This window comes from Sus scrofa, chromosome 15 (assembly GCF_000003025.6).
Source record: "Sus scrofa isolate TJ Tabasco breed Duroc chromosome 15, Sscrofa11.1, whole genome shotgun sequence".
Taxonomy (NCBI): domain Eukaryota; kingdom Metazoa; phylum Chordata; class Mammalia; order Artiodactyla; family Suidae; genus Sus; species Sus scrofa.
In genome coordinates this window covers 44926241-45069027 of record NC_010457.5, presented here as the reverse complement: position 1 = coordinate 45069027, position 142787 = coordinate 44926241, and the positions used below count along the sequence as shown (strand labels likewise).

Sequence of the window (142787 nt, the reverse complement as noted above, 5' to 3'; positions counted from 1 at the left end):
CCTAATATAGAACTTACTCATAAAGACAGGAAACAGAATGGTGGTTCTTATTCAACGGGATGGGGTTTGGGAAGGTGAAAACCGTGCTGAAGATGGATGGCGGAGATGGTTGCACAACACTGTGAATGTGCCAAAGCCACTGAACCGAGCACACTTTTAACTGGGTTAAAATAGTGAATTTTATGTTATGGATATTTTATTTATTTATTTATTTATTGTCTTTTTGCTATTTCTTGGGCCGCTCCCGCGGCATATGGAGGTTCCCAGGCTAGGGGTCGAATCAGAGCTGTAGCCACCGGCCTATGCCAGAGCCACAGCAACGCGGGATCCAAGCCGAGTCTGCAACCTACACCACAGCTCACGGCAACGCCGGATCATTAACCCACTGAGCAAGGCCAGGGACCGAACCTGCAACCTCATGGTTCCTAGTCGGATTCGTTACCCACTGCGCCACGACGGGAACTCCTGTTATGGATATTTTAAATTAAAATGTACATTTTAAATTTTTTCTGGAAACTGAAACCTCTTCCTTTGGAGACTAGAAACGTTCTACTCAAGCTATCCATGGAGTTTTAGCTTATTTTCAACAAATCCCACTTGCCCTCTGTTAAAACCCAGCAAAGCAGTGGCTCTCTGGGCAGTGCCGTGGCTTCGCCCATATCCCCCGCTGGCCCCCCAGGCTTTCCTTTACCTGCTCCCTAGACTTTTCATCCGCTTCAGAGCACTCTAGCACAGAACTCAAGCAACTTTGGAAACATCCATATTTTCGGTCCCCGAGACTGGATCATTCACTCCATAAGTATTGTCTCGGGCTACCTTCCAACCTGCTTAAGCTTCTGTCTTAGATGCATTGAAGTCTGCTTCCTCTCTTCCTCAGACACTTGCCAGATTCCCCCCACCTTGCCTCTCACCCTTGAAAAACCAACCACGAAAGAGAAAAACAAACCCTGCTACACGTTATTCCACCAGCATTGAAACCTTACTACACCAAGTGAAAGTTATCTTTGTGACTTTGTGGTTTCTGGTCTTTCATTCAACCCTCAAGAATGGATGTCTGGAGTTCCCGTCGTGGCGCAGTGGTTAACGAATCCGACTAGGAACCATGAGGTTGCGGGTTCGGTCCCTGGCCTTGCTCAGTGGGTTAACGATCCGGCGTTGCCGTGAGCTGTGGTGTAGGTTGCAGACGCGGCTCGGATCCCGAGTTGCTGCGGCTCTGGCGTAGGCTGGTGGCTACAGCTCCAATTCAACCCCTAGCCTGGGAACCTCCATATGCCATGGGAGCGGCCCAAGAAATAGCAACAACAACAACAACAAAAGACAAAAAGACAAAAGACAAAAAAAAAAAAAAAAAAAAAAAAAAAAGAATGGATGTCTACTGGTGGCAGGGACTGAGCTTAGCCCTGAGACTGTAAAGGCAATTAAGACACAGTTTCAGCCCTCCTGACGTATGTGTTCCAGCAGAGGAAACAAATAGATAAACAGGAATTTACAACCCAGAGTAAAAAGGTAACCCAAGAAATAAGCCCTGGGGGGAGGGGTGAAGGAGGGATGGTGTAGAGGCTGGGGTGGTGGGCAGGGGCTCCTAACCCAGCTGAAAAGATGGGAAGAGGAGTATTTTAGAAAGAGGAAAAGCCTGTGAGGACCTAGAGCCGAAGGAGGCAACTGAAACCTAGTGTCAGCCATCAAGCGTTCCTCAAGTTTCCAGCATCGCACGGAGCCGGATAGGAAAGGTTGGTGCTGGCTAGCACTGCTTCCTTTGTTTCCCCAATGAAGTGCTGTGACCCTTCCTTAGGCGTTGACAGCCCCAAATTAATTTTTCCAGCTTGTCCTCTTAAGAATTCCCAAAGAATCTTTAGTATCGGCAATGGAAAGATCACGATGCATCTTTTGAACTTAACGCCCGGAAAATACTCTGCTTTCAGGACATGTCATCTCCCTTTCCCTGTGATTTTCTTCTTTGCTTTACACTGGGTGTAATGACACTGAAAATACCATGCAATAATATGCATTATGTGGAAGTAACCTGAACCCTCAAAAGCGTGATCAAAGGGCTGGCGATGAATCATCATAATTAATGATAGGATGCGTTGTCCAGTGGCGAGAGCAGAGTCTGAATGAAACCTTGGGTGTAGTCCCTCCTTTCTGACTCTGTGACCTGGAGTAATTTCAACACCTCTCTTGCATCTTGCCATTTTTCTCTGTCTTGTGCTCCATATTCTTTAATATTTTATTTTGTTTATTTATTTATTTTTGGCTTTTTGCCTTTTTAGGGCCACACCCGTGGCATATGGAAGTTCCCAGGCTAGGGGTTTAATTGGAGCTGTAGCTGCCAGCTTAGGCCACAGCCACAACAACACCAGATCTGAGCCACGTCTGCGACCTACATCACAGCTCATGGTAACGCTGGATCCTAAACCCACTGAGTGAGGCCAGGAATTGAACCCACAACCTCATGGTTCCTAGTCAGATTTGCTTCCACTGCGCCATGATGGGAACTCCAATGCTCCATATTCTTAAAGAAATGTTCATTCCACAATACAACACACACGTACACAGAGAAAGATGATGCAAATGTGGGGATATGTTAAAATTCTTTCATATAAATGGCAGTCATCTAGGTGAACAGTCTACTATTCTTTTAATTTTTAATGTATGTTGGAAAAAGTTTATAATACAAAATTTGAAAACAACATTTTTATCTTTTAGCCAGTCTTTCATCTGTGGTCTAGGACTTTGCCTTCATTCAAGGCTCCCTTGGGCTCCCTTGCAATTTCACGCCACCTCTTGCTCAGGAACAGATAGCCCTGTGTTATCACATGACCTTATGCTAATGTCTTGCCTTTTTAAAGAGCAGTCCTATTTTATCTCCAACAATGACATAAAGGTTTTGTGACCTCATCCATGGAATTCCTGACGAACAAATAAGAGAAGAAGGGGGGACACGGGGACTGTCTTCCCAGAGCCCAGAAAGCATTTCACAGAGGCCCGTCTACCTGTTTGCACCTGTGCTGACAAGCACGGTGTCCCTCTTTAAGCCACACGTCTGAAAGTAGAGTCTGAGTTAAACTGGCTGCTGTTCTGAGTCCCATTGGCTCTCTAGATCACACACCGCTCCTTTGGGAAGTAAAGCCCTTTATACAACCTGGGGATAGAACTAACTCTTCTAGGCTGCAGGTTAAGGTGTGAATTCCTTTTTTTTTTTTTTTTTTTTTTTTTCAATCTTTTTAGGACCGCACCTGCAGCATACAGAGATTCCCAGGCTAAGGGTCGAATTGGAGCTGTAGCTGCCAGCCTACACCACAGCCACAGCAATGCAGGATTCAAACCACATCTGTGACCTACGCCACAGCTCACGGCAACGCCAGATCCTTAACCCACTGAGTGAGGCCAGGGATGGAACCCTCATCCTCATGGATGCTAGTCAGGTTCGTTAACCACTGAGCCACAACGGGAACTCCAAGGTGTGGATTCCTGGCTCACACGCTCTGCTGCACGGGGTCAGCGACACCAGAAACACTGGACTAGGTGACCTCCAGGACTCCCTTGAGCTGTTGATATCAAATTGGAGTGGGTAGTATCCTCAGAGGAAGGCATCCCCCTCCCAGGCCCCTTCTCTCCCTCTGCGCCCCCCCCACCAAGTCCATCATCAGAGTGTGGGCCCCATCCTAGCATTCCAGAGCAGAGGCCTTCCTGGACTCCACAGATGTGCGAGCCTGAAACAAGGAAGTTCAAAAGAAAGGAGAATCAAGGCAGATATTCTAAAATCCAGAAACTTTTTTTGAGCCATTCTTGAAAATAAAACAAAATTGCTCATCTCTCTCTCTCACGACATTAAAATATATTTTATAAGCCAAACCACCTTAACTATGGCTTGAGGTGTTTTCCATTGTTCAGAACTCTCTTTTTTATGTTTTTTTTTTTTTGAGAAGAGCTTTGTCAAAGCATATTTCAGTCTAAAAATATAAATACTTTCCTTTAGGAAGTCACCGCTCCCTTCCCCTTACATATTTGAGGAAATAGGGCAGATCTAGTCATGATGTTTAAAAAAAAAGAAAAAAGGAAACCCAACCACAAAACAAATCCCTTCCCAGTGTTTTCATGGGAGCCAGTAACAGTTAATGCCAAAATGATGGGAGGTGGGTGGGGGCCTTTTTCTCCTCCTCCACCTTCCGTTTTCTATGGGCTGAATATTAACTAAATCTCAATGAGAGTTAACAGCAGTCCTTTTCATGCTGGGGGCATACAAAAATGCAGGATTCTGGCATAAAGTTTCAAGTCTCTTCGACTCTCCCCTGGCTGAATGAACTATAGGAATTCGTGTAATAATCCTCTGGAATGAGCCTTCTTCAGAGCAGAGGTAAATGTCGGGCACCATCTGACTAGCTCCAGCGCTGACCTCTCCTCTTCCTTCCCTGACTGTCCCCTGCCCTGACTTGTCTGGATTATGTGATTATCAGGAGACCAACTCCCCCCTCCCCCCTGCCCCGAATCCGTGCAGGCACCCTGACTGCTTTCTCTTTGCTTCAGCAAGAACGGACAAAAGCAATTGAGAAACAGTTTCTTTGCGACTGTGTGCTGCTTGGGCCACAGGTCCACGCACCTCGTTCTGACTGTCAGAGGCATCGAGTCAGCGCAACTAGAGGTTCCCAGATGCCAGCTGAATGGGCATGACTGGCACTGAGATGAGCCTGTACACACATAAATTCATATCATGAATTAGAGCGTCTTAGATCCAGTTGGAGGAGATAATTACCAAAAGAACAACACAGGTGAGGGGCAAAAGAGTGTGAATGCCATGAAATACTAAAATCTGTGCTATCACTTGAAAGGAGTGTTCAGTTTGAAGTGGGCGTTTGGGGGAGGGCTTTAGGCAGAATAAACAAAGCAGAGGAGCAGTTCCTGCCTTCAGCTTGTCCAGAGCATTTATTAGCTGTGGGACCCAAGGCAAAATACTTAACTGATTTCTTTTTTGTCTTTTTTTTTTTTTTTTTTTTTTTTTTTTTTTTTTTTTTTTTTTTGCCTTTTCTAGGGCCACTCCCACGGCACATGGAAGTTCCCAGGCTAGGGGTCTAAACGGAGCTGTAACCGCCAGCCTACACCACAGCCACAGCAACGCGGGATCTGAGCTGCGTCTGCAACCTACACCACAGCTCACGGCAACGCCGGATCCTTAACCTACTGAGCAAGGCCAGGGATTGAACCCGCAACCTTATGGTTACTAGTCAGATTCATTAACCACTGAGCCACGACAGGAACTCCACTTAAGTGATTTCCACCTTAGTTTCCTTACCTGTAAAATGGAGCTAATCCACAAGTACTTATCTCAGAAGGCTGTCATAAGGAATGTGCAAACACACACATTTATACATACCTGTGTGTGTGTGTATTTTAATGTATTTCCTCATTAGAAAGTAAGCTCCATGACAACAGGGAATACTGATCATTTGCTGCTGTAGTGACTGTACTGTATAAATCTAGGTAGGTTGCAACTGCATCCCCAGCATTCTCTTCCCTGCATGCTTCCGGGGGTTAGCCTGACCACAGGAGAAGTTTGCACAATATGTGGAAATCAAAAGTGAATTCTTTGCCATATTTTTAGGCTCTGAGAGTCAGTGCCCCAGGCAGTGCATCAGCTCACACATGCTGTCACCTATCTGCTGGCACGCTGGGTACAGGGAGCCATGGCCAGGCTCATGCTTCCCCACTTCCCACCAGATCTCTGAGTCCTGGACCAGGCATGTGTCTGTCTGTGGTGAAGACCACCAGCAGGTTACCTGTGTTATCAGGGTCAAGGCCAGTAGAGACAGGTTCTGGTTTGTTCTCGTGGTCACACTCTGCCTGTGCTGATCCCATTCCTGTCTAGCTTTCCTGCCCCACCCACCCCTGCTGTTGGTAACCTAGGTTACCTAGGTAACCTGTAAAGACTGCAGGTTCATCACCAGATATAGAGGCAATAGCTTCGCATAGACTCCCCTACTAGCAACTCCCACTCTTCTGTAAGGTCTAGTTCCTAAAATACATCCATTATTTTGCATCATTTATAGCGACTGTGCTTCTCTGAATAAACCCAGATTATATGGAAATTAGTACCAGAAACAGTTCCAGGGGATGTGTTCTTGGAGCTTGTTCTAGAATATCTGAAACTGGATTTCTGACCTGATTCAATTTAAAGGGACTGATGATCCAAGATCATTAAAAATGACTAATAATGGTAGTCCATGAGATGAGGTGGCAAAATTACTTTAATTATTACCTGCAATCAAAATGTCCAGAGAAAACAAGGCTTTGGATGACTAAGTGGTTTCTTCCATAAAAAGAACTTTATATACAATGGGCTTGTTCGACTGCAGTCTATGGAACTTGGGGAAAGAAAAACGATGAGCTCAGAGCTTTAAATTTCCAGCTCAAGTTCTGGCTACAGGATGAGAAATCTTCTATGACTGCCCTAAAAACAAACACCCTTTATCTTTTAGCTACAGGGCCAAGATTTCTGAAAACCAAACCCAAAGTCCAGCTCAGTTGATTTCCCAACCTTACAGGCTCTCTGTTGCTAAAATTAAGACAATGATTAGAAAGGAACAAGACCCTAAAATTTGAGAAGGAGTCCTAGAAAGCATAGTCAGTGCAGCTGGGGGCCTTGAGTTCTTAGATTCTCCCAAGTCTTCCACACCAGTAGAAGAAATTCTTTCTCCCATGTCCTTATGCCAAAAGATCATGCAATGGTCATTTCCAAGGTCCTACAAAGGACTGATGACCCTTCGCAGGATGAACCCATTGGTTCTAGACCAGACTCAAGTTCCAGCATGTCCTAACAGTACAAAATAAGACATATAAAGTTGCAATGACACCAGAAGAACTATAAGGTTTTACCAATTTATATCAATAGAATTTGGGGGACATATGCGGGATCCAATAAGGGTGTTGGATCTTAGTGGAAGGAATATGACATTGAATTGGACTGAATTGATTTACATAAATATATAATAATGCGTTATGTAATACAATTTGAAATAGAGATTCACTTGTTCTTGATTCAGTGTGTTAGATCAAGTGGCTGGGAGTGGCTCTGACAGTTTCCTTATCTGGTTGACGAAAACCTGGACCCAAAGGTAGCAACACTGAAGCCTTAAAGAAATAGCAAAGAGGGACTCCTGGAAGAGAATGAACAGAAGATGGGAAAAGGTAATACCAGTTTCAGACACATTTAGTAGGTATCTTCTCACCCATGTCTAAGAGAGTTAGCCCTTGTGAAGTTTGTCTCTGCTTTTGACACTAATTCCAAGTCAGAACATTGTGGATCATTTTTGCCCAGCTGTATGTCCCATTTGCAACTTAACAAATACACTTGTGTGCTAAAGTCTGGGAGACATGGTTAATTTTAATGAGATTCTAATTAAATCATTTTGCCATTCAAGCACAAAACCCTCTCTCTCTTTTTGCTTTTTACAGCCGCACCTGCAGCACATGGAAGTTCCCAGGCTAGGGGTCACATTGGAGCTGCAGCTGCCAGCCTACACCACACTCGCAGCAAGACGGGATCTGAGTGGTATCTGCGACCTTCACCAAGCTCATGGCAATACTGGATCCTTAACCCACTGAGTGAGGCCAGGAATCGAACCCGAATCCTCATGGATACTAGCTGGGTTTGTAACTCGCTGAGCCATGACAGCAACTCCCAAACCCTACCTCTCTTTTCAGCTGTCCTTTCTCCCATGGAACTAGCCCCTTTGGTTGAGTCCAGTGGGCAAGTTCAGCCCCAAGAGCTATGGGATCCACAGGTTTGTGGTTTGCAGTTATGAATCCAAATTTCCTCTCTCTGGGTTCAGAAAATGTGAACCTCTTCATGTCTATGGTGGCTTTAATTAGCAGGCCTGGGGCCAGAATCCAATAGATCACATGAGCTGACACTAGACCAGGAAGAGAAAGGAGGGGCCTGGATTCAATGCCAGCTCTGGGGGCTTCAGCCTGTTCCTGGCTCCTGTCCCTAGAAACACTCCAATCCTCAAGAGCTGCTGCAGAAAGTCTAAGAAATAAAGTTAACTGCCTGAATTTTTCTTCTTTTAAGCAGATTCAGTTCCCACCTGCTCTTTGTACTTTTAAATTCTGTTTCTAATTTTGAAAAAAAAAAAAGGTACATACTACCTCTTTTTGACAACTCTTTATATATAAAGGTCTTAGCCCTTTGAAGAATCTTTTAAAATGGAGACCAGTTATGCAATAGCCCATAGGAATCTAAATCTCAATGTGTGAGAATAATAATGACTAATTTTTTTTAACCCTAGGTGTAAACAGAAAGATGAAAGTGTTCTGAAAAATCATTGCCCAACGTTGACATCACGTATACCAGTCATCATTTTTTTTTTAAGGCCACACCTGCGGCATATGGAAGTTCCCAGGATAGGGGCTGAATGGGATTTGCCACTGCTGGCCTACACCACAGCTTGCAGCAGTACTGGATGCTTAACCCACTGAGCAAGGCCAGGGATTGAACCCACAACCTCATGGAGACTATGTCGGGTTCCTAACCCACTGAAACCCAATGGGAACACCCCATCCATCATTTTTATGTTATGTTAACATCACTTATGTCCCTTGAAATTATTCAAGGGGAGATATATGGTCTCTTTCCCTCAATTTATATGGAATTTACCAATTTAATTTCACTTTAATTTTTAATCTATAATTTTTTATTTAGGAAAATTTATTGTTTATCAACCACCTATAATGGAAAATCTGGGCCATTACCATTTAAGGGGTTAATTCAACATCCATTATTCACTCAAAGTATTTAATTAAAGATCTATGGTTTGGTTAAATGCTGCATCACAGAACTCTTAACATATTCTAATCCCAATTTATCAAATTATTAAATTCAGAAAAATTTATGACAGTCTTATGTTTTCCCAATTGTAAAATAAGAAAACTAATACTGACTGCTATTACCACTGTATTAAGAGAGCGTTGAACAGAGCTTTGCAGGCACCACCTGCTAATAATTGCTAAATAATCCTGCATTGATTTATGCCACTGTAGCAATTTTATGCTGGATTTTCCGGTATCAAAGCAGGGGTGTGGTCCTTCTGCAAAGATGAGCATTATGCAAGTGCAAACTTAAAGAATTCTGCCTACCAGAATTTGCAAACTGAGACAGCTCCTTAAAACAAATACAAGATCACCACTTGAAAGTGCCCTAATTTCTTCATAAAGCATGAGAATCTTATAATAATCTTACAATCTTTACCTTATGGTAAATCTCATTGTATAACAATCATTATATAGTAAATATTTTATAAAAATTTCTCTTCTACTTGAACAAGTCAAAAAAAATTTTTTTGGCTGCACTCACAGCATGTGGAAGTTCCTGGGCCAGGGATTGAATCTGAGCCATAGCCACAACCTAAGCCACAGCTGCACAACCCCAGATCCTTAACCAGCTGCGCAGAGTGGGGGATTGAACCTGCACTGCTGCAGAGACAATGCTGGAAACTTAACCACTGCACCATAGTGGGAACGCCCAGAGTCAAAATTTTTAAGATCTACACTCGTGAACTCCCCCCAGAATATTACTAATTCAATGGCAAAATTTATAAAATGTAAAGATTAGAAGGCTCTTATGAAATATCTACTTCTTGTCTCTTCTAAACATTTTCTATCATTTGGGGAAATTATTAATAATATGATTTAAAGGTTATTTATTTTCTTTCTGGATCCCTTTGCTTTGGGAGCTACGATAGATTTTTTTAAAGAAATGATTATCATTAAATCAAGAAGTCCTTGGTTTTGGTTAGTCGTTAAGCATTTTGATGCCAAAATCATGTAGATGTCCTCTTAAATCTCATTTAAATGACATCTCATGAACTATTTCTTCTTTCTTTTGCTGTCGATTGGTGGTTTCTCCGACATTTAACTGTAAGTAGAGTTGACAAAATATAAGACATCCAGTTAAATTTGAATTCCAAATAATAGTGAAAATATTTTTGATATAAATATATCCAAAATATGGCATCGGATATACTTACACTAAGTTTTTTCATGGTTTATCTGAAATTCAAATTTAACTTGGCATCCTAGGTTTTTGAAAATAGCTTTATTGAGATATGCATGTATCATAAAATTCTACCACTTTGTGTGCAGTTGAATAACTTTTATTCACAGCATCCTGCAACCACTATTACAATCTATTTTTAAAACATTTTATTACCCCCAAAAGAAACCCTGTATCCATTATCAGTTACTCCCTTCCCTGCCTTTTGATTCCATAGGCATAGGTAACCACTCATTTAACTTCGGTCTTTATAGATTTTCCCATTTTGGACATTTCACATATATGGGCTCATAAAATATGTGGCCTTTTGTGACTGGTTTCTTTCACAGCATGATTTCAAAGTTTATCCATGTTGCAGCATGTAACAGTGTATCTCTATTTTTATGTGCTAAATCAGGCAATCCTAATCATGAGGCTATATAAAATAAAGCCACTTGAACTGCTGGAAGGCCAACAACTGTCCTTTACTACCAGACTCAGGTCTGAACTGATCCCTGGAGCTATTCTTTCCAACTCTTACATCCTCTTTGTATGTACTCTCAGACTTTGTCCTTCTGTCTTGGAGACCTGGCATCAGAACTGTCCTTAGGGCAACAGGATTGGGGCAGTTAGGGGAGAAGTTGCCCAGAGTCAGAGGTAAAGGATAGAGAAAAAGCTGGTGCTCAGGTGGTAGTAAAAACAAACAAACAAACAAAAAACCTGAAAGAGCCTGAAATAAACAAGTACACAAAACACATAAATACCAGGGGAGGCTGGAGCTGGATGTCCGCCTTCCACAACTCCAGGGCTTTTAGGATGTCTTCTGCCCTGTTCTTTCCTTTGAGATCTCCCCTTGATGTTGGTTCTCACCAGATTTTCCCTCTGTGAAATGTTGGAAATAACACAGAGGGGTTAACCCACCACCTAAAATTCCAGCTAGCCTTGCTAGTGGTCCTGGGAGAGGAGGGTGGGATTCAAAGAAACAACATCGTTTTGCTGCACGGAATCTGAAGAGCTTGATCTCACATCTGCCAGCATTGCTCTTGCTCCCATCCCAACCCCAGTCCCAGCCTTGCTCACCCCACTGCTCTTTCCCTATTCACTCTGGCTGCCCCCAAGGACCGGGTGATTTAGGACCCAAGGCCCTGCTTTGACCCTCTAATCCATTCTGCTCGGGGCCTTAGAGAACCACTGCTCTAGTTGCTCCAAGATTTTCCTATCAGATTATGAAGGAGAGAGCTTTAAAACCTCAGTCAACTTAGTCAAATGACTTTCCTTCCTTCCTTCCTTCCTTCCTTCCTTTCTTTATTTCTCTCTCTCTCTTTCTTTCTTTCTTTCTTTCTTTCTTTCTTTCTTTCTCCTCTCTCTCTCTCTTTCTTCTTCCTTCCTTCTTTCCTTCCTTTTTCTCTCTCTCTCTCTCTCTGTCTCTGAGCAACTTTATTCTTGGCCTTCCCCAGATTTAGAGAGTTGACTGATCTTTGTTTGGACAGGTCTTAGAGGAAGCTATATGACTTTGCTCCTGAGGGTGGGTGGTAGGATCTCTCCTCACCAGGGGTCTGAGGGGTAAGCTCAACCCCCCTCTCTGCCTTGCGTGACAGGATGCTCTGTGCATGCCTGATGGAATCCAGGACACCATCCCATGCCCTCCACTTGTAAAATATGTATTTCAAACTCAATGTATCTTTCAGCTTAAGCCTTCATCAAAGCTGTAGCCAGCATCAAGAACTCCCCCAGAGGGCCTCGCTCTAACACTTCTCTCTCCCACAGAGAAGGTAACCTGCTGTCACCCCACAGTATATGCTCAGCTGGCAGAGTGAATCTTAATGATGTTAAAAGGAAAAAAAAAGAAAAAGGAAACACTAACTATGATTCTCCAGAAACCCTTACAAAAAGGTCAGCTATGATGCAATGCCTGTCAAAAGCATTTCGAGGAATCTGGGGCTTGGCTGGCTTGTTCCCAAACTCTAGTTTAAGGTTTGGGTCTTTTTTTTTTTTTTTTTCTTTTTTCTTTTTTCTTTTGTATCCAACCCACTTCAAATTCCAAATATTTATGGTTCCCTGAGAGTGGGCTGTTGTAATTTGCAACGTGGCAACCCCGAGGCAGCATTTTCCCTGTCGGGATTCCAGAGGCAGAATGATAAATAGAGTTCACTGTGGGTGGGTTTTGTCTAAAGCAAGTATTGTTCCATTCTTGCCGTGGGACCCATGTCTGTGAGTCATGGGGTACACAGGACCAAAGATGCCTCATAGCTCAGAAAGGTGCTGCCCCCCCAGCCTTCAGCTCCTCACAGCCTCTGCACTGCCCGCCTCCACCCCGCTCCTGACCAGCTGAACAGAGAAAGTACCAGCATTTCCCAAAATAGATTTCATCGTGTTCACTAGTTATCAACAGCAAGACATACTGAGACTAAGTGCACATTGTATGTGTAAAAACTAAATGATAGGACCCTAAAAATGAGAAATGCATGAAGAACACAAAGCCACGGAATAATCTAAGAGATTGACATTATAGCCCCCCAACCCAGTAATTTCAAAACCTATTTCCCTCCCTCAAAAGAGCATTGGTGAGTTCCCACTGTGGCTCAGCAGGTTAAGAACCCGACAAAGTGTTTGTGAGGGTGTGGGTTCGATCTCTGGCCTTGCTCAGTGGGTTAAGGATTCAGCGTTGCTGTGTGGCTGTGGTGTAGGCTGCCAGCTGTAACTCTCTTTTGACTCCTGGCGCCAGAACTTTCATATGTTGAGGGTGCAGCCCTAAAAAGAAAAACAAAAAATACCACATGCTTAAAAAATGCTATCCATCATCTGAGCCTTTAGCAACTCATAGTCATTTTGCAATAGTAACGTCAAATATCACTGATCACCACAACAAATGTTAATAATGAAAAAGAAATATTGTGAGAATTATCAAAATATAACACAAAGACAAGAAGTGAGCAAACGTTGTTGGAAAAATGGCACCCATAGTCTTGCTCTTTGTGGGATGGCCACAAACCTTCAATTTGTTAAAACAAAACACCCCCCCCCAATATCTGCAAAGCACAATAATGTGAAGTGCAATAAAATAAGATATTCCTGAATATCCTCTATCCTACACTGAACTAAAATTAATCCATCAAAATTATCTCTAGAGGCCTTTCAGCTTGAAAATTCCAGGGCTCTGTGTTGTTTCAGCCCTGAGGGAACAGAACACAGGACAGGCCCTCGCTTTGCGATATGGGGGGGGTCTGAAGCAGGAGGAACCCTCAAAGGGAATGAGTGCCAGGGGGGCCCTGGGAAGAGAAAGGACTGTCAAATAGGGGGAGGAATCAGATGGGGGTTGTGAAGGCAGCAAAGTGAAAGTTGGCCATGACCATGGTTTTACCCTGAGCACCTGCAAAACTGGATTTAATGGCAAAGTGTCTAAAAATATGCTCAGTGAAAACAGCCTACTGACCCTCTTCTCAAAAGAAATGATTGCAGGACACAACGGGGTCAGCATCTGAGCCTTCGTTTTAATGCCTAGAAGAATCTGCATTTACACAGTCAATTTCCTCCTACGCCGCAATGCAACTTTTGACTTCTTTTTTGTTGAATCCTGGCAGAAAAGGGGCCGGAGGTTAATGGACTTAAGAATCCAAGGCTCAGTAATATAAGAACTGTACATTCCATTATCACTTAAGCTTCTACGTATTATCAAACTAAGTACACTAACACCCCACTCATCTTACCACCCAACTACAGAGCAAATGCATAAGTGGGAATCGAGAAAGCAGAAAAGAGGCCTCGTGATAGTGTGGAGATTACAGACATTGGGAAAACAGTGCTTGGGTTAGAGAGAGAAGGACAGAGAAACAGACAGATGGGGACAGAGCATTGGGTAGCCATTCCCGTTAACACGCAAAGGCAGCCCACATTTTGTAGAGTGTGTTGGAGGGAAGCAAAGCCCTCTAAAGAAGTCAATTAGTGAAACTTGCATGCTCCAAGACCTTGCTTTGAACGAGTGTATAGAGCTGTGATTAGTGATATGAGCCTTAAAGAAAAAGAAAGGATTAGCTAGAGAAATGAAGAGCCAACAGTACAGACATAATGCAAAAAGGTCAGGCTCACGGTGACGCCACATACTTAACGCACTGACCGGGGCCCGGGATCAAACCCCCATCCTCATGGATACTAGTCAGGTTCATTATCACTGAGCCACAGTGGGAACTCCAATGTGACCTAATTTTGAAATAGGGTATTTGCAGCTGTAACCAGGTGAAGATGAGGTCATGCTGGATGAGGGTGGCTCTAATCCAATGATTGCCATCCATATAAGAAGGGGGACATTTGGAAACAAAGTCATGGAGGAAAGAAGACCACATGAAGACAAAGGCTGAGATTGGAGTTATGCTCTCACAAGCCAAAGAGCCCCAAGAATGGCCAGCAACCACTGGAAGCTGGGAGAAAGCAGACAGGGTCTTCCGCCAGAGATGTCAAAGAGGGCCTGGCTCTGCCAACACTTTGATTGCAAACTTCTAGTCCCCAAAACTGTGGGAGAACACATTTTTGTTGTTTAAAGCCACTCACTTTGTGACACTTAGTTTTGGCAGCCCCAGGAAACTAAAACAACGTCCCTGGTTCATGCCACTAATTCAGACAGTTGTTTTTTGAAATAAACAAACATCGTCGGTTGAGTGATAACCATTTTCCAGACACCATTCTAAGCAATTTGCATGGGTCAACTCATTTGATCTTTACAATAAACCTTTGAAGTGGTCTTGTTATTATGAGAACAATTCTGTGTATTTTGAAGCTCTGCTATTACAGATAAGAAAATGAGACACCAAAAAATTAAAGGAACTTGCTCAAGTCCACTCAGCTAAGAGAATGTTGAAATAAGAGGTTGGACTCATGGAGTTCCCGTCGTGGCTCAGTGGTTAATGACTCTGACTAGGAACCATGAGGTTGCAGGTTCGATCTCTGCCCTTGCTCAGTGGGTTAAGGATCTGGCGTTGCCATCAACTGTGGTGTAGGTCGCAGATGTGGCTCAGATCCCACATTGCTGTGGCTCTGGCATAGGCCAGTGGCTACAGCTCCGATTAGACCCCCTAGCCTGGGAACCTCCATGTGCCGCAGGAGCAGCCCAAGAAACGGCAAAAAGACAAAAAAAAAAAAAAAGAGAGAGAGAGAGAGAGAGAGAGAGATTGGACTCAGGCAAACTGGTTCTAGAATCATGCTCTACTGCCCACATAACACGCTTTGGAGCTAAACCAGATAATTCACTTAGCTTCATTGTGAGTAAGTCAGGTCAAAAGTTGGCAAAATAGGGAGTTTCTGTTGTGGTACAGTGGAAACAAATCCAACTGGTATCCATGAGGATGCAGGTTTGATCCCTCACCTCACTCAGTGGGTTAAAGACCTGGCGTTGCCGTGAGCTGTGGTGTAGGTCACAGATGTGGCTTGGATCCGGTATTGCAGTGGCTGTGGTGTAGGTGGCAGCTGAAGCTCCAATTTCATCCCTAGGCTGGGAACTTCCATATGCCACAGGTGCAGCCCCAAAAAGAAAAAAAAAAAAGGAAAAAAAAAAAAGAAAGAAAATTTGGCAAAATAAAATACAGTGAATTTTGTGGCTGATTTCTGCCTCTCATCGTCTACTCTATCAACATGGTGTTTGCTTGTCATTTATTCATGGATCCTGTCATGCTGTTCCTTTGCCATAGTTATTCCTACTTCCTGGAATGTTCTTCCCGGCTTTGGCACATTTGAAATTGCATCTTATGTTTCAAGTCACAGCTCACATGCAAGGATGTGGTTGAACAAATATGCATCTAACAACAGAGCTTCAAAATACGGGAAGCAAAAACTGACAGAACTTAAAGGCTACTTGAACAAATGTGTAATTTTAGTTGGAGACTTTAATACTCCTCTCTCAGTAATGAGGAGAACCAATAGAAAATCAGCAAGGATTTAGAAGAATTCAACAACACCATCAATCAGCTGTGCCCAACTTGACAAATGTCAAGCATAAATATAGAACGCTCCACTGAACAACAATAAAATAAACATTCTTTTTACCTGCACATCAAGTATTTACCAGCAGAGACTATATCCTGGGTCGTTAAACAAGCCTTTATAATTCAACATAATTGAAAACATACAAAATATGTTCGTGGACCGTGATGGAATTCAATGTTAAGGCATGAGGAGAAATGGGTAGGGTACCTTCATCAGCAGTACACTGATAAACATATTTACTCTGAGAATAAATATCAAATGAGACAAATACTTAATACATTGCTAGGCCAACAAAAATATTAGCCTAGAGTAGTAGGTATATCACAGATTTTAGAGTTAACCCGCCTTGGGTTCAGGTATAATCTCTTCTCTTTACCTGCTTTGTGACTGTGAAAAAATTACCCAACTTCTCTGAGCTTCAGTTCCTTCCTTTATTAAAGAGTATAATTCATAAGATTGATGTGGAGAATAAATAAGAATGTACCTGGCACATAGTCAGCTCTAGGAAAGAAGAAATTTATGTCCCTTCCCCTCTCCTGGCTTTAAGCCAAGGCAGTAAATTATGGAATTTCAGGCACCAGTGAACCAGGAGGAATTTCTTGGGAACATGAGGGAAAAGGAAGACAACAACCATTCTGATATCCCTGAACTACACGTGGGGGAACAGCAAAGAGGCAGAGCAAAGAGCCCTGCTTCCCCTTTGAAGCTTGAGTGCCCAGGATGAGGCAGTACCAGTTCCAGAAGTGGGGAAACTAGAGAGTCCACGGTTCAGTACAAGAATGACAAATTAAGAATTCAGTCAGGAGTTCTCATCGTGGCTCAGTGGTTAATGAATCAGACTAGGAGCTATAAGGTTTTGGGTTCAATCCCTGGCCTTGCTCAGTGGGTTAAGGATCCGGCGTTGCCGTGAGCTGTGGTGTGGGTCGCAGACACGGCTTGGATCCTTGCATTGCAGTGGCTATGGTGTAGGCCCGTGGTGACAGCTCCTATTCAACCCCTAGCCAGGGAACCTCCATATGCCTTGGGTTCGGCCCTAGAAAAGACAAAAAAAAAAAAAAAAGAATTCAGTCAAATACTTGGATATTTAATCCACAAGAGGCCAAAGACATGAACATTGTCCTGTATTTTGACGAGATATTAGGTCAACTTAAGAATTTTTAGCAAATGCATTCATCTGTAATATACATCACTAGATTTGAGTTAGAAAACCCACGTTCAGGAGTTCCCATTGTGGCTCAGCAGTTTAAGAACCTGACTAGTTGTGAGCATTCAAGTTCGATCCCTGGCCTCTCCCAGTGGGGTAACGATATCTGCACTGCCGTGAACTGTGGTATAGGTTGCAGATGTGGCTCAGATCTGGCTTTGCTGTGGCTGTGGTGTAGGCCAGCAGCTGCAGCTCCAGCCCTTAGCCTGGGAACTTCCATATGCTGCAGGTACAGTCATTAAAAAAAAGAAAAGAAAAAGAAAATCCAGGTTAAAATACTGAAACTGTATTGAATAAATATTTGTTGAATAGTTGGTATTGAGCAAGTACTGGTTGAATAAATAAAAAATCCTGCAAGATAACTACTATTACTCTCATGTTTCAGATGAGAAAACTGGGACTTAAAAAGGTTAAGTAATATGCAAAGGTCACACAACTTATATAAGGAAAAAAGTCAGGATCAGTGGTCACAAAGTCTGCTATTAATAATGTCACAGTCTACCAAAACGCTAGCTAATTTCCAGTAAACCAATGTGAATACCCTTTACTGTAGTAGCCCCTCTTTCACTGCTGAGTGTCTCTTGATGAATCTCATGCTATTCTTTTTTTTTTTTTTTTTTTTTTTTTTTTTTGGTCTTTTTAAGGCCACACCCGAGGCATATGGAGGTTCCTAGGCTAGGAGTCTAATCGGAGCTATAGCTGCCAGCCACAGCCACAGCCACAGCAATGCCAGATCCAAGCCACGTCTGCGACCTACACCACAGCTCATGGCAACGCTGGATCCTTAACCCACTGAGTGAGGCCAGGGATCAAACCAAAACCTCATGGTTCCTAGTTGGATTTGTTTCCACTTGACCACGATGGGAACTCCCTCATGACTATTCTTACTTATAGAGATGCTTCGTCAGCCCTCTTCTATCCCTAATTCTTCTCTGAGCATCTTTGTGAGAGATTATTTTTAGTGCCACTGCATGTGAAGGGGAAATGAGACTAGTTTACACGCGTTCAGAAAATCAACCAATGGGTAGATCATTTCCTTTTTCTTTTCCCCTTTTTTTTTTTTTCCTTCTTTTTCTTTTTAGGGCTGCACGTGCAGCATATGGAAGTCCCCAGGGTAGGGGTTGAATCAGAGCTGCAGCTACCAGCCACAGTCATAGCCACAGCCAGGCCAGATTTGAGCTGTGTCTTCAACCTACACCACAGCTTACAGCAACACGAGATCCTTAACCCAATGAGCAAGGCCAGGGATTGAACCCACGTCCTCATGGATACTAGTCAGGTTTGTTACTGCTGAGCCACAGTGGGAACTCCCTGAGTTGAGCATTTTTAAAGCCTGTTAGATCCTCTGGGAATTTCCATTAATTTCTGAGAACCCACTTAGGAATCACCTTATGAATTTATATTTTTTTACTTTAAGTTGGCCACAGAAAACTCTGCAAATGGATCCACTGAGATCCAACGGCATGAGAAATAATTTGAAAGCCATAGATCTGGCTGCTTGGGGGCAAGAATACTTATGAAACAAACTCCCTGAATGTGAAGAATAAAAACTGGAAACAAATTCTCCAGGATGTTCAAGGTCTTTATCACTAAGGAATGAGATTATGAGTTCTTTTTATTTTCCTCTCTTTATTTTTCTGCATCTTCCAAGTTGTCTGCTCTGCATGTATATTTTTAAAATAATATAGTAAAAATAAGAAAATGAACAGTCTAAGTAAAATTTTTACAATTTTTAAAATTTTTTTAAAAAGGAGATATTCTGGAATAAACCTATCTTAGCCCAGGTACTCTAGAAATCGGGATGGAGGATGATGTGTTTGTGCTAACACGTCATAGGAAGAGTGATGGTGGGACAGAGGGAGAACAAATATAAGAGCAGTACTGGGGGAGTTCCCTGGTGGTGCATCCGGTTAAGGATCCTGCATTGCCACTGCTGGAGCTGGGTGGGGTCACTGCTCTGGAGCAGGTTGGATCCCTGGCAGGGGAACTTCCACGTGCTGCAGGTATAGCAGAAAAGAAAAAAAAGAGAGCAGTACCAAGCCCGTCAGAAGCACAGCTTACTGGAGGTCTTCAAAGAGGCTGAGTAAACTAGACGTCTTGAAACAGTCCGTGCGGGAAGGAAGATAGAAGAATTTATTCATCGACTACCATCTAACGCCTGCCAAAGTTTACCCCAAAGGATGTCAACTCCTCATCTTTGTTTGCTGTTGTTGTCATTTGGTTTTTTGGGGGGTGGGGTGGGGGGGAGTGGTTATCTCCAAGTAGCCACTGGGAAATCAGACACCAAGAGAGCAGTGGCAGCCTCCCCTCCCCCTCCAACACCCCTGCCACTTGCAGCCATCAACCTCCAGGGCCTGGCCAGGGAGACAGTGAGCGTGGGCTCAAAGAGGCCGCTGGGGTCCCCTGGCTCCAAGGCAGTAGGAGGCCAAGGAGCGGGAGCGCCCCGAGCACCACCAAGGCGCACTGCAAGCAGGTGGCCCCCACCTGACACTGCTGTCAGCATGAGGAGGCGGCAGAGCTCAACAAGCTGCCTCCACCAAAGACTTGCTCTCTGGGGAGGCAGGAGGGGTAGAAGCAGGGGCGGGCCAGCCCCTCCCTCAGAGTACCCGGAGTGGGCTGTCACTACATGCTCCCCACAACTATGCTTCTCTGGGGCTTCGAAGTGGAAAATATCAGAGAGAGAGAAGTTCCCTTTCTATGTTTCTCTGACTCATCCTTCTGCCTTGATTTTGATGAGAAAAAATTTCAAAATCACCCTACGCTGCTGCATAAATAGTAAGAAAGCAAACTCTTGCACTGAGATAGAGAAATGACCCTTGACCAGCAGGCTGTCTCAGGGTGCTGCTCAGATTCACTGGTGCCAGCCTCTCTCCTTCTAGAGCTTTCGCGGTGCTTGGCTCTAGGGACCAGCAGTCCCAAAATTCCATGTGGACGGAGCTGGGCAACATGGCAGCCCCATCAGGCTGCTCACCATTCCTTATATCCACAGGGAGGAGACCAGGACTTCAAACTCAGGAAATACAATTTTCTTACAGATTGGTTGCTGGTTCTGAAAACACCAGCAAAAGAACCACAGGAAGGAGTTCTGGCTGTGGAACAGTGGGTTAAGGATCTGGTATTGTCTCTAAGGCAGCACAGGTTCAATCCCCGGCCCAGGAACTGCCACATGTTGAAGGTGTGGCCAAAAATGAAAAATGAAAAAAAAAAAAAAAAAAAAGAATCGCAGAAGGGAGGGGGGTAAGTGACACTGGTAACGGCCTCTGTCCAGCTTCTACTAAGACTGTGCTGCTTTATGCAGCCCTCAGGCAGGTGATTCCATTCTTATTTTTATGATGATGAAAATGCCATACAAGTTTTTGAAGAAATTTCTAAAAAATTAAATAGCATTACTATCTGCATCAAATTTCACCTTACTAGCTTTTTCTAGAGCTTTCATTGGGTCACAGGACACAGAAACACAGCCTGCGGAGAGACAAAATGCTTTTGCAGAGGGAAATAGGATCCTTGCCTGTGGCATCTGAATTACATAAATGAGCCTGGTCTCTCAGCCTGCAATGTCTGGTAAAGCTTCTCCTTCTCACCTTTAGACAAAAATCTTTGGTGTCCCTAAGGTGTGTAATTGATGTTCTGGTCATTCTCACATTTACGCTGACCTAGAAATGACAATGAATGACACAGCTGGAATCACCTGGGTTTTGGTGTCTGCTCTTCCATGCCTCAAGACTTCCTTGTGATGGGACTTGAAAGCTTCCAGGGATCAGGCATGGCGGTGGCCTGTGGTTTTCGTTGTCATTCGCATTGGTCCCTTTTTTAGTGAATGCCTGGATTGGTAGTGGGCAAATGACAAATGTGTATGGGGTGAGTATGGAAGGAAGTTCCCCTTTATAAATGTAAAAGCGGAGATCCTGTCGTGGCTCAGTGGTTAATGAATCTGACTAGGAAACATAAGGTTGCAGGTTTGATCCCTGGCCTTGCTCAGTGGGTTAAGGATCCGGCGTTGCCATCAACTGTGGTGTAGGTTGCAGACACGGCTCGGATCCCACATTGCTGTGGCTCTAGCTCAGGCCGGTGGCTACAGCTCCAATTGGACCCCTAGCCTGGGAACCTCCATATGCTGCAGGAGTGGCCCTAGAAAAGGCAAAAAAAGACAAATAAAAAATAAAAAAAATGAGAAAGGGAGAAAAAAAGAAGAGGAAGAAAGGGCAAGAAATAAGAGAGAACAGGAAAGAGAAATCTGATACAAATTTCCAAAGAATAAGTCTGTAGTTTATCAATATATGCCAGGAATATTTACCACTCCCTCCTAATGTGTCAGGAATGGTTCTAGGAGCTGGAGACAGATTGGTGAGTAAAACACGTCTTTGGGGCACTTACATTCTCGTGGTTCTGTTGGAAGGCCCATTTAGGACAATGTGGCAAGAAGGAAGCCACTGGGTCTTATATAGTCAAGACCTGGAAGCTCTTTGGGTCCCTTTGACATCATCCTTGAGGTCAGAGATCTAAATCTAGACCTGCCTCCTACAGTCTAAAAGCTGAGACATGACAGAGCATCTGCTATGAGAATCCCCTGCCCCATAAAGGACGGGAGACTGGAAGAGAACCAACTCAGTGGACATGTTGCCAAGCAACAGATCAGAGTCACCAACATCCTCAGGAAACTTCTGGGTGAGAGAAAAGCACCATGATTATCACCGCAGTGGTGGCTCCTTTCTTGAGTGGCCTTGGGGCAGGAGCAGATCTCTCTCTTCAGCAGGGCAGAATCTCTCTGGGAATCCACACGGGTAGGTACATTGATGCGTCCACCCATGCATTTTCTTCTCACTGGTGCTATGGTACTGGTTTTTTGTCATTATTTTTGTTTCTTTTGTTTGTTTTTTTCCAACCACACCTGCAGCATCTGCAATCTACACCAAAGTTTGTGGCAACTCAGGATCCTTAACCCACTGATGGAGGTCAGGATTGAACCCGTGTCCTCAGGGAGACAATGACGGCTCCTTAAACCACTGAGACACAATGGGAACTCCACGATACTGCTTTTTTTTTGTTTTTTAAATAACATTTGTCATTTTTTTTTTAGAAAAAAATCCATTTACTGTCGAAAACACTTTAGAACAGATAATATGAAGAAAATGAAAATTACCTATAATCTAATGATTAAAAAAAAGAATTTGGTGCATATACTTCTGGCCTTTTTCCTTTACATAATATATGTGTTTTGCAGTGTTTGTTCTGCTTTGTCTTACATAACAAGATCATACCACACAGTTTTGTAACTTGCTTTTTTCCCCCATGATATATAGCGACCGTTTTCCATGTCATTAAGTATTTTTCTTTGACCAGACCTACATAACCGGATAAAGGTGATTTCTCCGGGGAGGAGGGCCCTTCTTACAAAGAAAGGTCTGTCTGTGGGGGTTCAGGCCCCACTGAGAGCTCTATGTCCTGCCAAACCAAACAGAAAGAAAAGAATAATGCAGCGCTGGCCTAAGCAAGGCAGGCCCCTCTCCCTTCCGGGAGGGGACATTCCAAAGGTACCCGAGTTTGCCAGGAGGCCACCAGCCCGCTGCTGCTCTCACCACCCCCTGGCCTCCCTTTCAGATACTTAGCTGAGTCTTTGGGAGGTGGAGAGCGTCTCCACTCTTCAGCTCAGTCTCTGTGGTGGGTGGTCGCGGGGGTGGGGGGGTGGGGGAAGACCAGGGTGTTAGGACATGAAGTGAGGTCCCTGCAGTCCCCGCACACCTGCGGGTGGCCCAGAAGTTCAAGGCTAGACACAGCCTCTCTCTTTTTGGACCGTGCCTCCTTCTGGAAAGGAAAGATAAATCTGATACTGCTTCACCTCCTGGGTGGGCTTCGCAGAGTCCTTAGCAGAAGTTTTGCATTCTGCTTTGCTAACGCCCTGGGGGCCTGTGACAGCTGTGCCCGCTTTCTGGAAGTGGCTGCACCGTGTTTTAGCCAGAGGCCATCGCAGCAGGGTGATCGGCCACCTCAGAGATGCCGGAGGGCTGTGACCTCGCCCGGGCTCAACCCCGCCGCGGAGACACCGCATCATCGCCCGCGTCGCCGCAGCGCGCGTCCCCCGGATGCGGGGATTCGCAGAAGGGAGCGTGCGTGCGAGTCCCGGGCTCAGCCACCCCGCCTGGGTTTCTGCAGGTCAATCCAATAGGTACAAGAAAACCTTTTCGCTCGCTCGTCGTCACAGCTGGGTTCCGGATTTTAAAACATAAAGGCTTCTTGTCCTGAAGCCACCCAGCCTGTCTAACCACTTTAGAAATTTCTTTCCGCTTCGCAGCACCCAGAGGCAGTCACCCGACATTGTCCTGGGTAGTGAGTGAGCAGGGATTATTCCTGCACCAGCCTCTCAGAAGGTGCAGCCCTGGTTTAATTTTCTCTGAGGGAGAGGGAAGCAACACTTGAAAGGTTCAACTTGCCCAGCGCGCTCAGACAGACTTGACTTTGGGAATAGTAAACACCCTACTGCCTAATAGAGGAGAAGGAATGATTAACCCGAAAAAGAAATTATTGTGGTTAATGGTTGTAAAGTGTGTATTGACAGACTCTCCTTTGACCAAATCAAGGTTCCTCTGAGCAATTCTGCTCAACCAGGCTTGAGCTTCTCTTCCCATTTTTGGAGAATCATGTTAAGCAAGAATCCTGCTAGATCAGGGAGTTCCCTTCCTGGCTCAGCGGCCTAACTAACCTGACTAGGATCCATGAGGAGGTGGGTTCGATCTCTGACCTTGCTCAGTAGGTTAAGGTCCAGCATTGCTGTGGCTGATGTGCCGGTGGCCACAGCTCCAAGTAGACCACTAGCCTGGGAACCTCCATGTGCTGGGGGCGAGGCCCTAAAAAAAAAAAAAAAAAAAATCTTTCCTTCATCTCAGGCTCTTGCACTGATTCCCCCAAGGGATGTCAGAAAACCTTTACACCAACCTGACATTCCTGTTCTCTAGCCTTTCATTTACATTTCATGAAAGGGGACAAAAGAGTGGACCAGCAAACCAAAACAAAAACCAGAGCTCTTGAACAACCAGGGAGTTAGTGAAGGCACCAGTCATTATCCTGCAAATTATAAAGAGAAAGCATCAAGTTATTAAAAATTCTTTCATTCCTATAGGAACTCTATTTTAGGGTAATTAAGAAGACCTTGTGGAATGGTTGGGGAAGCTTCTAAACAGCATAATTCCAGGCAATAAATGCAGGACAGTATTTTAAAATTACCTTTTGCAACTTCTAATTAAGTAACTGATTCAGACAATTGCCACTGATGGATGTTTAGCTGAACCTTAAAATAAAGGGATTAGGCTGTCATCCCCTAAACACACTGATCAATCTTAGCATCACTACCAGTGAGGCAGTCAGACCTTGTGACACAGGATGTGTAGCATATCATCTGTGAGATATTCTTATAGGAGAAAAAAAAAAAAAAAAAAAAGCTGGGGCAGGTTTCGGGGGTGGTTAGAAAAGGCAGGTGGAAGGGGACTTAGGCAAGGTTTGAACTCTCACTCCCAGTCCACAGGAAATCCAGGAGACAGAGAAACAAGCTAAATGTCACCCTGGGGAAGCAATCAGCCAACACCAGGATGTGGAATATTTTACAAGGCAAATGACTCTATTTCTTCACCAGATCAATGATAAGAGATAAAAAGAGGAAAGAGACTCTTCTACATTAAACTCAAAAAAGACTTGAGACATAATTAAATATAATGACATGCCTTGTTTGGATGCGGAATCAAACCAGCCAACTATAAAAGGACTGCTTAGTCAGGGAAAATTGAATATATATTGTGTATCAGGCAACATTTAAGGGATTATTGGTAATTTATCAGATGTAGTAATTCATTGTGGTTATGTTTTTTAAAACATCCTTTTATTTATGGGTGAAACTGTATAAGAGGGGAACAGATGTGGGTATAAGACTATGTAGGTGGTAGGTAGCAGAGTATTAATGGCTATAGAGCTGAGTACAAGCATGGAAGTGTGTTATAGTTTCTACTTTTATGTATGCTTGGAAATTTTCATGATAATAAAGGATGGCAATCATAAGTGAAGAAAATATTGTAAATGTAATCTGAACAACTGGTGGGCACTTAGCTCCTCTGAGAAAAGCATGAGGTATCAGAGTTCCTCCTGCCTGTGTTTAAATCATTCAATATTTATACACATCTTGACTGTAAAGGTTTCTTATTGTTTCCTCTTATACTTGACATTTGGGATTCAGTCCTTTGTCGAGACAATGGTTTCTGATTATCCCTTAGGGTTAAACATTCTTCAAGCTACGGTTTTTCAATAATCTGATGAGCATTATACAACTAAAAAGAAGACAAGCTTTGCTCAAAATCCTTGAATTCAAACAGAAAAGGCCCAGCTCTCCAGAAGCAGCAAGGTGGTGACAGCAGCTGGCATTCTTTCGGTTTTAAGTGAGTTCCATTCCTTCCCCGATTCTCTTATCACTGAATGTGAACCTGTCAGGTAGGAAAATCAAAGCTAGCTTTATTCAGCCGTGGACAAGTCTGTCTGCACTAAGAATGTCTGGCGAGCCAGGGGCCAGCAGGGATGGACGCCAGCCAGCATCCCTTTATCACCTGCCAAGCTCTTCCTTGATCTGTTTATTTTACAAACTTTTCTGTGTCCTGAAAAGCCAGCTCGCCTAATATTTTCTGTTCAAGGATGATGGAAATGCATTTCCATACAAGAAAAACAGAGAACAATTGCATCAGGAATCTGAAAGCAACCCCAATGTCACTCCTGGAGGAAATGGAACCTCTCTGCTGCTTCCTCGCTCACATCCTATAGTCACCTCCACTGGGTTCCATTCTATTTTATCTTTTGTGACTTCTTTATCACGGAAATTTTCAGACACATCCCCAATCTGGGCACCCTCTGCCCACCTTAAATGGTTTTCCAATCTTGTTTCATGCACTTCTCCCTGACCTGGTTTGGTTTTTATTTTCTGGAGCATTTTAAAGCAATTTCCACACATGCCAACAGTTGAGCAGTCTTGTACCCATTTCTATTGCCTTAATCACACTGTAGTGGGCTTTGTTTCCATGGCATTGCTGGACCGATGGTCTTCAGGAATAGGATTCCTTTATGCTTTAGCAACCCGCATAGAAACTGGTCCGTGGCAGGAACTCAGTAAATACTTGGAATTCAACATGAGATTAAGGGCGTCAGCTTTTACTGCCATTGACTTGAGAACAGGGCTTAAAGTCTAGATCACCCAGACTGGAGCTCTGAGCTGCTGTGTCAGCACCCAACTACTCTGAGACCGCTGTGTGGTCAGGAAGCCCAAAGACCACATGCAAAGGTCCTGAGACTAAAAGGAGAGATGCCTGGCTAGCCCCATGTTGCTCCAGCTCCCTCGTTCTTACAATCCCCACTACCCTAACTCTAGCTACTGTCAGACTAGCAACTGCATGTGTGACCCCAAACCAGGACTGCCCAACCAAGCCCTTCCTAAATTTCTGACCCACTGAAACCATTAAAAAAAAAATGGTTGTTGTTTTAGGCCATCAAGTATAGGGATGATTTGTTGTGCAGCAATAACCAAAACATTGGGGCAAGTTACTTAACTCTGTTAAGGAGTTTGCACATCTTTAAAATGGGACAATAACACTACCTACACTGCACCGGGCATTTACAAGTGTTAAATGAGTTCAGACATGGCCTACTGTAGCCCTTGGTAAATGCCGACAGCAATCATTTGGGAAACATGCATGATGTAGAGATCCTGACCAACCTAATAAAGATACTCCTTGTAAGTTATATGCTAAGCAGGCTGATACATTCAGGTGTTTTCCTATAAATGAAAAATCACCTTCAAGGTGGCTTTGAGTTTTACCACCTCTCAGTGATGGGGGAGAAAAAAGAATTTAAAACATGGCTTGACCCATAACTTGCACGGTGTATATCACCTGAGATGCAGGTGTGCCTGGCAGGTTTGACTTTGGTTCTGAGCCCTGTCTGGTAAAACAGGCACAAAAGGCCCACTGATCGCTTTCTCTTTTGTTCTCAGGCACAAGTAAATTGAGTGGAAGGGAAAGTTTCCCACAAATTTGACCTTTGAAGAGAACCTGAATATACTTAAACTAGGAATTTCTCTTCTCTTGCATAAAAACATGGGGTTTTCTACTGATTTAGTCAATTGTACACAGTTCTTTAGTAGCTGCACTCTTTGCTAAAATTAAAGATGGCTATGGAGCTCTCCAAAAAATAGCCTGAGCATCCCTTGTGAGAAATGTTTCAAGATAAATCCACAATCTAGAGAAAGTGCACATTTCTATTTGGTATCATGTTTGTTCAACAATCTAATCATTAATGTCACACTGAGCTGCTTCTTGGAAATTAGTCATTACTATTTCTCCAACCATTAAATAATACAACCCATCTCTACATATTTTTTACACTAGGAGTTGGGACACTTTGGGTGTCTTTCCTGGGTTTTAGGTCAAGAGGGGGAGCTTCAGAAAGGTGTGTGTTGGGACCAGGTGCATCCTCCCCATTAGAAGAGTGGGCTTGACTTTTCCACTTGTTTTTTCCTTAGAAGCACTCCCTCTCTCACTGCAATGCCAGTGTGGAAATTACAGCTCAGAATTAACTACTGTTAGGGACAGTAGCAAGAGAGAGACTTTTAGTATTCTGGCTGGAGGTATTAACGGGCCATGAAAGAAATCACTGAGTTTTATTTCAGCAAACTTTTGTTTACAGTTCCTCTCGTATGTTTCATTTTTATCAGCCTCCTAAGAAGCCTGTGAGATAGTATTATTAGCATCTACATCTTATGGGTAAGAACCCGGAGACACACAGAGGGTGAGTAACATGAACAAAGTCACTAACATGACCGACCCTAGACAACCTGCCAAGCTCCCATGGCCTCCACCTGAATAGCCATGATGACAAAGAACTCATGACCGCCCAATCCAGCCCATCACTGCGCCAGCCTCCCCAAGGGTGAGCAGAGCCAGCTCCAGTCCTACACTCCTTACCAGACCCTGTAACAGCTGTTCCATGAAGCTGAAATCAGAGAAGCTCAAAATAAATAAAAGATACATACAAGCATATTTGAAAGAGAACATTTTTATTTACAGCACTCATTTCCTTTTTACAACTCCTACACTTTTAAATAATAAAAATTTCCAGGAAATGGGGTCATTTTAAATTAAGATATTTTAACAAAGAGGATTTTCACAATGATACTTATTTACATGAATTTTCAAAAGTTTTAGATAGGTCTTTTCAAACTGCACGACATAAATGAAAGCTCTTATTTAGATCTTCCATCTTCCTCACAAATTTTTGTTTAGGAAAAAATGCTTATAAGCAGAGCCTTGTGGTAGATCCTGACAGATGTAGAGCTTGTTAATGCACTTGTACATACAAACCTGCTTCATAAATGAACCCATGTTGGCTGCAGGCTGAACCCATTTGACACAACATGATGGTAAACAAAGGTATTTTTGAGACATCTTAAATTGCTCTGATTAGAACTTTCTGGAAGTTTTCTGCATCAGTCACGCAACTGCTTTCCACTTCCTGAGTTTGTACTCTGAGCTCACATTAAATTCAGGAGGATGGATTTATCTCCAGTTTAGCCAACTCTGAAAGAGACTCATGGGGATTCTGAACTTCACAGGGGCAGATGCTGGTGCATTTCCCCTTGTCCAGTCCTATTTCAGATGCTGAATTCTCCTCTGCTATTGCACTTGCAAATCACTTACTGTGAAAAGACTGGACTATTCATATATTGACTTTCAACAATAACAATGGGCTGACATCCTTTCATGAAAGTCACACTGACAGATTTCAAATATTTATTAGAGAAACTGGAAGAGAGGATAGATTTTCCTAATATTCTAAGCATGAGTTCCTCTGAAGAGTTGGTATAACATCCATTAAAAAATAGAAAAGATTTAACTTTCACCATGATCAAGCTGCAGTTCACTATGAAAAGCTTAGAGTTCCATCCGATGTCTCTGTAAGAACAGCCGAGGCCCGTCCTGAACGTCACGCAGCGGCAATGGAGGTGTCATCCATGAGTCGACCCTGTGGCTTTCAAGTGGGAAACAAAATGGGTTTATGAAATGACAATGACAACAGAAGGGCTCTTAAGTCAAGAGATTTTTCAAAATTCCCGGTCCAGATTTTTCCTGGAACTGTTTCACAAAAACAGAATAAACTTGTGTGCAAGTATCCAAACAAAATTTATCCTCCTTCTCTCCCCACCTTCCTTCCTCACTTGAGCCTGGCGATGGTGACCATGTGGCCTCCCTCTGTGCCACCTGCTCCCCGTCACCAGTGGCAGACGTCACCAGCTGATCACATCCTCCACCACTGGGATCTCCCTTGTCACGACCTTCCTCTGAACCTTGTGTTCTGGCAGCTACCGCCAATCTAAACTGGGGCGTGTAAAGGGAACCTACCACCACTCCTGTACTAGTGGTAAAGTTTACTCTCCCTTTTGCTTAGCAAGTGTCCCAAGCTTTAAGCAGGCCACAAACCTGGGCAGACAGACAAGTTCCTTGGGATTCAGTGTCTCCCAAACTCCTGTTTGAGAAAAAGTGACTCACAATGAACTCCAGTGCGTTAACAACAAATACTACAAGGAGTGAACTAGCAGAGAAAAACAAAATGTCCCTTTCTTGAAGGCTGCTGATTTAAAAAAATGGAAAACATCAGAAGAAGAAAAGCTAAGCGTGAATAACAAGTATCAAGGGGTAAAATTTTTAGGTTTTTCTTTTTCTTAGGTGTAAAATTTCTGACAGGTCACCAACTCCCAAGAGAGTCATGGAGTTAACTAAAAGAGTGAAATTCTTGTGAATAATTTTATTACACTGATGTACTTAGCAGACCTTTGTGGGAAAAGATGAGAGATGTTTAGGACATGAAATAGATCAGCGTTACAACTTTAGCACCAGAAGCTGATTGCTGTGCTTTGGGCAGAATTATTCCAATGGGTTCCCTGAGGCAGTGAAGGGGGCCTCCTGCTTTATTCTGTGGCCGGGTATGTATATATTCCTGCATGTACATATGTATGTAAGTATAGATTCATGCATGAATGTGTGAGTCAGGCATCTGATGACCAGAGCAGGAATGGAATGAATGAAAGAACACGTTCCTGATCTTCCACACTTCATGTAATTTTTAGGACTGACAGAAGACGTTCAGTTTTAGAAACAGAATAAATGGCTCGACCAGGTTAAATCCTTACCAAACACAGCTTTACGACAGGGGCAGAGGACAAGGGAATCACGCGATCAGAAAATAAATTATTTTTCTTTCTTTCTTTTTTTTTTTTTTGCTTTTTAGGGCCGCACCCGAGGCATATGGAGGTTCCCAGGCTAGGGGTCTAATCAGAGCTACAACTGCCAGCCCACACCAGTCACAGCAACGCAGGATCAGAGCCTCGTCTGTGACCTTCACCACAGCTCACGGCAATGCCGGATCCTTAACCCACTAAGTGAGGCCAGGGATTGAACCCCCAACCTCATGGTTCCTAGTCGGATGTTTCTGCTGCACCACAACAGGAACTCCAGAAAACAAACTATTTTTCAAAGGAAGAAAAATATGGATCCAAACCTGCTCTAGGACAGCACCATCCAACACAACTCTCCACAAGGACGGGAATCCTGCACATCAGTGCTGCCAATATAGCGGCCACTAGTCACATGCCACTGAGCACTGAAGTGTGGCTAGTGCAACTGATAATTAAATTTTAAATTACGGTGTAATTAATTTTAATCTCAAAATGCATGTATGTGGCTCATGGCCACCATATTGGAATAGCACAGCTCTAAAGTCTAATAAAGGTATGAAGGGATGTAAAACTTTAGTCAGTGATTGTTCACAAGTGGGGAAAGGGTAATCCTTAGTGTGACAGGGAAAAACACTTTAATTATTGAGTTTCCCCAATGATAGAGCAGCTGGCTCTGAGAAATCCAGTCAACACATTTAGCGGTAGTCAAGTTACTAGTTGATGATTCTTATATTTAGAAAAAAGATCATGGCAGCTAGAAAAGGGTGTGTTAATTAGGTTAAAACGTATGAATGTTTACTTTTCTGGAACCTTTCTTTATGAATTTAAACACTACTCAGAAGAGGTTTACTGTGAAAGAAAATCAGAAGGTGGAACCAGCCAGCTTAGCTAGGATTAGGTCTGGTGTACTGAGCAGCTTCAGGGAAAGGTATGAAAGAGATGAACTGATGGGAAGGAAATGCTGGTTTCTTAACAAGATCAATGCTTACATCTCAAACAAGCTATGTTTGTGTGGCTGGAATAGGATCAGGACTGTATATTGATAAACACTTTCACACTTATTAAAGCCATACTTCGGAGCTTAGGAAGAGCAAACTTCGGAAGGTCAAACAGCTAACAGGACTTCAGAGACCACTTATCCCCACCCCAGTCATGACTTTCCCCTTGCAGGGTGACGACCTCAGACATGACAGTGAGAAATGGCAATGGAAATATGTTTAGTGTGTGACCAGGTGGAAGTGTTTTAAAAAGTCACTGCTGGTGGAGACAGGGGAGGCGAGTATGAGAAATCTCGAATTTCCCTTTCAATTTTGCTATGAACCTAAAATTGCTCTTAAAAAAAAAAAAAAAAGAACTCTTAAAAGTCATTGTTTAAACACAGGAGATCTAAAATTATGAGATTTAAAAAAAATAATCTTAAAATATGGTATAAAATAGGAGCTTATGAAGGGTTAATAAAATTATTTTTTTGCAGATGCAAAAAAATTTAAGTCTGGAAAGATAACAGGTAGGAAGATTATGACGGATACATGAACACAGGCTAACTGATAATTTACCAAATCCAGATTATATAAACAGGTGGCAATTCCCCAAAGCTTAACAGATACAAAAAACAGAAATAGTAACCTGTCATTCCATAAACGGAGTATAAACTTAAAATGAAAAGAAGACACATAGGATTACATACAGTCATGTATCTCTGGTTACCAAGGTAATCAGAACTATCTGGATAAACAGCCTTAATTCAGGCATCCAGAGTGGCTTAACCTGGGGTGAGGCGCTGAGCTGCACCAGCCATGAGTGAGGCCCCATTCACTCTCCCACCCACAGACTACGACCATCCTGGAGTCCTCTACTGCGGGAACCTGGAATTGCCATCCATCACGGTAAAAAACTGAAACATTAAACCAGAGTATAGTTTCCAACTGGTGATCATTTTCAGAAAAGACCCAAATCCAGTAGTATTACATAGTTAGAAAAGTTCAAGGATTGTAATTACAAAGTTAATCCATTTTGATGAAAAAACTAGTTACACATTAACTACGATTTTAAAACATACTTTTAAGAGGTAAATTTTTAAAAAAGAAAAATGAAAATATACTTTATTAACCCAAAGAAAAAACAAGTTTAAGGATGCTATAAAGATAAATTTTTAGGAGTTCCCATCGTGGCACAGTGGTTAACGAATCCAACTAGGAACCATGAGGTTGCAGGTTTGATCCCTGGCCTTGCTCAGTGGGTTAAGGATCTGACATTGCTGTGAGGTGTGGTGTGGGTTGCAGATGCAGCTCGGATCCTGTGATGCTGTGGCTCTGGCGTAGGCCGGCGGCTACAGCTCCGATTAGACCCCTTGCCTGGGAACCTCCATATGCCACAGGAGTGGCTCAAGTAAAAGGCAAAAAGACAAAAAAAAAAAAAAAAGATAAATTTTTATCTTTAAGGGAATAAAAATCTTTAAAATTACATCTAGGAGTTCCCGCCTTGGCTTAGAGGAAAAGACTCTGATTAGCATCCATGAGGTCGCCAGGTCGATCCTTGGCCTTGCTCAGTGCGTAAAAGGATGAGGCATTGCTGTGAGCTGTGGTTGGGTCACAGATGTGGCCTGGATCCCATGTGGCTGTGGCATAGGCCAGTGGCTAGAGCTCTAACTCAACCCTTACCTTTGGAACCTCCATATGCCACAGGTGTGGGCCTAAAAAAAAAAGACAAAATTACATCCAAAAAAAAAAAAAATCTGTAAAATAGAAATCTAAAGAAAAATCTATAAATAACAATAGAAATGAACAGCAATATTGCCAAAATTATAGAGTAACAGTCAAAACTATCACTGTTAGTCTCAAAATATTATTTAGTGAAATTTATAGGAAAGAGCATCTTTTATTTGTGTTCAAGACAGGAAATTTAAAAAGTTGGAGTTCCCGTCGTGGCGCAGTGGTTAACGAATCCGACTGGGAACCATGAGGTTGCGGGTTCGGTCCCTGCCCTTGCTCAGTGGGTTAACGATCTGGCGTTGCCGTGAGCTGTGGTGTAGGTTGCAGACACGGCTCGGATCCCGCGTTGCTGTGGCTCTGGCGTAGGCTGGTGGCTACAGCTCCGATTCAACCCCTAGCCTGGGAACCTCCATATGCCGCGGGAGCGGCCCAAGAAATAGCAAAAAGACAAAAAAAAAAAAAAAAAAAAAAAAAAAAGTAGCAAATTTCTAAGCCTCACCTTTACAAAAATGCTGGTGGGTATAAAACGCCTGAGCAGTTGATTTGTGAAGTGAGGAAACCTGAGCAAGTTGATGTTGAGAGACGGCAGCTGCTGGTATCCGGCCATTAGAGGGTAGAAATTATATAGCATTTCCTGTTCGGTGCCAGGAAGGATACGTAATCGAATCTAAATCACAGAAGTTACAGAGAAAGATAAGCAAATATACTTGCAACATGTGTATGTCATTTATCCCTACGTTACTGGCAAACAATCGGACATCTCAATCTTTCTGGTGAAATATTCACACCCTCTCCTATTCTATCTACCACACAGATACCAAAATGTAGGGCTGAATTAGGATGAAGCCAGGACCATGCAGATAACAAATGTTTTAAAAATATGTGCATGATTTCTCAGTTTCTACCAACAACTGAAAGGCAACTTGGACCTGCTTAACAATGAGACCACTAGATGGATCAATATTTTCTTTCTTTTTCTTTTCAGGACCGTACCTGTGGCCTATGGAAGTTTCTGGGTCAGGGGTTGAATCGGAGCTGTAGCTGTGACCTACACCACGGACATGGCAATACTAGATCCCAGCCGCATCTGGCAATCTATGCCACAGGTTGTGGCAACGCCAGATCCTTAACCCACTGAGCGAGGCCAGGGATCAAACCCGCATCCTCAAGGAGAAAACACCAGGTCCTTAACCCGCTGATACACAACAGGAACTCCTGGAACGATTTTCTGTGTCTTAGATCAGGCAGGTTTTCCAGGGACAGTGTGCTATGGGTAACTAGTAGGAATGCATGTTTGTAAACTCTATGTCAATATAACACAAACCAGCTGTCTCCTGTGTTTTGTCTTAGCGATTTTTACTGTAACTTCAGGGATAAAAAAAGATGTTTGTTCTTTAGGAAACAACAAACTGGTAAGATTTTTGGTATCTACATTATCTAATTATTTTTACGTCAATATGTGAAAGAGATCAGAACAGTAGAAAAGCTCATTCATTTCCAAGAGTATGTACAGGGAGGTGATGTGTCAGAGATAATATATGCATGTGTACCACATATTATAGCTAACTACCTATATTTAGTATCTATTATAAATCAGTGTAAGGACTTACAGTATACTTCATACGTCACTCTACTTTCACTTAGCAGCAACCCCAGCAACTCAGAATACACACAGCCAGATCCTGAATCAGCATGGATACTGCCAGGAGATATGACACATGTGCTCCTCTAATTACATCCTTGTTAATGAAAAGCATTTACTCCACTGAGGGCTGTCACTGTTGCCACTTAGAGGAGGAAGTATTTTCACTGAAACATGGTTTTGCCTGAGTGTATGTCCCGCCCAAAAATGTGATGAACTTTCCTACCTCTGATTTGAACAGATGAATCAAAACACCTGAATCATTTGTACAGATAAAATTGTGCCTAAATGTTCCAAAGGTAAATTCTATGCAAGATCAAAATCTCTTAAAAAACCGCACAGACAGTTCAAAAAAATTAGACTTTGAATCTGTGAAGTGATGCCTCAAAGCCTTAAAAGTCACCCATGTGCATGCACACACAGACACACTCATTAGGAATAAAAGGGAAATCTAAATTTTTTAGGAATTCTATTATAATAGAACAAAAGAGAATTTGTAAACTCTTGTTTTATGACGAGAAAGAACCTATATGAGTGATCTCAATGAGAAAAGGGGTTGCCCATTTAACCCATTTCTATAGCAAGTTGTAATTAATATTTGAAAGTGACTGAAGACTCACCACTATCAAAACAATGGACACAGCTTTATCAATTCATTTATAAAATCTAAAGGTACAGCTCTCCACTTCCTGGCCCCACTTCTGTGTCTTTATAGGCAACCCAACGAGCTATGACCTGTACCTGTTTAAGACCCGAGAACATGAACGCATCACTGGGCTCCACAGAAATCTCCACATCTTGGACCAGGTTAGTCTTATTCTGGAGGTGGTACCTGACAGGTAACGACTCTCTGACACGCCCAAAAGATGGCAGATCTGCAGAGAAAGATGACACATTTCTCTTGGTCAAAAAAAAAAAAAAAAGGCAGCTCACCATTTATGGGTTCTTTCTGTAAATAAATCGTTTTCTATAAGACATGGGATTCTTTAAATTAATGACAGCACTGCACTCTTGCTAAATAAGAACATTCTTTGGACAACAGCCACGGGACTATGATAAAACAGGCTAAGAAGAATCAAAGCGCTTTCTGCAACTGATGTGACTTAGAAAGAGTCTTGGCTATCACCAAGTCAATTATATTTTAGGAGTGATTTTTTTTTTTTTTTTGCCTTTTCTAGGGCCACTCCCCCGGCATGTGGAGGTTCCCAGGCTAGGGGTCGAATCAGAGCTGTAGCTGCCGGCCTACACCATAGCCACAGCAACACGGGATCTGAGCCGCATCTGTGACCTATACGACAGCTCTCAGCAACGCCGGATCCTTAACCCACTGAGCAAGGCCAGGGATGGAACCTGCAACCTCATGGTTTCTAGTCAGATTCGTTAACCACTGGCCACGACGGGAACTCCCCAGGAGTGATTTTTTAAATCTACAAAACACTTTCCTAAATATCAGTAATGGCTCAAGATGGAATGACAGACATTATTTGCCACTTGATGGGAGCACAAACCATTAACTATGGTGTATTCTTGCCAAAAACTTTTAACCTAAATCTGATCCAGCCTACAGATCTAACCACTAATTTATAGGGACAGAGAAACATTTAAAAATGATATAATGCAATCAGCAAAATCTAGATTATAAGGTAGATCTACAGGACAAAGGACTCAAGTTTCTTCAACGAACTAATACCAATGAGGAGAGGGAGGGGATGAGGTGGAAGAGGGGATGGAAGAGGTGGCAGTGGAGTGGGGGAGGGGGGAGGTCTGTCTGCCTACAGATTCCTTTTTTTTTTTTTTAAGGCCGCTCCTGCAGCTTAAGGAGATTCCCAGGATGGGGGTCTAATCGGAGCTACAGCTGCCGGCCTTCACCACAGCCACAACAACATGGGATCCGAGCTGCATCTTCGACCTCACAGCAACACTGGATTGTTAACCCACTGAGTGAGGCCAGGAATCGAACCCACAACCTCATGGTTCCTAGTCGGATTCGTTTCCACTGAGCCATGACAGGAACATCTGCCTACAGATTTCTAAAGGAGAGAGATCCTTCAACGGCAACACAAAGACCTTAAAGTAAAGAACACTCAGAGTCAGCTAAAGAAAGGCCAACACTAGAACTGGATAATATTAAAAATTACTGCTAATTTTTAAAGTTATGATAATGAGACTGTGATTATGTTTAGGAAAATAGCCAGTAGTATTAAAGATGCATACTGAAATCTTTATAGATGAAATAATATCTGGGATTTGCTCCAAAATGACAGGAGTGGAGGAGTGGGTAGAGATACAGATAAAACAAGACTGGTCACAATCTACTTGTAAATAGTGGGCATCTTTCAAAATAGAAAATTCCAAAAAAGTCTTAGAAGTGAAAATAAATATTCTTAATTGGATCCTCATCAAATAAAGCTGACTGCCATACCTGCATTCACGTGGAGAGGGATGTTTTCTACAATCACGTGTGGCAGCGTGATGACCGTGCTGATGACAGGGATGTCTTCCATGGCTGACGTCCTAGGGCAGAAAAGTGTACTTTAAATTCACATTTCATGTGAAAAGTTAACAAATCAAAAACAGGTAACATGTACAGTCACCAACTAATTATGGAAGAAATATAAATTATCCATTTTCTAAAAGTTTATTAATGGAGGGAGAGCTTTTCCAACCCCATTTTTATTTTGAGTGTTTCCAATGAACAAATGCAATTCAAGGTGGCTCTTTGGTCCCAGTGAGGAAGTAAAGGACTGCACCAGAGTGGACATCAACTGCACCATGAAGCGCATCATCGGACACGGTGTTCTCAATGTTGGCAGCAGTGCAGTGCTTTACACTATGACACAAACCCCTCTCCCACTCACAACCGAACCCAGATGAGCGCCAGACCACTCTCCATGCACTGCTGTAACCGCACCGTGGGCACACAGCAGAAACCGAAGGGCTAACCATATTTTACCATCAATACACACAGTGGCACTCCATACTCCAACATTACTGACATCAAGTGAGCAACATTGTGAAACTGTCAAATATTTTTTCCTACATTACAGTTAAGGTGGGAACCACAGGGGCAGCTGGCAGCTATTAGTCTGCCAAGGCCAACCCGAAGGAAGAGCCTGCATGCAGATGTGGAACGGCTGACACTACTACAACAGCACACACCATGCAGAGCAAATGTTCGAGGCAAGCACACCCAATGAGAAATATGTGTCTTTACAAGTATTACAGTAACATGACAGAATAAGCGGTGCCTTCAAAATGCTGTTTTAATTTCTATATTTAGGGATTAAACTAAACGTCAATATGGTAAAATCAAGACTGGGGAAAGGAAAAACTTTTTTTAAAAAATGAGACATTTTTCTTTTCTTTTCTTTCTTTTGTTTAATGGCTGCACCCGCAGCATATGGAAGTTTCCAGGGCAGGGACTGAGTCTGAGCTGCAGATGCTGGTCTATGCCGCAGTTGCAGCAATGCCAGATCCTTCAATCCACTGCACCAGGCCAGCGATCAAACTGGCACCACCACAGAGACAAGTTGGATCATTAGACCTCTGTGCCACAGCGGGAACTCCCTAAAATTACACTTTTCATTTCTCATTTTTAATATCTTATTCAGTGTTTTGAGATTTATAAAATAATTAAGCCATATCAAGAAAACACATGAAATACCATTTACCGATCTCCATGCCTAAGAGGACATGGCAACATAGCTGAATCTTCCTGTGAGCCCTTGCATGCTTGTACCCCCTCCACCCTCTGCTCCAGAAGTACATACTAGTCTGAATTTGGCATCTAGCATTCCTATGTATTTCTTTACATTTTTCCAAATTACATGTACAGCTGTAAGAAACCTATGTTTTCCAAGACTATATACATGCAATCGTCATATTCTGAACATCTGCAGTTGCTTTGTTTCACTTAATATTAATAGGTTAATAGGTGTAGCTCTGGTTCCTTCATTTTCACTGATATATAATATTTCACTATATGGATGTGCCACAATTTACCCAACATCCTGTTGATGGACATTTAGTTTGTTTATAACTTTTTACTATTATATCCCAGACCTACTATCAACATTTCCACACATGTGCCCTCCTGAATGTTTGAGACTTTTTCTGGGACTGCAGGGTATAGCCAATCATCAGCTTTATCTGATACTGCAAAAAGATTTCCAGAGCAATAGTTCTAATTTATACTCCCCCCTCCAGAGAAACTTTGTTTTTGTTTGTTTGTTTGTTTTGTCTTTTCTAGGGTTGCACCTGCAGCATATAGGGGTTCCCAGGTTAGGCGTCTAATCAGAGCTGTAGCCACCAGCCTACGCCAGAGCCTCAGCAACACGGGGTCCGAGCCACGTCTGCGACCTACACCACAGCTCACAGCAACACCAGATCCTTAAGCCACTGAGCAAGGCCAGGGATCGAACCTGCAACCTTGTGGTTCCTAGTTGGATTCATTAACCACTGAGCCATGACGGGAACTCCAATTTTTTTGGGGGGGGGGGCCTTGCATTGTTAAACCTTTTCGTTTTTCCAAAGTAGGGGGAGTATATTTCCATCTCAGATTACTTGTAAGGGTGACCTTCTCTCCCTAGGTTTATGGGCCATCTGGATCCTTCTGTTCACTATGCTATGTACTCAAGCCTTTTTCTCAACTTTTGGTTACTAGACTTGTGTTTTCTTATGATTGGAAGAAGTTTCTTGGTGTGAATTCTAATCCTTCATCAGTTTTATACACTGCAAATAGCTTTCCCCAGTTTGTATTCTGCCTTTTCAATTTCTATTTTCTTTCTTTCTTTTTTTTTTTTTGTCTTTTTGCCTTTTCTAGGGCCGCTCCCGCGGCATATGGAGGTTCCCAGGCTAGGGATCTAATCGGAGCTATAGACGCCGGCCTACGCCACAGCCAAAGCAACGTGAGATACCTACACCACAGCTCACGGCAACACGGGATCCTTAACCCACTGAGCAAGGCCAGGGATCGAACCCACACCCTCATGGTTCCTAGTCGGATTCGTTAACCACTGAGCCAAGATGGGAACTCCTGCCTTTTCAATTGCTTCATGGTGTTTTTCAATGACCTGAGAAACTTAATTTTAAGAAGTCAAATTCATCAATTTTAGTGGCTTGTACTTTTAGGGTCTTATTTAAAGAAATTCTTCCTACCCCAAAGTCATAAAATGATTCTCTTATTTTTCTACTAAAAGTAATGAAATTTTGCTCTCTACAATTAGAACTCTAATAAGCATGGAATCAATTTTGACATACAGTGTACAGAAGATATCCTGTTTTTCCCCAAGTTGATACCCAATTGTTTACCACCAGCTATAAAACAGTTAGTTCATCCTTCCCCCACTGATCTACAATACTACCTCTGTGGAATGTAATTTCCCTGTGGGAATCTGTGAAACTATTTCTAGACTTCCTCTTCTGTTCCACTGGTTTATTTACATCTCCCTGAGCCAATACCATGGTGATGACTAGTATAGCTTTACAACAAGTCTTGGAATTCAGAGGGGCAAGTACCCTTGCCTAGTTATACTTCTGGAGTATTCTGACATTTTGCCTTTCCATATAAACTTCAAAATTGAGTATATCAAGTTCCACAAAAACAAAACAAAACAAGCTGTTGAGATCTTGAAGGAAACTGCACTGAATCTAAAGAATAATTTACAGTATTAAATCTTATCCAAATCCTATCAGAGACTCTTTGGTATCTCTGACATTTACTTAGGTCTTTCTTTAATGTTTAACATTTTTTTTTTTTTTTGTCTTTTGTCCTTTTAGGGCTGAACCCGTGGCATATGGAGGTTCCCAGGCTAGGGGTCTAATTGGAGCTGTTGCTGCCAGCCTACACCAGAGCCACAGCAACGCCAGATCCAAGCCACGCCTGCGATCTACACCACAGCTCAAGGCAACACCAGATCCTTAACCCATTGAGCGAGGCCAGGGATCGATCCCACAACCTCATGGTTCCTAGTCGGATTCCTTTCTGCTGTGCCATGATGGGAACTCCCTAATGTTTTAAATTTTTATAACTTTTTTCCATAAAGGTAATGCATATTTTCTATTAGATACATATTAGATACATTCCCACATATTTTTACATAAATACCTATTTTAAAAGTACTTTGCCTAGAGGTTTATTATGATATATAGAAACCCAGCTGATTTTTGTGTACTAATGTTATATCCAGCAACCTTGCTGAAACTCTTTATAATTCTAATAATTTGTTGACTCCCTTGAATTTTCTATGTAAATAATCCTATTGGACCGCAAATAAGGGAAGTTTCTCCTAATACTTTTAGTGGTCCTATCATCAGAATTAAGTTGGCTAAATCACAAATTAACAAATACAAATGAAAGTTTAATTATCCTTTTAAATCTCTGTGCATTTGACAAATGGTCAGTGACAGCCTGTGACTTCTAGTCTGCCCTCCAGGCTGTCAGAAGCTCTCAACTATTAAATGACAATGACACATGATGAAGGCATTAGAATAACAGAAAATGAAGAAAAGATAGGGCTGATATAATTTTACCTCTTCCAGGAGATAACATAATGCCCAGTTGCTACTCCACCTTCAACATTTCCAACAGAGGGGCACCGAAGACAAAAGCACTCACTTGCGCTCTCTCCAGTCTGCAAGACAACTAAAAGAAAGAGTCTTCATAATCCTCATGCAATGACTTCATTCATGAAAAGAGAGCTTTACATCCAAGCAATGTAACAACAAAAAGAGAGTACCTTATCAATTATACATTATTTATAGAGACCTGGAAACTAAGGCGAAGAGATGGTTAATGACTTTTTCAAGGAGCTAGATAAACAGAGCAAACAAAACAACTCTTTATATTTGGTCTTTAAGAATACATCATGAGAAACAGACTCACAGATTTTGGAAACAAACTTATGGTTACCAGAGGGGAAACGTGGTGGGGAGGGATAAATTAGGAGTTTGGAACTAACATTTACACACTACTATATATAAAATAGATAATCAACAAGGACCTACTGTATAGCATAGGGAACTCTACTCACTATTCTGTAATAACCTATATGGGAAAAGAATCTGAAAAAGAATGGATACGTGTATATGTATAACTGAATCACTTTGCTGGGTATACCTAAAACTAACACAAAGCAACTATACTCCAATAAAATAATATAATGAAAATAACAATACACAACTTTTTTTTCCCTTCCCAATATTTGCCCTTATAATCTATTTGAGAATAATTCTGCTTGGGTTAACCTTCAAACTAATTTTCATTCCCTCTAACAGCTTAAGAAATATACAAAAGCCCAAAGTATCCCGGACTGGAAAGGTAATATCTCTTCTATAAACTGTTTTAGTTGGATAACTTAAAGATCGATAATCTACTTTTCTATATTTTCCATAGTTTCTTTGATAAACATCTTTTCCCATTTCATATTATAAACAATAGTACATGTCAATTAAAAATTAATTAGAATTTTAATGAGAATGGACTTATCTACAAAAAACACACCAAATATGAAAACTTTTGTTTCAGGTACATCTTTCAGAGTTAACTTTTTTTTGAAAGAATCTGTTCTTTTAAAATTACCAAGGTATACTCAAGCAAATTGTAAGTGATGCTAATTCTATCTTAATTCTACATGTATTTGCTTTTGTGGGTATAAGTTTCAAGTTCCCTCCCTTAGCAACAAGCAAGGCCGGCCAGCACCCCGCCCCCCACTGCAAAAAACACAAGTGGGAGTTCCTGCCGTGGCTCAGTGGTTAACGAATCCGACTAGGAACCATGAGGTTGCGGGTTTGATCCCTGGCCTCACTCTGTGGGTTAGAGATCCGGCGTTGCCGTGAGCTGTGATGTAGGTTGCAGACGTAGCTCGGATCCCGAGTTGCTGTGGCTCTGGTGTAGGCCGGTGGCTACAGCTCTGATTAGACCCCTAGCCTGGGAACCTCCATGTGCCGCAGGAGCGGCCCAAAGAAAAGGCAAAAAGACCAAAAAAAAAACACAAGTGGGATGATCCACACCTTTGTCCACTTGGGATTCCAGCTGGTCCACAGGAGTCATGGAAGGAGCAAGCTGCAGCTCACTAGAGATGATGGTGAGGGCCCATGGGGAGGCACTCAACAGGTCTGTCATCAACAGGAATGGGATATCGGCATAAACCCGTTCCAGGTGTTCAAACTGTGGCAGATGGAGACAAAGGTCTATCAGGAAGTACACTAATCCATTTTCTTTTTTCTGTTACTTTCTATAGCCCAGATGACTTCCAATAAGCTTCACGGAACATACCTTCGTAGAAACAAATTTCACTGCAACATCAAATGGAAAGACAGTTTCTATTGTTACAGTTTCATCCTGCAAGGCAATGTAAAGGGCACATTCAATAGCTTTTCCTAATCTTAAGAATAATACAGTTTTAAAAAGAGAAGGCATACAAGATACAACTGATTACTGATCAATAAATAATTCCAATTTATACATCAAGAAGCTAGAATCTTTCTTTCCTTTAGATAGTATAAAAAAATCTAGGTAGAGACAGATTAATATTTCTAACAAGTTATCTATGGTTGTAAAACCATTTATATTGCAAAGTGCTTTCTCATCCATTATTTTTGTCAGGATCTAGTAAGAGCGGGCAGGGCAGGCACTGTCACCATTTTACAAATGAGGAGCCAGAGGTTAAGGAAGATAAGTGAACAGTTTTAAGCCATGAAGCTAGTGGAGTGAAGCCTAGAATCTGGGCCTTCTTTCTGTCTAAGTCTTTTACCTCACTTCAACTCAAGACGACTAAAACAATGATAATGATAATAACAGCAATATTATAATTGACACAGCATCATAATCACTGGAGATGAAGTGGTCACAGAGCTAGTAGGGAACCAAGGCAGAAACTGAACCGAATCTGACCCTGGAGTCTGGTCTCTTAACCAACCTACTCCACCTCCTCTGCAAGAGTCTGTTGAAAAAATAGTGTGCTGCTTCTATCTTTAAACAAAAAGCAACACATCCTGTTGGTGAGAAACCTTTTAAAAAGATCATGTTAGTTAAAAATTCATGCTGAGACCAGATAGGTCTGGGTTTTAATCCTGGCTGGATACAAACCTTGAGAAGGTTATATGGTTGCTTTCAGTCTCAGTTTCATAAACCTCACAGGGATGTTACAATTAAATGAGATAATGTACACAAAGCACTCAGTGAAATTCCTACATCATTTTCACTATTATTAAATGCTTCAAATTATTTCCTTTATCAATTATCAAGCTAACTTTTCTTTAAAAGTAGGAGACAGGATATACATTCTTACTCATTATAGTGACCGGAAAAAAGTGTGCCATGATTCTGTGAGCCTGAAACCTAGGACCTCCAGGTTTCCTCACAGAGATCAAGAAGCGACTCAATGATTAGCTCAGATATGGCCTACTTTTAATTTCCATACGGCCTACAGAGCAGATTCCCATGTAAGTAAAAAATGAAATTTAATCCACTGAAGGGGAAAGAATTTACATCTAAACTTCCAAAAGTCTTCCAAATAACACTACGACCTGTAAGATATTCCCTGAAAAAAACACTTCTTCGTAAAATAATTCTGAAACAGAATCACCACAGGCTTTTGTGAAGCTTCTCTATACACATGCAAATTAGATGCTAAAGAAAAATATCTTTTTAACACCTCTGAACCCAGTATTTTCCAAATGCATCTGACAAATTAATTTTTGTGTATGGAGTATTATTTCTACTTGTCAGAATCGTGTTTCTTACAAGCACATCTTGGGAATGAAGTGGCTGATAGAAGAGTCAATACATTCTTCTCTAAAAAAGCGGCAGACACCTGGATGATGTCCTGTGTTGAGGAGAAGAGCTGCTAAAAGATGTAGCAGCCTAGTTTGGGCCTGAGTCCAAGACAATTACTAGATATCAAACAATTATTTTAAAGTAGTTCCGAGTCTACCATCAGCTTCATTATCAGAAGTAGAAATGACGTCCAAGACTTAGGACACTAAATCTGCACAGAAAGTTCACATTCCTATTTCATAGATAAGGATGCGGAGGCACGTGGAGGAACAGGGAGCTCCCTAGCTGCCCACATTCAGGACTCAGGAGATCTCCCTTCCTCCGAACTGGCACTATCAGCTCCCAATTCACCATTCAGAGTTCTTATCACATCAGGCTGGTGACATCTATTATGCTACAGGACATGCTTCCTCCCTCCCACTTGGGAAATACTCCTAAACTCTCTTGGGATGGTTTTGCCTCCCAGGGACTTATAATACTCCCAGACTCTGGGCAGTGGCCCTCCTATAAATCTCCAAATTCCTAGGTCTTCTTCTCTGCTGGCTGTGGATGCCATTCCTAGGAAAAGGCTGAGACAGCACTGCTGCCAGGACTAAGAAGATACATCATAGATATATCATAGTCTTCCATTAGAAAGAGAGGATACGAGCACTACATATAATGTGGTTAAATCTACATAAAAACACGACCCCTACCATCTCTAGAAACAGAAAAGAGCAATAAGAGATACATCAAAGAGTTAACAGGCACTGCCTCTGAGCTGCTGAACTACACCTTGATAGCTTTCCTACTTCCCCCTCTTTAATGTGCACTTACCAAAAACTATTTTCATAAGAATCCTTTTTTACTGATAGAAAAGATATTTCACAAAGGGAGATCTCCCTTCCTCCAAACCCTTCTGCATATAAACCAACTTATATGTTATCTAATATGTGATTTTAAGAAGTAGATAGTAGAGTTCCCATTGTGGCTCAGTGGGTTAAGAACCTGTCTATTATCCATGAGGATGCGGGTTTGATCACTGGCTTTGCTAGGTGGGTTAAAGGTCCACTGTTGCCGTGAGCTTCGGTGTAGGTCACAAATGTGACTTGGATCCAGTGCTTCTGTAGCTGTGGTATAGGCCAGCAGCTGCAGGTCCAAATTGACCACTAGCCCAGGAATATGCCACAGGTATGGCCCTAAAAAGGAAAAAAAAAGAAAAGAAAAGAAAAAGAAAAGAAGCAGGAGTTCCCATCGTGGCGAACTAGGAACTAGGAACTAGGAACCATCAGGTTGCGGGTTCAATCCCTGGCCTCATACAGTGGGCCAAGGATCCGGCATTGCCATGAGCTGTCGTATAGGTCACAGACATGGCTCGGATCCGCGCTTCAGTGGCTGTGGTGTAGGACGGCAGCAACAGCTCCGACTCGACCCCTAGCCTGGGAACCTCCATATGCCGCGGGAGTGGCCCAAGAAATAGCTATAAAGACAAAAAAAAAAAAAAAAAAAAAAAAAAAAAGAAAGAAAAAAGAAGCAGATAGGTTTAGAGTCTCCAAACTTTTTTTCAAAAGATCACAAACCTCTGGTTCTCTGTACAAAAAGCCATGTAGGCCAACTTCCTAATGTTTGAGCAATGAGTGCTGTTATTACACCATTTAAAATAAATACAAATGATAAAAAAAAATTAGATGTCTAATTAAAAGTGCTAATGGACTATAAGCAGCTAAGCTGCTTATTTTAGTGGTCAACTAAAATAATACAAAAGAGGAAATAATCCACATATGATAGTTCTCAAAGAAGCTATGAAAAACATACCTTGTGACACTTGCAAACGATTTCTTTGTCTTCAATGGTTGTATTGATCAGGTAAGAAACATACACGAGAAACATTCTTGAACCCACTGTTCCACAGCGAACATATATCGTTTTTTCTAGCTGTAACAAAATAAAAGTATATTAATTTCATTAATATTACAAAATTTCCTCCTTATATTTTAGGATAACTCTCCCACCTTTTAGAGCTTACAATAGCAACTGCTAAAATCTTGAACAATTTTTACAGTTGTTCCTGCCACAGCATATGAGTGGGATCATATATATACTCCATCTTTTTTTTTTTTTTTTTTTTTAATCATTCTCAACTTCCCAAGATTTCTCTGTGCTTGGTTTGGAAATAAAAGTTGACTGAAAGGTTATTTCATTAAATTACAAATTTTGCATTATTTCATTATTTTGGCAGGCAACTAAATTCTCCATCTTAGGATCTTGTTCTAAAAATCCCTTGTATAAAAACTGCTTAAGACATTTTACACATTTAATATGTGAAGTGTGTATGAAATGTGCATTAGTTACATCACTTTTTTAGTCTCAGCATATATATGCTGTGAAAATGCTCTAAAACTGTCTAAAACTCACTACATATTTAAAACCACAACCTAACTCATCTCCTCTCCAAGCAGGGTTGACCCTGTTCACCTGCTGCCCTGGGTGCAAGTCTCCAAGGGGAATGTCAGTGAGCAGCGCTGGGTAGGACTCATCACACAGCTCTGTTCCTCGAAGAGTCACGTGCGTTTTCTGAGTTAGGTTGGCATCCTGTCCTAGAGTGGGAATGTTGGCATTTTAAAATACAGAAAATTCAAACATTACCTGAACAATTAAAGAGCACTATAGCATAACTTTTTTGGTTTGCTTTTTAGGGCTGCACCCATGGCATATCGAAGTCCCCAGGCTAGGGGTCAAATTAGAGCTGGAGCTGCCAGCCTACACCACAGCCACAGCAACACGGGATCCGAAAAGAATCTGTGACCTACACCACAGCTCATGGCAATGCCAGATCCTTAACCCAGTGGGCGGCGCCAGGGACTGAACCTGTATTCTCATGGATACTAGTTGGGGTCGTTACTGCTGAGTCACAACAGGAACTCGTCATAACTTTTTTTTTGTCTTTTTAGCTATTTCTTGGGCCGCTCCCGCGGCATATGGAGGTTCCCAGGCTAGAGGTCCAATCGGAGCTGCAGCCGCCAGCCTACACCAGAGCCACAGCAACGCGAGATCCGAGCCGCATCTGCAACCTACACCACAGCTCACAGCAACGCCGGATAGTTAACCCACTGAGCAAGGGCAGGGACCGAACCCGCAACCTCATGGTTCCTAGTCGGATTCGTTAACCACTGCGCCACAACGGGAACTCCAGTAACTATTTTTTAAACAAACTTCCTATGGTTGATACCAGTGACATTTACTTTCTGTTGGATTAATGAGGAATGTTTACCGGGTTTTAAACCAGCAGTGAGCTTCACGTCTCTGACTGGGGTCTTTTCGTTGGACTTAACAGTCACAACCAAACAGTACATTTCATTAGTAAGGGCAGGCGGATCATGTCGCAGATGGACAGAGATGTTTGGAACTCTGGAAATGATCCTTTGGGGAAAAAAACATTAGCTAAGTAACTGACTTTTTAAAAAAGAGAAGTATTCCAACTTTGAAAGAAGTAAGACGACCTTCCACAATCTGACCAGGGCCGACTTACATGGTACTGGCCTGGGTGGAGATGCTGTCCCAGTGAACCTCGCTGGCAGGGAGCTTGGGTCGTCTTCTGAAAGATCGCGAGGCCTGTAAGGCTTCTTGGGCAGAGGCAGCATCGCCCCCTCCTCCCTGCCAATTTAAAACCACACATCTTCCTGCCTCGTTGCCCAGAACCAGATCCACGGACGTGATCTAAAAGGAGGAGGTCGGTCAGAAATGCCACCTCATACCACACTGTCACCACCCCCTGCCAACACATCACAGGGAAGGCTGTGGGGCTACGGAGTTCCTCAGACCCAGGGTGTGGCAGATCAGAACACCTCCTTGAGTCTGGTCCTGGCCACCTGTCAGCTGTGACACTGGCTAGCCATGTGCCAGGTTTCAACCACTTTACCTTTCCACAGAGATACACCTGACCTTCTAGCTCAGACACGCCACACGGTACTGTTATTTCAGTACCTGGTGTAGGGCCCCAAGTAGCAAACACTCAATTAGTGCTTGTGGAGTAAAATAATCAAGGTTCTGATAACCACTGACATACTCAGAACCTAATTCCACACGTATTTTTCCTGAAGACATTGACAGTATTAGCAACAGAAAATCTTTACCAATTGAATGTTCCTTTCAACTCAATCCATTAACAAAATATACTCAGAACAGTATTAATACATTGACAGTATTAGCAACAGAAAATCTTTACCAATTGAATGTTCCTTTCAACTCAATCCATTAACAAAATATACTCAGAACAGTATTAATTATGATTTATGTCTAACAGTCTTTCATTAGGGATTCACTCAAAATCATAAAGACTTTTTAAAAAATGGATAAGCAAAAACTCTGGACATTGGTTAGTAATAAAATCAACAGGGTCAGAGAAGTGGTTATTATGGGAATATCGGGAGGATGGTCTTCTGCTTCTGTCTCAGAAGTGGAACCACGTGCAGACCACAGCCAACCATTCCCATTCAAGCCCAAGGAAACAAGCACTGCCAGAGACTCACCTTGTTCCAATTGCTACTCCAAGTCATTGACATTGACTGATTTATTCCGCACAAACACCAAGCGGTAGGTAGGTACTCTTATTATCCCCATTTTATAGATGAATAAAGAGACACAAAAAGGTCAAGGAACTGCCCTGGGGCCACAAGCTAGTAAGCAAGGGAGCTGGAATTTAAACCCAGGTAGTTCAGCTCCAGAGTTTATGCTCAATAAAAACATTACTTCCATACTTTCATCTCATATTTTCTTTCTTTTTTCTTTTTTTTTTAAGGCCGCACCCACAGCACATGAAGTTCCCAGGCTAGGGGTTGAATCGGAGCTGTAGCTGCCAGCCTAGACCACAGCCACAGCAGCACAGGATCCGAGCCACATCTGCGACCTGTGCTACGGCTCATGGCAACGCTGGATCCTTAACCCACCGAGCGAGGCAAGGGATCAAACCTGCATCCTCATGGACACTTAGCAGTGTTTGTTACCACTGAGCCACAATGGGAACTCCCTCATCACATATTTCTCAAAGGGATTTTAATTACGAGTAAATGATTCTTTTAGAATATACACCTTCATTTTTCTCTTTAAAAATAGGCAATGAAAATGATACAGCTATTTAGTCTGAATTACGTCATACCATGCAAAACATAACTGCTACATTACAGTATATATTTATGTGTATATATATGTATGTGTGTGTATGTATATATATGTGTGTGTGTGTATATATATATGGGGGGGAGTTTAAAACTCCTCAATTGATTATGGAGGCATTAAAAATGAGGTTGATCTTTTGTATTAACAGGAAATGATGTCAAACAAAACAGAATTAAGTGAAAAAAGCCAACTACTGAATATTATGTATAGCATATTCTAAATGAAAGGAATTCTACCAAAAAACATAATGACTGGTTTTCCTTGAGAAGTCCAATTTTCATTTTTTACTTAATAAACTTCCATAGTATTGAACTTTCTTCTGACACACACACACTATTGCTTTTATCATTTAACTATTTTAAAAACAAATTTCACAACTGACCTCAATTTTCTTGCCCACATCTTCAGTTTTGGCAACAAATTTAAATAAAAACTTCCTTGTTCTACCAGGAACTAAGCACATCTTTCCCTGAGTCAAATTTTCTAAAACTTCACTTGCTTTGGATGCTTCTTCAATCACACAAAACTGGTTGTAGTCCTGAAAAAGAGGAGAGCAAGGTCACAGTTTAAGAACTCAAATGTCATGTGTTAACACTAAAGACCAAATTATTTGGAGCTTATTTAGTTTAACTGCGCTAAAGCTGAAGCGTTAGGGAGTGTTATTAATTTTCAAAAGTATTTTATACCAAACTGAAGCACCTATCCACTCACACCTACCACAGGATAAAGACAGCTCATGACATACAAGCTGACTTCTGAAAACATCTAGCCACCCCTCTCCCTGGAGGGAGAAACAAAGATTTATTCTTTATTGCATAAGATGCTGTCCACCATCTCCTTCTTAAAAAGTTTTCTCTTTACTTGGCTTCCAGAACACTATAATATCTCTTGTTCCTCACCCCCCTTGACTGTTTCCCATTTTCCCCTCAAAGGTCTTTTTCCTTCTTTCTGTCGCCCCCTCAGACTTTCATACCTGGACTCATATAAAGAGCCTCTGGCTGGCTCCTATACTATTATCTCTTTCCCTCTATGTTGCTACTGAATAAAGTTTCTTATACATACACTTCATGCTCTTGCTTTAAAATTCTCAAACTAATTAGAAGGAATCCTTGGGTAATGGTTTGAAGTTGAATAAAAGAACCTGAAGGGACTCAGGTTCATTTAACTAATGCTATTACAGAGACACTGCTCAGTTCTTTAAAAACTATTATAACAGATAATACTCTTTCTTTACCACCATCCAATAGATAAACAAAATGAATAAATGAGTGAATAAATAAATTTTAAAAGACTTCTACCTCCCAGCCTATCTCTGCTTACCTCTCCAAGTTCCCGAAGCCACCAGCCTTCCCTCCTACTAACCCCCATGACCCCTGTGCTCTGTGAGGCTGTCGTCTTCTCTCGCCCATAAACACAGAAGGTGCACTCCTGCCTCCATTCTGTGTTTTCTCATCACCATACATATTTTCTCCCTCTCATCTTTTTACACCCATCTTAATTTCACCTGCATTCTTATAACTTCCTCTCGTTTCTTTGGCCTGCTATAACTCTATTTCCAGCCTACATACATAATCTAGTCCTCATTACCTACCTATTTGGGAAATCTGTGAGTCTGTCCCGGCCTTGATCCCAAAGTGCTTTTATTTTAATGGGGCTGACATATGCTACACTTTTGCAGGTTCATCATGATGCTACAAATATTGTAACTCTCAACAAAAGCTTGCTGGTTAATGGCTCAATATACTCTCAGGGTGACCAGGAAATTTTAAGAGCTCATAACTGAAACAGAATGTAACCAAGCTCTTGACTATATCACACTACAAATAGGTTCAAATGTAGGAAATAAGAGTATGATCTCAATTTTGTAGATAAAAAAAAAGTTGCTTATATATGCATGCATGTAAGATGTCTAGACTATCCAAGAAGTTAACCGTGATGCCCCCTAAGGAAAGGATTTGGAGACACACATTTAGTATTCACTAAAATTCACTAAGCTAATTTTATCTAATTTAACCCAACCTACAATAAGAAACCCACATGGTAAAAACACATTAAAAGGTGCCATTACCTGATTATTAAAGCTGACACAGAGCTTAGAAAACCTCATGGGATGTGGACAGTCAGCCTTTAGATAAATATCAAACTGCACGGGAACATCAACGTGAAAACTTGGGGCGTGGAACTTGGCTTTGCATTGCACTAGAAATGAAACACAAAGGGCTGAGTCACATACTACTAGACAAACATTATTCTCTGATCCACGTCTGCTCTTCACAAAGGCAACATCTACACTGGATATTTTCTGCACTTGAAGCGTTGCAACGGACATAAATGTAGCTCACTTTTCAAAAACAAACCAAATTTAAATAAACTATAGCACCAAACCAAATCCTCTTTAATTTTAAAAACACAGTTGCTCCAGAAATGTAACTGACATAGGATTTTAAAGGGAAAAAAAGTCATTTTGTTATTTATTTCAAAATATCTGCCTAGATATTAAAGTATGAACCTTTTAAATAACTGTCTTCCTCAAAGCACTTCAAATAAATCTGAACTAAAATAAAGGAAATCAAGTAAACTTTAAGATTTAAACTACTTAAAATTTTGATCTTTATAAGCCAACAGGGAAAAAGTAAAAAAAAAAAAAAAAAAAAAAAAAAAAAAAAAAAATCACAGTTTACCTAAAAAATGACCATATTTGGAAAATTCTTTGACTTTTATATTTACTATTCTGCATCTATTCACTTTGTAGAAACACGGATGATTTCTCTGAAAAAAATGCTGTAGATATTGGTTACCCACCAAATGGCACAAAGTCCTGTACGCCTATTGTGAAAACATTGCTGCCTGCAAGGGAGATCCGGTCCGCCCACAGCTTCTGAGCAGTTTTCACAGCTAAGATATCACAGTCAGGTTCAGGGTCAGGACTTTCATTCTGCACCAACATGGAGTGAAACATTTGTTCAGCTAGTTATTAAAAAATACCTATATCCAGATACAGATTTTATATAAAGAATTTCAACCTACCATTAAAACATTTATGAGGTTCTTTTCTATTCGAGATTTCTGGTCATCTTTCAGAGTTGAAGCTAATAGGAAGGAAGAAGGACAAAAATGAGAACTCTAAGATAGGCAAGTGAGCACACTACCCCCAATTCAGGGTTTAAAATACCGCAGATAAATACCTTTCCTAAATGGCTAGGCACAATTCCGGAAAACTGACAGCACAGCTTTCTAAAAGTTAACCCCAGCACTTTATATATGTGCATTTGAATGCAACATGAAAAAAAAATTTTAGGCCGTATTTTTAAAAGGCAGAAGAAATTTGTTCTTCTCAAGTGTAGTAAGTATAAATTCCTTCACTCAGCAAGGGGATGTCCACGTGTTAAAAGTACTACCAGGTTACTGGAGGCGAAACTACTCTCCCAATTTTAAGAAGCTTAGAGATGCTACATAATTGTAAAGATTCAGAATTTTACTAAACAAACATCCAGTTACCTCTTCCAAGGAGTTCTAGGGAATAAGTGATATAATCTTTCAGTTGGGCCATGAGGTAGGAACACTTCAGAGCTGTGGTCAATATAGATGTGAGCAGCGTCCACCATCCTTCACTCCGATAATCACACATCACATAATCCAGCAACCTAACAGAGGATAAAATGTCAGATACGCCGAGACAGCTTCTTGAGAAAGGGTTTGAAGAGTTCTTGGAGAAACTAAAATGAAATGCTTTACTCATTTCATATGGAACTTCACAAAATCTTACTGAAATAGTTTTTTTGTTTTTTTTTTGTTTTTTTTTTTTTGTCTTTTCTAGGGCCACACACTTGGCATATGGAGGTTCCCAGGCTAGGGGTCTAATTGGAGCTGTAGCCGCCAGTCTACGCCACAGCCACAGCAACACCAGATCGAGCTGCGTCTTCAACCTACACCAGTTGACGGCAACGCCAGATCCTTAACCCACTGAGCAAGGCCAGGGATCAAACCTGCAACCTCAATGTTCCCAGTTGGATTCGTTAACCACTGAGCCACGATGGGAACTCCTTATTGAAATAGTTTTAACAGGTATTTTCACACTACATAAATGTGGGGTTTCCTAAGACTCTGAAAATGACTATACCAGCAGACAGTACTTTAAAAAATAACAGAAATGGAGTTTAATAGAACTATGGAAATGATAAATCCTTCAATACAGATTTCCATTCTAATTTTGCTGTAAGGCAATCACAGTACTTGTAAAAATAAATGGTGAACAGGACTCACTTCAAAGCTTTGGTATAATCCTTTGCATAATAATACTCTTCTCCCATCTGAACCACTAAAATGAAAAAAAAAAAAAAAGATTTTAGGGATTCAGTTTAAAACTACTCAAAGTTGCATGAAATTGTAGCATGTTCTGGATACATACTTAGATGACTTTTCATTCTTGGACACTTATATTTCTTAAATTGTGCAACAGCATTGCTCAGAAGAGTTATTATTATTTCCTGTTAGAAAAGACAAAGTGTGAAACACTCCAGTAAACATCATCTCGTGTTTTCCTTGAATACTGTAAACAAGTTTACAGTGGAAAAAAACTTACAGAGTGAACAACACTTCTCTCCTTCAGCTGAATGGCAAGAATCCCCACCTTCTCTTTCTCAGGATCGGAAAGATCAAAACCTGTGTAAGACAGAACACAACCCATTTTAGACAGCTCATTTAACATAAATCTTTCACACGGACACTGGATGTGAACACTCCCTGAATCCTTTAAATACGATGTACTTAAGATTCTTAAACATTCTAGAATTATAAGGATTCTAAGAAACAGCTTTATTAGCATGGCAACTTCTCTGTGATCTCTGTTCTGCAGGGAAGTTATTGAGCACACTACTCTTTTGCCCAGTGGAGTCCTCAAGAATAATATCAGCATCATTCTCTAGATAAAATACATTTTCTGCAGATTAAAGTATATAATTTCTGAACACTTAAGGTTTAAAGGCCACAGAAATTTCTCAAAATAAGTGTATATAAAACAAAAAGCATATAATTTCTGAACACTTAAGGTTTAAAGGCCATAGAAACTCCTCAAAATAAGTGTGTATAAAATAAAAAAAAGCAAAGAAATTATTTTTAACAATGTTTTAAAATGTAAAATAAAAATATCATTAAAGTTAACTGGAATTAAAATATTTAATAGACCATAATGGCTTACTAACTGTGTTACTTAAGACAACAGATATGCAAATGTTTTAATCACATCCACAATTTTAAGTTATTCTAAAATGCAGTGACATAAACTAAACATTCTAAAAAGTAAATGTTAAAAAAATGTTTAAAAATTACATGTCCTGGAGTTCCTGTCATGGCGCAGTGGTTAACGAATCCAACTATGAACCATGAGGTTGTGGGTTCGATCCCTGCCCTTGCTCAGTGGGTTGAGGATCCGGCGTTGCCGTGAGCTGTGGTGTACGTCGCAGACGCGGCTCGGATCCCGAGTTGCTGTGGCTCTGGCGTAGGCCTGTGGCTACAGCTCCAATTAGACCCCTGGCCTGGAAACTTCCATATGCCGCGGGAGCGGCCCAAGAAATGGCAAAAAGACAAAAAAAAAATTAATAATAATAAATAAATAAAAATAAAAAGTACATGTCCTTTAACTCAATATAATTGGTTATACTAATGTAGTCAATGGAAAACTTATGATAACAATCTTTTGCTTTCAGAGATAGAAAGAAAAGGAGGAAAACGTTATTTACTTAGTACTCCTTGTCGCCATGATCGTTGTCCATAAAAGTCAAGAGCACCTGTTTGTGTTTCTAAGGGATCAGGATTAGGATACGTTATAGAAGCCTGTAAATTAAAACACAACCCTGAATAGGTTTACATAATCCATCACAAAGCAATTCTTCCTTAATCTTTGTTAAAATAAAAAGGCTTTCACAAATACAAATACCGAACACATTCAAATATCAAAGTTGGAAATATTTTAACATAAATTCTCACAAAATTAAACAAAAAACGTTTCCTTTAATATCAGTCCTATAAAAATTAAATTGAATAAGTCAACATGATTCTGAGAAGTGATTTCACAGTAATTAACTTTGCTACATTTTAATTTATAAACCAGTAAAAATATACTACAAATTAAACTTGATAGTTACTCCATGTGTATAAGTACTTTTTTGCAAATAATGTTATACGGAGTTTTAAAAAAGAAGATACAGAGTTCCGTTGTGGCTCAGTGGTTAATGAATCCAACTACGAACCATGAAGTTGCGGGTTTGCTCCCTGGCTTTGCTCAGTGGGTTAAGGATACGGCGTTGCCGTGAGCTGTGGTGTAGGTTGCAGACACAGCTTGGATCCCACATTGCTGTGGCTCTGGTGTAGGCCAGTGGCCACAACTCCGATTGGACCTCTAGCCTGGGAACCTCCATATGCCGCGGGAGTGGCCCAAGAAATGGCAAAAAGACAAAAAAAAAAAAAAAAGAAAAAGAAGATACTCTTTTCCTTTTTTATCACATGGATATTAAACCTTGGTATTGGTGGGGGAAGGATATTTCTAGCACCGGAATTTACAAATTTATGCTGCTTTATAATTTTTTTTAATAATTTCTTCCCTTAGAAACCAAAATGTAGTACAAATAATTGCTGAAAAATGCAGAAAACTTCCGAAAGGAAAAGGATAAAAGTTTAAATTACCTTCAAACCTACTACTGTGAGCAGTATATACATTATCCTTCCAGATTTTGTATGCAAACACTTGAGTCATCAGCTGAAATAATTTTTCAACCTGCTTTTTACACTTAATACATTCTGCACATCACACCATGTCATTAAATATTCTTCTAAAACACTTTTCATGGCTGCCTGCTGTTCCACATTCTAACAGATTTTCTATAGTTGTTCACACTGTTACTTTTATTTTACATTACAATTACTAAGTCTGTCCAAACATCTTTAAAATAAATCTTAATACTTATTTCTTAGGATCTCTTATCTGCCTTAGGCTTCTTGAATAAGAAATTCTGGGTCATAATTTTGAGGCTTCTTAAATTATCACTGGACAGAAATATTATTGCACATTCCAGCCAATATTCATTAATGCCCATTTCTGCATATCCTTACAAGACCTAGTTTTTTAATCATCTTTTAAAATTATATGCTTAAATTATTACACGCAAAACTTTTAAAATATAAAACATTCAATAAAGTCATATATCATATACAAATAACATGGTAGAAAATAGTCTAGTTACATCATAATTTGAGGGGAGAAATGTCCAAACATTTAAAGTACTTACTAATATGCAAACTGTTTTTCAAACAATTTTTAAGTAGTACCATTGTCAATATTAACCTATCTTCAGAATAGAAATCTGAAGTTTTAAGTGACAATAAACTGATATAACTATATGAATGTAAATCTATCTTATCTGCATACACATATATACACACCATTTATTTTAAAGATGTTTATGGTATCTAAATATAATCATCCAACAGAAAGGCAAAATGACATGCCCAGTTTAAGAAACTAGGCAATTAACACGCCTCAAATAAATTCTCAAATAGAGTTTTCCACAGAGGAAAAATCCCAGGAAGAAAAAGAGGTCCAAAGTTATCCTTTCCAGTAGGTCAAAATAAAGCACATCCCTCCAGCTTCTTTCCAACTCCAACAGTGATCACAGAAACAAAACAATGGACTGGTGTGTGACATGGACTGAAATATGGCTTTTAATTTTCTCATCTATATCACTAACTTATTGCCAATCATAAATGAGTTCTTCAAAGAAAAACTTCTGGGAGTTTCCTTCACGGCTCAGCGAAAATGAATCTGACTACCATCTGTGAGGAAGCAGGTTCGATCCCTGGTCTCACTCATTGGGTAAGGATCTGGTGTCGCCCTGAGCTATGGTACAGGTCGCAGACATGGCTCGGATCTGGTGTTGCTGTGGCTGTGGCATAGGCCAGCGGCTACAGCTCCTGATTCGACCCCTGGCCTGGGAACCTCCACATGCTGTGAGTGTGGCCCTAAAAAGAAAAGAAAAAAAAAAGAAAAAAGAAAAAAGAAAAACTTATGCTTAATTCACATGTGAAAAATAGAGTACTCAGGCTAAAACTGAATACGATAAATATTTATTACACACAAAGGCTTAGAAAAAATTTTCAACACCAGTCTTATCTTCTCTCAAGAGAAGATTCATAAATTTCCTAGATACCAGATAATATAGGAGTCAGTGACTTACTTCATGATTACAGAGGGTTTTTGCAAGCTGCTTCCGTTCCTGGGCATAGTATGCTGCCTGCTGGTAATAGAAACCAGGATTCTGAGTCTGTATAGCTGTTAACCCCAACTTAATAGCTTCATCAAATAAATCTCCAAAGGCCTGGAATCTTAAAGGAAAAAAAAATCAAGAAATAAAAAAAAGAATGAGAAAGAAAAAAGAAAAAGAAGCTTACTTCCAATAGTTATTCATCATAGAACCATAACCTCAACAGACTATCAAAATAATGCTACTGACGAATTGTGAACTGTGAGGATTTCTTTGTAAATTCTAATACACACTAAATGTAGTTACAGAAAACTTCTGTTTAAGTCAACTCTTCTGTGCCAGCAAGTCTTTATAAATATAAACTAGATGTCAACACTGTTCCCACTACTCAAATACATCCATGGTTCTGAGGAAATTTTCCATTTTAGCAATTTTTAGTCATCAGACTCAGAGAGCAAGTTCCATGTCAGCAGGTATGTTGCCCATTCACTGGTATATTCTCAGTATCTGGACACATGGCAGAAACTCAATAAATACATGTTGAATAAAAAAAAAGTACCATGAATTAGCTGACTGCCACTGAGGGACCGGGACCATATGAATCAATATCTACCATTACTAGAATCACACTTATGCTGGATCATTTTAATGATCCTAATGACAAAAATCTTAGTTCAATTAGATCCAAAAGTCCATGCTAATTCCATTCCTCCAAATCCCAAGATTTCATTTAAAAAAGATTCTAAAGTACGATGTAAAACATACTGTTTAGACATCCATGCAGCATGCTCAAAAGACAACTCTGCACTTCCGATTTTTTTCTTACACAAGTCGATGTGCTTTCGGAACTGAGCAATTGCATCCAGTGGGGTGTTGTGCTGAAAACACAGCCTACAGATCTGCAAAATGTAAAATCAAGTAAAGAGGAAAATCAAAGCCAAAAGGCATATTCATTTAAAAATAGGTAAAATTGAGACTAACTTTAAAAAGACTATGAAATTTATGGAACTTCCTTCTCTGAAGTGCAACAGAACTGACTTTCTCCATTAGAAAGGTTATGCTAAAAACAGAGGTTATGTCTTTTTGATAAGTGAAATAAAGTTATTCACTATTTGTAACAAAATCTATTCTACAAAATTCAATACTATAGGCAGCTTTCTTCTCACTCCTGCCTGCACCCACCTAAAAACAAACAAAAGAGCCTCAAAGACTTTTACAAAAATAAAGAGGCTCTAAAGGAGACCCATTCAAAACCAAGCGTTACAAAAAGGCTGCTGGGAACCAGGGTGCTCTTTGAGATAAAGAATGTGAAAGAGCACAGCACAATTAATCAAATACTCACTTTTCAGAGCAAGTGACTAATCTCGAATTTCAAATTTCAAAAAGATAATCCAATATTTAAAGCCAATTTTCTTTATTTGGAAGTAGAGCTATTACCTTGTAGTTTACAAATCCTGCCATGGTCTTAATTTCCAGAATATTAGTTTCATGGGCTCTCAGCTCATGTACAAGATTATATGCGGTCCTATAATTTCTAATATAAACATGAAAAAATGGTTAATTATGATATAAACTGATTTTAAGAAAATATTTCTAAGAGCAAAATTATTAGAAACAATAAAGATTATTTACTCAACAGTTCTTAGCACTCAGCAGCTCAATAATAATATACACATGGCAATCTCTCATTTCCTGAAAACTGATATATTGACTCATTACGTGTGGGAGGAACCAATGACTTTTCACTAAGAACAGCACCACTGCACACTGTTCTGTCATTAACATCTGTCTGTAGCTGATAGGAAATAAGTTGAAAAATCAAAGTGGAAAACTGTCCAGAGATAGATGAAAAAAAGTATCATTCTGTTTTTTTTTTTATTACTCAATGAATTTTATTACATTTATAGTTGTAACATTCTGTTTTTTTCTTAAAAAGTATTTTTTAAAAGCACCATTACAAGCTTCTCAAATAGAAACTGTATTAGCAAAGAAGGTGCTATTAGGACAGAGGTGGCTCAACAGCCTTAAACCAGTATCTGTACAAGTGAAGTGGGTGTCACTGTTCTTAGGTGTGGGCTGCAGTGAGGTGGCGAGTGCTAAGGAGAGAAGGATGTGAGAGTGGGAAGTCTGGTAGAAGGGGGAAGGTGGAGTTCCTTTAGTGGCTCAGCAGTAATGAACTCAACTAGTATCCATGAGGACGGGAGTTTGATCCCTTGCCTCGCTCAGTGGGTTAAGAATCTGGCGTTGCTGTGAGCTGTGGTATAGGTTGCAGATGCACCTGGGATCTAGCATTGCTATAACTGTGGCAAAGGCTGGCAGCTACAGCTCTGATTCCACCCCTAGCCTATAAACTTCCATACGTAGCGGGTTTAGCTCCAAAAAGCAAAAACAAAAGAGAGGGGATGGTAATGAGAACGTGAGAAAGTCTGTCTTCTCCAAAAAAAACCTGTGCGCTCCTAACTTCTCCAGTAACATTTTTCTCTCCAGAACTATTTCTGAACAGAACTGGAATTGAAGGCGTTTTACTAATACCACAGATAAAAAACAAACTACATTAAAACCAGCTATAACTATATGAAGTTGGTGGGATTTATAGATCACAATTTGGTGCTTATCGCCTCCTTAACAACAACAAAAAAGGACGTTTCTGGAAAATTCCGCTCAATGACAGATTTATTTATTTCTCTATTTCCTTCCCCCTACTCCCCGTGTATGTTGCCTCTCCTCAATTTTAGGGTATATAGCTAGTTTTTATCCCTTTGCTACACTGCCACTGTCAATCTTAAAAAACTGAGTTAAAGCTACAAAGAGATGTTTTATTAAATTGTGCTTAGTAAAATAAAAACAAAGGGAAAAAATGCTTAAGCACTGCCAATTCATCTGCAACTATTCTTCAAAGCTCTAAACAGAGTCTTTGAATGAAAAATGATGCTACTGGCAGGTATTATAATTAAAAAAAAAAATTAACTGGGAGTCCCCTTCATGGCTCAGAGGTTAACGATCCCGACTAGGATCTATGGGGATACAGGCTCGATTCCTGGCCTCACTCAGTGGGTTAAACATTTGGCGTTGCCGTGAGCTGGGGTGTAGGTCGCAGACGAGGCTTGGATCCTGCATTGCTGTAGCTGTGGTGTAGGCCTGGAGCTATGGCTCCAATTAGACTCCTAGCCTGGGAACTTCCATATGCCATGAGTATGGCCCCAAAAAGCAAAAAAAAAAAAAGAAAAAAAAATATGTATGTATATATGAAATAAAATCATAGTTGAATTGAATAAACGTACTATACACCTTACAAAATTCATAGTCTGACTCGACTAATATTTAATACATATTAAACTCTGAAAACCAATCTTAGCACAACAATTTTACTGATTACAAATAAGAGGTAGGCAACAGAATGAGAACAATTTTAATGTTTCTGTGAATCATGAAATTTAATTAAATTAGACCAGAAAGCTTTCTGACGCTATAAAATTTACTTCTGATCATGAAATTAGGTTAAAAAAAAAAAACCCCAAATATTATATTCCATTTACCTCTAGACAAATTAAAGTGAATACTACAAACATGAATCTAACAAATATAAACATTTTAAAGTCTGGTTGTGGTTCAGAAATTGCCTCTAATATTATTGTTAACATAAAAAAAACTTAGTTTGACAACTGTTAGAAACTTACTTCAGAGCATTCTGTGTATCTTGTTTCAACTCACTGAAGAAAGCTATCTTGAACTGATGTCTAACAAATAAAAGCTGAAAAAAAAAGGAACAGAAAAAAGTTAAACATGTTCTCCTAAAATGTAAAATTATAATGTTTCTTAAGAGGAGATGTAAAAGCATGAAGGAAAATATTTAAAATTAAAGTTCAAGAATTATTCCATATAAACTAATTAAAGGTATAAAATCTACCTTTAAGAACATTAAAGGCAAAGAGGACAAAAGACAAATTTAGCTTTGTTTATGCTTTTGGGGCTTTTTTTTTTTTTTTAACAGCCACACCTGCGGCATATGGAAGTTCCTGGGTCAAGGCCTGAGTCTGAGCTGCAGCTGTGACCTATGCCATAGCTGCAGAACACCAGACCCTTTAACCCACTGCACCCGGGCAGGGGATCAAACCCATGCCTCCACAGTGACCCAAGCCCTTACTGTCAGATTCTTAACCGACCAGAGCAGGAACTCTAAGACAAATTAGTTTTTGAGAGCTTTTAAAAGAAAAAAAAAAAAAGAAAGAAAGAAACTTTTTCAAGTACAGAAGCCATTTAAAAGCATCCAAGTGTTTAAGACATTTAATAATCTCTTCTACAACAATCAATGATGAGTCATCTGCTCCAGAATGCAGCTATTATTTCCTTCTTTAGGAAAAGACATGTACCTGGTGTGTTGTTTTATTCAAAAATTCTTTATGAGATTTCACTCTTCTGATCTCAGTGTAGTAATAAGTCTGTGCATGTTCATAAAAGGCATTTTCTAATCTGTTAAAAAAAAAAAACATTCAAACACTACAGTTATTTTAAACCAAAGTGTTTTCAAGAATTGTATTTATAAGACTTGAAAGTGATATCCTGACAGAAGATTACTTCATTACTTCATGAAGTCTGGTTTACTTCATTAGAAAGATAAAAAGTGATGCAAAATATAACCTGATTTTTTTAGGTAAAAAACCCTAAAGATAAGACCTTTCAAAAGTCATTTAAAATTATTTACAACCCAAGAAATAACTAACAAAAATAACTTTCTGGTAATCTGTATAAACTAGGTAATCTCGGAGTTCCCATCATGGCTCAGCGGAAACGAATTCAACTAGTATCCATGAGGTTGCAGGTTTGATCCCTGGCCTTGCTCCATAGGTTAAGGATCTGACGTTGCTGTGAGCTGTGGTGTAGGTCACAGACAAGGCTCGGATCTGGCGTTGCTGTGGCTGTGGCGTAGGCTGGCAGCTGTAGCTCCGATTAGACCCCTAGCCTGGGAACCTCCATATGCCTTGGGTACAGCCCTAAAAGGCAAATAAATAAATAAATAAATAAGGTAATCTCCCACCCTTATTATTTAATAATTTTATAACTTCATAAAAAGCATGAAAGACACAGATATCTAATACTCAATTAAATCTGACCATTTTTTGTGACTTTAATATTTAGGGTCTAAAGAATAAGAAAACTTTTTTCCCATTATTATAATGGGAAAAGGACAAAAAATAAGAACTGGCAAAGGAAGTGAAAAATAATATTTGTATAAACTGGAGTTCCCATCCTGGCTCAGTGGTAATGAATCTGACTAGTATCCATGAGGATGCAGGTTCAATCCCTGGCCTCGATCAGTGCGTTAAGGATCCAGCATCGCTATGAGCTGTGGTGTAGGCCACAGATACAGCTTGGATCTGGCATTGCTGTGGCTGTGGTACAGGCCAGCAGCTACAGCTCCCATTCAACTCTGGGCCTAGGAACCTCCATATGCCACAGGCAAAGTCCTAAAAAGACCAAAAAAAATATATATATATATAAATTAAATGCTGCTTCATTCGAAAACTATGAAATTACAGAGAAACCTAGAAAATATGACCAGAGATGGATAAACATCTCAAAGTCCCATTTGTAAAAAGAACTACATAATAGAAGTAACTCCCCAAGGGCATGAAAGAAAGCTGAATTCAAAGTCAGATAAACACTGGACTTAAATTAAAAAAAAAAAGACTGAACGTCAAGGCTCTTCCTCCTTAGAATAAAATAGAATTTCGAAGCTGTATTCAAAGGGTTTAGACACATCTAAGGAAAATATGTAAGGGAAAAAAAAATGGATTAGTCAAAACTTTAAAATTCAATATACTTCCTAGGTTAAGATTTTTTATTTTTAAAACTACATTTTTTTAAATGTTAAAATATGAAAATAATTAAAATCAAATTCTAACTTTGAATCACATAATTTTTGAAAGATTAAGCCGAACTGGAGAGTTCTACTAATAGGAAACAGAAAGTCTAACCTTTTGATAGTCAGAAATATGTCTATAAGTTATTCCGAATGACTAATACACAAAAACAAAAAATTCTTCTTAATGGAGAAATCTAGATTATGTCACTAAAGATGAAAGACAAATTTGGTTTTGGTTTTCAAGTTGGATGTGTATTTGGTGATAAAACACTTGTTGAACAGTTAATACATAGAACTGAGCACAACAGGCCTGATAAATCCTATTATTTTCTTTAAACTTAACACAAAATAAAATCCCTCCCTCCCTTTACATAAGAGGGTTGTTACAGAGATATCTCTGAATATAGGCTAAGTGCTCTAAGACTTTATAACTTAAATCAAACACTTCCATTCTATTTGAGGGTAGCAGTTTTTAAGTTGTTTTTTTTTTTAATCTACACACACACACGACCTGCTCAAAAAACAAAAAGGAATGACAATCTAATCAAGAAATGAGAAGGTTAGTAAAAAGGCCATTCTTTTAATGGATATCCCAAGATTATACTGCTGAGGCACCAGCAAAAAATTAAGAATGCTTTTCTGAGGAAGCAGACCTTGAGTTTGAGCTGTACAACCAGAAATCCAACTAGTTCAGTCTTCCCATTCAGTGACTTAAACTAGCTGAGTGTTAAGTATCCAGGCTTTTCCATGACATTCCTCTGCCTCCAAATAGCCACAACTTCCCTCCCACTAACCTACACCTTCACAGCATAGCTGTGGACCTTCCTGGACCACATCTATCCATGTGTTCCCTGAAACCCTAGAGGACTGACAAGCTCGATCATGATTTCACGGTGCAATGCTTTCTGGTATTTAGCATGGGTGTTTTCACTCTCACCAACTAAATTTAGTTCCTCCATGAAGGGAGGAACCTACTCAACTTGTTCAGAACCAGACAAGATATTCCCACACTCACCACACAAGCACACGTGGATATATACATATACACATGTATAAAATGCATACAGACACTTGCATTTTTAATTTATTATCTGACCTGCCTCAAAAGAGAACTGATTCTACCAGGTATCTTTTTTTTTGGCTTTTTTTTTAGGGCCTCACCTGCAGCACATGGAGGTTCCCAGGCTAGGGGTCGAATTGGAGCTATGGCTGCTGGCCACAGCCACAGCAACGCAAGATCCGAGCCGCATTTGCCACCTGTACCACAGTTCACGGCAATGCTAGATCCTTAACCCACTGAGCAAGGCCAGGGATCAGACCTGCGTCCCCATGGATGCTAGTCAGATTCATTAACCGCTGAGCCACAACAGGAACTCCTCTACCAGATATCTTAGATTAAAATTTTGATTACAGGGAACTCCCTGGTGGCTCAGCAGGTTAAGGATCTGGCATTGTCACTGCTATGGCTCTGGTCGCAGCTGTGGCACATGTTTGATCCCTGGCCTGGGCACAGCTGGGGCAAAAAAGTAGAAAAAATTTTTGATTACAAGCAGTTCCCTACTCTAGTGACTTATCAGAGATACGTGGTATTCATCTCAGCCAAATTAGTACAAAGGTACCATAATCTGCTGCCACTGCCCTAGCACATCAATTAGGCACAGTTTTTAGAGGATACAAACACACCTTAGCCACTACAGCTGAACTCTGAAAAGCTCTCACTAACTAACACTCAAGAAACAGAGCTATCAGTTTCCATGTGAAGGACATTCAAGCTTCCAAACTACAGATGCAGGAGTTCCCGTCGTGGCTCAGATGAAAATGAATCCAACTAGGAACCATGAGGTTTCGGGTTTGATCCCTGGCCTTGCTCAGTGGGTTAAGGACATGGTGTTGCTGTGAGCTGTGGTGTAGGTCAGAGGCGGCTTGGATCTAGCGTTGCTGTGGCTCTGGCGTAAGCTGGCAGCAACAGCTCCGATTCGACCCCTAGCCTGGGAACCTCCACGTGCTGCAGGTGCGGCCCTAAAAGACAAGGGGAAAAAAAAAAACCTATAGATGCAGATTTAAGTCCAAAAGAAAAGATGCTTTCCTGAATTTTGCCAACCACGTAATAGGCAAAAATATCCCCACAACTCTGGGGGACAGAGGAAGGAACTCCTGAATACTTACAAGGAAGTTACTACTGAAGTTAGGTCGTGGGCTAAAAGCTGAACATACTGAGGATAAAGTGGAGCAGAAGCAAATGTATCATCCCTCCCTCTTTCGCCCTTTAGCGGGGAGGGAGTATGGGGGAGAGTCACGTCCTGCTTCAATACCATTCCACCCATCACTGCCCACAGCAGTCCCAATTCCTACCTCATGGAAAGGCAAACAGATCAGAGATCCCAAATCCAACTGTATGGATCTGTGTACATGTGTGTATGCTATTTCATCTTTTTAACGAGTTCAGACCCATTTAAACTTTGTCTGAAATAGTTTTAAGCTAGTTAGAAAATTGTTTCCAATGTATCCAAGAGTGTAATTGATGATAATGATGACAGCAAATACTTATAGGGACCACATATTTAAATCAGTCTCAGGGAAAAAAAAAACCCACATAATGATGAAATACTTCATTTTCAGCACATTCTCTATAGCACAACTTTCCCCTAAAAAGCAATCACTTTCTTACTTGTTATTAAAATGTCACCTTTATTTTGAAAGGCAAAGAATGATTAAAAAAAAAAAAATCTGCTGGTTAGCATGACATTGACAGCCTAATATCCCAAGAGGAAAGTTCTGAGAATGTTCAACACTTGCCTTTTTATAAAAGAAAATTGCTTAACTCATGTCAAGTTTGACACTGTTTGAAGTATTTTGCCTTGCAGTTATCAGTGAACCTCTGAAGTACAAGAGTCTCACAATCACTCAACACATTACAAAAGTTTTAAAACCATTCTAGCACTTCAACACTTCCAAAAAGAATTCAACCAAATCGCTGACATCTTTGTAGCTCATACACTTAATACATCAAAATGTCCCAAAAGCACGTGACTGGTGCCCCCGGCAGCCCTGCTGATTCCCCCAGATCAGATGCTGAATGTGAAGATTTACTGCTACTCAGCTTTCCTCTCTCTCTTAGGATAAACTACAAATATGAAGAAAGGATCTAATAATGCCTTCCCTCTTCCCAGTGACTGTCTCACGCGCCCCTGGTGCTCACATCCGTACTTTGGAGGTCTGGGATCCAGAGCCCTTGCTTTTCACGTCAGTCATTTTGACTCTACATGCCTTATTTCAATGTTTCATTATCCCCAATAAGACCTGAGTGGTTGCATTTCTGTTTCTCTTGTATCTGTCATAGAACTAAATGTGAAAGCTGAAGAGGGTGGGACCACTAAGAGTTAAGGAAGGACTGCTCAACCTCAGCACCACAGGTATTCTAGACCAGGGAATTCCTTGCTGTGTGGGGCTGACCCGTTCACTGCAGGATGCACAGCAGCATCCCTGGCCTCTCCCCACTAGCAGCCAGCAGAGGAAGCCCTGGGTCATGGCGATTGTAAATATCTCGGGGCATTACCACATGTTTCCTGGGGGGCAAAACCACCCCAGTTAGGAAGCCCTTGGATTAAGGTATGGGATAGAGGACAACCGCTTTTTAAAGAAGACTGCCTGTGCACTAAACCTTAAAGGTTGAGTATGAGAGATGGGCGTTCCCTGATGGTCTGGTGGTCAGGATCCGGCACTGTCACCACTACAGCAGGTTCAATCCTCAGTCTAGGAACTGAGATCCAACATTTCCACCTCAAATTGCTGCACACCATATTTAAAACAAAGTTAAGTATGAGAGAGCCCAGAAAGGGGAGCTGGAAGACAGGAGGTACCATGAAAGCCCACTGATGAGAGAGAGCGTTGTAAACAAAATACAGAGTTACCAGGAGGAATTATCAAACCTGGAGATGTAGCCCAAAGCCAGCCATGAGGCCAGATGTGGGGGAAAGGGAGCTGAGATGGGGGAGAGGGAAGAACACTCGTGGGGCAACCAGTCACCTAAATGCAGCCCCTCCCCTCTGGGCTCCTGTGGGCTATACGCTCACACTTAACAAAACAAAGCTCCCTGTCCCCTTCTTCTGCATTCTGGGCCATCGGCTCAATTTTACCCTCAGCATGACCCATGTGACTTTCTGTGGTGTCACTGCTACTGATGACCACTATTTTGCTAACTGCACTGAAGCTGTCTGCGATTCATCTTTCCCTCTGACCGTCTTGCTACTCCAAGCTCTCTCCTCAGAAGCCAGGTCACTTATGCACCAATGAGAATGCCAGGCACCTTCCCAGGACAGATCACTGTCAGCAGTTGGCTTCTGAGACACAGGAGCAAACACAAGAGAAACAATAATCAAAGATGAACTACACTATTCTTGACTTGAAGAAAGATACGTATGCAGAATAAAAAGGAAAACCATTTTATAATTAAAATCAGTAAAAAATATTCATGTTGAAATACATACTAGTCAGAAATTTAATACTGTAAAACTTCTCTGCAGAACTGAATGCTAGAGTGGGCACAGAGGGAACCTACCTCAACATAATAAAGGCTGCATATAACAAACCCACAGCTAACATCATTGTCAATGGTGAAAAGTTGAAAGAATTCCCACTGAGATCAGAAACAAGACAAGGATGTCCACCCTCACCACTACTCTTCAATATACTTTTGGAAGTCCTAGCCACAGCAATCAGAGAAGTAAAAGAGATAAAAGGAATCCAAATTAGAAAGGAAGAAGTAAAACTATCACTATTTGCAGATGGCATAATATTATACCTAGAGAATCCTAAAGACTTTACCAGAAAACTATTAGAGCTCATCAATGAATTTGGCAAAGTCACAGGATACAAAATTAATACACAGAAATTGACTGCTTTTCTATATACCAACAAAGAAATCAGAAAGGGAAAATAGGGAAGCAATTCCATTTACCATGGCATCCAAAAGAATAAAATACTTAGGAATAAACCTACCTAAAGAGACAAAAGACCTGTACTCTGAAAACTGTAAGACACTGATGAAAGAAATCAAAGATGACACAAACAGATGGAAAGACATACCATGCTCTTGGATTGGAAGAGTTAATATTATCAAAATGACTGTACTACTTAAGGCAATCTACAGATTCAATGCAATCCCTATCAAATTACCAAGGACATTCTTCACAAAACTCGAACAAAATATTTTAAAGTTTGTTTGGAAGCACAAAAGACCCAGAATAGCCAAAGACATCCTGAAAAAGAAAAATGGAGCTGGAGGAATCAGGCTCCCAGACTTCAGACTATACTACAAAGCTACAGTCATCAAAACCATATGGCACTGGCACAAAGACAGAAATATAGATCAGTGGAACAGAACAGAAAGCCCAGAATTAAACCCACGCACCTACAGCCAACTAATCTATGACAAAAGAAGCAAGAATATACAATGGAGAAAAGACAGCCTGTTTAATAAATGGTGCTGCAAAAACTGGATAGCCACATGTAAAAGAATGAAATTAGAATATTCCTTGATACCACACACAAAAATAAACTAAAAATGGATGAAAGATCTACATATAAGACCAGATACCATAAAACTCTTAGAGGAAAACAGGCCAAACACTATCTGACATAAATGACAGCAACATCTTCTCAGATCCACCTCCTAGAGGAATGACAATAAAAACAAAAATAAACAAATGGGACTTAATTAAACATAAAAGTTTACAGGAAACTCTAAAAAAAATGAAGACAACCCACAGAATGGGAGAAGATATTTGCAAATGAATCAACTGATAAGGGGTTTAATCTCCAAAATTTATAAACACCTTCTGCAGCTCCATACCAAAAAAACAACCAATCCCATCAAAAAATGGGCAGAAGATCTAAACAGACAATTCTCCAAAGAAGACATACAGATGGCCAAAAAACACATGAAAAGATGTTCAACACCACTCATTATTACAGAAATGCAAATCAAAACCACTGTGAGGTACCACCTTACACCGTCCAGAATGTTCATCATCAAAAAGTCTACAAACAATAAGTGCTGAAGAGGGTGTGGAGAAAAAGGAACCCTAATACACTGTTGGTGGGATTGTATATTGGTGCAACCACTGTGGAAAACAGTTTGGAGATTCCTCAGAAAATTAAAAATAGATCTACCATTTGATCCAGCGATCCCACTCCTAGGTATCTATCCAGAGAAAACCATGACTTGAAAAGACACATGTGGTATTCCCGTCATGGCACAGTGGAAATGAATCCAACTAGGAACCATGAGGTTTCAGGTTCAATCCCTGGCCTCCCTCAGTGGGTTAAGGATCCAGCGTTGCTGGGAGCTGCGGTGTAGGTCACAGAGATCTTGAGTTGCAGTGGCTGTGGCATAGGCCGGCAGCTACAGCTCCAATTAGACCCCTAGCCTGGGAACCTCCATATGCCATGGGTGTGACCCTAAAAAGACAAAAAAAAAAAAAAAAAAAAAAAAGAAAGAAAAGACATATGTAGTCCAATGTTCACTGCAGCTCTATATACAATAGCCAAGACATGGAAACAACCTAAATGCCCACTGACAGAGGAGTGGATCAAGAGGATGTTGTACATATACACAATAGAATATTACTCAGCCATAAAAAGGAAGAAATAATGGCATTTGCAGCAACTTGGATGGACCTAGAAATTAAAATGCTAAGTGAAGTCAGTCAGACAATGAGACACCAACATCAGATGCTATCACTTACATGTGGAATCTAAAAAAAGGACACAATGAACTTCTTTGCAGAATAGATACTGACTCACAGACTTTGAAAAACTTATGGTTTCCAATGAGACAGGCTGGGGGGTGGGGGGATGCACTGGGGGTTTGGGATGGAAATGCTATAAAATTTGGTTGTGATGATTGTTGTACAACTATAAATGTAATAAAATTCATTGAATAATTAAAAAAAATAAAAAGAACTGAACACTAGAAAACAATGGACAACAGTCACATAATTGGTGAGAGGATACCATGTATATCACACGCTCTATACACAAAGGCTTATAATGATACTTAAGACATGGTGGAGCTCAGACCTGTCTTAAGTAAATACATCAACACATCACAAATGAAGCAAAACAGAGGCCAGAAATAGAGACACTGTCATATAAAAGGGCACATGGAGTTATTGAAAAGGACAATGGAAAAACATGTATAAATATTTTTAAATGAAGTTGACCTAGATGTACACCTGGTATCAGTGAGATGATGCTAAGTGGTAGTTCAGTATGTATTGTGAGATTACATTTGTATTTGTGTGTTTTGTGTGTGTGTGTATTATAAATGTTACATATATTTGTTCTTATATAAAAAAACATATTCTTGAAGGAACCTTAAGAAATTGTTGATAGTGGTTACCTCAAAGAATTGGGGAAGCTTAAGGAAATAACAAAGATTTTTATTTTCTGATCTCCTCTGTATCACTGGAACTTTTTCCCATTGAATGTAGTTTTTTTAATGAATAGGTTTAGGCTACTAATATCTCAATACCTAATGAATACTCTAAAGAAAAGTGTTAAAGGCCTTCATTTACCTTATAATATAACCCACAAGGTGGTCCGTATGGGGCAGTACAAACAAAGACTTTCCTGAGAGTTCGCAGGCATTACATAAGGCTGCAGCTCTTTCAGAAGCAATGACGTCTTCCCCTGGTTACAAGTTCCATAAGGAGAGAAAATAATTAATGTATTTTTCTAAAAGAATATTTCCCCAAATCGGGACAATAAGGAAAAAACCCAAACCACTTTCCCCCATGTCTATAGGACCCCTAGGTCCTCAAGAGCACTATGGCGTGCTTAGAAGTTAGGCATGCAGGGAGCTCCCATCATGGCTCAGCAGTAAGGAATCTGACTAGTATCCATGAGGATGCGGGTTCGATCCCTGCCCTCACTCAGTGGGTTAAGGATCCAGCATTGCCATGAGCTGTGGTGTAGGTGACAGATGCATCTCACATGTGGAGTTACTATGGCTCTGGTATAGGACAGTGGCTATAGCTCTGACTCAACCCCTATGGGAACTTCCGTATGTCAGACGTGCAGCCCTAAAAGACAAAAGAAAAAAAGGAAGAAGTTACAGTGTACAGAGCTGTCAGGGGAACACTGGAATTCTCCACTGCGCCAAGATGGGCCAAGTAATGCCAACAGATATACCACATAATTGTTTCAAAAGCCATAACTAAAAATGGAAGCAATAATTCATGAAAGTGGTTCCCAAAACTATTTAAGATGCTTCGAGTTTCAACATAGAAACAAACAAAATATTTTCACTTCTAAAAGTCTGAGATGATAGAAGAAACAAGCATTTAAAACTAAAACATTTCTCACAGGAAATTAGAAATCCTACAGCATTTTTCTTTGCCCTACTTCAAATTAAGAAAACAATATTACACAAAGGATAGAATTTTAAATAGATCTCAGATAAGCAAAAAAAACCCCTCTTTTAAAAAAATCAAGTCAATAACTATTTTGTCAAATGCTATGTGCTGATATGGGGAGGTAAGTGGAACTGGGGAAGCAGGGCTTAAGATTTGCATTCTTTAATGTTTTTAATTTTTTTTTACAATAAGCCATTTATTCATGCATTACTGGTACTTTTTAAAATTAACACATCATCTTTTCCTTAACTGATCGCACAAAAGATTTTAACATTAAAAACTATGTCTCTTGGTAATAAGAATTGGAGGGGTGAACCAATCAATTAGTTGTTAATTAATCTTTTGCTACCTGGAGGCAAAGGGGTTTTCTTCTGAATGAGAACCACTGCAACTTTTGTGTTTCTGCCTTGTAAACTCTGCCTGCAGTGGAAAAATAACAATAAAATTAAGTTGTTTTAATTTAAAAAATGTATTCAAGACTTTCGAAAAGTATAAGCTTGATAATTCAACCAAAAACAGACAAATTTCCATTTAAAAAACCCAAGATTAGGGGAACTCTTTTCCTGCACACATAGAAACATATATGCCACAACAAATTAAATTTTAAATGTATAATTTCACATCAAGCTTCTATTCCTTACAAAAATCTGCCTTAAAAGTTTAGTAACACAACTTTGTAAATCAACTATACTCTAGTAAAAAGTTTTTTTAAAAGTTTAACATATCCTTTACTGTAAAAGTTACACAACTTATTTCTTTATAGTGATACATTATAAAGTAGTCATCCAAAAGAATTAGTATTATGAATTAATAATTACTTAGTAATAGTTCTTAATTACTATGAAACAAATGATAAAGCAAAAAGTGTTTTATGATACTAAACAGCAAATCACTGTATCTTTGAAAAAAAAAAACACTATAAAAGCAAGAAAAAGCATTTGGAAACTCAGACCAATTTGTCTTCCAATTTCTTCATATTGCTTAGCATTATTTAAGTTAACAGTAATGCTACCAGTCATGCAGACTTTTTTTTTTTTTGCTGCACCCCAGCATGCTGAAGTTCCTGGGCCAGGGGTCAAACCCAAGCCACAGAGTGACACAAGCCACAGCAGTGACAACACCAGACCCTTAACCTGCTGTGCCACCAGGGAACTCCAGGACTACTATGATTTTAACAGCAGTCAGCTGCCTGCAATAAAGTCAGTAAACTTCAGATGTGGGTGACTCCACACAGTCAACCTGACAAATGGGACCATACCTGACTATTTCCACTCTGGTCGCACACTCAGACTGCTTCTCTTTCCACTGGGGCTCATCCCAATCCAGTTCATAAAACACAACCACTAGGGCTGGCACCAAATTCAGATGTTTATTCATCCAGCCTGTCTTCAAAATCCCTTTGGGAATGTACCATTCATACGAAGTTCTCTGCAAACACGAGCCAAAGGAGAAGAGATACTTGATTACAAGAGCAGCAAAAACCACCTGGTACTGAGTTTCGGGCATTTTATGTGCATTTATCTCATTCAATATATACACACACTGCATTTTTAAGATGTGGATGTTCAGGATTACAGATCAAGGTAAGAGCTAGCAAGCACTGGAGGTAGAATCTCAACCCTAGAGCTGCCATTTCCATTCAAACAATGACCAAAGCCAAAGCATGTCTAATGATGTCAAGGCTTTCAAATACCTGGAAGTAAAGAGTCCCTTTCCTGCTATCTACCTATATTCCTCACAGTCCCAGTTTCTGTTCTTGTAAAAAGATGCTCAAATATTCTCTAAATCCAATTTGGCTTCATTTGATTCAAAGGACGAAACACGATGGCCCTATAGCTCACTTGTGGGCAAAGGAAAAAAAGGGCAATTCTTAAATACTGGAGGGTAACAACAGTCCCCCGGGGTCAGCCTGAAGCCCGCATCTTGGAAAGGGGACTTGAGAGACGTGTTAGCCCCGCAGAGCCCAGGTGCAGTCTCAGTAACTCCCAAAGCCGCTGCACTGACTCAGACTGCTGCAGCTGACGCTGGTCCAAGGTTTTCTTCACAAGAGGAAAGACAGGACGGGAAGGAAACCCAGCACAAAAAAACCTTGCAGACTCAGAAGAACTGAGAATGGTGAAATGAGAATTCAGGAGAATGAATCCAGTAGGAAAGGGAGTCAGCTACGCTACATCACTGGCCTTTCTTGACAAACACCACATTAAAAAAAAAAAAGTGTAAAGGTCAGGGGAGCCATGACTCCCACAACTGCAGAGAAAGCTCAGGGTTTCTAGGGCTGCGTATATGAAACTGTGTCTCCAGTATGTGAATCTCAAACACACATGCAAAAGAATCAGCTGGTGACCAATCAACAGGACCTACCCGCCCTGTTTAACCAAGGACAGCCACTAATGACATATTTAATAAACGCCCCAGGTGATGGTGATATACTTGGTCCAGAGACCAGTCGGTGGGAAATACTGCTCTAGAAGTAAAAAAAAAAAAAAAAAAAAAAAAGTGGGCAGTTTATTCTGATCAATGTGTCTTATTAACTGACTTTCAGACCCACCTTGCAAGATTACAATAAATCTTAACCAATATACATAACTTTCTTAAAAAAGTAAATTGACACAAAAAGCACTGTACATAATAAGCTGTTAGTATTAATAAAAACTATCATCAGTATAATTATTATTTTTCCAAGTAAATCAGAGTCTCTACTATGATGTTCACCCTAAAGTCAGTTTTGAACTTAATACCTTTCCTATTCCATTTAGTTTATGCAGACCTTACCCAGGATGGAGACTATGTCTTAATTAAATTTCTTTCTTTCTTTCTTTCTTTTTTTTTGCTTTTAGGGCCACACCCGGAATATAAAAGTTCCCAGGCTATGGGTCAAATTGGAGCTACAGCTGCCGGGCTTACACCACAGCCACGGCAGTGCCAGATCCTTAACCCAGTGAGCAAGGCCAGGGATTGAACCCACATCCTAATGGATCCTAGTGGGGTGTGTTACCCACTAAGCCACGAAAGGAACTCCTTATTTAAATTTCTATCACCAGCCTGTTGCACACTTCCAGGTACCTAACACAGAGCAAGTGTGCAAAATATATGTGTGAAACTGAACCAAACTGCAAAGACTATGGATTCTCTAATGATACCGGCCATGTGAATGAGACCTTCCCTTCAGAGCGGCCTTTGTTAAAATCATGGAGACTTGGTTTTCCAAACAAATTTTTTTAAAAAAGGAAAACCTAGGAGTTCCCATCATGGCTTAGTGGTTAACGAATCCAACGAGGAATCATGAGGTTGTGGGTTCTATCCCTGGCCTTGCTCAGTGGGTTAAGGATCCGGCATTGCCATGAGCTGTGGTGTAGGTCACAGACGCAGCTTGGATCCCGTGTTGCTGTAGCTCTGGCACTACAGGCTGGCAGTTATAGCTCCAATTCGACCCCTAGCCTGGGAACCTCCATATGCTGTGGGAGCAGCCCAAGAAATGGCAAAAAGACCAAAAAAAAAAAAAAAAAAAAAAAAGGAAAACCTAGTCTTGTAGGATAGAAATCATAATAATTATAAAGCAATTATTCCTCTGGGGGGTTAAAAAAAAGTGATTATTAGATACACCTGGCCTGTATTACATATGTGAAAATGCCTAGCACTTTCTTCATGCACCACTGTAACCATATCCCTGATAAACTCAGGGATTTTCCTGCACAGATACAGGAACAAAAAAGATGTACCTACATAAAGAAGGGAAAAGGAGAGAGAGGAAGAGGAAGAAAGAGAGAGAGAAAGAGAGGCACTGTGCAACCATAATGCTGTTACCTTGGGTCTACATTTGGGATACTCGTGGTCACCTGGGAGCACCTTGAAAGAAATTGGTACTCGATCGGCCCTCCGATTGGCACAGAAAGCATCCCAGACGGCTCGATGGACAGCATTATAAACCACATCCAGGCCCGTGAGAGTAACGAAAGCCATAGGCCGACAACATAATTCCACAGGGAAGTCCCACTGTGTAGGGCTCATGTTCAAGGCGTCACAAAAATTCTGAAATGCAAACGTTAACATATTAATAGCTAATTTCTTTTCTTTTTTTCTTTCTTTTTTCCTTTTTGCTTTTTAGGGCTGCACTCACAGCACATGGAGGTTCCCAGGCTAGGGGTGGAATCAGAGCTACTGCTGCAGGCCTACACCACAGACAGAGCGACTGGGGATCCAAGCCACATCTTCACCCTACACCACAGCTCAGGGCAATGCCAGATCCTTAATCCAATGAGCGAGGCCAGGGATCAAACCCACATCCTCACAGATACTAGACGGGTTCGTTTCCACTGTGCCACAATAGAAACTCCAATAACTAATTTCCTATAAGCTCACATCCACATCTAGCATATGAACCTCCACCACTTTAACAACATTACAAAAAGGTTTTGCGTATGTGCAAACTACTGAACAAATAAAAGAGGTGAAATTTTTCATTCCTGAGTTGGACCTATTAAAATTGACTATTGGTATTTAAAAAAAAAAATCTTTCATATTACAAAGCCTTTAATCAACTTTAAGACAAATCAGTATTTTCAGTAACATCTCAAAACGCACTGTACAGAACTTTGGGATGAGCAGACCAAGAAAGCAGGAATGTGCTCAAATTACCTATTACAGTTACAAAGAAAAATAACTATTGACTTACATATATAATAAGTACAACTCTAATTTCTCTGTCTAATTTCTGATTTCCTCAGATATTATAAAATAACAGGCTAATTACTTAAATAACTATGTTTTTTCATTTCTCCACAGTTAATACAAATGTACAATTTAAAGGGAAATCTACAAGGGGAAAAACTAATAATCAATGGAAACCTCTAGAAGGACATGTTTCTACTCTGTCATTATAAACCACATCCAGGCCCATGAGAGTAACAAAAACCATAGGCCAACAACATAATTCCACAGGGAAGTCCCACTATCATAAGGTTCACTTAAAAGGTGATGTTAGTTGGATGGACTGGGATTCTGGGGTTAACAGATGCAAACTAATGCCTCTGGAATGGATTAGCAATGAGATCCTGCTGTATAGCACTGGGAACTATGTCTGGTCACTTATGGTGGAGGACAATGTGAGAAAAAGAATGTATGTATGTATGTGTGACTGAGTTGCTTTGTTGTACAGTAGAAAATTGACAGAACACTGTAAACCAGCTGTATTGGAAAAAATAAAAATCATTAAAAAAAGGGGGGGGTGATGTCCACCAGTATAGCATACAGGACTCAAATACAGTTTCTGTGAAAAGTGAGAAGCACTTCTGCCACCAGCTGATCACCAAAACAGTATTTTTAACTGAAAAGTTAATTTAGGAAAGGCTAATAGGCTTTTCCATATTTAAGTACTGAAGGGAGAATGAGTATTAGATAAAAGGTTTGGAAAGCTTACCAGGACAACAAATGTCCACAGTAGTTAGAAGTTTAAGAATTATTTAAACAGATATTTTGAGGACAGAATTAAGCTTTGAGGGCTAAGGACTGCATGTTCAGAAAAAGAAATATTCTAGTTTGAGGTAATTTGGGAAGTGAAAATAAAAAAGATAGTTAAAACACAATTTGGGTACCAGAGAGTCTAGACAGGGTCCCAAAGGCCCCTTTCCTTTAATAATCTCAGGGGCTCAAGAGAATTAGCTATGGTCTTTGAACGTGGAGTGGAAATAAGGGGAAACAGATATGACTTTTAAGCATTTAAAAATCACAATTTTGCCCAAGAGAAATGTAATATAAACCACATAATTTTAAACTTTCTAGCAGTCATATTAAAGAGAAACAGGAGAAATTAATTTTAATAATATTCTACTTAACCGACATGTCCAAAAACATTATCAATTCAACATTACTATAAAAGTTAATAGCAATATGTTTTACCTCTTTTATGCTAAGCCTTCGAAATCTGGTGTGTACACTCAGAGCACATCTCATTTCAGGCTAGCCTATTCCAAATGCTCAATAGCTACATACTGCTTCTGGCTACTACACCGGATAGTGAAGCTTTAAAATACAGCACCTGTACAAATTTGCCATACGAAAATTTTACCGGAGATTTTTGCCACATTCTACCTTAGAAAGCTTTGTCATTTGAAGTGGCTGCGCCAATTCTTCAGCCAAAAAAATGGGAAGACTATCAGCAAAGGATGAGTGCAAAAACTGTATGGATCTCGATGACAGCCTATGGGAGAAATTTCCAGATCTCCTAGAAGAAACCAGTGAAGCAACCAAGACATGGAAGAAGGTGCGCAAGTAGTAAGTGAACACTCTGGATGGGACATCTTGCAATGCGAAGGAAGTCGCCCGGAAGCTGGCGTGGTCATAAAATAATAAGAAACATTCATAGAAAGAATAACAGATTGCAAAGAAAAGTGACCTAATCAAAGTGGCAGGTTAAAAAAATGCATTAACTATTTTTTAATTAACGGAGGTTCAGAGTGCAGGACACAAGGCCAATAAGGATGGGAATCCAAAGAAGTCCGACTATAAAACGATTAAAAGAGGAACGACAGTTTGGGGCAGGGATGGTAAAACAAAAGCTGATGTTGAGGATGTGAAGCAACAGTCTGACTTAGGAAACGATGCCGTCCCCAGGGTCGCAGAACCCCGCCCAGGTAGTTCCAATGAGCAAAGGCGGAAAGGAAATGCTGCAGCCCTTAAGACAGACGCTTTCTCCTTTCCTTTCCTCCCCCTTAACCCAGGAGGCCCCAGAAACAGGTGCATCTTTTCTTCAAAAACTAAAAAAGAAATGCACTCGTAGACGCTGTAAGAACTCGCAGGCCCCCCAAACCAGCACTGTTAAACTCTAGCTCCCTCCCTCGGCGGTCTCGCCCGGCCCTGCTGATCTCCCGACCCGGACTCACCCAGGCCGCACGCCCGGGCCCGCTGCAGCAGTGGTGGGCCGCCGCCAGCCGGGTGAGGAGTAAGGGGAAAAGGCAAGGATGTCAGAGGACGCCAGAAACCTTGAGACCGCCACCGCCCCAGAGCCAGAGCCAGCACCTCAGACGTCCCAGGGCCCACCTGCGCAGGCACAGGAAGCACTTTCTGAGCCTGAGTGACAGTGCGCTACACCAATCGCCATCCCGGAACTTTACGCTTTTCCGCAAAGCGTAAGAAGACGCTTCATATTTTATAGGAGCAGGAGTTGAGGGCGGGGAGAGAACCAGCCAATAGGAAAAGCCATAAGGAGGAGGCGGGGCCTCTGTCGTTACCGCTCGGAGCCCCTCCTCCCACGCTCCGGCGCCCCAGCTGCCTAGGCTGTCGGGTCCCCTCCCACAGCCCCCAGAAGACTGCTTTGCGTTGCTCAGGGGCCGAGGGCGCGCGTGACTCTCGTACTCAATGTGAAGGGTGTGCCTCCGCAGCCGAGGGCGTAGAAGTGGGGACGCTGCATCCTCGGGGCCGCTGCACTCGCTTTCCCTTCGTTGTCGCGAACTCAGTCCGCCCGGGAGGCACCCCGTGACCGGTGCGATGAGTGCCAACGAAGACCAGGAGGTGAGTCCCGGGCTGGAAGCCCCTTTCCCGCGCAAGCGCGGTTCCCCGGCTGATCCCCGCGCCCCAGCCTGGCACTTGTCCTCGCCCCTGGAGTGAGGGTCTGGCTGGGGTGCCTCAAGTTTACCGGTGTCCTGCGAGGAGAGGCCTGGCTCGCCTCATGGCTAAGGAGTCGCCTCTGTCTTTCCTCCCCCGGCAGTTTTCTGCTTGGCAAACCCTGGTACCCCCAGGTCTCCTGCTAACAAGGACGAGTGTACTTGGTCCGCGATCCCGTACACTTGGCTGGCCTTAAATCCCGCGTGTTGTTTAGCGCGTGTTTTCTGAGTTAGGATCTTTGGAATCTAATGACCTTTAAAATTTAAAATCTGTTGGCTGGTAGAGAAAGTTGAATGAGTTAGGTTTCTGGTGCAGGAAAATGATGACACCAGTGTCTTCTGGCCATATTGTTTGGTGGAATCGTTTAATTTAACCACCTGGTGGTTGTCTAGTGGATACAAAGTCTATTTTGAGCTTACATGTGATACTGGAATTGTGTGGTTTATTTACACTTAGGTATTTTCTTTGAAATGCCCTTTGACATTAAATCATACATTCGAGTTGAAGGGGTCATCTCTAGGGGAACCTTCTAAATTTATAAGGTGTGTAGATGAGAAGGGTCTATAAAGTGATTGCCCCAAGGCACCAGAGTGAGTTTGCGGAAGAATCAGGACTAGAGTCAAAGTAGTTCACTCTGCATTTAGAATATACAACTTGAAAGCTCTTTGACATGATAGATGTCCTGGAATCTCTGGATCAGAAGTTGCCTTTAAAGAAGCCTGACAAGCTGTGGTATCTGAATCCTTCTAGACCATTCTTGCTTGGTGAGTTTCGAAGCTAAGGCGTGGGCAGTTCTTACTGTGAAGCTGGGAGCATATAGTGTAATGTTTCTCCAAGTTTGGCCCATGGACCACTGCCTAGAACCACTTGATGATGGTTGGAAAAACAGACACCTACACTCTACCTGAGATTTGCTGGGTCAAAATTCCTGTATGAGAACCAGGGACCTCCATTTAACAATAAAGTTCCATTCTTCTTCCACAGGGCTGATTTTCAGACACTTAAAGTTCATTTTTATGCCTGGTTTTTCAGATCTCCTCCTTATACTAACTGGTTCTTTAGCTTTTTTCCATTTATTCATTCTATTTAGTCCTTCACTCTTCTGGAATTGTGTGTCTGTGGACAGGTTATAAGTTTATTTATGTTCTGTTTTTAAATTGTGGCATCACAGTTTTCTACACATGGATTTACTGTCAACTAGAACCCTCAAAGTGCTTTATGCAGAGTGGTTTGTCTTTTTTTTATTATTTTTTATTTTTTTATTTTTTGTCTTTTTGCCTTTTCTAGGGCCGCTCCATATGGAGGTTCCCAGGCTAGGGGTCTAATCGGAGCTGTAGCCGCCGGCCTACACCACAACCACAGCAATGCAGGATCCAATCCATGTCTATGGCCTATACCACAGGTCATGGCAACACCAGATCCTTAACCCACTGAGCAAGGCCAGGGATCGAACCCGCAACCTCATGGTTCCTAGTCGGATTCATTAACCACTGAGCCACGCCAGGAACTCCTGGTTTGTCTGTTATCCTCCACTTTGTATGTTTTGGTATCTAAGGACAAGTTCTTCTACTTACCCTGTAAAGTTTCATCTTGTTAGGTTGTTTCTCAAGGGCTTTTTGCATTCTTCTGCCATCAGCATGATTCACTATCCCATCAAATAGTCATCCACAAGTTTGATAGGCCAGTCTTCAGTTTATGTTCCTGTCCAAGTCATTTAATTGAAATATGGGAAAGGATTAAGGACTAAAGGAGCAGCAGTGCATTTTGAGCAAGGTTGTTTGTTCCTGTCTCATCTCAGTTATTCTTGAATCCAGTTTGAATTTATATGTGTGTGTGTGTGTATTTTGTTTTGTTTTGTTTTGTTTCTGTGAAGGTAGCGAGAGAAACCTATGAGGCCTGGCTGAAATCCAGGTAGACTGTTTTGTGTATTTCCCTAATGTCCCAACCCGGTCACCCTCCCTGAGAAGGACTGTGTACACATTCCTTGTCTTTCATATACTTGCCAAGGCTTAGGCGCCACTCCTTACTCTCCTGGGGCCTTACAAACTCCTTCTTGAATGATCTGTCCTAAAATGTTGTCCATGTAGTTCACAGTCACCATCTTTAGTTCGTACAACTAACTAAAGACATGCATGTTTTTGGAAACTAAAATACATACCCAAGTACAGCCTTTCTTCTTTATCTTTTCTTAGGTATTTGTCAGTAATCACAAGAGTGATTGGGTCTCCTCATTTGTAAGCCCACAGTGTTCTGAGAAATACTTCCAGTCAAGGATTGCTGGTTACATATTTTCTCTTGTAGTCTTTTTTCCCATCTTAGATAGAAACTTGTCAGCTCTTTTCTAACTACCATTTTGAAAAGTTCTTTTTATTGTCTCTAAGTCTTTTTTCAAGTTTTGTATCATTCTGTAGTAGGCATTACAAATGTAAATAATATACGTAAATAATGGGGAACTACTGAGTTTCATATTTCTCTGCAAGCTTAATATTAATACTCTTTCTGCCCCAGACAGAGCAAAAGGGCACAGGCTCTGGAGTTGCTTTAAACTGAATCTTACTTTCCTCCATGGTAGGAAGGAGAAAATAATAAGATCTTCTTCACAGGAGTGATTTAAGAATTAAGCAAGGTAATCCCCTGTAAAATGCTTCACGGTGCTTGGCACATGGTGATCAAGTCAAGATTATCATTGTGACGTGTTAGTATATGCACAAGTGTTAGAAACATTGAAGGCCATGTAAGTTAGTCAGGTTATATGTGGTTTGAGTGGGCTCGAATCAGAAACAACAGACTCTTTGTTTCTAATCCATTTATATGACTAAACCACGCTCACTTGATTCCTTTCTTTCAGATGGAACTGGAGGCATTGCGTTCCATTTATGAAGGAGATGAAAGTTTCCGGGAATTAAGTCCAGTTTCATTTCAATATAGGGTAAGACCTGGCATGAGCAGGAGCTTTTACTGCTTTGTTGGGAAAGACTAAAGTTGCTTTTTAAAATGCTAGTTTAGTTCTATTGGTTTATTTATATATTTTGCTTTTTAGGGCCACACCTGGCATATGGAAGTTCCCAGGCTAGGGGCTGAATCAGAGCTGCAGCTGCCAGCCACAGCAACTCAGGATCCGAGCCGTGTCTGCAACCTAAACCATGGCTTATGCTAATGCCGGATCCTTAACCCATTGAACGAAGCCAGGGATCTTACCTGCATCCTCATGGATACTAGTCAGTTTTGTTTCCACTTCGCCACAACAGGAACTCCCTAGTTTGTTTTTTTAATTTGGTGGTGTGCATTTATTATGTCTTTGGATTTGCTGAAACATTTAAATGAAAACTCATCGCCATGACAGCCATTATTTTTAACCTTTGAAAACTTAATTCAGAAACTTTTAAAAACTAAGATAAACATATTTTTATTGCGACAGAATTATAAAATGTTAGAAATGGAAGAAACATTGGAAATTATGTGGTTTTACCTTCCAATCTTAAAGGTAACTTCTCTCAGTCCTAACTTCCTAAGCTCCCACAGCTGATACTGATAAATATTAGGATTAAAATCCAGGTCTCTGTTCCGAGTCTAGCATTCTTTTTATTACCCTATAATTTAGTCAAGAAAAGTTGATGTTCTATGTTATCAATATATGTGAATATTTTTTTACATATGTGAAATGTTGATTTTTCTTTAAAATAAAGGTAGCTTATAACTCTTTTTCAACAAGAAGCAGAACCAGTATTTTATTTAGTAAATAAATAACAGCCCATTCATCCAAACGATTTTAAGTAATCGTGGGTGGTTGAGGAAAGTATTTTGTAGATTTATGAGAGACTTAACAGTTATTAACATTGTCACCATTTAAGATAAATTGAGGGGTTCCCACTGTGACACAGTGGGATCGGAGGCGTCTCTGGAGTGCCAGGGTGCAGATTTGATCACCAGCCCAGCACAGTGGGTTAAAGGATCCGGCATTACCGCAGCTGCAGTATAGGTCTCAACTGCAGCTTGGATCTGATCCCTGGCCCCGAGGAACTCCCTATGCCACAGGGTGACCAAAGAAGAAAAAATAAATAAAATAAATTGAGAAATGGTCCTTATGCACGATTGTTATTGACTTCACAGGAAGTAAATCCTTTATAGTTATTTCCTTTAGAAACTCCCCTCTCTGCTCAGCGCTTCTCAATTCCTTTTCAAGCTCCAGAATTCTTACACCATTCCACTTATGTAATGACAAAGAGACTTTTAATGGCCAAAGTTAACTGTGAAGTTAAGCCCTAGGCCCTTCTATTTGAATACAGCCTCCTCCCCAGACTTCCCCAGCCAAGGCCACTCTCCCCCAGCAAGTGGGAGAGCCCTCTACACTTTGCTGAATGTCTGTGTTGACACCAGCAGGTACTCATGGAGCACAGCTTCCAGGCTGCTGCAGGACATGTGTGTCCTATCTGATGGACACTGCTGTGACCCGTAGGATAGTTTACTCATAAATATTTAAGACCCTTCATGATGTCTGCAGTTTACTTTCATATGGTTCAACAAAAAACCAAAGGGAGAAAATCCCATACATTGGGGAAGGTTTGTTGATCCGGTAGTAAAGCGGAAGAAAGAGAAGGTAGGTGGACTAAAAGGTATGTGGTGAAGAAGATACATATCAGTGAGTGTTCATTGGTCTATTCCAGTTTTTCTATAATATTAAGTATAAAAAAGCTGGAGAAAGCAGTTTTTCTGTAATATTAAGTATAAAAAAGCTGGAGAAAGCAAAAAAAAAAAAAGGCATCTTTAAATAATTCAGGTCAAATAAGGAGTCAAAAGATAGGAAATTTGAATTATAAAATAAATAAGTCCCGGGGATATAATGTACATCATGGTGACTTAGTTAATAATGGCCTGTTATGTATTTGACAGTTGCCAAGAGAGTAGACCTTAAAAGTTCTCATCACAAGGGGAAAAAAACTGTAACTGTGTGGTGATCAATGTTAACTAGACTTACTGTGGTGATCATTTTGCAATATATACAAATATTGAATCATTATATTGTCTACCCAAAACTAATATAATGTATGTTAGTTATACCTCAACAAAAGAATAAAGAAAAAGAAAAAAACTTACCCAAAAGTCGCTGTCCAGGGAGTTCCCTTCATGGCTCAGTGGGTTAGTTGATGTCTTATATTTGTCCTCAGAAAGCTTTGATGAAACAAAAAATAATGGACGTAGTCTTGGTGCTGGAAAAAGCTGGAGGCTGGCCAGAGAGACAGGCCATGGACATCAGCTAAAGCTGTTAAAACAGAGTAGGAATGAATTGAGGGTCAGCCTCCATTTATACTGCTCTCACTGTCTCGTGGGTCTTATCCCATACCCCTGAACTTCTCAAAATAGTACACTTCTAATCTGACCACAAGCATTGGAAGGAATTCATCATTTCATTTTATTTATTTATTTTTATTTTTTGTTTTTGGCTACTTAATATGTCCTCTTTTGGAGAAGTATTTGTTTAGATCCTTTGCCCATTTTTTTGTTTGTTTGTTTGTTTGTTTTTCGTCTTTTTGGTATTTCTTGGGCTGCTCCCACGGCATATGGATTTTCCCAGGCTAGGGGTCCGATCGGAGCTGCAGCCACCGGCCTACGCCAGAGCCATAGCAACGCGGGATCCAAGCGATCCAAGCCGCGTCTGCAACCTACACCACAGCTCACGGCAACGCCGGATCGTCAACCCACTGAGCAAGGGCAGGGACCGAACCCGCAACCTCATGGTTCCTAGTCGGATTCGTTAACCACTGCGCCACCGCGGGAACTCCGGAATTCATCATTTTAAAGATGATGATTGGAGAACAGACTTGTGGTTGCCGAGGGGGAGGGGGAGGGAGTGGGATGGACTGGGAATCTGGGGTTAATAGATGCAAACTATTGCCTTTGGAATGGATAAGCAATGAGATCCTGCGTATAGCACTGGGAACTATGTCTAGTCACTTATGATGGAACATGATAAAGTGAAAAAAGGAATGTATATATGCATGGATGACTGAGTCACTTTGCTGTACAGTAGAAAATTGACAGAACACTATAAACCAGCTATAATGGAAAAAATAATCATTTAAAAAATAAAGATCATAATTTAATATTGTCTCTGTATTTCTTTTTACAAGTCTAAGAGTTCCCTTTTTTTCAGATAGGTGAAAACGGTGATCCGAAAGCCTTTTTAATAGAGATTTCCTGGACAGAAACCTATCCCCAGACCCCTCCAATCATATCTATGAACGCCTTTTTTAACAACACCATGTAAGTATTGTTTTGTTTTCATTAGGGTTTTCTGGTCACTCTCTCTTTTACTTTTCTCTTAGCAGTATATTTCTCGTGCTTTTCTAGATCATCAGCTGTAAAGCAGAGCATCTTAGCCAAGTTACAGGAGGCAGTGGAAGTTAATCTCGGGACTGCCATGACGTACACGTTGTTCGAATACGCCAAGGACAATAAGGAGCAGTTCATGGAGAATCACCATCCCATTCATTCTGCTGTGAGCCAGGCATTTGTTTTTGCCACACTTTGTTTATTCGGGTTTAACTCTGCTAGTAATTCATTTTTACTAGTTATTATTTTTTTTAATTGGAAGGAGACTGTGTTAGGTTTAAAAAGAGAGTTACGTCCGAGTTAAGACCATGAATTTTAGATTTCTTAGTGTGTGTTTATCTTTAAAAATGGAATTATATTCTCTAGACTTTACCCTTTGCATAAGATTAGAATGCTTCATGTGCCCACCAAAACAAAGATATGTAAAACTAAATTTTTTTTTTTTTGGCCAGGCCTGCAACATCTGGAAATTCCTGGGCTAGGGATTTGGATCAAAGCTGCACCTCAGCAGTGACCTGAGCTACAGCAATGACAATGCTGGATATTTAGCCACTAGGCCACCAGAGAATTCCTGTTTTTTCAAATTTATTTAATATCTTCACAAAGCTCAGAGCATTCCTATGTAGTGCTGAAATACATATGAAATTACATACTTTCTCCTTGAGGCTTATTTAATTGTAAGTAAGCCTGCCACAATTCAATTTGAAGATGTTGCAGCTTAAGGAGCCTCTGTTAAATAGGAAAAGAAAATGGTTATATTTCTAGAATTATTTTAGGAAATAATCATCCTTTATGACCTTAAGTAGGTGTGTGTTGGACCCCTTTGCACTACATTGTGCACTGACAGACTTTCAGTCGTCAGTATCAGTTGAGTTTTGTCTATGAACCAAAGATCATGAATAGTCCTGGCATCCACCTTTCCAGCAGAGTCCAGGCAGATGCTGAGAGGCAGCTGGAGAAGCAGTGGCGAGTGGCAGCTCGATCTCTGGTGTAGGCACAGATGGTTTTTCTAAAGACATATTTAAACTTTCAAATACTAGCAAATGAACTGAATTATAAAATTACCTTGGCACTTCAGAGCTTAAGCATAATGCTGACATCAGACCTTCTTCCTCAGGGACCTGGTTCTAGCAGTGTAACTAATATCATATCCCTTAATGTGAACTTTGAGGAGAGTGAAACCAATAATGGGCTAAAGTCACCTGATCTAATAAATGAATATAATAATAAAGGATTCTGCTACTTCACACACTTAAAAATTGTTAACTTATTGCAGGTTGTAGCCATATGTAGTATAATTTAGTAAGTTTTAAGGCTTGAGTCCAAGAATTATTTCTTTTTTTCCTAGACATCCATAAGCAATATCATCTCAACTGAAGCTCCAAACACAGCCCCATCCAGTAAGAAAAAAGACAAAAAAGAACAACTTTCAAAAGCCCAGAAACGTAAGCTAGCAGATAAAACAGGTTTGTGTTACTTTTTTTTCTTTTATAACGTATGTAACCATGTTTCTTTTTGATGTGACATGGATGCTTAATAGCAGTTATTTAGATTGAGAAGATTAGTTCTCTATGGTCTATTCTTGGAACATTTGGATCAGCGACTATTTTAGGTCACAGACGTATACTGAAAATATTTATTACTCCTTTTACCACAAGAGATAAACATTTGAGAAGAAGTTAACCGAGTGGCAGAGTAACTATGAATGAGTCTTGAGACTGTGGGACATTAGAGTAGTGAACAAATGTGTGTTCCACTGGTACCTTCTCAGACATGTCCAAATTGTTTACCTTTATGACAGATAAGTATATTGAAGTTTTTTTGAAATACACTTCTAATTTGAGGTGAAGCCTGGTATACCATTAGATCTTCACACAATAAATAATTTAATGCTTTTGTCTATAGTTGACTTTATTCTTACATCAGTGAGATTTAAGAATACATATTTGATTTTTTTTTTTTTTTTTTTGTCTTTTTGCCTTTTCTTGAGCCACTCCTGTGGCATATGGAGGTTCCCAGGCGAGGGGTCTAATCGGAGCTGTAGCCACCGGCCTACGCCAGAGCCACAGCAACTCAGGATCGGAGCCGTGTCTGAGACCTACACCACAGCTCACGGCAACGCCAGATCCTTAACCCACTGAGCAAGGCCAGGGATCGAACCCACAACCTCATGGTTCCTAGTCAGATTCGTTAACCACTGCGTCATGTCAGGAACTCCCTTGATCCCTTTTTTTAATTTAATCTAAAACTTTGCAAATTGACATTAATCTGACTTTTTTCCCTCTTAAGGAAAATATTATCATATGTGCATTTATGCATTTATGTACATATACATGTGTGTACCTAGGTCTGTGTGTGTGTGTTATTGGTATAAGGGTACAAGCTGCCCTTTATTAGAAGAACTGACCCTTTTACTTTGGTGAAAAGATTTAAAATAATGCCCTTTCTTTTATAAAGTGATGGTAGTTTTTTGGTTGTTTATGTTTTGTTTAATGGTATTTGTGGTGGGATAAAAAGAGAGCAACCTGTGTTGGCCCTCAGAATACATTTTTTAAATTGTGATGGTTTATGAAATAAAAAATCTGAGAATCCGGAGTTCCCATCATGGCGCAGCGGAAACGGATCTGACTAGGAACCATGAGGTTGTAGGTTCAATCCCTGGACTCGCTCAGTGGGTCAACCATCTGGCATTGCTGTGAGCTCTGGTGTAGGTCGCAGACTTGGCTCAGATCCCATGTTGCTGTGGCTGTGGTGTAGGCTGGCAGCTATAGCTCCTATTAGACCCCTATCCTGGAACCTCAATATGCAGCTAGTGTGGCCCATAGAAGAAAAAAAAAAAAAGGCAAAAAATTAAAATAAAAAAAACTTAAAATCTGAGAATCCATTAAGTCTACTGACAGCATCCAAGGATAAACAACAGAAGCAGTAAATTGTAGCCATTACAGTCTGTGTTTTTTAGAATTTTGGTTCTTTTCTTTTTGGATGTTTAGCATTTATGTTAGTTCGTTACCTCTTATTTTCATCCATAGTGACCTGTGGTCAGTCCCTTTGATTAGTATCTCCCTACCTCCCTTTCCTTGATGATAGCCACCTTATCATCCTGTAATTTTGGTATAGGAGCTTATGACTTGAGACTTGCATTCCAAATAAAGCTTTAATGGGACAATCATGGCACTATGGGTAAGTTTTAGTTACCAGCATTGCTGATCTGTCCCCATGCCCCTTATAACCAGTAACCAGTGAGATAAGATTCTAACTGGCATGAAGGGGAAAGAACCATTAGCACCTAAAACTGAGTTCCAGTGATCCTGCTTTTCTCCTGTAAGAATCACAGGGTTAATTTTTGTTTCTCTTACTATAAAATTAGTGTACCTGGAGTTCCCATCATGACTCAGCAGTAATGAACACGACTAGTATCTGTGAGGACAAGGGTTCAATCCCTGGCCTCACTCAGTAGGTTAAGGATCCTGTGTTGCCATGAGCTGGGGTGTAGGTCACAAACAAGGCTCAGATCCCACATTGTTGTGACTGTGGTGAAGGCGGGCAGCTGCAGCTCTGATACAACCCCTAGCCTGGGAACTTCCATATCTTCCATATACCGGGGATATGACCCTAGAAAAGATAAAAAAAATAAATAAATAAATAAATAAAAAGTGTACCTGATTTGAATGTAAATTTTCAGGATTTCATAAAATGAGACATATAGATACATCAAGCAAAGAGAAAAAATCAAACAATTTTAAATTGAAAAATTTTTAGATTGCATTTAGTAAACTGTTCTTCAAATTTCAATATTCTATTAAAAGAGTGGAATTACTTCATAAACTGTAAATTGTTACAGCTCCAATTTGACCCCTAGCTGGGAACCTCCATATGCCCTAAAAAAGCCAAAATAAATAAATAAAAAGATTGAGCTTTCTTTGAAGCACTCACAACAGATTAAAGCCCTGATTAAAGAAAGTCGGATTAAATAATGGATATTTTATTGGAGCAAAGCAGTTAATAATAAGTTGTCTGGCCTCCTGTTAGGTTTGAAGGCAGACATTTGTTGCGAAGGCCTCTTGTCTCCAGCCTGCTTCTTTGTGTGAACGCTAACCCTGGAAACAGCAAACTGACACAACTTCTTATTTCCATAAGCAGTGAAATTGTGCAAAAGCATAAAACTAAGACACTGATTAGCTCTTTTTCCAGGCATTACCAGCTCACCTCCATATTTTATCCTCACTATCAGGTTTTGTCTTGAATGAAAACAGGGTAAATGTGAAAAGAGGTACACCTGAAATACTTTGCAAGTATCCCCAGGAGAACAGTGCTTGCGGTTCACAATGATGGTAAACTACTTTTCCAACTTAATAATAAGTTGGAATAATAAGTGATTTAAATCTTTAACCCATTTGTTGTAGAGAATAGTATATGAAATCTTCCTGAAATTTAAATGTCATTGATTGGTCTTAGAAATAAAGTTACTGTTTTTATCCTCTAGATCACAAAGGAGAACTTCCTCGAGGATGGAACTGGGTTGATGTGGTGAAGGTATATAATATTTATAATCCAGTCTTCAAAAAATTGTTACAATCATTGCCTTCTAATAACAAAATTTGTATCTTCTATTTTCTCCCCGTCAACCTTTGGATTTTACGTGGATGTCTGTTTCCTTTTTCACATTCAGCATGTAAGTATTTTTGAAATATCCTTTACATTTTTCTCTTCCCAACACCCTCAGTTTTAGGTTTTCTTTTTTTTGAACAATGGAAAACTGTAGAAATGAGTTTTAATACAGTAAAAGATGTCTGTTGAAATACCTCTTAAGAGTGGATGAACTTAAATATGACTGTTGACAATAGGGAATTTTCAGAACCAAGTCATGAAAAGGAGTGCTTTGATCTCTTAGTAGAAGTTTAGTATTTTTTTTGTTTTTTTTTTGTTTTGTTTTTTTTTTTTTGTCTTTTTGCTATTTCTTTGGGCCGCTTCCGCGGCATATGGAGGTTCCCAGGCTAGGGGTCTAATCGGAGCTGTAGCCACCGGCCTACGCCAGAGCCACAGCAATGCAGGATCCGAGCCGTGTCTGCAACCTACACCACAGCTCACGGCAACGCCGGATCTGTTAACCCACTGAGCAAGGGCAGGGACCGAACCCGCAACCTCATGGTTCCTAGTCGGATTCGTTAACCACTGCGCCACGACGGGAACTCCGAAGTTTAGTATTTTTTAGGGCAAACCCTAAAATGTAGTTTCCCACCATTGTCAAGAAAGATTTTCTATTTTTGTTGTTTAAAATTGCTTACTTTCCACTTGGAATTTTTTGCCGATTTCTCTCCGTGTTTTTCTTGCATTACTCATCAACTGATCTTTAACGCAGTGCATTCATTCCCCGTGTGAGACGTCACACAGTGAGGTTATGTTTTCAAAGAATCCTGTTCAAAGTAGCTGAGCCTGAAGTTGGGAGGTAGTTGCATATGGTGAAAGCCGTAGGTGGTGCAGGTTACTTGAACCTTGTTGCCTTTTGTTCTATTAACTGTAAATGTTTGCTTTTGCTATTAAGTGGAAATCAGGAACTCACCTACTATGACAGCTTAAACTCATTGAACATTTCTCTCCTCTTTTTTTATAGTTAAGCAAAACTGGCTCTAAAGATGATGAATAGTTCTTGGAATTTGAGACGAGGGAAGCGCATCCCTTAAAAAATAAACGGGGTTCAGAATCTTTCATTACTCTTTTCTGGAATTGAGGTGACTTTTTATAAAACAATTTTTTTGTATGTTTCTTATGTAAAAAGAAATGTTTTAAGCTGAACGTTCATGAAGAGATCTGGTTGTGTTAAATTATTTTCACAAACTTGCCTTAATAAAAGGTGAACATTACTACTGTTTAGTATGCTCTGGAAGCCAGTTGGGCTTTGTAAATGGACACATATGAGCAATTATAAATAATGTGCTAATTTATATAATCTGATTCTAGTGGATGTGGTTTTTTTAAAGGAATATGAAGCCCTTTTCAGTGCTCATCTCGATGGAGGGAATTCTGAGTGAGCAGTGAGTCCAGCATGTGATCCATGTCAGTAGGCTTCTCGTCTTTTAAGTCCTCATCTGTTCTTTCTCTTAATGACTGAAGCATAAATTGCTTCAGAGAAATTTAAATACTAGAATTTGAACTTTATACATACTATTTGTAGTTCCTTTTTATTTTTCAAGGGTGAACTGCTTTTTAATAAATGAGTATTTGTTTATCCATTTCTCTTGGTTTGGGTCATGACGTTTGATCACAGAGCTTTCATGGTATGTGGAAGAGGAGAAAGAAAAAAACCCAAATCTGCCAAATACATTAGAAAGCATTTGAACAGAAGTGCTGTTTCCTATTTAAAACATTTCTCTTTGCTACATATACCAAGGTGGGGATAAAAGATGCCTTAATATTTAATTTTTTATGTTACTAGAGACAGTGGTTTTAATAAATTCCTATTTATCTGTCATTGTATATTTTTAGTTGTTTGGTAACAGTTCTTCTAAACGTTTTAATAGAAAATCATATTTCAAGCCACGTTTGTTTTCGAGTATCCAAATATATGTCTCAGGAGTTCCCACTGTGGTGCGTGGAAACGAATCTGACTAGGAACCATGAGGTTTTGGGTTTGATCCCTGGCCTTGCTCAGTGGGTTAAGGATCTGGCGTTGCCATGAGCTGTGGTGTAGGTCGAAGACTTGGCTAGGATCTAGCATTGCTGTGGCTGTGGTTTAGGCCGGCGGCTACAGCTCTGGTTAGATCCCTAGCCTGGGAACCTCCATATGCCATGTGTGTGGCCCAAAAAAAGCAAAAAAACAAAAACAAATATATGTCTCAGCCCAAATGGACATAGAAGTCTTTTAAATGCTGAAGCTATAGTACATGCTTAATTATTTTTTAAGTCATTCATAGAGGAAACTGTTAGTGTAGTGTTATCAGGAAGTTATTGATGTGTATGTGTGGTTTATGGTGATTCTGTATGTGCTCCCAGCTTCAAAAACCCTTAGAACTACTGTTGTGGTGTCTGGAAGGGTCAGTTGTTGGTTCTTCAAATTATACCTGTGCAGCCTGGGTCTGAGTTTTTAAAGAATATTTAACTAAGAGGTTTCCTTAGCAAAAGGAAGTTTGAGTTGTATCCTGGGTTTTTGCTAGGTTAACATTGGCTTCAGTTAAATCGTTTGAATTATAAAGTAAGTATAATTACGGTGAAGAACTTCAGTCTCATTTTTAAATGCTGAATCCCATTTTATTTCTTGAATTAATGGTAGGTCAAAATTCAGGACCCCTGGAATATGCCAGCTTTGGTTTGGGGGTTGTGTGTGTTTTTGTTATGTTGATTTGTTTGCCTGATTTTTAACGGAACTGAAACCACTAGATCTGCCAGTGGAGGAAAATGCTTTGCTCTGAAGATTCTGCAATTGTTCAGGTGTATCGTGGTTCATAGATTACAAAGAATAATGCTAGTTAAATGCCAATGAACTATTTTTACTCTTTTTATATGAAATGTACAAAATTTGGGGGGTGATGGTGGCAGTGGTGCCTCTTATACTACCTGATGTAAAACACTTGAACGTTCCCATCAATATTGCCATCATCTGTTTAATACTCCCAGTATATTTTCTCAAAGTCTGTTTACTTAAAATTGTATGGAATGACATAATAAGCAATAAAATCTGAATTACACACAGTGATTTTTCTACATGTTTTGTTTGGCATCACTTGAGAGAGAATTGTTGGTTTTATAGCTTTGCATGGACTTAGGGTGCACGATGTACCATCCTGCTAGAAACTGTTCAAAATGTTGGACTAAAAAAAAAAAACTTTTTAAATGAGCTGATGAGGGAGTTCCCGTTGTGGCTCAGCGATAAGGAACCCAACTAGGATCCATGAAATTGCAGGTTCTATCCCTGGCCTTGCTTAGTGGGTTAAGGGTCCAGTGTTGCCGTGAGCTGTGGTGTAGGTCACAGATGCAGCTCGGATCTGGCATTGCTGTGGCTGTGGCATAGGCCAACAGCTGTAGCTCTGATTTGACCCCTAGCCTGGGAACTTCCATATGCTGCACTTGTAGCCCTAAAAAGTAAATAAATAAATAAGCTGATGGAGAGGGTGAGAAATACTCAGAGCCTAAAAAAGTAAATGAAAGTTGGAATCTTGAGGTTAAGGACAGCTTTCGTTTTTCTCAGCTCCTGGGGACCCAGAGGATAGGAGATGAAGTTCTGGAACCATCCATCCAGGGTCTGGACAAGCACAGGATGCTTGAGGCTGAGACCTGTCCCCCGTGGGAGCCCTGAGGAATTGTTCTTGTCTTGAACTTTGGTTCTGGGTAGAGTGGAAAGATAAAAGTTTGCATACATACACTCTCCTGCCGGCTCATAGCAAGTTACCTCATGATGGGTTTCAGCCCAAGCTCCTCCCCCACGTGGGCAATCTCAAAAAAATAAAATACCCTCAAGCCAAGTTGGTACCAAGTGGGTAGAAGCTCTGGTCAACTAGTAGAAATGACCACAAATTCCCTCTGGAAGGTTGGACCCACCTTCAACCCAGACCTCCAGAGAAGCACAGAGTGAAAACAAAACAAGAGGCATTTGGAGTATTTATCCAACTGCAATTTGTGATCCATTAGTAAAGAAATTAATTGAGGGACTTTACCAGCAGTTTTGCTAATGAAATGGACTAGAGTAGAATTAAACAGAAAATACCAGCATACACTATATGTTGTAAAGGGATTTGGGGTGTGTACATGTAAGTATTATGTAAAATGTATTTCTTAAAGTAATGGTTAAAAAAAAAGAGTTGGAAAGCCACAGTTAAGAGCACGCAAAAGCTGGAAAAAATTTTATATGAAGACTATTCATTTTTAAAAATACAAAATGTGCTTTTCAAAGTGCTAGGAACATTTGTCATTGATTTCACATTATTTCTGAAAACCAGTTAGGTCACATTGCATAGTATAATGAGAGAGGAGCAAAGCGTTTGATTTAGAGAAGAATATTTTTTTTTCCTTTTTAGGGCTGCACCTGCAGCATGTGGAAGTTCCCAGGCCAGAGGTCAAATTGAAGCTGCAGTTGCGGGCCTACTCCACAGCCGCAGCAATGCCAGATCCAAGCCTTGTCGAGACCTACACTGCAGCAACGCCAGATCCTTAACCCCACTGAGTGAGACCAGGGATCAAACCCCACGGATACTAGTCGGGTTTATTACCACTCAGTCACAACAAGAACTCCTAGAGTAGGATTTTTAATGACTTTGTAAACTTACAATACGGAAAATTCTTGCAGGACAATATTCCATTATATGAAGAACTTAAGAGGACATATAAGAACTAACATCTGAATAAATAAATAATTGTAATAGTGGGAGTTTCTCTTGTGGCTCAGCGGAAACGAATCTGACTAGTATCCATGAGGACACAGTTTCCATCCCTGACCTCACTCAGGGTTAAGGATCCAACGTAGTCATGAGCTGTGGTATAGGTCACAGATGTGGCTCAGATCTGGCATTGCTGTGGCTGTGGCGTAGGTTGGCAGCTACAGCTCTGATTGGACCCCTAGCCAGGGAACCTCCATATGCCACGGGTGTGGGCCTGAGAAGACAAAAAAAAAAGTAATAGCATTAATTTTGTAATGTTAAGAAACCAAAAATTAAAAAATTAGTTCAATTTCCGCACCATTTCTAGAGGAATAATCATTTTATTCCTGGATTTCCTGTATAAATCCAGTTACCAAAGTAAATTATAATCTGCTGATAGTGGTGATAAAATAGTCTGGAAACACTCCCACCCCTGACCCTTTTCCCTGTCTGTTTCTGCTAGTAGCTGGGAAGCTTAAAATGACCTTGTATGTTCCTCTGGAGCCTTCTGGAGCTACACTAGGTCTTTTTCTGTGGCTCCCACAAAGATTGGCCTGTTGGGACACTTTTCTTGATGTTTTAAACAACAAACTGTCTCTATGTTCCATTCTTTCTTCTTTTACTCATCAAAGAGAATGCAAGTTATAAAAGGAGGAACCTCCACCAGGGGTGGGGGGATGCAGATAAAAACATTTTGCTTCACAATTAAGAGGTTAGAAATTAACCTTGAAAGTTTTCATCTGTGACAGTGTTTAGAGTACAGAAGGAGATGAGGAGAAAGGTCTTCATTTCATATGTGGAATTTCAGAGGACCAGCCTTGCTAGCCTTACTGTTATTCAGTGTGTCGACTGAAGAATCCTTTGCTCCAGTGCTTCATCCCACTGCTATTGCAAGGTGACATTGCATATTCGTTTTTCCAGAGGGCAGTAGGTATTCTGAATCAGTTACCGTCCACCCCATTTGTGAAGGAACATACTAAGGCTTGGACCCTTGAATACTGGGAAAATTGTATGAAGGTTATGAAGATTAGAGAAAATGTGAAGAGCCTAAAACCCTAGTGGTTACAAAACCAAAGTGGATCTCTCTGAGGTTTCGGTAGAAGCAAACACTTTATTAATTCCTACATTCTTTTCACTGTCTGCTTTGAATTCTTAAAACCACACCTCAAATTCTACCCAATAATGTGATATTTTAAAAAACCCACTAATGTGTAGAGTTCCCTTGGTGGCTTAGTGGTTAACGAACCCAACTAGGATCCATGAGGTTGCGAGTTGGATCAGTGAGTTAAGAATCTGGTGTGCCATGAGCTGTGTAGGTTACAGACACGGCTCGGATCTGGCATCACTGTGGCTATGGTGTAGGCAGGCAGCTGCAGCCTCAAATTCAACCCCTAGCCTGAGAGCCTCCATGTGCCTCAGGTGTGGCCCTAAAAAGCAAAAATAAATAAAATAAAAACAAACCAAAAAACCCCTACTAATGTGAGGGAATTTCTGTTGTGGTGAATCTGCCTAGCATCTATGAGGATGTGGGCTCTATCCCTGGCCTCACTCAGTGGGTTAAGGATTTGGCATTGCTGTGGCTGTGGTATAGGTCGGCAGCTGTAGTTCCAATTCGACCACTAGACTGGGAACTTCCATGTGCCACAGGTGTGGCCCTAAAAAGAAAAAACAAAACAAAACAAAAAAGATACTGATGTGAAATAAATTAAAAACCACTGAAACCTTTTCCTCTTTCTGTCCTATTTCTCGAAGATTACTACATCTAGAATCTGCCAGTTGGCCATTTCACTTGACAAATACTAAAGAAACTAAATATGCCTTACCTTCCAGGAGCTGCTCAAAGATAAAGTTTTAAATTAGTGGATGTTATTTATTTAAAATCTTGATGATAACTGAGAAACCATGGAGTTGGGTTACAAGTTGTCCATCCATCTGCTAAAAGTAAAATTTTACTCCCACTACCTGCTGACAGATGCTGTCTATTACGTTTTTCCCTGCAGCTTCTGTTTTTCACTCTGAGTCAAAGTTGACAGCCTCTAGAGGGCATTTACCCCAGAATGAAGCAGAGGTATTAAAGGTATGTCCACATTATTTGTGTGCATTTAAATACATGATGTATCTTAGCCTCAAGTACTTGACTGTGAAACAGGGACTTGCTGGGACAGGCAGTGACCATGAGGCCCGAGGACATTGGGTGTCTTTGCTGAGATGCTGACCCACAAGGCCTTCCCATGCTATGTCCTGAGCCATTTGTGTAGCCATGGCATATGGGCAACCACATCGGGACCACAGATCAGAAGTCTGGCCCTGGGTTCCTCAGCGACGGCACAATCCATGATGTGCATCGTTGCCACTGGGCCCATCCCATGGGATGTGGGCTCTGTTGTGCTGAGCTGCTGTCACTTGCTGTACTGAGAGTAATAAACTCTCTCACTCTGGTCCATGGAGTCTTGCTTACTTACAGCAACTATGGAGTTAGGCAAGTTGACCAGTATGCTTGCTTTGTCACGTTTGAAGTTTGTCATTACTTCTTGCCATCCTCTCTGAGGCTGGGGTTCTTCCTTTAACAGGAATAATAAATAGTTCCTTGAACTGAAAGGTTGTTATGGAAGTTCCCATTGTGGCACAGCAGAAATGAATCTGACTAGTATCCATGAGGATGCCAGTTCAATCTGTTCATTCCCTGGCCTTGCTCAGTAGGTTAGGGATCCGGAGTTGCCATGAGCTATGGTGTGGGTCGCAGATGTGGCTCAGATCCTGTGTTGTTGTGGCTGTGGTGTAGGCTGGCAGCCGTAGCTCCAATTCAACCCCTCGCCTGGGAACTTCCATATACCGTGGGTGCAGCCCTGAAAAAAAAGGTTATAAAGATTAGAGAAAATGTAAAGAGCCGAAAACCATAGTGGATACAGGATAGGTAAGAAGCGGTAACTGTTATTTTAAAAACAGGCGTTTCCTGGTGGCCTAGCAGGTTAAGGATCTGGTATTATCACCGCTGTGACATGGGTTCAGTCCCTGGCCTGGGAACTTTCACATGTCACAGGCACAGCCAAGTGAATAAATGCCTTTGTCAACTTAGTTCTTCAAATCAGATATCCTTAAAGGTCAATGTCAGATGTTTTCTAGTTTATCATCCTGGTTATCTGTCATTCCACTATATAGATCAATGAAATAGAAAAAAATACATTTTTAAAATTTATTTTCTGGAGTTCCCATTGTGGCACAACAGAAACAAACCTGACTAGGATCCACGAGGACACAGGTTCAATCCCTGGCCTCCCTCACTGGATCAAGGATCTGGTGTTGTCGTGAGCTGTGGTGTAGGTCAGAGACTTGGCTTGGGTCAGGCGTTGCTGTGGCTGTGACGTAGGCCATTCAACCCCTAGCCTGGGAACTTCCTTATGCTGTGGGTGTGACCCTAAACAGCAAAAAAAATTTAAAAATTTAAAAAATAAAATGTATTTTCTGTTAGGGTAACATTGGTTTGAAGCTTGATACACGCATTAGACTTCTACTTCTGTACACCCTGCAGTGTGTGCCCCACCACAACTCAGTCCCATCCATCACTGTACAGAGGAACCCCCCCACTTTGCTCTCCCCACCCCCACACCTTCCTCTCTGGTAACCACTACCCTGGTCTCCATATCTGTGTGTATTTGGTTTGGTATAGTTCGAAAAATGCATTTTCCAAACCCATGTTTTTCTGATTCATAACCTGAACTGTAAGTGAGTACAAATTCATTTTTTTTTAATGAACAGAACAGAGTAGAATAGAATAGATGAGAACACCACATACATTTTAAGAGTAGATAATGTTCTGTGAAACATTTCCACCTTCTTTTACACATTGGGCTGTGAGGAAAATGTACTACAAGTTCTATTTTCTAAAAATTGAAAGCTGCTTTTCTAAATCCTAAATTGCTGCTTGGCTCCAACACCTGTAAGGAATTCAGTGGAATCCAATGAAATAATCTTGTATTTAACCAGAACCATGCTTACATGGGACCAAAGATGCCAGAAAGTCAGTGAGAGTGAATTCCCACATACCAGCTGACCAGGGCGCGTCCGGGGCACTTTGTTCTGACTCAGAGAGTTCAGAGTAAGAGATGACAATAAACACATTCTACCAGTCTCCTTGTCAGCAAATGGATTCTTGCTTTAAATTTTTAGTTTTCTTGGGATTGAGAACAGAATCATGCACTTTATTTAAGCTTCCTGTGCCTTCAATAAGCTGCAGAATTAGGAGTTCCCGCTGTGGTGCAATGAGTTAAGAATCCAACTATAGCCACTTGGGTCAGTACACAGGTGTGGATTTGATCCCCAGCCCAGCACAGTGGGTTAAAGGATCCACTGTTGCCGCACCTGTGGCTGAGCTTGCAGCTGTGCCTCAGATTCGATCCCTGGCCCAGGAATTTCCACATGTTGCGCGTGCAGCCATAAAAAAATAAAATAAATTACAGAATTAGCTTGTTTCCTACCTGAGCTGTCCTCCTGAGTCATTCTAACTCATTATGCTTTAGGGTAGAACCCCTACTTGACTACGGAGTTGAGTCAGTGATCAAAAAACAGAAATAAACCCCGTTTTGCCACCCACATTGTGATTCTGCAAGCAAAAGAAGAATGTCATTCAGAAGCAATCTCATAATCAATTTAGCATTTCTTTCTCCATCTTCCTAAATTTCACCCTTCAAAGATGTCCCTTTTCTGTAGTCAGTGATGATACTGACAAGTGAAAGAAATGCTGAGGGACAGTGATTAGGAGGAAAGGCCTGTCAGTCATCTCCACTTGGACAGCGGTCCCAGGCCTGGCTTCATCGTCTCAATACCTAGTGACAAGGACTCCTATCTCTCCTCCTTGGGCCATTGAGTGGGCCAAGCCCCATTTTCCCCAACACTCTTAACGTCTCTCGCCCGTGAGGACTATGCTTTTTTGATCTTCATTGACGAACTCAGTGGAATTTGGGTTTCTGCAAGGATTTACAATTTAAATCAGAAAGAGGCAGTCTGTGGACACTTCTGTAAAAAGTTCCGGTGAATATTCATGAGCTTGGCACTAGCACAGGCAGCCTAACTAAAAACCACAGAGAGAAAACTGTATTTCCCACCTCTTTTCTGGTGTACCCCCTTCCTGTTTCCCTCCTCCGGTCTATAGACAGTCGGAATCCACATGCTTCTAAGAAACCCCAAAGTTCCTACTTCCTGCCCCCACCCTCGTATCTGCCCATATCCTAAGTTCCATGTCGACATTACCTGTGAAAACTCACATTCATGCCTCTGATTAACTGCTACTCCTCAATTTGGAGGAAACCCACCTGCCTAAAGTAACTCACCTTCCCACCATCATGCTACCCCCGGGCTGCAAATGTACTTGTGTTCATGGCCATTCCCGGATGCACTGAGTAAAAGACCTCTGTTCTAGCCAAGGCCCTCTCCTGACTTGGGATCCAAATCCCATTGCCCCATTGGTCTCCAGATCTTTTGCAGTCACCTCTTTCTCATTGCATCATCAGTTGCTACCCACTGGATCCTTCCCTTCTGCCAGGAAGCCTGCTCTACTGTCTCCTCTTAAGTGAGGAAAACGAAAGCCCTTCTTTGTCCCCCACCCACCTCCCCCTCACTGCTCCATCTTTTTCCTCACCCAAACCTTCTCCCTAATAACTGACCTTTTTTTTTTTTTTTTTTTTTTTTTTTGTCTTTTTAGGGCTGCACCAGCGGCATATGGAGGTTCCCAGCCTAGGGGTCCAATTGAAGCTGTAGCCTCCAGCCAACACCATAGACGCAGCCACACAAGACCTGAACCACGTCTGTGACCTGCATCACAGCTCACGGCAATGCCGGATCCTTAACCCACTGAGTGAGGCAAGGGATCAAACCCGAGTCCTCATGGATATTAGTCGGGTTCATTAACCACAGCGCCATGATGGGAACTCCCCTAATAAACTTTACTGAATGTCATTAAGTGCCAGACCTGTCCATATCCACGTGCGGCAGAAGCCCTTACAATTCCCATTCTACATGGATCCATTTATTTCAGATTGCCTGTCACTTGCCCAGGCCAGTGTGTCTTGGGGCATCACAAACAGATGGCAGTTTGGTGCCACTGAATACCTGCCATTTCATTGGGTGCTCACTGCATGGTGCTGACCAGCAAGCGTCTTCCTTGATTTAAAAAAAAGAGACACCTTAGCATACACAGAGGCTACTGGAAGGCTTATATGATATTGGGAACACTGGAATACTGGGGAACCCTGACCCCACTGGCCTCTGATGTACACTGAAGGCCAGAAAGTGTCAAAGTCAAAGTCAGGTTTCCTTCTCAAGACTAAATACATTTTCTTGTTTCATATTTCTTGGGAGATCCCTACAATTTGGCATTCAGCCATCAGGACAGATGGCCTTTATTTCAGCAAAATTTCTGGCTGAGTGCTTATAGAAGCTGTGCATCACAAATAGCATCAGTCTCTGTCAAGAGGGGAGAAAGACATAGCCAGAAAAGTCTTAAGGAGGGCGGGCAGCGCGTTTTCTGCCTGACCCTGTGCACTGTCTGTTCCTCCTTGTCGCATCCCCTTGATCTGAAAAATTCATCCAGCCCTGGGTTCCTTCACTCTCCCCCAAATACAGCTTAAGGACAATGTCCTCCTAGAAGCCTTACTCATCCCAAAATCTAAACACAACGTAAGGAGTTCTTGTCGTGGTGCAGCGGAAATGAATACGACAAGGAGCCAGGAGGCTGCAGGTTCGCTACCTGGCCTCACTTGCTCAGTGGGTTAAGGCTCTGGCATTGCCATGATCTGTGGTGTAGGTTGCAGATGTGGCTTGGATCCTGCATTGCTGTGGCATAGGCTGGCGGTTGTAGGTCTGATTAGACCCCTAGCCTGGGAACTCCCTATGCCGCGGGTGCAGCCCTAAAAAGCAAAAAAATAAATAAAAAATAAACACAGCGGAAGCCCATTATCCTTTCTTCAAGCCACCATAGCCCTAAAGACGTGAAAACTGTGGAAGTGCAAACAAATGGAAGCAGAGAAAGGCAACATTCAAGGCCTGCTTCACATGCTGTGCTAAGGTTTGGTGTGGCCCTACAATAGTATCCAGGGAGGGTGGATGGCAGGACTCAAAGAGATGCTCTTGCTCTTTGGCCTAAAACTGAGAGTCTGTAAGGTTAGAACTTGCTGCTGTGTGTCACCTCATGAGATTGTAACAGGGACTGAATGCTTAAGAGCCTTTGGGGGAGGATTCCCTCGTGGCTCAGTGGGTTAAGGATCTGGCATTGTCACTGCTGTGGCTTGGGTTATAGCTGCGGCATAAGTTCGATTCATGGCCCAGGAACTTTTGCATGCCGAGGGCACAGGAAAAAAAAAAAAAAAAAGCCTATAGGGGCTGGGCAATCACAGATATGAATGAAGCTGGTCAGGTTTAGGAAAAACAACAAAGAGCATGAGGAAGACACTTTCTACTGTGACTCCTGGGGTGAGGAGGAACACGGAGGTATATAGAGCAAAAAGCAGAGTGGCTGGACTCCAACCTGGTGTTGCCATGGGAGAAGGAAGGTGGAATACTACCAGATCTTTAAAGAAAAACCAAAAAATCCGTATTTTTCTATAGATTCTCCTGAATTTCAAATATTGGTAATTAAAATATTTTTCTTTTTTGTTTTTAAGGGTGCACCTGTGGCATGTGGAGTTTCCCGGGCTAGGGGTCAAATCAGAGCTGCAGCCACCAGCCTACACCTCAGCCACAGAAATGCCAGATCCAAGCCACATCTGTGACTTACACCAAGGCTTGTGGCAACACCAGATCCTTAACCCACTGAGCGAGACCAGGGATCAAACCTGCATCCTCACAGAAATAACATCAGATTCTTAAGCCACTGAGCCATAACAGGAACTCCTGTATCAGTCTTTTCCCCCAAACAACAACTGGGGGGAGTAGGGAGTCACCCCTCACCTACCACTTTAACATCTTTGCTGTATTTGTGACTCTCTACCAATTTCTCCTAGCCTGACCCAGTTCTTCTGTAATCTCATACATGAGTATCATCCATGCATATAACTGTTTTCATAAAAATTTAAGAGAAAATGCTCTTTGTTTTGCTAAAATTTCCCCTTTCTTATTATATAGTTCCACCTGCTATTTTTTTTTTTTAAGGCCATACCTGCAGCATACAGAGGTTCCCAGGCTAGGGGTTGAATCTGAGCTGCAGCTGGCAGCCTACACCACAGCCACAGCAACGCCGGATCCTTAACCCACTGATCCACTGTTATTATGTTCGAGCCACCTTGGTCCACAGATGTGTGGCAGATGATGTTTAAATACACCGATAAAAAGGCAGGGTGAGGGAAATATAAAAAGCCCGCAACCAATGGGGATACATAGAACACAGAATTTCCTATAGGATCCTATATGGTTGCTATAGTTACCCAGAAATTTAGCTCTGAGCTTTTTGCAGTTCCAAGTGAGAAGGAAAACAGGTATGTTTTTAAAAAGAAACACGATACAGTCTTTGGGGGCAGTCAAAGCTTTTCTGGTTTTTAACTTAATAAGAATTTTCTGATATTAGTTTCACAGGAGGGATGTGGAGAAGTTTAAACCTCCCACAACAAATGTAATATTGGATTTCATAAGTTTTTTTTTATTATTTTCTATTTTGAAGTCATTTTGAACCTACAGAAAAATGGCCAAAACTGTACAGTCCTTTATATGTTCACCTAGATTTCTCCATATGTAACATTTGTTATATTTTACCATACGTATACCATTCTCTTTCTTCCTCCCTCCTTCCTCACCCCACCCCGATCTATTTCTCTTTATATACAAACATACATATATATATATATATATATATTTCTTTTTTTTTGCTTTTTAGGGCCGCTCCCGTGGCATGTGGAGGTTCCCAGGCTAGGGGTCTAATCAGAGCTACAGCTGCCTGCCTATGCCACAGCCACAGCAACACAGGATCCCAACCACGTCTGCGACCTACACCACAGCTCACGGCAACGCCGGGTCCTTAACCCACTGAGTGAGGCCAGGGATCAAACCTGCAACCTCATGGTTCCTAGTCGGATTCCTTTCCACTGTGCCGTGATGGGAACTCCCATATATACACATTTCTGACCCCATTGGCAACATTATGTCCCTTTACTCTTAAATACTTCAGTGTGTATTTTCAGGGACAAAGACAGTCTCTTACATAACCACAGTGCAGTGATCAAAATCAGGAAATTGGAGTTCTTGTTGTGGCACATCGGAAACGAATCCAATTAGTATCCATGAAGATTTGGGTTTGACCCCTGGCCTCCATAAGTGGATTGGGATCCAGCATTGCCGTGAGCTGTGGTGTAGACCAACAGCTGTACCTCTGATTCAGCCCCTAGCTGGGAATTTCCAAATGCTGCAGGTGCGGCCTTAAAAAGCAAAAAATAAAAACAAAATCAGGAAATTAATATTGATGCAGTACAATTATCTAATACAAAGACCATTTCAGATTTTATCATTTTTTCCCCAAATGTCCTTTAGAGCAAAAGAACACAATTTTCTGTTCCAGGATCCCATCTATGATCCCATTTGCACTTCGTTGTCATGTCTCCTTGCTCTTTCCTCTGGAACACTTCCGTAGTCTGTTTTTGTCTTGCACGACCTTGACATTTTTGAATGGCGTGGGCCAGATATTTGTAAAATGTCCCTCAACTTTGGTTTGTCCTATGTTTCCCCATAATTCAATTCAGGTCACTTTGGCAGGAGGATCTCAGTCCTATAGTGTTCTCAGCGCAGGAGACACAGAAAACCCATTCTTCTCATTTCTGATGATGTCAACTTCGAACTCATGTTTAAGGCAGGGTCTGCCAGGTGTCTCCACTGTGAAGTCACTATTTCCTACCTTTATAATTAATAAATATTTTCTAAAGAGATACTTTGATATTATGCAAATATTTTGTTCCATCTTTCCCCTACTAGCGTCTATTGCTGATTCTTGCTTGAAACAGCTACAACCATGGAAAATCAATTTGTGATGTTCTAATTCCATCATTCCTTCTTCATTTATTCCTTGGCATTCTACAGTATGGCACTCTCCTCCACCCATCAGTATGGACTCATTTCAATGCTGGATTTATTATTCTCTCATCCATTTATCATTATTTATTTTGCTGTTCAATTTCTACCAGATTTGGCCCATCAAATTGGCCCTTGTATCCTTTTGACAGGTCCCCATCATACTTGAACAATTCTTCTCTTTCCGGCACAACAATACATAAGATTATATCTTAATGTGTTTTTGGACAAAATCCCAAAATGTGGCTCATTGAAAGCAGTTCTATAGAGAGAGGATGCTGTGATCTAAAGATGCTGCTGATGGTCTTTTGTGCTTTAAGGCAAAAGCTCAAAGAAACCATAGGAATGGGCCCTCTTCCACCAATCTTCTGTAAATATTGCTTCTTCTAAAAAGGCTTTTGATTAGATTTGGACATCGGACAATTCAAGATTTTGTTGCCTGGCGAAGATCAGCAGCACTAAGATAACTTCGTGTGGTCATGGAAATGTTCTAAACCTGCATTATCCAATGTGGTAGCCACTAGCTGCATGTGATTGTGGAACACTTGAAATGTGGCTAGTGCGACTAAGAAACTAAATTCTTGGAGTTCCTGTTGTGGCTCGGCAGAAAGGAATCTGACCAGTATCCATGATCCCTGGCCTTGTTTAGTGGGGTAAGGATCCAGTGTTGCTGTGAGCTGTGATGTAGGCTTGCAGCTGCAGCTCCGATTTGGCCCTTAGCCTGGGAACCTCCATATGCTGCGGGTGTGGCTCTAAAAATACAAAAAAAAATTTAAAAATTTTAAATTTTTGTAAAAGAAACTGAGGAGTTTCTGTCATGGTGCAGGGGAAACAAATCTGACTTGGAACCATGAGGTTGCGGGTTCCACCCCTGGCCTCACTCAGTGGGTTAAGTATCCAGTGTTGGCATGAGCTGTGGTGTAGTTTGCAGATGCAGCTCAGATCTGGCACTGCTGATTTGACCCCTAGCCTGGGAACTGCCATATGCCACACATGTGGCATCTCCCAAAAAAAGCAAAAAAAAAGTTGTTTCGGGGAGTGCCCTAGTAGTCTAGTGGTTAGGACCCGGCATTTTCACTGCTACAGCCCAGGTTTCAATCCCTGGCCTGGAAACTGAGATCTCACATCAAGATGTTTGCATGCTGTGGAAAAATAAATAAATACAAATTTTTAAAAAGTAAAAAAGGAGTTCCTGTTGTGGCTCAGTGGTTAAGGAACTTGACTGGCATCTATGAGGATGCAGGCTCAATACCTGGCCTCGCTCTGTGGGTTAAGGATCCGGTTGCCGTGAGCTGTGGTGTAGACCCCAGATACGGCTTGGATCCTGCTTTGCTGTGGCTGTGGTATAGGCTGACAGCTACAGCTCCAATTGGACCTCCAGCCTGGGAACATCCATATGCCATAGTTGCAGCCCTAACAAGAGAAAAAGACAACAATTTAAAAAAAAAATCCAAAAGGAAAAAAAAATTATTTCAAATTGGCAACTTCTGAGGACAATGATAGACAGGCAAGAGGCAAAAAAAAAAAAAAAAGTTCTTAGCAAAATCTAAACTTTGCTTAAGATAGGCTTTCTTTACAAATGGTCTATATACTCTGTGGAAAGACAAACAGGAATGTCTGACCCTGAACACTTAGGTTGTCTGGCAACCATCTAAATGGGTCCAGAGTCTAGGGTCCCCCAGTAGGAGGGGCTGTGCCCAAACCCAACTTCCCACAAGACCAACAGGTGCTGGCAGCAGGCAAGGCAGATAACTAACTCTCAGAACAGCTGCCATCTCACTCAGACTGCCGGATGCCCAGGCAGACATCGTGTCCCAGTTGGCAAGGCCACGCTCCTGCTTGCTCTATAAAAAAGGAAAGCAACTCTGTGGGGGTGGGGGACTTGAGTCCTTCTCTCGGGGTCCAGATCCACAGTAGTCCAACTTGCCCCAGGCCAGGCGCCCCTCCTTAGGCTGAGATCAGAACCACATGAGTAAAATCTGCTCCATCTTTCCTCATGTAGTCCCACCTGTAGCAAAAAACTCTCACTTTGTTTGCTCCAGCCTTTTGAGAGATACTTTGGTTTGCTTGTTTGGGCTTGTTAGGGCTGACCTTGTGACATATGGAAGTTCTCAGGATAGGTGTCGAATCCGAGCTGCCGGCCACAGCCACGGCAATGTGGGACAGAGAGGCATGAAAGAGTGACAGCTCATGTGAGAATGACCTGTGTACCCAGCAGGACCAGCCCTTACCAAGGTAGAGAAGGTACAGCAGACCCCACGCACGCCGGGTGGCCAGAGAAACAAAAGCATCCATGGGGGGGGGGGTGGGAAACGTAGGTGTCACATGGCAGCCAGAAGAGTGTGTGAGTAGGAACCAGGGCCACCCAGACCCTCACTGTATCAGTCATTTTCTCCAGAGAAACAGAACCAGTGGGATGTGTATAGATGTACAGTTAGGTTTATTTCAAGGAACTTCACCGCCGTGAAGGCCCACAAGTCCAAAACCTGCAGGGCAAGCCGGTAGCCTGGAGGCTCAGGGAAGATGTGATGTTGCAGCTCAAGGTCAAAGGCAGTCTGCTGGCAGAATTCCTTCCTCTCCAGGGGACCTCAGTCTGTTGACTCGAAGCCTTCAACTGGTTGGGTGAGACCCACCCACCATATGGAGAAGAATGTGCTCTATTCAAAATCTACTGAGTTAAATGTTCATCTGGCCCCCCCCCCCCAAAAAAAGCCTTCATAGCAACATCCGCTCCTGTTTGAACATTATCTGGATACCATGGTCCTGTCAAGTTGATATGTAATATCAGCCATCACTGGATTTAGGTAGGTCCTAATCCTACAGACTCAGAGAGGAAGAAGACAGCGTCCAAGTGGAAGCAGAGATGGGAGTCTGCATCTACACACCAAGGAACGCCAAGGATTGCCAGCAGCCGCCAGAAGCTGAGAGAGACACAGGGGAGGATTTTTCTCTCAGAGGCTCCAGAAGGACCAGTCCTGCTAAAGACACCTTGATTTCAGGCTGCAGGCCTCCAGAGTGGTCAGACAACATCCACTTCTATTGCTTTAAGCCAGTTGGTAGGAAATGAATGCAGAGCGTTTTGCAGAGTTCAAAGAAAAGTTGAACAGAGTGGGCGTCAGGAAAGGCAGGAACCAGGGTAGCCTTCGGGACCCAGCTGCTGGCATGTGGACCTTCCAGCCATGCTCCTCTGTTTGGCTGACCCAGCTTTCAGTCTCAGGGACTCAATTTAAATGAAATGAGAGATCAAATTTGGCCCAGTTTATGCCAGAGATCTTCCCTTGATCAAGTCACCATGTCCTAGAAGAAAGTCCAGGACTGAAACCATGCTAGTCAAGACCCAGCCCTTGAGGATAAGCGGCAAGGTCTCAGTAATGGGGGGTTCTGGGGAGGCTGGATATTCCCAAACCCCACCTACTGCCCTTCTGCAAAGTAACAGGTCATTGAGAGAGACCAGTGGCTTCTAATTCTGCCTGATGATTGTAATCCCCCAGGAAACTTTAAAAATTATAGATGACTGGGCTCTACCGCAAAATCTCCTCAGGGGAATCTCAACAAGTATGGCCTGGGATTTTTTTTCCCCAAAAAACTCAGGTGATTATGATAATGAGCCGGGAGGTTAGGGGTACCTAAGGTTGTCAGAGAAGATTCTTGATGTGTGACTTGAACTTCCTTGGAGGAAGCATAGGACATCTTTGGCCTGAAGGACTGAATTCCAAGCAGAACCTTAAAAAAATTCTATGAGTCCTCATAAATGCAACTGCTCTACGGACCCAAAAACAGCCGCACAGGGGAGACAAATGGGCGTGGAAGACAGATTTGATTTTCCACCCGGCTTTCCTGCAAGAGTTTGTCTTTGAATTTATTGCATGCTGTCATATCACGATCAGTGTAATGAATCAACCGATTGTATCCCTGCTTCACTAGAATTGTGTAACACCCTGGGAGAAGTCCGGGCACATGCACCCTTGAATTCAAAGGCTTTAAGGGAACACAGTGATCTGTACCCTCTGTCATCTGCATTTGATAACATCTTCTAATGGAAACACTGACATTTTGCCAGCAACTGGGAACAGTTTATTTAAATACCTTAGCCAAAAATCACTCATCAATTTCTGATTTGGAAAGATATTTTTTTCTTCATGCTTATCAAGAGCCATGACCCGGAACTTATCTATACATACTACTGTACTGATAGGAAAAACTGAAATCCTAGATGTATTTTTTTTCTAAATATTTGCAAAACGGAGGGTGGATTTCTCTAAATGTTACCCACGGACTTGCATAAACACACACCACACACACACAGCCTTCCCTCCCCAAATTCTCCATCTAGCAGAAAGACACTAACCAAACTTACCTCTATCTAGCACTTATTAAGATTCTTGCTGTAGAGTTTCTGTCATGGCTCAGTGGTTAACCAATCCGACTAGGAACCATGAGGTTGCAGGTTCAATCCCTGGCCTTGCTCAGTGGGTTAAGGATCCGGCATTGCCTTGAGCTGTGGTGTAGGTTGCAGATGCGGCTTGGATCCCGCGTTGCTGTGGCTCTGGCATAGGCCGGCGGCTACCGCTCCAATTAGACTCCTAGCCTGGGAACCTCTATATGCTGTGGGAGTGGCCCTAGAAAAAAAAAAGACAAAAAGACAAAAAAAAAAAAAAAAAAATCTTGCTGTGAATGATATGGAACTGAGGTTTTTGCAAAATACTTGAATGCCTTTAGAATTTAATCTGTAGGTAACAGAGGGGTTCAAATTTTATTTCACAATTGAGTGAGCCAGGGAAAGAATAGCCATTAATCACTTTCAGATTGTTTACTGTGTGCCAGGCACTGTTGTGTTTTCCTTAACTCATTTAAACCTCACAACAAACCTATTAGGTAGGTTCTATTATTATTACCACCACTTCACAGATGAGGAAAGTGGGGTACATGGAAATGACTTATTGAACCCAAGTCACACAGTTCCTAAGTCACAGTGCCTGGGTTCAAACCCAGTCTGACTCTGGAGCTGTAGTGTAATAAGAAATACATACAGGACAGGACCCCATTCCGGTTCTTGGAATTTCCTGAGTGCTAGGACTGCCTTTGTCATTCATCGTGAACCCCTTGCCTTCCTATCTAAGTTTATGTTAATGAGGTGATGAAGGGTAGAGCCTCTGGATGGGGCTGGTCACAAGAAAGACCAAGTTCCCAGGCGGTTGGAGCTTTCATTCCACCCACTCACCTCTGGGAAGGGGGATGGTGGCTGGAAACCTAGTTCTATACAAACTCTTGAATAACAAGATTTTTTGTTTTCTTTTTTCTTTTTTTTGTCTTTACAGGGCCGCACCCATGGCACATGGAGGTTCCCAGGCTAGGGGCTGAATCAGAGCTGTAGCCACTGGCCTACACCACAGCCACAGCAACGCAGGATCCGAGCTGCATCTGTGACCTACACCACAGCCACAGCAACACCAGATTCCAGCCATGTCTGTGACCTACACTGCAGCTGGTGGCAACATTAGATCTGAGTGAGGCCAGGGACTGAACCCACATCCTCATGGATACTAGTCAGGTTCTTAACCTGCTGAGCCATGACGGGAACTCCTTGAATAAGAAGATTTGATGAGTTTCCTGGATGGTCAACACATTGAGGCATTAGAAGGGTGACACACTGGAGAGGGCAAGGGGCTCTGGACCGCTTCCTGGACACCTTGCCCTCTGTCCCTTCCATCAGGCTGTTTCTGAGTTGTATCCTTTATAATAAACCAGTGAACCTAAGGGAAGTATTCCCCTGAGTTCTATGAGCTGTTCTAACAAATTATTAAATCTGAAGTGGGGGTTGTAGGAACCCCTGATTTATCGCTGGACCATCAGAAGTATTGGTGGGGAGGAATTATCATGAGCGTCTGAATGGGAGCTGTCTTGTGAGACCGAGTCCTGAAATCTATGGAATCTGATACTAACTCCCGGTCATCAGTGTCAGATTGGAATCCGGTGGGTGTCTGAAGAAGAGGTTGATATTGTCTTGGCTTCTGCACTATTCCTCCTCTCCCAGAAATTTTTAAAAATTCTGTTCTTCCCATCTTGGTCTGTTTGGGCTACCGTAACAAAGACACCACAGACTGAGTGGCTCATAAACAAGAAGAATTTAGTCCTCTCAGTTATGGAGGCTGGAAGTCCAAGATCATGATGCTGGCAGGTTCAGTGTCTGGTAAGTACCGGCTTCCTCACCTATGCTACCTTGTCATGGTGTCTTTACCTGGTGGAGAAGATGAAGGGCCTTGCTTAGGCCTCTTTTATAAGCACTAACCCCCATTACATGAAGGCTATGGCCTTGCCACCTAACCTCTCCCAAAGGCCCCACCTCCAAATATTGTCACCTATGTTAGGATTTAAACATAAGAACTTGGAGGGAGATGTCCAGTCCCCTACTTGGCAATCTCCAAGTAGTTTCCATTCTTTCCCTCTCCTTACGTGTGATTTGGTGTGTGGGGTGGGGGGAGGTGTGGTTTTCTTGGTTTGGAGGTTTTTTGGGTTTTTTTTTTCTGGTTTGTTGGTTGTTCCCCCCACCCCCACAATGATCTATGTTGCTAAAACAGCAGAGGAAGCTAAAATTAATAAATTAGAATTGCTGCTATCATCCAATGCTTCTAGGGCACAAAATATTTGAGGAGTTCCCGTTGCGGCTCAACAGGTTAAAAATCTGACTAGTATCCATGAGGATGTGAGTTCCATCCCTGGCCGTGCTCAGGGGATCAAGGATCCAGTGTTGCCTTGAGCTGTAGTGTAGGTTGCAGATGTGGCTTGGATCATATGATATCTCTTACATGCGGAACCTTTAAAAAATGACGCAAAGGAACTTATTTACAAAACAGACATAGAATCACAGACATAGAAAACAAAATTATAGGGGAAGGAATAAATTAGGACTTTGGGATTAACAGATACACACTGCTATATATAAAGATAAACAACAGGACCTACTGTACAGTGCAGGGGACTATATTCAATATCTTTTAGTAACCTATACAGCAAAAGAATCTGAATACAATAAATATGTGTGTGTATGCCTAACTGAATCGCATTGCTATACCCCTGAAACTGACACGTTGTAAATCAACTATATTTCATCAGAAAGAAGGAAGGAAGCAAAGAAAGAAAGGAAGAAAGAAAAGAAAGAAGGAAAGAAAAAATAAAAGCAGTTCCTATGTGATAAGTTTAAAGGGATTTCCTTTGAATAGATAAAATTACCATTTCAGAGCTTACAGAAATAAGCTTCAAACATTTGGAAAATCATCCCCTGATCATGATGCTGACTCCATGAGCTGTTTCTACCAGCTTATTAGTCTACTTATTAGTCCAAAGCCCCATCTCACTCTGGAAGGAACATAGCCAAAGTCATATAATAAGTGTCTGGTGGAGTAGGGGGTATTGCCTCAATTTTTTGATCTTCCATTTACTGATCCAGATATTGAACTAATTGAAGACAGCCTTTTTTCAGCTCTGAGAGCGTTCTCACCATTCTTTATCAGTGCCATCCTGAGAACACAGAGAGGGCTACTGCATCGCTCTTTTTAATATGCTGAAAATATTTGCTTCTGACATCTGTCATTTTGCATAACTATGAATACAAACCACAGACACCATCTGGGATGTCAGAGCAAAGGGGAATGTGACTGTTTGAAATTCCCTTCTAATTTAATTTCACAGTTTTTAAAACCTCTTGTTTTTCTTCCAGGATAATCATAGGGGAAAATAATTAACAATTATCCTCTGAGTGATAAAATTACTACAAATTAAGAAACTGTTACGAATATAATTTGCACATAATTATGTGACAGCAGCATGAAAAGTGCAGAACTAATTAAACAAGATTAATTAAAGCTACTGAGCGATCCCTTTGTTTTTTATTTATTTCCTTTGTCCCTGAAGAACAGTCTGACCCAAGATGCTTTGCAATCCTGAGAACTACGATTCAAAAAGAAATCCCAAGAGCTTGCTCATAAATGTACGTGGCAAATGTGTTGGGCTGCATTGCACATATGTCACATGGTCTCATCAGAACCTTCAGGAAAACAGAGCCATCCTGATGCAAAATACTAAATTTATTGACATGAACGTAAAGTAAGGGCAAAATGTGTTGATGTCTAAACCAGTCCTTCCTTACTGGGAGTTGACATCAAAAAAATAAAGTAGGAAGTATTCTGTAAATGCAATGAGAAAATTGCTAAAAATGGTCACAATGTAGTCTTTTCAACGAATGGTGCTGGAACAACTGGACATCCACATGCAAAAAAAAAAAAAAAGAGACTCTAGATACAGACTTCATACCCTCCACAAAACTGAAAATAGATCATAGATCAAAATGTAAAATGAAAAACTATAAAATTTCCTTGCTGAGGGCAAAAATTAACACATTGTGAAACAACTATACTTCAATTTTTTTTTCTTTTTTTGGTCTTTTTGCCTTTTCTAGGGCTGCTCCCGTGGCATATGGAGGTTCCCAGGTTAGGAGTCTAAATGGAGCTGTAGCCGCCGGCTTATGCCAGAGCCACAGCAACGCGGGATCCAAGCCGCATCTGCGACCTATACCACAGCTCACAGCAATGCCGGATCCTTAACCCACTGAGAGAGGCCAGGGATTGAACCAGCAACCTCGTGGTTCCTAGTTGGATTCGTTAACCACTGAGCCACGATGGGAACTCCTATACTTCAAATTTTTAAGAAATTTAAAATAGAAAAAAAAACGATAAAACTTCTAGATGACCTTCGGTATGGCTATGACTTTTAAAATACAACATCAAAGTGTCATCTATGAAAGAAATGGAAAGCTGGCTTTCATTACAATTAAATTTAAAACTTCTGCTGTATATAAGGCAATACCAAGAGAATGAGAAGATAAGCCATATTCTGGGAGAAAATATTTACAAAAGACACATCTGATAAATGACTGTTTCCAAAATGTACAAAATATTCTTAAAACTCAACCATAAGAATACAAAAACACTGATTAAAACGGGCCAAAGGCCTAAACAGCACTTCACCAAAGAAGACATACAGATGGCAAATAAGCATATAAAAAGATGCTCCACCTGGAGTTCCCTTCGTGGCGCAGGGGAAACGAATCTGACTAGGAACCATGAGGTTGTGGGTTTGATCCCTGGCCTCGTTCAGTGGTTAAGGATCTGGTGCTGCTGTGAGCTGTGGCGGAGGCCAGTGGCTACAGCTCCAATTCGAACCCTAGCCTGGGAACCTCCATATGCCTTGGCTTTGGCCCTAAAAGGACAAAAAAAAAAAAAAAAAAAAAAAAAAGATGCTCCACAGCATGTGGAAGTTCCACAGATCGAATTCATGCCACAGCAGCGACCAAGCTGCAGCCAAGACAACTGACAGATCCTTAACTTGCTGCACCACAAGAGAACTCCTGCACATTTTGGTTTGGTCTGGTTTGGTTTGGTTTTGACTCTGGCCATCTTCAAGATTTTATCTTTCTCTTCATTTTTAGCAATTTGGCCATGAAGTGCCTGGGTGTTTTCTTCTCCAGCTTAGAATTCTCTGAGTTTCTTAAATCCTTGATTTGTTATATTAATTCTGGAAAATTCTCAATTTTCTCTTCAAATATTTCTTTGTTGCTATTCTCTAAGAATCTAGCTTCATCTTTCTTTCTTTCTTTTTTTTCTTTTTCTTTTTGTCTTTTTAGGGCTGCACCTGCGGCCTATGGAAGTTCTTAGGCTAGAGGTTGAATAGGAGCTGTAGCCCGCCGGCCTACACCACAGCCACAGCAACGCCAGATCTCAGCCACATCTGCGACCTACACCACAGCTTATGGCAATGCCGGATCCTTAACGCACTGAGTGAGGCCAGGGATCAAACCTGCGTCCTCATGGATACTAGTCAGATTCATTTCCACTGAGCCACGATGGGAACTCCTATCTTCATCTTTCTTGATCCTTTCCTCTTCCCAGTCTGCTGATAAGCCCATTATAGGAATTCTCCATCTCTCATATCATGGGTTTTTTAATTGCTCGTATTTCCATTTTATTCTTTTCTTATAGTGCCTATCTCCCAGGAAAAATTTCCCATTTGTATGTGCTGTCCACTTTTTCCTCTAGTTACTTTAACATATTAATCATCATTATTTTAAAGACCTGTTTAATAGTTGCAATTTGTGGATCTGTTTTTTCCAATTTTTTTTTTTAAAGACAAGTTGTCGATTTACAGCAAAATTGAGCAGAGAGTCCCCCCATACTGCCTGCCCACACACATGCACAGCTTTCCCCACCATCAGCATCCCCCACCAGAGGAGAACATTTGTGTGGCTTTGACACACCAGTATCACCCAAAGCCCATAGTTTATATGAGGTTTCGCTCTTGGTGTTGTACGACATTCTATGGTTTTGCCAAGTGTGTACTAACACGTATCCCCTGTTACAGTTTCCTGCTCTGAAGATCCTCTGGCCTCCCTCCTACTCGACCCCCGCCCCCCCCCCCGCCCCCACTGGCAACTACTGGTCCCTTTACTGTGTTATGTTAACCTCTTATAGTTTTGCCTTTTCTAGAATGTCACATAGTTAGAATCATACCTTAAGTAGCTTTTCAGATTGACTTATCTCACTTTATTTTATTAAAAAAAATTTTATAATGATTTTTACTTTTTCCATCATAGCTGATTTACAGTGTTTTATTTTGCTTTCTTAATATATATGTAAGACTCCTTCATGTCTTTTCATGACTTAATAGTTCATCTCTTTTTTTTTTGCGCTAAATAACATCCCCTTGTCTGGATGTACCAGTTGATTTGTCCACTCACCCATGGAGGTATATCTTGGTTTCTTTTAAGTTGGGGCAATTATGAATAAAACTGCACAAACATTCATGTGCAGATTTGTATGTGGACATAAATTTTCCAATCTTTTGAGTTAATACCAAAGAATGTGATTGTATGTTAAGAGTATGTTTAGCTTTATAAGAAACTGCCAAACTGTCTTCCAAAGTTATTAGACCATTCTGCATTCCTACCAGCGATGAAGGAGAACTCCTTTTTCTTCACATCCTCACCAGCATTTGGTGGTGTCAGTGCTTTGGATTTTTCACCATTCTGATAGATTTGTGGTGGTACCTCATTGCTGTTTTAATTTGCAACTCCCTGGTGCAATATTATGTTGAGTATCTCTTCATATGCTTATTTGCCATCTGTACATCTTATTTGGTGATTCAGAGCTTTTCCCTCTTTTAAACACACTGTATTTTTTTAGAGCAATTTTAGATTCACCATATGTATATAACCCTCTCAGATTGGCTTCATTCTCTTAGTAAATAAGCATTTAAGACTCCTCCATGTCTTTTTATGGTTTAATATCTCATTTCTTTTTAGCACTGAGTAATATTCCATTGTCTGTCATGACTTTATATTATATGATATTATATGATAAATAATGATAATTTTAGAATGTGATATCTTGATTTCTGGCTGACTTTTCTGTAAAGTCATTGATTAGATCATCAAAACTATATTTTTAGTGATTTCATTTTCAATCAATATAATTGAGAGCAACACCAGTCACTCTTGCCAGATTCAAAATCACTAATAATTTTTGAAAGTTTTTAATTTTGAGAAAGAAGAAACTATTTCTGGGGCTGTTAAGAACATTTGTAACCTATCACAAGAGTTTCTACTTTGGCACAACAGGGCTCAGTGGCGTCTCTACAGCGCCAGGAGGCAGATTCTGATCCTGGCCCAGCACAGTGGGTTAAAGGATCCTATGTCGCCATAGCTGCGAACTCCATATGCCACAGGGCGGCCAAAAAAGAAAAAAAAAAGAGCATTTGTGGCCTAGAACAACATGATAAATTTTTGATGCATTACATATAACGTTTAGCACATCTAGAGATTATTCTCCACAGAATAATTTTTCTAAAAAAGATTTAACTCAATGCAAAATCGATTTTGTGTTAAGTCTGAATTAAGTTTTAAATTTTAAATTACGCACTGGCATTTTAAGCTCTCCTCTAACTCACGGAGGCTTTTGAAACTGGCTTCATGATTCTTATATAACTTAAAACATTTATTTATATTTATGCATTCTGTAATTATATTTTCAATTACAGTGAAAATTTAATTTTGCAATTTCTTCCTCATTAATAATTGGCTTATTGGAAGCAACTCATGAAAGTAGATTTCTTTTCCGTTGAATGCAATGACCTTTAGATTTAATTTCCAAGCCTGTGGATGTTTGCTTCACTCTGCAACGTTCTAGCAATTTTAAAAACTGGAGATCCTAAACTCCTGGAGAATTCTAATAACTCCCTGATATGCTTTGCTGCAGTTCCCAAGTGTATGCTTTCCTTTCGTAATAATTTACTAAAAATCTTTACAGTTCCTGTCCTGGTGCTCAGGCCTGAGAGTTCATATATTTGCAGACACTGCAATGACAGGCTCTGGAGATGGAGGGTCAAGATACATCCCATCCCAGGTGCTGGCACTGACCTCACATTAACCACTTTTTTCCCCCACGCCTGTAGCTACTGCCACTGCCATCATGGCTTCTGCTGTAACTGTCATCACCACCCATTAGAGCCAGGTGCTGACCTGGCCACCTTAGAACACCACGGTGCTCAGACTGTCCAGAAGGCATATATATGTGTGCTTGGCCATCAGGCCAATTGCTCAGTGCCTGGCCCCTGGCTTATCTCTGCTGCTGACATGCATATTCCATTGTCCCAAAGGACTACACTTACGCAAGACAAAATCAAAAATAAAATTATCAGAAATTTCAAAATGGCAATAAGTAGAGCATTAAACCACACACACTAAGTGACCACATATCACATGATCCCATTTATATGATACCAAGTCACAGACTCAGGAAGGCAGCCCAGGCTTTCACTTGCCCATTTAGCAGTGTGGTACCACCTCCCATCAATAGCACCTGAGCGCCATTGTGCAGGGGTGGCGGGGGGTGAGGGCACCATTACCTTGTGTGACAACCCCCTTGCATTGTTGCCTGGGGCACTTTCCCCACCTCCCCCATGGGCTCTGCATGTCAGCAGCCCTCCAGAAGTGCTTGTGCCTGTTCTTCTCCAGGGGCTTTCAAGACTACTGCTCCATAATACCGATGGGCCCTTCCAGTCCCACCCACCCTTCTCATCAGTGTCCGCTTGTGCTTACAATCTAGACACTGCCTATTTTGCCGTAAAGAACTGACATCTGGGGCACAAACTGAGCATTCTTCTCTTCCTACCCATGGCCCCTCCCTGCTGGTGGCAGTGTCTGGAAAGTAGGGGTGCAGACGACATTCAAAGAGATCACCTACCAATGCAGGGATTACAGTCTAAGGAGAGCAAGAGAAGACATGTTTGGGTGATATCTTGTTCCATGTTTGAGCTATAACATTCCAAATAGAAAAGCTGACTTGGCCAGAAAACATGTTGTTGTTCACCTTTTCCTGCATCTTCCAGATAAGACTTGCACTTGTGATCATCACCAATTGGAAGCCCAGTGGATGATGCAGCTTCAAGAGTAACAATGTAACCAGCATTCAGTATGGGGAACAGAAGAGGCTAAAGATCTATGTTGATTCAATACATCTTGGATCTGAAGAGCCAGGCCTTGTGAGCATGAACAGTGCTGCCTCCTTTTTCTCATGATGAGAGATGTGAAAGTAGAGAGGAATGGGGTGTCTGGCAATAAAGAACACAAAGAGATGAGTCCTGAACAAAAGAGATGATGCCTAGACATGAAGAAGAATTTTTGTGGGTGCTGATGGAACAATAAGTAAATACTTCAATATATCCTTCTCCAACTATTATTCTAAATCTTCATTCATAAATCAGCATAGCCCATGTGGGTCCCTAAATTTTCTAGTACATGTTAAAAATCAAACTGTTTATATTGACAAAGGACTTGAAAAAGTCTTTGCCAGAACATGCACAGGGTTGGGATGCTCTGACTTCCTATGAGACTACAAACATTTTGAGAATAATAATTTTGTCTGCTTTGCTTAATATGTAGCCCTAGTGCCATACTGAATTGAACGGGTTGTCCTATACTAATCAACTTCTAGTGAAATTCATGGGTGTCTCTAAATAATATGATATGTTGTGTATAAATTGTTTTGCTGGAAACTGTTGCAATAATCGGGACCTTGAAATTACTTTGTTGGCATTCCTGTTGTGGCACAGCAGAGAATCTAACTAGGAACCATGAGGTTTCAGGTTCGATCCCTGGCCTTGATCAGTGGGTTAAGGAGGCAGTGTTGCTGTGGCTGTGGTGTAGGCCGGAGACTACAGCTCCAATTAAGACCCCTAACCTGGAACTTTCATATGCTGCAGGTTCAGCCCTAAAAAGACAAAAAGAAAGAAAGAGAGAAAGAAAGAAAGAACGAACGAACAAAAGAAAGAGAAAGAAATTACTTTGTAAAACAGAAATTGCTATATTGGTATTTGCATAAACCAAACTGGAATCATGTAGTTCTTCTCTGATTTAGTTAGTGCTTTATAGAATGTCTGCCAGACTTCAGGCACTTTTACAAGTATAATTTCAGTGCACCATTCTGACAGTCATTACACTAGCTGCTTTTAGGTGGAGTAAACCGACATGACAGCTTGGTGTCACCATGTTATTAGCAGAACAAGCATGAAAACACAGCACTTGAGTTTCTAGGGCATTCATTGCCTATATCTGAGAGCCACTAGGCAGCCCCTGACCCCCTGACGCTTGCCTCCATATCCTAGGCTACAATATTTTATTCATAACTCTTCAAATTAGTCCAAGCAGCCTCTAACTGCTGTGACGGCGCCATTTTATTCATACAGCAGTTAATGCATTCACCTGGGGATTATAATAGTGGCTATTCAGCTGTTTCTATGGCCACTGCAGACAGTGCCGTAAGTACTAACCTTTAGGCAATGAAATAGCATCATTTCTGAAAATGATTATTGGCAGATCAGCTATGCTTCTCTGCAAAAGTGGCTTGAGGTTATGTTTGCAAATGAGCTCCAAAGGGCCCTTTACAGATAATGAGTCATCTCTTCTGGAAGAGCCCCATTCAGACCCTGCATCTCTCCGCAGCCTCTGACTCCAAGCAAATCCTCCCTCATCAGGGTCAGAGTGGAGATGCCATTTGCAAGGCTTGAATCTAGAGAAATGGGTTTACTTTTGGAGAGTCTGGATGTTCCTGGCTTTTAAGAACATCCCTGCTGAAGCATCACCAGGTGAAAATGGCAAACACTTAGCTGAAGCACCACTGACAGGCTTGTCAAACCCATGTCACTCTTTAGAACACCATCTTCCCATCTGGTAAAGAAGGATCAGAGACTGTTGGAAGTGAGGTGTGCAGATGTCAGAGGAAAGACTACTGATTCAGAAATGCTTGAATAAAACTGCACATTCTGCCACTCATTTTCTGTGTCATAATTCACAACCAGCCTTACAGGTAAAATACACTTCAACCAGGATTTAGACATTTCTGCAGAACATGTGTTAACACACAATCAAGATAAAGTTCACAATTACCTACAAGCCACTATTTCCTCTTACAGGAATTTCTTTATTGACCGTCCACTAGCTAATGAATGTATAAATGAAATGTGTATATTCACACAGCAGTGTTATTTATTTGGCAATAAAAATAAATGAAATACTGACACATGCTACAACGGATGAACCTTGAATACACTATGCTCAGTGAAAGCAGTCAGTCACCAAAAACCACATATTATATGATTCCATTTCTGTGAAACATCCAGAATAGGCAAAGCTGTATAGACAGAAAGTAGATTAATGGTTGCTTGGGGCTTGAGGAGAGGTAGGGGAGTGGGGAGAATCAGAGATGTCATCTTATGGGTACAGGCTTCCTTTTAGAAGGGGCAAAAATAGTCTAAAATCTGATCGTGATGGTTGCCCAACCTGGTGAATGTACAAAAAACACCGCATTATGGACTTCGAAAGGGTGAATTTTGGGACATGTGAATGATATCTCAATAAAGCCATACAAAATTTTTTGTATTTGGGTTTTAGAATATTAATGGCTTATTAAAAATTATAGGCAGATTTCATTTTATTGCACTTTGCAGATACTGTGGGATTGTTTGTTTATTTTTTACAAATTGAAAAAGTTTGTGACAACCCTGTGTTAAGCAAGTCTATTGGCATCATTTTCTAAAAGCGTTTGCTCACTTTGGGTCTCTGTGTCACATTTTGGTAATTCTCTCAATATCTCAAACTCTTTCATTATTATATATTTGTTCTGGTGATCTGTGTTATGGTGATCTTATGTGCTTGTGGTTCATGGCTCCCCAGCTATAAGACGGCAAACTTAATAAAGAGTGTGTGTCTTCCGACTCCTCTAACCGGCTGTTCCTCATCTCCCTCCCTGTCCTCAGGCCTCCTTAGTCCCTGAGACACAACATTGAAATTAGGCCAGTTGGTAACCATACAGTGACCTCTAAGTGTTCAAGTGAAAGGAGGTGTCAGTGGGGCAAACTTCATTGTCTTATGTTCAGAAATTGTGAAGGAGTTCCACAAAGACATTGTGAAAATCACCCCATTCTTCAGCAACCACCACCCTGATCAGTCAGAAGCCATTAATGACAAGGCAAGACCCTCCGTCAGCAAAAAAAATTGCTGAAGTCTCAGATGATGGTAAGCATATAACAAGGTATCTTTTTTTTTTTTTTTTTTTTGTCTTTTTGTCTTTTTGCTATTTCTTGGGCCGCTCCCGCGGCATATGGAGGTTCCCAGGCTAGGGGTTGAATCGGAGCTGCAGCCACCAGCCTACGCCAGAGCCACAGCAACGTGGGATCTGAGCCATGTCTGCAACCTACACCACAGCTCACGGCAACGCCGGATCGTTAACCCACTGAGCAAGGGCAGGGACCGAACCGCAACCTCATGGTTCCTAGTCGGATTCGTTAACCACTGCGCCACGATGGGAACTCCTATTTTTCTATTTGTAATTTTTGGCCAAATCCACAGCACGCAGAACTTCTGGGCCAGGAATGGAACCTGTACCACAGCAGCAGCCTGAACCACAGCGCTGACAACTCAGTATCCTTAACCTGCTGAGCCACCAGGGAACACCAAGTAAATAACGTGTTTTTTAATCAAATTATGTACACTGTCTTTTAGATGTAAGACTTGCATACCTAATAGATGACAGTGTCATGAAAACATAACTTTATATGACTAGGGAGCCGAAAAAATGTGGGGGCCTCACTTTATTGCCTTATTTGCCTTATTGCAGTGATCTGGACACAAACCTGCAATATCTTGGAGGTAGGTCTGCTTGTATAATTTAACTCTAAATATTGGAAGAGTCTCACTTCAGAACTGGGTAATTTAGACCAATAACTTTAGGTTAAGGCCGTGTTGGTAGCACAGAATGTGACAGACAAAAAGGGCAAAGTTATAAATAGGCTGGCTCTCAGGCTCCTCCCCCTCTGTAAACTTACTGCTCTTCTTCCCCGCCATCTGGTCTAATCCTGACTTGAGCATCCCATGGAAGCCTTTGGAAGACTGGAGGACTGGGAAACTTGTGTAGTGTGGCGTGAGCCTGGCAACCGAGGCTTGTAAATCAACCTGAAAGGGGGTGAATCCGCAAGATTTATGGCTCATGTGAAAATATGCTAAGTCAACTGCAAACTGATACCCCACCAAATGGAGCTCCATCTTCTTACGTAACACTGCTTAGACTGTCAGGCAATCTTTGGGAGAATTTATTGCAACATATTCCATGGAAATGGAGTCTCGGGCGACTTGACGGAGCCCTTCCAGAGGCAGCTCAAAACGATCTCAGACCAGCTTGCAGAAGAGATGGACAGAGTCTCCAACATGTGCCTTCAGCCAAAACAGCAGAAGGGATTTGAAAAAAATTAACTCATGCAGTCCCTAAAACAGGGATGGGAATTTCTGGCCTTAAATTGCCCTTCATTTAACCCTTTAGGAGAAGCACCAAGGCACCCTATGCCTTTATGTAAGAAAGCAACAACCTGGCTCTAAAAAGTCTTTTGAACACTATCCAAAAGGGTCACAAATGAGGAATGTTGAACCAATTAGGAATCGTGAATGTCTTTGTCACCTTTTTGCCCCCTTCTGTTTCTCTAATGGAAATGACAGCATTTGAAATTGCTTCTCAACATAGCTGGACTTTCAGCCATCTTTTAGGAATCGCCCTTTTCTGGGCAAATCTTGTCTCCCAATCTGAGGTGGAGAGGGCATGCACTCTCTGTGATGAACCATTCAAGATGTGTTCATAGCCTACCTCCTCTGGTCTTCATATGCCACAGGTACAGCCCTAGAAAAGACAAAAAGATAAAAAAAAATAAAAAAATAAAATTATGCTTCTGGCTCACTCTGGGGGGACTTCAGTTCTGTCTGTTGGGTGTCTGGGTGTTTCCTCGAGATGACTATCCATTGTGATAGTCAAGAGTCCTATGTGCACAGCTCTGCTTACATTAAGAAGGGCCTCCAAGGGAGTTCCTGTCGTGGCTCAGTGGTAACAAACCCAACTGGTATCCGTGAGGACATGGGTTTGGTCCCTGGCCTTAACCCACTGGCCTCTCTCAGTGGGTTAAGGATCCAATGTTGCATCAGCAGCTGCAGCAATTTGACCCGTAGCCTTGGAATTTCCATATGCTATGGGTGCAACCCTAAACGCCAAAAAATAAAAAAATAGAAAAAATAAGGGCCTCCAGGGAACCTCCTGCCTTCTCCCTCTCAATCTTATTTATTTATTTATTTATTTAGTCTTTTTAGGGCTGCACCCATAGCATATGAAATTTCCCAGGCTAGGGGTTGAATCAGAGCTACAGCTGCCAGCCTGCACCACAGCCACAGCAACTCGGGATCTGAGCCACATCTGCAACCTACACCACAGCTCACGGCAATGCTGGATCCTTAACCCACTGAACGAGGCCAGGAATGGAACCCACGTCTTCATGGATACTAGTCAGATTCGTTTCTGTTGCACCGCAACAGGAACTCCCTCAATCTTTGATATTTTGAATAATGACCTATGATCTATTTTGGTTCACAAAAATCCTTCCACATTCTGAATTCATGACATAGGCCTCAGGATTCTATACCCTGCATTTCAAATTCTCATTTCTGTAGTTTAAAATAGTGTATAGTCTTCTGCTTTCAACTGCTAGATTGAGTTATTCAGTAGGACGATCTTCTTTCTTTATACACTGTGATGAGAAATTTAAGAGGACTGTTTTTCCCAGATTCATGTTCCTTCCACCCTGACTTGATTGTATTTAAGTGGTGTTTTCAGGGCTGGTGAACACTGTTCTCCAAGATTCCAACAAGCCTCTTCCCTCCGTCTCCCTATCTCCTGCATTCACAGCTCTCATTCTCTTCTTCTGCCTGTTTTTTTAAAACTGGTCATAAAATTTAAAATGTAACTCACTAGGAGTCCCCTTGTGGCCTAGTGGGTTAAGGATCCAGTGTTGTCACTGCTATGGCTCGGGTCACTGCTGTGGCAGGGGTTTGATCCCTGACCTAGAGATGTCCACATGTCATGCACATGGCCAAAAAAAAAAAAAGGTAGCTCACTATTCTATATATGCCCTAGGAGATTTTGTGTTCCCTCATCTTTTTTCTTCTTTTATTTATTTTTTTTTTTTATAGCCACACCTGCGGCATATGGAACTGTAGCTGCAGCCTACGCTGCAGTCATGGCAACACCAGATCCAAACTGCAGCAGTGACAATGCTGAATCCCTAACTGCTTGGCCACCAGAGAACTCATTTTGTTTTATTGAAGTATAGTTGATTTACAATGTTGTGTTAATTTCTGCTGTGCAGCAAATTGACTGAGAGTTTTTGATTTCAAAGATCAGGAAAACCAATGAGATCTTGCTGTGTAGCACTGGAAAGTATGTCTAGTCACTTATGATGGAGCATGATAATGTGAGAAAAAAGAATGTATACATGTATGTGTAACTGGGTCACCATGCTGTACAGTAGGCGGAAAAATAATGTATTGGGGAAATAAAAATAAACAAATAAATAAACAGAGCAGGAAAACAAAGTTGTCAACTCTGTGTTTGGCTAGTTATCAAACACAGGAAACGTAATTCCATCAAGTAAAAGACATTCAACCCTCAAAACAGTAGTAGAACTATTTCAGGCTGAAAGGTAATCTTTCCAATTTTACCTGCATGTTCACACACACACACACACACACACACACACACATGTCACCTTTCTGTCTTTAATTTCCAGCACAAAAATCCTAGTTTCCCATATGGATCCCTACGACTCCTCTGGGGATGATTTCTGTTGGAATAATGCTGTTGCTACTCTCATAGGCCAGTGCTTCTCTGACAAGCCCACATATCCGGAGGCAGGCAGAGGGTGAATGAGCAGAGGGGCCGTAGAGAAAGCCATATTGCACACACCAGAGTGAAGAATGTGTCTTCCACTCCATGACCTCTCACAGCTCTGTGCTGCAAATACTGGCCCTGTGTGTCCTCATAACCCGAGTACAAAACGGTCCTCTGTTGACAGATGCTGAGACCATTCAACAAATGTTGGTGGGAAACTTTATAATGCAGGGATCAGTCTGACAATCTGGCCCATAATGATCACCTTGGCCTTTCTCAAAGGGGAACAATAAGCCATTGTGTCCCACGTGATGTGATGCCAAAAGAAGTACACGGCACCTCCTGTAAAGGATTCTTCACTATCGACTTGAACCTAAGTTCATGTACAGGAAACACACGGGTTTGCAGGACAAATGAAATGACACCATGAGAAATAGTCAGCTAATACAGATTGTGGGAAATTCCGTGGTCGAATGACTTATTTTCTTTTACATACATGTAGCATGTAGAAAAGCAACTCCTACAGTATAAAAGAGAGACACAGCAACCAAATGGAAGGTATGATGCTTTTTTGGATCCTGATTCAAACAAACAACCTGTCAAAAGGCATTTTTAAGATCAAATGAGGCATTTCAAATATGCTCTGAATTTAGATTATATTAAGGAATGGTTTATTTTTTTTCATTGTTATATATCACTATATTAGTTTCAGTTATACAGCATAGTGTTTTGACATTTGCATATATTGTGAAATGATCACCACAAAATGTCAAGTTAACATCTGTCACTGTACATGATTACAGAATTTTGAAGGAATGGTTATTAATCTCCTTAAGTGATAAATGTCAGAGTGGTGATTTTTTTTTAAGTTTTTCTTAATTATCCCTTAGACATGCACATTGAATTGTTTATAAAAAGACACATAGTTTGAGGTTTGTGTCACAATGCTCAAGAAAAAAGAAAAAAAGAAATATGTTGTGGAAATAGATAACAGAAGACTGGGAACACCGTGACAGTTACTAAAACTGCATAATGGACATATGGGGACTCATTATACGGTTCTCTTTTCTGTCATGTATGTTTGAAAGAATCCATAATAAAAAGTTACATAATAAAATAAACTTTCCTCTTAGGAAAGAGATGTAGATTCAGATTTTATTTTATTTATTTATTTTTTTGTCTTTTTAGGGCCACATCCACAGCATATGAAGGTTCCCAGGCTAGGGGTCGACTAGGAGCTGCAGCTGCCAGCCTACACCACAGCCACAGCAAAGCGGCATCCGAGCCACATCTGTGACCTACACCACAGCTCACGGCAACGCCGGATCCTTAACCCACTGAGTGAGGCCAGGGTTGCTAGTTGGGTTTGCTAACCACTGAGTCACAAGTGGAACGCCCCAGATTCAGATTTTAAAGTATATGGTTTATTAGGGAGGAAAATGAATGGGAGAGGGGTAAACACATATTTGCCTGTACACTATTTTTTTGCATTGTTTTGAAGAGATAATTTGGTGTTAAACCACTGATTCAAATATGATAGGTGCTCATAACTCTGTAAGTCACCAAAAGATTAAAATAAGACAAAATTCTCTCTAACTAAATGAAAGGCAAAGTATGGAAAAAGTCCCAGTGATCAAGCCATGAAAAGGGGGTGTCAGGACTAAAAGCCCAAGAAATACCGACTGTGTAACTTCATGAAGCCAGGGGACATCAAATTTTAACCCTGGAATCACAAAATGAAAAGGTTTTTAATTGATTTTTTTTTCCACATTGATCCCCTAATCCTGTTACTTTGGACCATGACATTTTCTGCTCTAGGCTAAGGTTATACCTTCAGTTGAAGAGAATGAATGGCCTTGGACTGTAATGTACACAAGCTCTGGAATTCAATTCTGTTCCCCTGGCAGGAAGTTAACGTAACTTGAAGCCTGTCCAGGAACCTCTTAGGCAGCTGGCTTCCCAGGCAGAGAGGCTGTGATCAGAAGCTAGTCAGTGGCTTGAATCTTTACTAACACCCAGTTGCTTAATTGGATGATATCTGAGGGAGGTGGTTAGTTCCTCACACCAATGCAGGTGAGATCAAGTGCTCTGATGAGGTAACTGGGCAACAAGGAATTGATGCCAGGAGACCCAAAGCCAGCTTCTAGATCAGTGCTGTCGATTAGAAATATGGGAGCCACAAAGGTGATTCTAAATTTTCTAGTAGCATACTTGAAAAAGTCAAAAGAAATAAGATTAACTTTAATAATATAGTTTATTTAACCCAAGATATTACTACCTGTACATGTACTCAATATAAAAACTATTATTGAGACATTCCCGTCATGCCTCAGCTATAATGAAACTGACTAGTATCCATGGGGAACTGGGTTCCATCCCTGGCCTCACTCAGTGGGTTAAAGATCTAGGGTGGCCGTGGGCTGTGGTGTAGTCGAAAAGGAGGCTTGGAACTTGTGCTGCTGTGGCTGTGGCATAGGCTGGCAGCTGCAACTTTGATTTGACCCCCTAGCCCGGAAACTTCCATAGGCTGAACAGCTCTTAAAAAAAAAATTACTGAGATATTTTACACTCTTTTTAAAAAAACAGGTTTTTACAATCTGCTTGTACTTTATGTCTAAGCACATCTCACTTGGGACGAGCCCCATTGCACATGCTTAGTGGCCATATGAGGCTACCATACTGGACAGCACATTTTTAAATGATGGTGGAATTGTATAGCTAAAACCCAAAACTGGAAGTTCCCACTGTGGCACAGTGGGTTAAGGATCCAACTACAGTGCCTCGGGTCTCTGTGGAAGCAGAGGTTCAATCCCTGACCTGAGGCAGTGGGTTAAGGATCCAGCGCTACTGCAGCTGAGGTATAATTCACAGCTACAGCTTGGATTCAGTCTCTGGCCTGGGAGCTTCCATATGCCGTGTGTTGGGGGGAAAAAAAAAGAACTTCAGCAACGCACAAGTACAGATTGAATATTTTTATTACCGGGGGAAATATTCAGTATTAAATATGCATTCATGTCTGTCTTGTAGATGGTGGGATGAGGTGGGAAATTCTAGTCAGCATTAGACAAGAGCTAAGCCTTCTCTTAGGTCAGAGGACTGTGCCTTGTACATGAAAAACTGCAGGAATGAAAACACTTGTTCATACGTGCTCATAAATGTGGGTCATGGTAAATACATCATTCGTAAGTCCCAGAAGAAAAAAGAATTGGTAGAGAATTATTAAAAGAATCAGATAAAAAACTATTTCCCAGACTTCACTGTTTAAAAATATTTACAGAGCCCAAATTTTGGCTAAGAACCAAGATCTACCTGAAAAATTACAACACGCAGATATACCCTCGCAGGGGTTGGTTCACCCTTGTTCTTTTGGTTATACTGCATTCCGTAATCACCCTCTCCTCTTACTGCACACTCCCACCAGCACCCCTGCACCCCTTGTGTGTATGCCCCAAGTTTCTAAAGAGTGTATTTTACTGGCTGTACTCCCATGTCTGGAATCTTGTTCACTGAGACTCAGGAAAAGACATCCACCTCTCTTGCAGGAATAGTCAGGTACCCTGTCGGACCATTGTCTGACAGTCTGAAAAGACTGGGCACTTTCAAGGTTGGGCAAAGAAAGTACGTGAACCAACTAAATTCAAGCAAGTTAAATTGCCAACATTGCCCTTCTGAGGGCAACTCCTACTAAGCCATGAGAACCTAAATAATGACATTTTTTTTTTGACTGATAAAAATTACCCAGGATTTCCTGTTGTGGTGCAGTGGAAACAAATCCAACTAGGAACCATGAGGTTGCGGGTTCAATTCTTGGCTTTGCTCAGTGGGTTAAGGATCCGGCTTTGCCGTGAGCTGTGGTGTAGGTCACAGATGCGGCTCGGCTCTGGCGTTGCTGTGGCTCTGGCATAGGCTGGCAGCTGAAGCTCCAATTCAACCCCTAGCCTGGAAACCTCCATATGCCATGGGTGCGGCCCTAAAAAAATAAAAAGACCAAAAAAATTAGCACGTATCAAAATATAATGCTTGGTAAATTTCATGAGGACTAGAATTGTCATTTTGGACTCAATGAACTATGGCAAATTGGGAGCGAATTCAATTTGAAGACCATTTTTATCAAGACCCAACTGAATTGAGGCAATCTTATCCAGTATTATTTTAAAATTTAATACAACATCTGCTTCACATTTGTGAATAATGGCTTGCCGGGGGCTATTGTCACTAGTGGATGGAATGTCACTATCTCACTAGTTCTATGACACTGCTAAGACAGAAAGACACAAGCTCCCTTCTTTCACTTTCCTATAGGAAATGCTAAATAGGAAAATGCTAAATAGGAGGACTTACCATATCTTAAGAGTATTGTGCCTGTCAGGTCCCATCCCATGGGAAAAAGTGAAGGCAGTATGGGACAGGAGGGACCCATGGAAAAGACCTTTTAGGGGCTTCTAAGCTATCTGCCATCTGTGAGCTCTCCTTCATCAGGGAAAATCTTGGCTTGATAAAGTGTTGCTAACTGTTCTAAGAACATGATGTTGCAAGGCCTGGGTTGTTACATTCCCCAAGGATGATTAATAGAATTTGTAACAAAGGAACTAGTACAAAGTATGAGAAATTCTGCAAAACTTTTTCACCTAGTCACAAAAGAGCATGCCCAAACACTGTTTTGCAAGCACAGGCAAGCATGTTTCACTTACCGCCTCTATTAGAAAATAGAGCTGGCCCGCTTTCCAGTGTCCCAAAAGAGAGAAAAAGTTCCGTTTGGATGTTGTCACTGTCTTTAACCATAGCTTTTTTTTTTTTTTTTTTTTTGTAAGGATTAGGAGCTCACCAGGAAGAGGGACCAGTTCATAGCCTTTAAGACTGACCAGGGGTAAATTTATCTTTGCTTATTCTATTCCCAGGATAGAAGGAGATGTCACTATTTGCACTTTTATTTATTTTATTTTATTTTATGTTTGTTTTTTAGGGCCACACCTGAGGCATATGGAAGTTCCCAGGCTAGGGGTGGAACTGGAGCTGAAGCTGCCAGCCTGCACCACAGCCATAGCCACACCAGATTTGAGCTGCGTCTGTGACGTACACCACAGCTCACAGCAACTCAGATCCTTAACCCACTGACTGAGGCCAGGGATCGAACCTACATCCTTGCGGATACTGTTTGTGTTTGTAACATGCTGAGCCACAACAGGAACTCCAGCATTTTCACTTTTAAGACAAAAAGAAAGAAACTAGCAGAGAGTGGAGAAATTGGTGTGCGTGGCATCACACTGCATAGAAAAAGAGGTCTATGAAGAAAACTGAAATGGGGTTCCAACCTTAGACCATGTACTAAGGTAGACTCCATAGGAACTGAAATCGTGGGTGTAAATGATAAAAGCTGTTGAGTTCAGCTTAGGAGAGTATCTTTGTGAATTAGAGATGAGGATAAAATTTCTTAAACAAATCCCCAAGAGCATAAATCATAAGGCAAAAAACATAAATGTGGTGACATCAAAGTTAAAGGTTTTGATTCAACAAAGAATACCACGAATAAAACTGACAGACAGGTCACAAATTAGACAATATTAGCGATATTGGTCTAAACTAATATCTTAACTATTTTAGAAACTCCTGCAAATCAACAAGAGGACAATAAACCCAATGGTAAATATATAATGGATTTGAACATACAATCCACAAAAGCAAAAATCTGTATAGTTCCTAAGTAGATAAATACTCAAATTCATTGGTAACAGAGAATCACAAATTAAACACAGGCAGACCTAATTTTACTGCACTTTGCTTTATTGAGCTTGGCAGATACAATTTTTTTTGTTTTTGTTTTTACAAACTGAAGGTTGATGGCAGCCCTACCTCAACCAAGTCTGAGTCATTATATCAGAAGCATTTGCTCACTTCTTCTCTCTGTCTCACATTTTGGTAATTCTTGCAATATTTCAAATTTTGTCATTACTATTACCTGAAAATTCAGGCTTTCACTCTTTAGTGGATCTTGGTCAATTCTTTCTGTAGATGAGGTGAAAAACTACACACACATATTATACATAGTAAGGATAAAGCATAAGTATTTACTTCAATTCATTTGTTCACTTGTTCAAAAAATAAATCTTGAGGGAGTTCCCTCATGGCTTGGAGCATTAAGGATCCAGCATTGTCACTGCTGTTGCTCAGGTCACACTGGGACACAGGTTTGATCCCTGGCCTGGGAACCTCTGCATGTTGAGGGTGTGGCAAAAAATAAAAAATCTCTTGAGGGCCTGCCAGGTACCAGGCACCACTTTGGACACTTGGAATAAGTAAGCAAAGAAAACGAAGATCCCGGAGTTCCCATCGTGGCGCAGTGGTTAACGAATCCGACTAGGAACCATGAGGTTGCGGGTTCGGTCCCTGCCCTTGCTCAGTGGGTTGACGATCCGGCATTGCCGTGAGCTGTGGTGTAGGTTGCAGACGCGGCTCGGATCCCGCGTTGCTGTGGCTCTGGTGTAGGCCGGTGGCTACAGCTCCGATTCGACCCCTAGCCTGGGAACCTCCATATGCCGCGGGAGCGGCCCAAGAAATAGCAACAACAACAACAACAAAAGACAGAAAGACAAAAAAAGAAAAAAAAAAAACAAACAGAAAACGAAGATCCCACTCTTCAGGAGCTTACAGTCTAGTGGAAGGATTTAGACTACAAAGGTAGAGTTTGACCTTGAAGTACATCCTTTTCTAAGAGACACACTGCTAACCATTATGGAGACTGTTGTCATGGTTACTCATGTTTGGCCATTCACTGTGATAGTGAAGAGCTTTTGGTCACCCAGGCTGTACTGCTGGGAGAGAAAGGCTTTTTGTTTTTGCTTTTTCACATTAAAACTACCCCCTCACATTTCCTAGCCTATCTCCTGAAGAGCACTTTGAGATATAAAAAGGCTGATTGAACTGTGTTACTCTGTATTGCAATAGCATTGCCTGATGAGTTCCTTGGAAAACACATTTTTCTCATATGAACCTACTTTTTATTCATTTTTCATTTAGTGTTTACTTTTCTTTTAGCTTTAAATTGAAGATATGTAAAATAGGTCTCGCACTCAAGTTCTGTTACTACACTCAAGTCCTGGCTTCCTTTTTAAGCTTTTTTTTGCCACACCTGCAGCATGTAGATGTTCTGGGGCCAGGAATCAATATTGCAGTGACAATATCAGATTCTTAACCTGGTGCGCCATGTGGTAACACTGGTGTCATCCTTTAAAAAAAATCTGCTCTGTGTACAACTTTCAGCCTATTTTAATCTTTCACAATCCTCATCATTTTCCACTTAATAATTAATTGTTACCAATCTCACACTATTTTTTTTCAAATTTCAGCCTTATTTAGAATATAATTTAAGGAGTTCCCGTCGTGGCTCAGTGGTAACGAACCTGACTAAGTATCCATGAGGATTCGGGTTCGATCTCGGGCTCCACTCAGTGGGTTAAAGATCTGGTGTTGCTGTGAGCTTCAATGTAGGTCACAGCTTGTGGCCATGCCATATGCTTAACCCACTGAGCTAGGGTTCAAACCCCATATCCTCATGGATACTAGTCAGGTTTTTTTAGTTTTTTTTTTTTTTTTTTTTTTTGTCTTTTTGCCATTTCTTGGGCCGCTCCCACGGCATATGGAGGTTCCCAGGCTAGGGGTTGAATTGGAGCTATAGCTGCTGGCCTACACCAGAGCCACAGCAACGTGGGATCTGAGCCATGTCTGTAACCTATACCACAGCTCACGGCAACGACGGATCGTTAACCCACTGAGCAAGGGCAGGGGCCGAACCCGCAACCTCATGGTTCCTAGTCGGATTCGTTAATCACTGAGCCATGACAGGAACTCCTAGTCAGGTTCTTAATCCACTGAGTCAATGGGAACTCGTCCCAGTATTTGAATATGATCCATCTTTTCATGTTATGGTTTAGGGCAATGTTCTCAAAAAGTTTGAAAGGCGCCCTACTTCCTAGGGATATAAGTAGGTATTATACGGGAAGTGGGTGTTATAAGTATGAGTAGATATAATATCTGAGAAATCTTTTTTTTTTTTTTTTGTCTTTTTAGGGCCACCCCCGAGGCATATGGAGGTTCCCAGGCTAGGGGTCAAATTGGAGCTGCAGCCACTGGCCTACACCAGAGCCACAGCAACACCAGATCTGAGCCACATCTGTGACCTACACCACAGCTTCCGGTAATGCCTGCGGGCAGGGATTGAACCTGCATCCTCATCGATACTAGCCAGATTCGTTTCTGCTGAGCCACGATGGAATCTCCCAGAAATCTTCCCCAAACCTCTAACATGTACCTTCTGAATTTCCAAGAGGTGGGGTATAACATGTGAAGGATCCCAGTTTTCTTAGGCCGATTAGCACTCCAGGATCCACAGAACACTTTGGGAAACTCTGGTCTGGGGCATAACTCCACCCCAAGACAGAGGGTATTGCCCAGTTACCACAGGAATGCCCTTCTCATTCTGTGCACTATGCTTTTACAAATTACCTTTTCAGACTATTTAAATCATCTTTGAATTGTCTTATTAATGTTAAGAGTCAGGATGAGGTAGAGCTGAAATGGGAAAACACATCAAGGAAACATATGACACTGTTTATGCCTGGGGATATGATCATGTACAATAATATTCTCTTTTGTAGTATAACTTTTGCCTCTTTGCCCCTCAGAAGGACAGACCTCAGTGAAATCTTACAGGTAAAAGAAAGAGTCAAGTATCTGATATAAGAAACAAACAAAGTAATCCTCCAGCAAATCATCTTTTATGATCTTATATGTAAAGTAGTTTAAAAAAGAAAAAAGAGGAGTTCCCGTTGTGGCACAGTGGTTAAAACAAATCTGACTAGGAACCATGAGGTTGCGGGTTCGATCCTGGGCCTTGCTCAGTGGGTTAAGGATCCGGCGTTGCTGAGAGCTGTGGTGTAGGTCGAAGACGCAGCTCGGATCCCTCGTTGCTGTGGCTCTGGCATAGGCCAGTGGCTACAGCTCCAATTCGACCCCTAGCCTGGGAATCTCCATATGCCTCGGAAGCGGCCCTAGAAAAGGCAAAAACCAGAAAAAAAAAAAAAAAGAAAGAAAGAAAGAAAAGAATAAAGAAACATACCTTTTGCAACTATTTTGCAACTCCCTGGATTTACAAACCACCTGCTAAATTATTTAAAGTATTTAACCACCTGTTAAAGTATTTGAGCAGGTACTGCAAACTCTCTCACACATAAAGTACTTCTTCATGAAAGTGCCTTTCCACAACCCTAAATGCACTCTTGTTAGCACAAAAGGACAGAAGTCTTGTTTCAGATCTTCAAATGACGTGAGAGTGATGTTTTTTAAAAAAATGTTTAATATCTTAGTTCCGGATGATTAATAATTTAATCTACTACCAGAAAGAGAAATCTAATTAATTTAACATGAATTTTAATAAAGACTTAAATAGAAAGACAGTAATTTAGATCCTTCTATATTTTTCCCTTCTCTTAACCAGCCTTGCACAGCTTCTTTATTTCGCATGGTGCAATTACAAAAGCCCCACTCAAAGACATCTTAGTCAGAATTATCCTGAAGGAATGCTAAACTGAGGTAGAGGTAGAAAATATTCAAAGCAGGAGTTCCCGTCGTGGCGCAGTGGTTAATGAATCCGACTAGGAACCATGAGGTTGCGGGTTCGGTCCCTGCCCTTGCTCAGTGGGTTAACGATCCGGCGTTGCCGTGAGCTGTGGTGTAGGTTGCAGACGCGGCTCGGATCCCGCGTTGCTGTGGCTCTGGCGTAGGCCGGTGGCTACAGCTCCGATTCAACCCCTAGCCTGGGAACCTCCATATGCCGCGGGAGCGGCCCAAGAAATAGCAACAACAACAACAACAACAAAAAAAAAAAGACAAAAGACAAAAAAAAAAAAAAAAAAAAAAAAAAAAAAAAAAAATATTCAAAGCAGTACTCAAGCACCATAAATTCAGAGTGAAAACTACAACAAACTTTGTAGTCAAAACTGAGGGACTTTCCAATCGCTCTTTTGCTATGGTTTATAGTCACTTTTCTTCATCTGTGCGAATTTATCTAACATATCTCTTTGCTTCCCCTAAGGCAGCTTTTTTAAGGATTAATATTCTTATTTTAACATGATTAAATGCAACGTTTCCAGTTGTAGAAAATTAAGAAATAAGAAATATGAATTAAGAGAGATTTCATTTTCTCTTAAAATGAACATTCATTTATATTTTAACCAACGACTTTAGAGTTAAACTTTTGACATACCTTTTAAAGAAACTGAATTAGGTTTTAATATATATTATGAATTAGGAATACAACTTTTTTCATACATGTAATTATTTGTATGATTTACCTTTTTCAAATTGATGGGAAATGTAAGTTTATAACGGCCAAAAGGCAAATGTGGCCTAAAGATCACAGAAGAAACTTTCTGCCATTTGGAGAATGTTATGTCTCAGGAAGGCACAAAAGGACAATAAAAGTCTGTTTTGAAGGCCTGGAATTGTTATCTGCTACCATGTTACATCCTTGGTAAGTAAAACAAGTTAATCTCTTGGAACCAAAATCATTCCTTCCCACTGAGGCCATGATCCCACATCGCTCACCTAAAACCTGAGACCCTGGGGAGAAAACTAGCCAGTTGGCCCAACACCGTTGTTTATATGTGGGAAGTTTCTAAGATTAATGTACTATATAAATAAGCTAAGGACCCCAGTCAAATAAAGCAATTAGATATTGCTATTCAAAGCAAGGATACAGCAAAACACTGCTAAATCTGAAGACAGCCAGGAACAGGGAAGGAAAAAAAATCCACATATTTTTTAAAAATCCTGGAGTTCATATTGTGGCACAGATGGCTAAGAACCTGACTAGGAGGGTTCAAGGAGGATGATGGTTCAATCCTTGGCCTTGCTCAGTGGGTTAAGGATCCAACGGTGTCGTGAGCTGTGGTCACAGATGCAGCTCTGATTCAACCCCTTGCCTGGGAACTTCCATATGCTGCAGGTGGGGCCCTAAAAAGACCAAAAAAAAAATTCCAAAACCATATATTGATGCTCAGGTGCTACAGCCTCTCTGAGAATCCACTCACTTTTAAGCTAGACCCAAATTTGACCAGATGGTTTTCCAACACATAACATAAACTAAAAGAGGGATTACTAGAAGCAAGGAAGAATAAAAGTCATTCAAAGCAGCCACATTTATTTTAAAAACCAGTCTGAGGCAAGTAGAGGGAAGAAGAGTCCTCCATCCTGGGGCAAGATCGAAGGATATCGCTGCATCGATAACGGTGGGCAGACTTGAAAGACAAGGATGTCAAAGCTTTGTTTATTCCTACCAAATGCCAAAAAGGGCCGAAGGACCTATTTAAGATATCGGAGCAATTTTTTTTTTGTCATTTTTTTTTTCTTTTTAGGTCCCCACCCGTGGCATATGGAGGTTCCCAGGCTAGGGGTCGAATCGGAGCTGTAGCTGCCGCTGGCCTCCACCACAGCCACGGCAACGCCAGATCTGAGCCATGTCTGCAACCTACACCACAGCTCACAGCAATGCTGGATCCTTAACCCACTGAGAGAGGGCCGGGGATGGAACCTGTGTCCTCATGGATGCTCGTCAGATTCGTTTCCGCTGAGCCATGACAGGAACTCCAAGAAATTGGAGAAATTTTTATCCAATATAATTCAGATGTGAAAAACTTACAGGTGCACAGCTACCCAACATAACAAAACACACCATTACACCAAATGTCTCATTCCTTCACTGTTTACAGCAGGCATGGACATGGTGGCGTTATCCAGTTAGGAAAAAAATTGGAGTTTTCTAAAAATAATGGAGACTGCTAAAGCAAGAATTCACTAACAGATGGGTTAGGAATAACTGAGGAAGTTATTTGGAAAATTTTCAGGATCTCTTTGGGTGTATGGGCCCAACAATGACAAGTCTGCCCAGGAAATCTCTCTCAACTCCCACAGAGTGACCCTGGAGGGGCTGCAGGTTTTTTTTTAACTTCAGATTAGAAAACAGACAAAAAAAACTCCTGTGGAGTCAGGATAATGTCAGCTACTCTCATAATGGTACAGATCATGATGGTCAACACCTCACAGAGTTTGCAGAAACCTTGATTAAATGGCATATTCCATCTGCAAGTAGCTAGATACAGGCCTTTAAATTAAGACATGTCAATATTTCTATTTTCTACTGATGGACAGGACTGAAACTGCAGTGGTTAATCTTCTGTTGCATAAAATGTATCCCAGAATAGGATGGTATAGTAGTGCTCAAAACGCTCTCGAGATGTTTCTGTTGTGGCTCAGCGGAAACGAATCTGACTCGTATCCATGAGGATGCAGTTTCGATCCCTGGCCTTGCTCAGTGTGTTAGAGATCTGGCGTTGCTGTGAGCTGTGGTGCAGCCCGCAGATGCGGCTCAGATCCTGCGTTGCTGTGGCTGTGGTATAGTCTGGCAGCTACAGCTCCGATTCGACCCCTAGCCTGGGAACATCCATATGCTGCGGGTACGGCCCTAAAAGACAAAAAAACCCCAAAACACCTTTTGATTACATCATGTAGAAAGACTCAGTTTGGTGTTTATGCCTTTTTTACCTTTACCGAAGACACACACACACACACACACACACACACACACACACACACACACATTTTACTAAGTACAGTTTTTCAAAAAGGGAGGTAGACTCTGGACTCCATTTTCACAGGCAATATTACACAGTTGGAAGTTGAGAACACAGCTGTTTTCATGATATTTTACAATCTTTTACTCACAGAAAGGGATACGAATATTCTGTTTACCAGAGTGATATGTTCCCTTTTAAAAATAAATTGACATCAAGAAGTCTGTCACTTTTTAAGACACATATTGAATAAGTCAAATTTGTAAATATAAAATTAGAATGACTTGTAAAAGTGGCAAAAATCCACCATGCCCATTCTAGTGTTTGACATTTAGAAAACCCTGCTTAAATGTCTAGTTACCACACATGCGAATGAAAAGCTTAATTTTACTTTATAAACTACTTAGTGAATTTTGGGACCAGCACTCCTTCCTATGGGTAAGGTTAAGGGGGAGGAATAATAACCACACTTTTAGAATAACTGTGTCTTAAATAACTCATTTGACAGCTGAACAAACGGCAGGTCAAAGACAAGTGATCTGACTGGGATACCAAAGGAGCCCACATCTGGAACTCCGGTCCAGAGCCCTGCCTTCTTGTTTAGGATGTGATAAAGGAGCTCTGGTTTCTCTAATTGATGTACAGAGGTGAGGTACCATGGTAAAGGTAACATCAAGATAACTTGTCCTTTACTTAAAATAGATTTGAATGACATCAAAACACAAGGACTTGATTCAAGGGCTGAAGAGCTGTCTAGCTTATTTATACCAGTTGCTCCTTGAAGACGGGCTCCTCTTATTTCAGGTGGGGGCGATGAGGACAGAGTCCCTCAGAGGAAGCCACCCACTGGGTATATGAAAAGGATGGCTTACTGTGGAGAGATTCTGAAATCTTCAGTTATTTTGTACATTGCTCTCTTTTTTCACACCTGCATCCAGGCTACACAGTGAGTTCGCCTGAAAGGATGACCAGACTCCAGCTGACCCTCAGTTCCGACTGGTACGTGTGGTCCCTTCACTTGCCCTCTCCTCAGTGGGCATTCTTAGAACTCTCAGACTTCCAGTACCTTCCCCATCTCAGCCCTTCACAAGGAACATGGGAACTATTAGAAGAGAATGGTCCCATTTTCCTAGGGCCAAATTTAGCAAGCTATCTGCATGTATACCCATTCACTCCAGAACCTATGCACCACTAGATTACAGACTTTTGCTTTGTTCTGGTCACTGCTTTCACCTCAGGACCTAAAATAGCGCCTTGTAAATAACAGGTATTAAATACTTGGATAAAGAAGTAATTTTTGAATCAATGAGTAAGAACACTGTCCTGCCTTGCTGCCCACGGGGATTCTACTCCTGCAATAACCCTCCCCGCAGCTCCCATCTGTCCTCTTCCGATGGAATTTTCCAATCAGCACAAAATCAGGCTCTTTTTTCCTTCGAAGTAAGAATCCTCCCTGGCTAACCTGCACCTCGACACCCCATTTCCTCTCCCCCTCTCATGAAAATTTGAGTTATCATTAGCTCCTGGCTCTGCTTCGATCCCCTTCTGCCCTCAATCCACTCCATCCAACACTTCATTGTTGTTACACTTAACAACAATCTCCCCATCAAACAGTTCATTCAGTCTTCATCTTCTGTGAGAGATCACTCCATCCTTGAAACACTCTCTTCACTTTTTGTTTCCATGCAGCTTTATCTTACTGAGATCTTGGTCTCTTTTGCTGGCTTCTCCCCCTTTCAAATGTTGGGGTACCACAAGGCCCTCGCCTCCCTCTTCTGCTTGCTTGGTTGCTGCTCACTATGTGGGTCCCTGAGCCAGCAGTGTCAGCATCACCGAGGAGCCTGTTAGAAATGATGGATCTCGGGCCCCACGAAAGACCTATTGAATCAGAATCTGCACTTTCAGAAAATTAGGTGACTCACATGCATACTAAAATTTGAGCAGATCTAGTTACATGAATGATTTCAATCACATGACTTTTTTTTTTTTTTTTTTTGCCTTTTAGGGCTGCACCTGTGGCACATGGAAGTTCCCAGGCTAGGGGTTGAATGGGAGTTACAGCAGCCACCCTACAACATAGCCCACAGCAATGCAGGATCCAAGCCACGTCTGAGTCCTACACCACAGCTCATGGAAACCACCAGATCCCCAACCTACTTAGCAAGGCTAGGTATTGAACCTGCATCCTCATGGATACCAGTCAGATTCTATTCCACTGCACCACAGCAGGAACTCCTCGCATCACTTTAAACTCCCTTCATAGGCTAACTCCCAAATGTTTATCTCCTGTCCCTTCTCCTAACTTGTTCAACTTCATGCTGGATCCCAGTAGAAATTTATCAGGCACCTCAAACCTAAGTGCAAAACAGAAATCTTTTTTTTCTCTTCTCAAGCCAAAATCCCAAGTCATCTTTGTCATTCCTTTGCTTTCTAATCTCTGGGCCAAAGTCCCCCTAATGGCTATACCTTTAAACATAGGCAAAGTCCTATCATCTGCCACCACTTCCACCGCTACCCCCCCTTGTCTAAGCCAGCAATTTTTTAGTGTACCTCTACCTCCCGATCTTCACAGCAAGGCCCCCTGGAATAAATTTGCACATAGCATCGAGTGATCTTTAAATATAAACCCTTCCCAAATTTTCCACTATGGCTTCCAAAAGCCAACATTCCCTAGCCCCTCCCACACTGCATCAAATGCTCTCTAGTCAAATTGAAGTCTGTTCTATTCTCCTTGCCTCCAGATCTTGCCTGCCTCACTTCCTTAGAGAGACCTTCTTTAACCTCAGAAGTAAAAGGCTCACCCATCTTTCTACTCATTTTCCATCTCCTTACTATGCCCTCCTTTCCTTTCAGCTTTTAACACAATTACCAGGCATTATATATATGATGACTCTTCCCCCTAGAATGTCTGGTCCATGAGCAGGGAGTTTTTTCTTTTTAAACTATCACTACTTAGATCAGTGCCTAGCACACAAGATGCACCCAAGTACTGAGTCTTCAGGTGTCACTGGTAGAACTGAAGGGGACAGGGGACAAACTCTCATGTAACATATCCACACTTATTTATGCTTCAGGGTCACACAAACCTGGATGCAGAAAATCCACTAGCAGTTTTCGGTAGCTTCAAATTTTCATGATATGGCAGTAGTTCTACAACTTTTCTGTTCATTTGAAAAACCTGCAGATCTTTTAAAAATTCTTAGATTTAAACTGCATTCCAAAAGAATTATTTCACAATTGCTGTGGCTGGGACACAGGTACCTGTATTTTCTGAAGCTCTTGAGGTAACTCCAATGTGAGGCTAGATGGGAAAACAGTGGTAAATAGTATGAGTTGGAGCATCTATTGCAATAGTATATGAAATCTATGATGCTTAAAGAAATCCTGGTCACAATGTTATACAAACTTAAGACTTCTATTTCCTGTGTGGTACAGAAAAAAAAGGTATTCATAAAAATAAAACTGTTTCAAATATTAGGTCTTAAAGAGAACACATCTTCCAGGACTTCCCACTGTTTTCCTGTCAGGCCTATTCCAAACTTGGAAACTTGTATTTTCAGGTTCTATTCTTCCCTATATACTGAGGCAAATTTATGTATGAAAGTGTTGACCTCTATGTAAGTCACATCTGGAAGCTTGGGTGCAGGGGGCTTTGCACATATTGACATTTTTAATCGTGTCAGGTCAACAGCTCTATCCTGGTAACACGGATATGATCACTAAGACAAAATGCTATTTTCTCAAGAGAAAAGGATTTCTTCACAACTTAATATTTCTTGCTCAAGGAGCAATATAATCAACTCCAGTCATTAATCAAAATTCCCTTAGGACAGAAGCTAATCAAATATGGATTTATCTGCCTCTAAGCTCACTGTTAAACTGTGTTCATACCTCAGTACGAAGGACAAAATTAATGAAAAACAGTCATCTACTTATTAAAATCCACACTACAGGAGTTCCTATTGTGGCTCATGGGGTTAAGGACCTGATGTTGTCTCCTCGAGGATGGGCGTTCCATCCCTGGCCTAAGGATCTGGCATTGCCATAAGAGGCAGTGTAGGTTGCAGATATGGCTCAGATCCAGTGGTATTGTGGCTGTGGTGCAGGCCCATAGCTGTAGCTCTAATTCAACCCCTGGCCCAGGAACTTCCATATGCCACAGCTGTGGCTAGGAAAATGAAAAAATAATAGTAAGAAATAAAAATAAAATCTTCAGAGTTCTTGTTGTGGCTCCACAGAAACAAATCTGATTGGTATTCAAGGAT

At 41.2% G+C, this 142787-nt stretch overlaps 2 protein-coding genes across 6 annotated transcripts; one reads left to right on the top strand and one right to left on the bottom strand.

Moving 5' to 3' along the window:
• TRAPPC11 (trafficking protein particle complex 11) lies at window positions 28262–79392 on the bottom strand. 3 transcript variants are annotated; one of them, XM_003133337.5, is made up of 30 exons: window positions 79152–79392; window positions 76078–76302; window positions 73532–73701; window positions 72623–72693; window positions 71434–71548; window positions 62364–62463; window positions 61671–61744; window positions 59431–59527; window positions 58759–58892; window positions 57967–58114; window positions 55477–55570; window positions 54321–54400; window positions 54147–54225; window positions 54002–54056; window positions 53237–53382; window positions 52766–52827; window positions 52541–52673; window positions 51807–51937; window positions 50121–50276; window positions 48093–48280; window positions 47835–47983; window positions 47039–47160; window positions 46379–46498; window positions 43082–43147; window positions 42817–42973; window positions 41338–41449; window positions 37229–37320; window positions 35548–35681; window positions 33664–33831; window positions 28262–29249 (listed from the first exon to the last, which is right to left on the bottom strand). In XM_003133337.5, the coding sequence occupies exons 2-30, from the start codon at window positions 76279–76281 to the stop codon at window positions 29205–29207; spliced, it is 3402 nt and encodes a 1133-aa protein (XP_003133385.2). In that variant the 5' UTR covers window positions 76282–76302; window positions 79152–79392; the 3' UTR covers window positions 28262–29204. The 3 variants fall into 3 exon arrangements, with proteins under 3 accessions (XP_003133385.2, XP_020930455.1, XP_020930456.1); XM_021074796.1 differs by lacking the exon at window positions 79152–79392 and adding an exon at window positions 78169–78493 and having other exon boundaries at window positions 28262–29243; XM_021074797.1 differs by lacking the exons at window positions 33664–33831; window positions 79152–79392 and adding an exon at window positions 78169–78498.
• Window positions 79488–93892, top strand: RWDD4 (RWD domain containing 4). Of its 3 annotated transcripts, none has more exons than XM_013984029.2 (8): window positions 79488–79779; window positions 82721–82801; window positions 86024–86133; window positions 86221–86368; window positions 87551–87668; window positions 90686–90735; window positions 90872–90874; window positions 91814–93892. In XM_013984029.2, the coding sequence occupies exons 1-8, from the start codon at window positions 79756–79758 to the stop codon at window positions 91844–91846; spliced, it is 567 nt and encodes a 188-aa protein (XP_013839483.1). In that variant the 5' UTR covers window positions 79488–79755; the 3' UTR covers window positions 91847–93892. The 3 variants fall into 3 exon arrangements, with proteins under 3 accessions (XP_013839483.1, XP_020930777.1, XP_020930778.1); XM_021075119.1 differs by having other exon boundaries at window positions 79504–79779; window positions 86028–86133; XM_021075118.1 differs by having other exon boundaries at window positions 79498–79779; window positions 90686–90874.

Excerpts from the sequence above, each read along its gene's own strand:
- TRAPPC11 (XM_021074796.1), bottom strand. The coding sequence starts at position 78,222 with ATGAGATGTGCTCTGAGTGTACACACCAGATTTCGAAGGCTTAGCATA. Across the intron at positions 76,303-78,168 it reads GAAGGCTTAGCATAAAAGAG|AATTTTTGTGACGCCTTGAA; the intron begins GTAAAACATATT and ends TTTGCATTTCAG. Across the intron at positions 58,893-59,430 it reads CAGGATTTGTAAACTACAAG|ATCTGTAGGCTGTGTTTTCA; the intron begins GTAATAGCTCTA and ends TACATTTTGCAG.
- RWDD4 (XM_021075118.1), top strand. The coding sequence starts at position 79,756 with ATGAGTGCCAACGAAGACCAGGAG. Across the intron at positions 86,134-86,220 it reads GCCTTTTTTAACAACACCAT|ATCATCAGCTGTAAAGCAGA; the intron begins GTAAGTATTGTT and ends GTGCTTTTCTAG. Across the intron at positions 86,369-87,550 it reads ACCATCCCATTCATTCTGCT|ACATCCATAAGCAATATCAT; the intron begins GTGAGCCAGGCA and ends TTTTTTTCCTAG.